Source organism: Pristiophorus japonicus, chromosome 17 (assembly GCF_044704955.1).
Source record: "Pristiophorus japonicus isolate sPriJap1 chromosome 17, sPriJap1.hap1, whole genome shotgun sequence".
In the NCBI taxonomy this organism is placed as follows: Eukaryota; Metazoa; Chordata; class Chondrichthyes; family Pristiophoridae; genus Pristiophorus; species Pristiophorus japonicus.
Genome location: NC_091993.1, coordinates 95,411,934 through 95,543,525, shown reverse-complemented (window position 1 = coordinate 95,543,525; position 131,592 = coordinate 95,411,934). Strand labels below are relative to the sequence as shown.

The following is a 131,592-nucleotide window of genomic DNA, read 5'->3' as shown; positions in this document are numbered from 1 at the left end:
GGTTACAGGGGAATAGAATAACACTGGGCTACAGGAAATATAATAACACTGGGTTACAGGGGAATATAATAACACTGGGTTACAGGGGAATATAATAACACTGGGCTACAGGGGAATATAATAACACTGGGTTACAGGGGAATATAACAGCACTGGGCCAGGGGAATATAATTACATTGGGTTTCAGGAACCTATAATAACATTGGGCTACAGGAAAGTAACAGACCATTAAATAATATGAACACTGGGGGCTACAGGGAAAGGACATAACTGTATAACAACACTGGGATTACAGGGAATGGACACACCATTAAAAATATCTATAATACCAACACTGGGACTACAAGCAAATCACACACTACTATATCCAACACCCTCAGCACCAAAGCTGTAGGAAAGCAGAAACCTTTAAAGAATACCAATCTTTATTTAAAAGGCTGCATTCCTCTGCAGACGCTAAGTAGGAGTTGGCACTGAGTTAATTTTCTTCGTGCGTTTACAAAACGTTTGGGTTTGTTGCAGTTTAAAATATATATGGTTTGTATCCTGTGGCAAATACAAGTTGATTTGACCAGATCATTATTGTGTGTCCAGTGCGCACTTTTTAAAACAATCCATCTCCATGTGTTACATTATTGTTGTTTCTAAGGGCATAACAATATTAATCAAATATGTAGCTGGCACCGAGTCATGCGACTGCAATATTGGCAGTGTGTAGAAGTTACAATGTAGTCCTTACGGTTGCAAGAATTGAAGCATTGCACCAGCCTGCAAAACCAGTCCAGAATATCACTTCAGTAAAACAGAACTGAACCACTTATAATGTGAAGGTATATAAAACTATTCTTTGCTTAACAAATGTCCCCGAATTTAAACTAAAAATTGTATTGCGACAAGGACTACATTGCAATCCAGAACTCCTCATATTGTCGAATCTACAGCGACGAAATATTCTGGAATCTACTTTATTTGGGCCGAAGTGCGCATGCTCGGGCAGGCAGGCATTGTGGGTGATGAGTGCCAGGGTCTTCTTGTTGTGGTTTGACAATGTCTTGTTGTTAATGTGAAAGTTAACGGCGACACCCACTGCTGCGCCCTCGACTGCTGCAATAATAGTCTCAGGCAGAGCGGATTGTCTTTTCATCATTTCCCTAAAGTTGCGGGACTGAGAGAGCTTTGGATCATGAACATAGCAGAGCTCGCTGGAGAGTTGTTCCTCAGATAAAAAAAACTCCAAGCAGCCCACAACTGGGCCTGCCATGCTCTATTTCAAGATGATATAGCGAGACCAAGCTGATAAATGTCCCTAACCAGAAAGAAACGTACTATAGGGAAGGTCACATTGGGAATGAGCATAACGGTAAAGTGAGATTGTGTGAAGCAGATGATGCAACTACATGAGCAACTGGAAATGCTTCAGCATATCTGGGATCACAAAATGTGAACTGACCAAATATAAAAATAACATTTAAAGTCCTTTATGTGAAAAGAGAGATTCCAGAAGAAGATAGTGAAAGACCCATTTCACCAAATAACAAAGGAAATGATGGAAACATGGAACTCTAAAACTTTAATTTCTTATGTAAAGAGCAGAAAAGAATGTATACTGAACACCATATTCCAGATTATATCATCATACTCTGCAAGTACATGAGAGTTCATTCAAAGTGTCACAGGTAGGAGTGATTATGGTTTTATGATTCTTGAATGAGAGAGTCTGAGTGAAGCTGAATCACTCGTGTGATCCATTTATCCCATATAGGTATCTTTCAATATATGCTCTGTAACGTGTTACATGGTGTAGGTATGCAGTTCTAATCTTATATGATTTTTTGATGAAAGGTCATCAACCTGAAACATTAACTCTGTTTCTCACTTCACAGATGCTGCCTGACCGGCTGAGTGTTTCCTACATTTTCTGTTTTTATTTTAGATAATATTTTGTTTGCTTGCTTGCTTGGCTTTTACTGGCACAATTCATCTATTTGTTGAAAGCCAACTGTATTCATTGGCAACTGTATTCATGTTTTATTTAAAAAAGAAAAAAAAGACTTGCATTTATATAGCGCCTTTCATGACCTCAGGACATCCCAAAGCGCTTTACAGCCAGTGTAGTACTTTTGAAGTTTATTCATTGTTGCAATGTAGGAAACGGGGCAACCAGTTGCACACAGCAAGCTCCCATAAAACAGCAATGTGCTCATGACCAGATAATCTGTTTTTGTTATGTTGAATAAGGGATAAATATTGGCCAAAACACCAGGGATAACTTACCTGCTCTTCTTTAAAATAGTGCCATGGGATCTTTTACATCCACACTGAGAGAGCAGAAGGGGCCTCGGTTTAACATCGCATCCGAAAGAAGCACCTCCAACCCTGCAGCGTTCCCTCAGCACTACACTAGAGTGCAATATCCTTTGAAAACAATATAATTTGTCATGTCTAAGGAAACTTGTGGTGGTATTTAATGGCTAGAATTTTCCGGGATGGTAGCGGGTCGGGGGTGAAAGTTGTTATTTTTGACAGTGGATCGGAAACTCAATGTCATCTCGCTCCCACACGCCTTTCCCCCAGGCGAGTGTCATCGCGGAGCTGACCCAACCAGCAGCGGTGAGCAACCCAATTGAAATAATTATCAAGTAGTTTACAGGCACTTACAAGCCGTTTTTCACTTACTTTTTAAATGTCTTTGCATGGCCACGGGATTCACACAGCTCGGGAACCACGTCTGTCAATCTGAGGCAGGAGTTCCGTGGCCATTGCTCGACTAATTACTTGACAGCATCAAATGTACAATAAAAGCTGACAGATCATCACTTTCCTCAGGCAGAACCTGTTGCTCAGTCCATTTCCAGCACAGATTTTGCAGGCTGCAAGTGTTTCCAGCAAATTATCCATCCAGTCTCAGCTCATTGGAAGAATTCTCTCACCATTGACAGAATGCTTTTGTCATCTGTACTTCACCTGCCATCTATTCCATCAACATGGGTGTCGTTTATATTGTCTCACCTTGGTCCACAGAATCTGACCATGACTAGCCCCAACATCAGCAGCATCAACAACAACACCAACCTTCTCCGCAACACCTGATGCTGCACAGGACACAGGGTGTCAACACCCGAGCACATTGCTGCACAGAATGCCAGGGATAGCCTCATCAGGGCCAGATTTAGTTAACTCTATGCTGTACACCGATAATGCACCAGGTTGGCACCACCCCACACCAACACCAACACCATAAAGCATCCCTACAATGATCAAGCCATTTCTTTCACGCTCATCACCATTGTGGGGGTTACCGTTATGTCTCACCATTCACTGTAACTCACTAAGCCACTTCCAAAGGTGTCCCAAGTCCGGAAAGTGTTGAAAATAAAGAATTTTATATTTAACACCACATTAACAGAAACTTTACATAAACATGGGATAAAACACCCAAGTGGCTACCTTGTGTGTTAGTTGGTATGATTTCCCTGGGATGAGCATGAATGCGAGGGGTGGCTAGTGTGATGGGGATGTGATAATGTAGATAGAGAGGGATGGGTGGAGGTGCAAGGTATGTTGGTGTGAGTAAAGACGTGCAGAATAGGGTAGGGAAGGCAGAGTGAGATGTGATGAGGCACAGCAGGATGAAATTGAGTGTGACTTTGTACTAACGTTTCCTGATCTAATGTGATCATTGAAGCATTTGTGGCACTGCACCCAGGTGCTCCTGACCACATTCCTGCTTGTGACCTCCTCTGCAATCTGCAACCAGTCTTGGTGTCCTGGGGAGGTCTGAAGACCTCTCTGCATGCTCTGACTCCCTCTGTGCAGTCATTGTAAGTGTTTGCAGCACTTCAATGCTGTAGTGCACTGACAGCACTATGTTAGATGAAACTTCAAATGTAATGTGGCCATGGTCCCTTTAAAGATCCCGGCTGAAAATGTATCATCAATGACATCACCAGACCCGCTCCATCTCGTTGGGTCGGGTAACGCGCTGAGCGGGCTTAATAGGCCCCATTAAGGTAAATTCATTTTCAACAATGGGATGGAGCCAGTAGCGGGGTTGCAACCCTACACAGACATCGGACCCACTCAGGAAGGCAAAATTTCGGCCAATGTGTTGCTGTAAAACATAATTTAGTAAGACTTAAATCAGAGAAACAATTTTTGAAGCTTTGCACCCACACGGTCTCTCACTTCCAAGTGTTGAAAACTGGCCCTTGATATCTAATGTTGTACTCTGCACTGTATTTGATAACCCATCCTCTTGACTTCCCACTCATTAAGGGGTTCTGTTCTCCAGGGTGTTTTTCTTTTTCCCATTCTGTTCATTTTTCATGGCAATTACTTCCTCTGCTCACCAGCCAATCTTGCTTATTTCATAAAAGAGTCTGTGTTTTAATGGGCCATAATTTGCAGCTCCTGCGGGTGCGAATGAGGTGCGCACGCGGCCATAGGGACCGCGCAAAATCTGGGTTTAGGCATTCGCTACACATGCGCAAAAACTCGGCCAATTACAGGTCCGGGCAGCGGGCGGTCGAAAGGGTTGTTCAGCCCAACTGCCTACCTTTCTTCCATGGTTACATCCGAGCCATGGTGCCCCTGGAGATGGACCACACAGTGTCCACCGGTACGCTCTCGGCCTTCCACGACATGTGGGCACTGGAGGGACTGGAATGCATCATTACCTCTGGAAACCAAATTTTGATTTGATTTAGTTAGGTTTTCTTAAACATTTTTGGTTAGTTTGCAGTTTGTAGTTGTGCCCTTTAACAAGGGGGCACTTGGTTTAATTGTATAATTTAAAAGAGTTGTAGAGCTGAATAAAAATAAATAAAAATGCAGGCATAAAGCCGGCTTTTACCAGCGAAGGGGTTTAAAAAAAAAAAAATAAATAAAATTTTATCAGTAATTTATACATTTGTGAAATAAAATAAGTTTATTTTTAGCCCCTTTAAAAGATGTAAATTTATTTTTCAAAAATTCAATTTTTGTTTTAAATATTTAACTAAATGCCATTTTAATTAAGTTTAAATATGTGATTTTTTTATTTATTTGAAGTGTAGAGGTATTTTTGGGGGTATTCCCATTCATACTTATTGGGTTTCCGTACATACGGAATCTTCACAAGTATGAATGGGGATTCCCTTCTGTCATTCGTTGGGCTGGCCCACGTGATCCTAGGGCGCTTGCGAACCGCATGCACCCCTGAGATATGTGGGCCTCTTCCCGCGCATTCCTGGAGACCCCCATGACCGCAAATCTCCACACCTCCCTGACCACCAGGTACATGGGCATTTTATTTGCGGATCAGAGACATTTTCCCGTGGGAAGCTTCCGACCGCAAATTCAGGGCCAAGCTTGCTCTAGCAAGAATGTAAAGTATATCCGCTTTATGGCCATTTAACAAGGCTTCTTGAACTTTATTTTTGGGGAATTTCTCTTCTGACTTGATTTCTCTGTATTGGAGAAGATCCATATTTTCACTTCAAATGATGATTCTTTTCTGTTTAGGTAAACTCTTCAACAAATAAAAAGACTGCACCTACCCAAATGATAGAAATAATGAATAAGGCTCTCTGGGCTGGGATCTGCTCAGATTTACAATTTATTTCATGTATTGTGCTACCAAGCCTTTGAAGAGCCATTAACAATGATTGTCTATCGCAACAGGAGAGTCCTGAATATCAGCAGTTAACCCTGCTTTGTCCTGAACTGGGTGTATGGCTTAACATGGATTTCTGGGAGGTCACTATGATATATTTAAAGCCAACTTTGGCCAAATGTTTCGTCTAATTTTGAAAGATGCCTTTTTCTTTGTTAGTACTTGGACTTAAAATGGTAGAGAAATATATCATATAGATTAGAACCCTGGATGATTTAGTTCCCTTTCCTCACTACTGCCATGCTTACAACTTTGAGTCCTATTGCAATGTTACATCTAGTCTTTTGCGGTAATGAAAATAGTCTATTAATTATTCAAACAGAGAATTTGTATCAAGATACTCACAGGTCTAACCAACAGCTACCATTTAAGACTGAGATGAAGAGGAATTTCTCCACTCAGAGGGTTATGAATCATTGGAATTCTCTACCCCAAAGAGCTGTGGATGCTGAATCATTGAGTATATTCAAGACTGAAATAGATAGATGTTTGGACTCTAGGAGAATCAAGGGATATGGAGATTGGGCAGGAAAGTGTTGAGGTCAAAGATCAGCCATGATCTTACTGAATGGAGGAGCAGGCTCAAGGGGCCGTATGGCCTTCTAATCCTAATTCTTTTGTTCCTATGTTCTTATCTCCTAGCTTTGACAGTCCCACCATTAATCCTTAATCTATTGATATTCTTGGTTTCACTAACCCTCTGACCTCAAATAGATCCCTCACATCTTCTGGTTTTCCAACATTCCTGATCAGATTACAAGGAGAAAATCATCTGATAGGCAATTCATCTCACCATTGTTCTCCATTTCTCTCTATTGTGACCTTCCTGTGTTTTATCTGTGAATTAGAATAAGGAACTGTAATGAGCCTTGGTTTAGGCAAGGTAATGGAAAGCACCTGGCTACAAAATGCTGTTTATTGTTAATGATGTCTCGGCGCCAAACCCCGGAACCTCCCTCGGGAGCCGGCGCCTCACAACTTGAGCCGCCTCGGGGAAATCCCCTCCGTGCCTTCCAGTTCTGCGCGGAGGGGTTTCCTGTACGGACTGATCCTGCACACTCTCAACTTTGCCATCCTCGTCTGCCGTCCGGACACGCCATGGCGTACCATCTTGCTGTCCGGAGGAGGCGGGGGTCCCCGATGGAGTGCACTCTACGCGGGAGTCCTCCCACTATTTATTGGGGACTTGGCCTGGAGGGTGGTGCACGGAGCAGTCCCATGCAACAGATTTTTAAGCCGGTTCACGGGCCCCCAGGCCGCCTGCAATTTCTGTGGTCTGGAAGAGTCCGTGTTCCACGTTTTTACTGAATGTGTGAGGTTGCAGCCCCTGTTCCACTATTTAAAGGGGCTGCTCCTGAAATTCCGGTTGCACTTCAGTCCCACACTCCTGATCTTCGGGCACCCTGTGTGGAGGGGAGCGGGTAGGTCCGAGGGCCTCCTCGTAGGACTGCTCCTAGGCACGGCCAAGGGTGCCATCAGCCGGTCCAGGCAGCGGGCGGTCGAGGGGGTCGTTCAGCCTGACTGCCTGCCTCTCTTCTGCGCCTACATCCGGGCCAGGGTGTCCTTAGAGATGGAGCACGCGGTGTCCACCAGTACGCTCGCGGCCTTCCGCGAGAGGTGGGCGCCGGAGGGACTGGAGTGCATCATCACCCCGGCAACCAAATTTTAATTTGATTTTATATGTTTTAAAGTTTAATTTGTTTAATTGCCGGATTTTTAGTGCCCCCCTCCCCTTTTATAGGGGGCACTTGTAAACTTTATGATTTTATTGCCCAAAATAAAAATCACAAAAAAACCAAGAAAAAGTAAAAAAACAAAACAAAAAAAAAAAGGGCATTTGAAAAGTGGCTGGAGTGTTCCCCAGATTAGGGGGCACTTGATTTAATGTTTATTTTGTCTCTTCCCCCCCCCCCCCCCCCCAAAAAAAAAGAGTTGTAGAGCTGTTGGGGGAAGTTAAGTGTCTGGAGTGTCCCCCAGATTAGGGGGCACTCGATCTAAAGTTTATTTTTGTTCCCCAAAAAGAGTTGTTAATGATGTCACAAAAGTGTATTTTTTAAATCTGCTTGGCTGTTAACAGGCTATTAATGGACAAGAACTTCCATTTAGAGGGGGAGTGAAGCTCTGATGGGAAACAAATAACACAATGAAGCAACTTATCATACTTGATTATTTTATGATTTCTTTTTTCTTTTTACCATTCAATAATTTCAGGTGGGATTAGCTTCTCCAGTGGTTTACTATTAATTTCTACATACCAGCACTCGTGTGTGTTAGTCAGAGTGACAGGTGAAGGTAAAATCTGACATTCCGATCAGTCGATGAGGAATCTTTACCACAAAGTGACTGGACAAGGGCAGCCAATATAGGTCACCTTGCCTTCTTGGATATAGCAGTGCCCAGACTTGATGAGACTTTTGTGTACAATCCTACAATATTGAGGTTGAATAGGACTGCTGTGTTCTATACAAACCAAATGGTGATAGAAACATAGAAAATAGGTGCAGGAGTAGGCCATTCGGCCCTTCCAGCCTGCACCGCCATTCAATGAGTTCATGGCTGAAAATGCAACTTCAGTACCCCATTCTTGCTTTCTCGCTATACTCCATGATTCCCCTAGTAGTAAGGACGACATCTAACTCCGTTTTGAATATATTTATTGAATTGGCTTCAACAACTTTCTGTGGTAGAGAATTCCACAGGTTCGCCATTCTCTGGGTGAAGAAGTTTCTCCTCATCTCGGTCCTAAATGGCTTACCCCTTATCCTTAGACTGTGACCCCTGGTTCTGGACTTCCCCAACATTGGGAACATTCTTCCTGCATCTAACCTGTCTAAACCCATCAGAATTTTAAACGTTTCTATGAGATGTTGGCATCTTCTCTTGGGAGTACTGGAAGGACTAAATGAAGGAGAAAATAAGGAAATCAAGGGATTTGGGGATAGTGCAGGAAGGTTGAGTTGAGGTAGGTGATCAGCCATGATCTTATTGAATGGCAGAGCAGGCTCAAGGGGCTGTGTGACCTACTCCTGCTCCTATTTCTTATGGTCTCCTGAGTTCAATGAGGAATCTAATAAACCTAAAACATACATCTTCCTGCTTCAGTGGCACTCCATCACTTATGGAAATGGCCACATATTGTTACCTCGTCACACAAAAGGGAGAATCAGTGCAGGGTTGACTCTGGAACCACCTTCTCCCCACAGTGATGCATGGAGATCATCTGGGGCTTCATGGTTGGTATTTTGGATTGGTTCAATGTGTTTTATTAAATTTGATTCTGCCAAATGAATTAAAGGGTGAATTAAAGTTTAAAATATAGTTTTAATCTAATTCTTTAGTTACTCTTCTAATGATGCTTACCTCACAATGCAAGTTTGAGATCAAGTTCCAGCTTGATATGTTTTGTCAGCTGTTGACCTAGTTGGATGTTTAACACATCTTGTAGCCCTCTTCCCTTCCTTCCTTCTCACATTAAGAAGCATTAGTACAATAAAATTCTGTTGGTGTGCTAATCTCCAACCCCTCAAAGTTTGCAGTCATACAAAAGAGATATATGTAGTGTTAAAAGGAATTAAAATACTATTTTTGTCTTTTATGAGATTGATGAGAGGGATCAAAGCTTCAAAATTATGCATTCATATAGAAATGATGGAACAGCACAGTAAACTTGTGATGCATGCATTTATTTCTAATACTAGTTGACTTTACAAACTTTTTTCACGTTATATATGATGTTTTATATAAAAAAATGTAGTGATGGCACGGTGCACATGCAAGGCATGTTTTACACCGTTAATATTTTTGCAAACAGGAAACTATACCTTTCTAAGTGAATTGTAAATACTCTACTGCCATGTGTAATAGAGGAGCTATGTACAATAAAAATACTATCCACACTATAGACACTTTCACTTCTAGAAGGCTTGTTCAATTGTTTCAGGTTCTTGTCCCACAAATGTATTGTGTATATACACACGTGTTCCAAAATACATTGTATTCTTGATATTGGAAAATGTGGGATATTGTTCCTTTTTATTATAGAAATATTAAAGGCTAAAATAAACCACATTGGACAGAATTTATTTTATATTATATGGAAAATGATTTACTATTATTGAATTTGTGTGAGTTATCAAGATCTCAGAAGCTGCTATTGATGGAGGATAAGTTTTCAATGCAAAATGTTGGGTGAATAATAAGCACCAAATTCCACCCAAAGTCAAAAATGTTTTATTTGTTCTTGGGACATGGGTGACACTGTCATGTCTGCAATAATTGGTAGTAGGCCTTCTTGATAGCAATTTAAAAAAAACAATTGAGTACCTTGCTAGATACCGTCAGAGGACATTAAGAGTCAACCAAATTGCTTAGGACCAATGTTCCCTCTAAGCTATGCAGTCGCTCTCTGGCGGTCCTGCACAGCCGGGACGGGCTTTTCCAATGTTAAATTTTGTGCAAAAATTGTGAAGGGGCTTAGGACTCGAGTCAGGTAGGTCAGATTGGTAAGTGTGGTAGGTTTCCTTTCCTGGAAGATGTTAGTAAACCAGTTAAGTTTTAACCAACAATCATCAGCTTTCATGGTCATTTTTCTAGAGCGGCACACAGGTTACCAGATTTATTGAATTCAATTTCATATCCTAACAAGGTTGGATTTAAACTTGGCCTTTCGGTTCCTAGTCGAATAGCATAAGCATTATGCTACTGTTCACCCCCCCCCCCCCCCCCCTCCTCCATTTACTCTAATTATGGACTTGGTTAACATAATGAAGTTCAGATCCTGCTTAAATTCATTTGAATGGTTACAGGAAATCCTAGGAAGATACTAAAATGTTTTTGGTATAAATACAGCAGTTGTCCGCATATTAAAGGTTGTCATTTTATCACCACCCATTCCGTCTCTATGCCAGGGATACCTGATTCGATGACACTGAAAAAACCTCTGTCTTGCTTTGTGATGATACGGAAGACTCATCATCTCCAAGTGGATTCTTTCCACAGCACAAGGTGGTGATCGTACCACTCCGGAACTAGAAACAAAGTTTCAAAAAGAAATGAGCTTATTTAGCTCAATACTTAAATGTGTATAACGAATTAACTTTAAATGTAAATAATCTACATTTTTAAAGTATATTCTTTCAAGCTGTAAATTAAAACATGAAACTCCTGAGACCTTCAACACAGTTTCGTAATTACCTCCACTTGCCACATAGTTCTTAATAACAATTGGCTAGACTTTCGGCACATCATCACCCATTTAGCGCCCATATAAGAGCTGAGATACGGGCTATCGCTCTTATTTGCAGAAAAGTAGAAACTAGCGCCCGATTATAGTCCATTTATCGCTGGCCCAACTTTCGGCACTGCTGAATGAGCTGCATTGCCTGGCCTACTTTAAAAAAAAATGACATTATCCTCGTGCAAGGCCGAGAATAGTGCTTATAATGGAAACTTGCACCCGATTATGGCCCAGATTATCAGCGAGCGCTACTTTCGGCATTTCACCCACAATTCGCCCAAATGATCGCTGGCCCAAAAATACGCTGAAGAAAAGCTGCAATTACTCGGCACTATGGGGAGGAGCTGTAGTAAAAGGCTGTCAGGAGAATCAATTTGTGAGTGATTTTAAGGGCCTTTTTGACTCTTGACAATCATCTAATCACATTTGTATTTGTTGAGGACAAATTAAGGACATTTATAGTGATGGGACCTGTAATTTCTCAACCAGTATTGATCACTAATCACATGCTGCAGAATAGAGATGGGAGAATAAAATGAGAAAAGTTACATACGAGTACATTGCTATAATTTCAGGGTTAATAAATCATGGATTTTTTTCCCCTCTGGTCCACAATACAAGTAGAAGCAGAGTTAGGGTATGTCATCCCATGAGGAAGGAAATGGAGATCGCCTCAGTTGGCTCATAGATTTTATTTTATAAAGCAACAGGGGCTAGAATAAAAGGAAGGTTCCATAATATTATTGTTGGGGACCAGTTCCCCTGTTCTCTCTGTCAACCCCTGTGGGAAAAGTTATTTTCCTAAAAAAAACGTGCATGCGCAGAATGGCCGTTGCTATGGACGCCAGTTTGCACGGCTGAATACATCGCTAAGGCCGATTTCACATCGCTAAGGCTATCACCCAAATTAAAAAGGCAAAACTAGCGGTTTTTAAAATGGGCGATATTCCAGTGATCCTGAAAAGTAAAAAAAGAACTAAGGCCGGAAATATCGCCCAAAACAACCATAGTGGAAAGTTTAGCCTAATGTTTCTTGTGTTTGGCATGGAAAGACAGAGTCAAATAATAGACAAATTGCACAATTTGTCCGAAATTGGCTAAACTAGTGCAAGAGATCGAGGAATCTCAAGGACAAGTGATGTCCAGTGCAAATCGAGATTCCGCGATCCTTTGCGTGGTTTATGTGAATGAGTTTGAGCAGAAAATTGTGCAAAAATTTCATTTTGGAAAACTAGCACAATTTTGAACGCAAATTGCGGCCGGGATTGCTGATTGCTCCCAAAGCCTAACTCCACCCCGCTTTGTATTATAATTTGTAGATCAATTTCTTCAAGTCTTTTTGCATGTGGTACCCATTTTATTGCGTTAGGCTGCAATTATACTGCAGCTACTTATCTCAGACTGGTATCTAGGCAGTGCAACAGGCAGATAACAGATGAGAGTTATACCAAACGCTCTTTAAGAGATGTAAAAAACTTCTGCTGTAACTGGTCACTATTAACATTTTTTGCTTTTTATAAAAGTTCCTAATGTCAAGATAAATATGTTTAAATCCATGTGTTTCTGAATTTTATCTCCTGTTAAGATGTAAAATGGTTTATGACAGCTGAATACTATGACAGTACCATTAATGAAGAAGACTGTTGTACTTGTGAGTTAGTTTTCCTCTCTCATTAAATAATTTTGCTACTAACTCCACTCTTATATGTAAACAGATTAAGGATCATATCTGCTTGTTGATTAACACATAGATGATTGGATTATATACTGTTGAACTTTTGGAGAAGAACGAAGGAATTGTCATTAGTGTAGCGGAAAATTCTGCTCCTTGATTCATGAAGATCCAGAATGCCACTGAGACATATGGTAACCAAGCAGTCAGAAAACCAATGACCATTAAAATTACCATGCGGGTAACTTCCTTCTCAGCCTTCTGTATAGTGGCAGACTCTTGTTTCTGTGCTGCAGGCTGTAAGAAAATAATAGATTTAGAAGGGATCTTAGGGGAAATTAGGCTGCAAGGGTTAAATATCTAAGCTTTGGCTGGCATTGTTTTTTAATTAACTGCTTAAACTGTTTTTAGGCTAACTGACTTGTCTCTGGTACTTAATTTATTTACACTTAATTAATTTAACATAGAAATAAACATTACTCCTATGATATTAAACATATGACAAATCATCATAATTATATAGATTAAGGGCCCTCTTTACCTGGCTTCACTTTACATATGTTTGGATATACCCTGTACAGAACTGTTACTGAATTCATGTATTATATATACATATTTGCTGTTTAATAGAGATACCTGAGATTTTGACAATTTACATGCATTATTAGGTCCAAGATGTTCATCTTCAAAGCATTATTGCTTTTTTTCGAAACTGCTTGTGTTAAACTCAAGTACATTTTACAGTATATAGAAATTTGATGCTTACCTCTTTTACTTTACATATCAGGCTTCCATAAAAAAAGAATATGAAAACAACTGGAATCAAAAAATAAAAGACAAACAAATATATGACATAAAATTCATTGTTGAAACGTGGATTGATGGTGTAGTAATCTGGACCACATGAGCACTGAAATCCTTCTGGGATGTACCCGAAATAGAAACAATTAATAAGCTTTGTTTAAAAATCGCCATGAAACCATGGGCTAGAACTTGCACTTTGTGGATATCGCCCAAAATGGGTGGTAAAAAAGAGTTTTCAGATCGCCGGCTTCTCACCCATTCTCAAAGCACCTAGTTTCCACTTTTGAAAATGGGCGTTATCGCGAGAAATATAAAATGGGCGGTAGCGTTGAATTATTTTGACCTCCTGCCGTAAAATGTGGCCATCCTTGGCACCGGCATGACAACGCTTGATTCCCGCGATTCTGGAGGTCAATGGTCATCATGACATGTGCAGAAGAGAAGACAGAGAGAGGGGAGCTCAGAGGGACTGAAGGCGTGTCTGGGTGTGCTATGGCTGCTTTTGGAGGTGGGAGGGAGATTTTAGAGCTTCACAGCAAGTTGGCAAAAAGAAAGTAGCTGTTACCAGCCACATATTTGACCGAATTTGCCCTATAATGGAGAGAGAGGAGGAGACATCACAGCATGCTGTGGAGACTGACGCTGGAGAGGAACACATTGGAGGGTGGAAAAGAGTCAGGAGGTTCTCGGACGAGGCAAATGCCTCCCTCCTGCAGGAGGTCGAGTTACGCTGGGGTGATTTGACACAGGGAGGGCTCTAGAAGCCATTCCACCCCAAGGCCATCTAGTGGTCCTCCGGTCATACCAAAAGATATGGCCAAGATCTCGTCGGCGACCAATGAGGTGCGTGAGGGCAACCAATGCCGCAAACGATAGAACGACCTTGTGGGATCTGCAAGAGTAAGTATTACATTGATTTACATGTACTTATGTATTTATATAATTTGATTTGTAACAGTCATGAGTGACTATCATCAGATGTGAGGTCTTTCACTTTTACCAGGAATGTTTTACTCAAAGCCAGTAGTCACGGTGTAAGTCTTTAGGTAAAGAATGATAATTTATCATATTAATCATGATTACATCTGTCAGCTATGTGTTGTATCAGTGTCTGACAGTACCTAGCAGTGATATCATGCAATGATCTCATGCCATGTCGTCCTGTCACCTTTTACAGAAGAAGCTAACGACGATGAGGTCCATGCAGAGGCGAATGGGTGTGGGGCCACCAGTCCCCAGCGACATCACTGACATGGAGGAGTGTGTGCTCACACTCATGGGGAAGCACACCCGGACAGCCACGGATGCACCTGCAGACCCTGAAGTGATGCCACGTGAGTAAAGCTTACACCATTGCGTGATGTCAAGTCAATAGATGCCACACCCACTCATATCCGAACAATCATGTATGATAGATGATTTGTAAAATTGTCACAAATAATGATGGCCTAGTGAAAATCATTGGAATGCAAATGTGTTGATGGTCATGAAATGTGATGTCTGTGACAATTTTGATAGCGATGGTGCTTTTGTCGTGCATATGCTGTGTGTAGCGCTGGACTCACCTTGTTACCCTAGCACCCCCTTCTCCTCTAATAACCTCATTTGTGTTTTGCAGCTCAGCCAGCAGCGCAACCCCAGGCAAGACCACAGAGGCCAGAAGTTGGGGGCGCTGGGCAGGAGTCGGCGGACAATCCTACTACATCTGGTGCTGAGGAGGTCCGATTCTCGCCCGTTAATCCACTGGGTCTGTTCTCCATGGATGAGAGCGTGGACTTCGAGGAATCTGCATCGCCACGCTCCAGAAGCCATTCCACCCCAAGGCCATCTAGTGGTCCTCCAGTCATTCCTGCCTCCACCCTGGAGGTACCGGCCCCAAGCACCTCGCCACAGGACACCACATTTGTCCCCAGGACGGCGCCGACCCCGCGGAGGTCCTGTGGACGCAGCAGGTCTGTTCCACGAGCGCCACATGACAGCGGAGAGTTGGTACAGTTATCCAGAAGGAATGTAGACATAGGTGACCAGCTCATCGAAGCATTAGGGGGCATATCCCGACAGCTGGCCACCATCTCCAGCACCATGACCGAGTACATTATGCGGATGGCAGAGTCCCTGGATGCGATAGCCAGGAACACTGATGCCACAGGCCTCCAGTGGTCCCCGAGCGTGGCACTCCACCCCCAAGTTCCGCACCACCACTGCGAACGACAGATGAGAGCAAGGATCAAGATCCTGCTTCTGCATCAGAGAATGTTGCCCCCTCGGCACCCCTGAACTCCCGTACCCATGCAATGACTACATCTGCCTTCATCCCCCCCATTGAGGCACCCCCTGCGGAGCTCCTTGGCCAGGCACCATGGAGCGAGGAGGGGAAGGGGTAGAGGTGGGGAGAAGAAAGGGAGGGGGGAAGGAAAGTGAGGTGCATATCCACAGGTGATGGCTCTGTTATATCTCCATCTGGGTGTATGCAATTTGTTGCAATGCTGGGGATCATGCTCTTGCTTTGCCTTTGTATTCTGTGTTGCTGGATATGTTGAACATCTGATTTATGTCAACGATGGAAAAAGTGGGGTGAGGATAGAGGTTGGGTGTTATTGCCTGTGATACTTATGATTTCAGACCATAGTTGGTAGAAAATCTTTGTTACTGAACATAACCTTGTTGCACATTGTCTCAGATAGCTGCACCATTACACACTGGTGATTCCTTAACATGAAAGGGTTAAATACAACTTAACATCAATCAATGTAAACTTTTACTGGCACCAAGGTGATGGGCACCATTGATGTCTGAGCTGCACATACACAGCAGTGTGTCAGCGTTGTCACTCACATCAACGTTCTTTCAGGCAAATCATTCAGATATCAGCTCACGTAAGAGTGGGATTTTAAAAATGCCAGCTGCACCGCTGCGTTTATTCAGAACAGTTCCACTTTTTGTGGCCGTTTTTTTGGGCGAGCGATATTGTGGGCAATATGTGTGCGAGGTGATGAAATTGATGCTGGGTGATCTGCTGGGCGTTAGTTTCGGTAAATATGCTCTTCACAACAAAAAAAAGTGGGCGGACGTTCATATTGAATCTCGGCATTAAATCAGCACGGAAATTAATGCTGGGCGATATTATGGGCATTGATTTCCTCCATTCTGATGATTCCGCCCAAAAAAAGTGGTCGGGTGGTAATATTTTTTCCCAGTGTTAAACACATGGGGAAAGTAACGCTCACCGATAAGTTTCCTAAAAATGGGCGTCAGTTTCCATTTTGTGGCTAAATGGGCAATATCTAGGCGTTATACATCATTTCAGCGGTAAAATGGGCGTTAAGTGGACGTTAAGCATGCAAAAAAAGTAGAGGTTCTCAACCCAAATCTATTTGAAGAAAAAACAGTAATCCTTCCCTGTAATCTAACTCCATCCATATCTGTTGTAAATTAGTGCATCTTTAAGACTCCTTTTTTCCTCTGCTTGAAAAAAAATGGGAAAAATACTTGGCCAATATTTTCAATTGAAGTTACATTGGCTCCCCGGCCGCACAAACTTTTAACTTCAAACAAATTGCACTGATTTTCAGCTGGCCTTGGTCTGTTGCGACAGGTGCATGCGACCGGTCACAGTCATTTTCCTCCCTCCCTGATGGAGATGAGAATCCAACTAGAAGCCTACCAATATTATCTAAATTACCCTGACCCCATAAAATGGTCTAGTATCAGAGGCAGATCATTGGGGTGGCTGGAACTCCCACCCACCAAAGATAAACCGGGATTTCACCAAAATAGGAAATTCTGGTCAAGATCCATATTCACAACCTAGCAACAAAATTACAAGTTTAGAGACATCAGATTCCTTAATGAGTGTTAGTGAGAATAGAACCAAAAGGAGGCAATTACAACACACCTGCAATAACACTTTTAAAAAAAAGCTTCTAACCATGGAACCAATATCAATGTCAAAACATGTTAATTTAGCTGTGGAATACACAATTTTCATTCAAAATATGGGCTCCGAAAGTACTGGTGTGCTCTGTATTGGAGCAACATGGTAATGAACAAAACCCAACAAGCTGTATTGCTTGACATTGAATTTCCTCCGTATTTGCACCCAGAAACACATGTAACTAGGTGTAAATCAATTACCTGGCCTAAAGATCACAGTATTTTGGTCATAGGTAATAACACACGTAAGTACAATACCCCAAATCTCTTCAATCTTTTACAGACATCTATCAATCCCTTTGCCCCAATGCATTTCCGTGCATAACTGGCCCCAAAACAAATGTAGCATCAAGGAGCCATGCAAAACTGAAGTCAATGGGAATCAGAGGGGAAACTCTCCACTGACTGGAGTCATACCTAGCACAAAGGAAGATGGTTGTGGCTGTTGATGTTCAATCATCCCAGCCCCAGAACATCGCTGCAGGAGTTCCTCAGGACAGTGTCCAAGGTCCAAATATCTTCAGCTGCTTCATCAATGATCATCCCACCATCATAAGGTCAGAAGTAGGATGTTCGCTGATGATTGCACAGTGTTCAGTTCCATTCATAACTCCTCAGAAAATGAAGTAGTCCCTGCCCGCATTCAGCAAGACCTGAATGACATTTAGGCTTGGACTGATAAGTGGCAAGTATCATTCGCGCCGCACACAAGTGCCAGGCAATGACCACCTCCAACAAGCAAGAGTCTAACCAACTCCCTATGATATTTAATGGTATTACCATCGCCAAATCTCCGTCATTAACATTTTGGGGTCACCATTGACCAGAACCTTAACTGAACCAGCCACATAAATACTGTGCCAATAAGAGCGGTTAAGAGGCTGAGTATTTTGTGGCGAGTGTCTCACCTCCTGACTTCCCAAAGCCTTTCCACCATCTACAAGGTACAAGTCAGGAATGTGATGGAATACTCTCCACTGGCCTGGATGAGTGCAGCTCCAACAGCACTCAAGAAGCTCAACACCATCCAGGACAAAGCAGCCCACTTGATTGGCACCCCATCTACCACCTTCAACATTCACTCCCTACACCACCGGCACACCGTGGCTGCAGTGTGTACCATCTACAAGATACACTGCAGCAACTCACCAAGGCTTCTTTGGCAGCATTTCCCAAAACCATGACCTCTACCACCTAGAAGGACAAGGACAGCAGAAGCATTGGTACACTATCACCTGCAAGTTCCCCTCCAAGTAACACAAGGAGTTAGATGGAGTCCTTACTACTAGGGAAATCAAGGGGTATGGTGAGAAAGCAGGAATGGGGTACTGAAGTTGCATGTTCAGCCATGAACTCATTGCTAGAAGGGCTGAATGGCCTACTCCTGCACCTATTTTCTATGTTTCTATGTTTTACCATCCTGACTTGGAAATATATCGCCATTCCTTCATCGTCGCTGGGTTAGAATCCTGGAACTCCCTCACTAACAGCATTGTGGGAGTACCTTCACCACAAGGACTTCAGTGGTTCAAGAAGGCTTGAACCACATTCTCAGGGGCAATTAGTGATGGGCAATAAATGCTAGCCTTGCCAGCGATGTCCATATCCCATGAATGAATTTGAAAAAAAAAACACGTTATAGATCCTCATACACTAGTTTCCTGCAATTGTGCTTGCTCGAAGGTTCTCTTCAAATTACAACCAGATTTTCAGCTGCAGGAGGAAATAAAGTCTTTTTTGTAGCGTTTTGTTGCAATGTTTTGATGTTTCTTTTAATTTATCCGCATCAAGACCTGCACTGTACTTTTTATTTCTTTGAATGCAATTTTATGACGCAAGTACAAGTCACATTAAAGTTAAAAAGCTTCCCCAGTTGCAGGTTCTGTGAATAATGTGCATGAATGATTTTTGAATGAATTGAAACTTTAATTTTCATATTTAAGGAAGAGAAATTTATAACGTGAATTCAGTGCTTTCCTGGGCCTCAATTGTTTATTATGCTGATTTACGTGCCTTCTAATGTAATTCAGAGGAAATTTGAGCATAACTTGGCAGCTGGGAGTGAGAATAGGTGCATGTTTAGATCTAACTTCCTGTTTATGCACAGAAGGAAATTCCACACTGTCGAATCAACATTAGGCCAAATTTTCCTGTAGCAGCGCATTTAACAGCACCTGTCGTTAGTTGGACTTGCCCTTGCATGTCTAGGTTTTTAAACTTTTTGCAAAACTAGTTGCTGAAAGTATGAGCTGACAGCGTCCCAGGGAAACCGAGCATCTGGGACCTGCAGGAACTGTGTGTCTCCTTAACCAATCAGATTCAAGGATTGTGAAATTATCAGCGCAAGGACTGAGAAGGAAGTGTAAATCAGAGCAGGTGAATGTCAAACAGGTACAGAAAAGGAAATAAAAAGTGAAAGCAAACCTCCAACAACAATTAAAACCTGAAGGAATGAGACTTCACACTTGTAATAGTTCATTTTCAGCACCAGAGAGGCTGTTGGGCAGTGATTAACACTTAATCACATCATTAAGAGGGTACTTAAACTAGAATGGACAAGACTTAACTTTCTGTGGCAAGTTTAGTTTGTATCGACCATGAAAATACATCAACTTCACTCCATTCAATGCATTTCTATGCTGAAATGGCAGCGAGATGCCATTTTCACAAAGGTAACGGTGGAGCAGTGCAACTCAGAAGCAACTTTTAGATATTTGAGTTTAACCGCGCATCTGGCCTCGTCTGAAATTGCTGTACTATTTGTGCATAAATAACGGCAACCACCATTAGCCTCACCATTATATTGACAGGAAAATCTGGGCTATAAGTGTATAACTTCCGAAATAACTTTGGTTACACTTACACTGCATGTGTAGGCTTGGAGTTGACCGATTTCTGCTTGCCACATTATATATCCAGAAACAGGCCCCCCACCATGCGTGAAGCAGAATGAGGCTCCTTGGAGAGGTTAGTTTCATAAAAAACATAGAAAATAGGTGCAGGAGTAGGCCATTCAGCCCTTCTAGCCTGCACCGCCATTCAATAAGTTCATGGCTGAACATTCAACTTCAGTACCCCCTTCCTGCTTTCTCGCCATATCCCTTGATCCCCCTAGTAGTAAGGACTTCTTCTAACTCCCTTTTGAATATATTTAGTGAATTGGCCTCAACTACTTTCTGTGGTAGAGAATTCCACAGGTTCACCACTCTCTGAGTGAAGAAGTTTCTCCTCATCTCGGTCTTAAATGGCTTATCCCTTATCCTTAGACTGACCCCTGGTTCTGGACTTCCCCAACATTGGGAACATTCTTCCTGTATCTAACCTGTCTAAACCCGTCAGAATTTTAAACGTTTCTATGAGGTCCCCTCTCATTCTTCTGAACTCCAGTGAATACAAGCCCAGTTGATCCAGTCTTTCTTGATAGGTCAGTCCCACCATCCCGGGAATCAGTCTGGTGAATCTTCGCTGCACTCCCTCAATGTCCTTCCTCAAGTTAGGAGACCAAAACTGTACACAATACTCCAGGTGTGGCCTCACCAAGGCCCTGTACAACTGTAGCAACACCTCCCTGCCCCTGTACTCAAATCCCCTCGCTATGAAGGCCAACATGCCATTTGCTTTCTTAACCGCCTGCTGTACCTGCATGCCAACCTTCAATGACTGATGTACCATGACACCCAGGTCTCGTTGCACCTCCTCTTTTCCTAATCTGTCACCATTCAGATAATAGTCTGTCTCTCTGTTTTTACCACCAAAGTGGATAACCTCACATTTATCCACATTATACTTCATCTGCCATGCATTTGCCCACTCACCTAACCTATCCAAGTCACTCTGCAGCCTCATAGCATCCTCCTCGCAGCTCACACTGCCACCCAACTTAGTGTCATCTGCAAATTTGGAGATACTACATTTAATCCCCTCGTCTAAATCATTAATGTACAATGTAAACAGCTGGGGCCCCAGCACAGAACCTTGCGGTACCCCACTAGTCACTGCCTGCCATTCTGAAAAGTCCCCATTTACTCCTACTCTTTGCTTCCTGTCTGACAACCAGTTCTCAATCCATGTCAGCACACTACCCCCAATCCCATGTGCTTTAACTTTGCACATTAATCTCTTGTGTGGGACCTTGTCAAAAGCCTTCTGAAAGTCCAAATATACCACATCAACTGGTTCTCCCTTGTCCACTTTACTGGAAACATCCAAAAAATTCCAGAAGATTTGTCGAGCATGATTTCCCTTTCACAAATCCATGCTGACTTGAACCTATCATGTCACCTTTTTCCAAATGCGCTGCTATGACATCCTTAATAATTGATTCCATCATTTTACCCACTACTGAGGTCAGGCTGACCGGTCTATAATTCCCCGTTTTCTCTCTCCCTCCTTTTTTAAAAAGTGGGGTTACATTGGCTACCCTCCACTCGATAGGAACTGATCCAGAGTCAATGGAATGTTGGAAAATGACTGTCAATGCATCCGCTATTTCCAAGGCCACCTCCTTAAGTACTCTGGGATGCAGTCCATCAGGCCCTGGGGATTTATCGGCCTTCAATCCCATCAATTTCCCCAACACAATTTCCCGACTAATAAGGATTTCCCTCCGTTCCTCCTCCTTACTAGACCCTCTGACCCCTTTTATATCCGGAAGGTTGTTTGTGTCCTCCTTAGTGAATACCGAACCAAAGTGCTTGTTCAATTGGTCTGCCATTTCTTTGTTCCCCGTTATGACTTCCCCTGATTCTGACTGCAGGGGACCAACGTTTGTCTTTACTAACCTTTTTCTCTTTACATATCTATAGAAACTTTTGCAATCCGTCTTAATGTTCCCTGCAAGCTTCTTCTCGTACTCCATTTTCCCTGCCCTAATCAAACACTTTGTCCTCCTCTGCTGAGTTCTAAGTTTCTCCCAGTCCCCAGGTTCGCTGCTATTTCTGGCCAATTTGTATGCCACTTCCTTGGCTTTAATACTATCCCTGATTTCCCTTGATAGCCATGGTTGAGCCACCTTCCCTTTTTTATTTTTACGCCAGACAGGAATGTACAATTGTTGTAGTTCATCCATGCGGTCTCTAAATGTCTGCCATTGCCCATCCACAGTCAACCCCTTAAGTATCATTCGCCAATCTATCCTAGCCAATTCATGCCTCATACCTTCAAAGTTACCCTTCTTTAAGTTCTGGACCATGGTCTCTGAATTAACTGTTTCATTCTCCATCCTAATGCAGAATTCCACCATATTATGGTCACTCTTCCCCAAGGGGCCTCGCACAACGAGATTGCTAATTAATCCTCTCTCATTACACAACACCCAGTCTAAGATGGCCTCCCCACTAGTTGGTTCCTCGACATACTGGTCGAGAAAACCATCCCTTATGCACTCCAGGAAATCCTCCTCCCCCATATTGCTTCCAGTTTGGCTAGCCCAATCTATGTGCATATTAAAGTCACCCATTATAACTGCTGCACCTTTATTGCATGCACCCCTAATTTCCTGTTTGATGCCCTCCCCAACATCACTACTACTGTTTGGAGGTCTGTACACAACTCCCACTAACGTTTTTTGCCCTTTGGTGTTCTGCAGCTCTACCCATATAGATTCCACATCATCCAAGCTAATGTCTTTCACATCACTTGGGTTTGATATCCCTTGGAATGTAGTGTCAAACCGAGTTTACAAAGTGAACTCAGCTCTTTCCTAAATAGGACAATAAAAGTTCCTTTTCTCATCTGCACCAACCAACCAACCAGAGGAAAAGCAGTGTCAAGCAATGTAAACATGGTTTTCAGGCCAATAGCTGGAGTGTGAATACATCCTTCGCTAGCATTTGAGATGTCAGGATTTCTGAACCCTGAAGATTTGTGAAAGTGGAACGTTTTTTTTAATGGTTCTGTTTCCCTTTCTTACCTGGACCAACCAACCAGAGGAGGAGCTGCAGAGGTAAGCGCCAGGATCCCCATAAAGGCGGGAGTTGCCCCGAACCTGAAATTCCCCGTAGGTTTGCACACCACTATGTATCGCTCTATAGCAAAAACCACCAGAGATCAAAGGGCGACTTGGTCTGTAGAAAGAAAGGAGTAAAATGGATGGGAGAGCGGCTGGAGGGAAGAAACTATCAATAGCATAGGGAGTTAAGCCATGATCATATTGAATGGTGGTGCAGGCTCGAAGGGCCGAATGGCCTACTCTTGCACCTATTTTCTATGTTTCTATGTTAACTTGTGTATCAGAATGAAATATGTCAGCCGTGGCTTGGTTGGTGGCACCCTCACCTCTGAGTCAGAAGGCTGTGGGATCAAATCCGGTCAGCTCTCTCAGGTGGATGTAAAAGATCCCGTGGCACTATTTCGAAGAAGAGCAGGTGAGTTATCCCGGTGTCCTGGCCAATATTAATCCCTCAAATCAACATCATTAAAATAATAGGTTACCTGGCGATTTTCGGATTGCTGTTTGTGGGAGCTTGCTGTGCGCAATTGGATGCCGAGTCTCCTGCATTACAACAGTGGCTACACTTCAAAAAAGTACTTCATTGGCTGTAAAGTGCGTTGGGACGACCGATGGTCGTGAACGGCGCTATATAAATTCAAATTCAAGTCTTTCAAGAAATTAATACTACGAAGTACAGTACCAGATAGCTGCAACAAAATGCAGATACATGCACTTGTTAACTTTCCATATTCTAAGGATGCTAATTGGAGTTAGCGTTTAATTTGTGCTTGGCACACTCGATTATATTTCATATTGGCACGACATCTCATTCCGATTGTGGGCACAGTTGAAGTTTACTCACCCCCGAGAGTAATGAAGAAGCCCTCAAAATCACAGCCGATGGGTCCAAAGACGAAGTAGCCATGCAAGGCTGTGTAAAAGGTGAATACAAAGCCAAAGAGAATCATGGACAGGTTGGCCAACGACAGGTTCACCAAAATGTAATGAAGAGGCTGTCTTAGTTCCTTGTGTTTGAAAGTGACTGCCAGAGTCAACCCATTGATTGGCAGCCCAGCAGCCATCAGCAGGAACATGTAGGCAGCGATGATGGAGAACTTCCAGAGTTCAGCCAGGTAATACTGAGGGAATTCATAAGGACTGCGAACTACTCCTGTCTTGTTGGAAAATGGGACGTAAAAGTTCTCCCCTTCCGTGCCGTTCATCTTAAACGAAAAATACTAACAGAAAGATTATGCAACTGTAAAATACTCCCAGCCACTGTGAAAGTTAGCAGGGGGGAGCAGCAGTCTTGGCTGCTTGCACGAATTCACCACGTTATACCCTTTTTAAGCAGTGCCAAGGATCGGGGCAAGGGCAAACAAGATTTAACGGAATTGACAATCTAAGTACGATTAAAGAAGATACTGTAGTTTGCCAAAACCTGACGTAAAGCTCTTTAAGACTTTTCGTCATCTGCGGATTTCGATTGACGTGCAAATGAACTGTTTTTAATGAACACATTAGGACAGATTTAGTGATTAAAGCTTACATTTATTCAACAACAAATGTTGATAATGTTTAGCACTGTCGACCATAACAGCAATGCTTCGAACACAACCAGGGTCACGTTTATTTACCTGGTCTAACAAACAACACCAGACCAATATTCTGCAATGTGAACATATATGATAGTGTTAGCTAATGCTTCAAACCTGCCAACATTTGAGATGACAACTACTTGTCTGATTCAACTGAAAGGTAGATCTACTGCTGAAATTATTTGTCTGCAGACAAATATAGCATCGGTAACGTAAACGAATGAAATCGTTACATTGATGAATAAGTAAACAATAAGAATTTCTAATTTAAAATAAAAACAAAGTGCTGGAAATGCTCAGCAGGCCAGGCAGCATCTGTGGAGAGTGAAAATGTTTGATCGTGTTTAGCACTCTATGACCACAAGAGCAAAGCTTGGAACACAACCAGTGCCATGTCTATTTATCTCGTCTGACAAGCAACATCAGACCAATATTCTGCAATATATGATACAGTGTCAGTATCTGTGGACGTTTTCATTTAATTGCCACTAATTGCGGCGTGACATGATTTAAAAACGTTTAGCTTTTAGTCATTTGCAGTAAAGCTGTTCGTTGTAAATTTGAAATTCAATTACAAGGGAAAAAACGAATTAATTTTTGTCTAATGCACAAGTTCATCCATCTGTGCTTCATTCGAATTATGGAGAGAAAACATAACAAGTTATGTTATTTATTAAACATTTGGAAATGAGATTGTAAAATGTAATATTGATGATTTGTTTAAGAGTTATATTAAAATAATAAATAATCAATGACTGGTTCCTATCCAGGAATCCATTATTGCCTCGGTTCGTCGAAATGTGTTGTACAGTGCTTTTAATCTAATGTTTTTATGATATACACCACTGACTTAATGGTTGGAGTTGCATTTAAAGTGCCTCAAGTTTTGGGAAAGTCTGGAACTTCTTTTACCACATCGATGTACACAGTATTACAGCTGGCATTTTAAACAATTGACGGCTCTATATATGAACCTGCAGCTTCAGCTTCACACACACAGCCCGGGAGAAGAGCAATGCCCTAAAGCCGAGCACATGCCCTATTAATAAAACCAGATTTGAATAAAGAGCTTCTTGAAACACTCGTAGCAACTTCTGTTCAAATTGAAATAGTGGAAAATAAAGTTCGGAGGCCTTTATTATACATCAGTTTCCTGGACATTTCACAGACTAAACAAGACGGTAACTATTCACACAATTATTCGTTTTATTTCATACATTAAGCTATTTTACAATTATCTGTGCACTTCAGAATATTCCCGTTGTTAATATTAATTTTTCTTTAGGTTCGAATATTACGCTTTGTATGTTAAGTTTTCACTCACCACTGTTTGAATGTGGCATTGGATGTCATCTAGTCTCCATAATAGTTATTTAATGACTGACATATATTAGTGGCTGGTATTTTATGCGCAGATTTCACTGGCTGCACAAATGTTACTGGTAACATTGTTGATGTACAGTTCTGGTACCATAAACACACATAATGTATTGATGAACTCAAACAAGCCTGGATTAAAACTGTAACAGCAACTGCTTTAACTTAGTAAATGTCCCAAAGTGTTTCACAGAGGGGAAACGTACATTAAACAATCAGGAAGAGAATTAAGAGAGATAACCAAACGCATTGTCAAAAAGCTGAGTTTTGAAGGCACCTTTTAATGTTGAGGAAAGGTAACCAGGTGGAAGGGCTTAGGCAGGGAATTTCAGAAATTGGGATACCAATAGTGGAGTTAAGGGAGGGAACATGGCTATGAATCTGGAGTTGATGGATCAAAGGGAATGTGCTAAAATTTAGAACTGGAGAAGGCTGCCGAGGTGGAGTGATTACTTCCACTGGTCAAAACCGAATTGGAGGCTATTACAATGGTAACTGGAATTACAAAACCATGGCACCAACAGAGGGTACGAATGTCAGCAAGCCAATGTTCAAAGTACAAGATAGAGCAATACTGGGATAATCAGAATGCTGCTGATCAGGTTCATTGTATGATAGATCATTAGTTAGGAAGAATGGGTAGCTTCATAAACACATACTTACTTCTCTGAAATGCATGCTATGCTGCATTCCAGTCCACAATGGAGACATGACGGCAAACATCATTGACTCAAAGTTGGTAGCACTTAAGAGCATCAATTTAAAGTCCTCCAATTATAGTTTATGCCTAACATGGATTCAGTTCTTCAATCAGGGCTGGCAGATTTTGTAGAAATATCCTGAAGGAATGGTGGGAAGAGTTCATGGATACCAATCGCTCTATCCTCTATCAAACTGATGTCTTTCTAAGTTACTATGTAACAGCAAGTTTGGGACATTAAAGCCAGGACGTTGGTTCTCAAGTTAATGAAAAAAGGAAAGACTTGCATTTATATAGTGCCTTTCACAGCCACCGGATCTCCCAAAGTGCTTTACAGCCAAGGAAGTACTTTTGAAGTGTAAACACTGTTGCAATGTAGGAAACACGGCAGCCAATTTGCACACAGCAAGCTCCCACAAACAGCAATGTGAAAATGACCGGATAACCTGTTTTTTGTAGTGATGTTGATTGAGGGGTAATTATTGGCCAGGACACCAGGGATAACTCCCCTGCTCTTCTTTGAATAGTGCCATGGGATCATTTACGTCCACCTGTGAGAACAGACGGGGCCTCGGTTTAACCTTTCATCCAAAAGTCCACATCTCTGACTCTGCAGCACTTCCTCAGTACAGCACTGGAGTGTCAAGCCTAGATTTTTATGCTTAAGTCTCTGGCGTGGGACTTGAACCCACAACCTTCTGACTCAGAGTCAAGGGTGCTGCCAACTGAACCACAGCTGACACATGCCCTAACCATGATGTTAGAGAGTCCAGGTCTCAGGTCTACTCAAGGTTTGCTCAAAGGCATTAAGCCTTCCACTGCACTATGAGGCAGTACATGCTCTGATACACTGACATCAGGTAAGGCAACTGGTATCTCCACTATCTTAGCATCCAAAACGTGCCTTCCTAGTTGGATTTGACAATTTCTGCCAGTAATTATACTAATACGCAGGGCTCACAAGATTCATTAACACCACATAAGTGCCGGGCAATGACTATCTCCAACAAACGAGAGTCTAACCACCACCCCTTGACATTCAACAACATTACCAATGCCGAATCCCCCACCATCAGCATCTTGGGGGTCACCAATGACCAGAAACTTAACTGGACCAGCCACATAAATACTGTGGCTACAAGAGCAGGTCAGAGGCTCGGCATTCTGTGGTGATTGTCTCATCTGACTTCCCAAAGCCTTTCCACCATCTACAAGGTACAAGTCAGGAGTGTGATGGAATATTCTCCACTGGCCTAGATGAGTGCAGTTCCAACAACACTCAAGGCGCTCAACACCATCCAGGACAAAGCAGCCCGCTTGATTGGCAGTCCATCCGGCACCTTAAACATTCACTCCCTCCACCACTGGCATATCATGGCTGCAGTGTGTACCATCTACAAGATGCACTGCAGCAATTTTCCAAGGCTTTTTTGGCAGCACCTCTCAAAACCACAACCTCTACCACCTAGAAGGACAAGGGCAGCAGGCACATGGGAACACCATCATCTGCAAGTTCCCCTCCAAGTCACATACCATCCTAACTTGGAATCATATCGCCATTCCTTCATCGTCATTGGGTCAAAATCCTGGAATTACCTCCCTAACAGCACTGTGGAAGTATCTTCACCACACGGACTGCAGCGGTTCCAAAAAGGCGGCTCACCACCACCTTCTCAAGAGCAATTAGGGATGAGCAATAAATGCTGACCTTGTGAGTGACGCCCACATCCCCATAACAAATAAAAAGAAATGCAGACACTTGGTGGAAAAAGGTTTGTTGAAGCAAAGGAGAAAGTACACACAATAAGTATGATGTTTGAATAATAAATATAGAACAATCTATGTACTTGTGCCCTTTACAATAATAGATTTTGCAGACTTGATATCATAATCAATACTAGGAACAGGTGATCAGGATAGTGACTTTGATCTAAAACATAGCTGATAGATACAAAGAGAATCATTCAGATAGACACAAAGATAATCTTTCTTACTCATTTTTTTTGTGACTATGTTGGACAGGTCATGTGGCTAATTCCCTTAACTGAAAGTTATATGAATCTTGAATGATTTATTTTTTGCAACTATTATTGCTTGCAAAATACTTAATGGGTCTGAAATTCCTCTAGAGATCTTCCTATGGGCAAACTAAAGAAAAAAGGTAAAAAAACTGCACACTTACCTGTTGTTGTTACGCCCGCTCGAACTTCTGAGCCTGAGGCCTTCACTCCTATGCATCGGAGCGCGTGCACGTTGGGTGAGGTGGGGAACAAAAGACATAGTGAAATAGATTTTAAGAGGCTTTTGAATAAAGGGAGATAGGTATCGAGGGGAAGAGTTCCAAATAGTAGGGGTGTATGACTGAAAGGTTGGTCTTCGACAGTACAGCAATGGACAAAGAGGACATGTAGTAAGTCATCGTCATAGGTGCAGATTGTGTGGATTGGGACATACATCTGGAGAAGATTTTTCAGATAAAGTGGGCTGAGACTGTGGAGGGATTTGAAAGCAAGAATGAGGAGAAGCTGATATACTAGAAGACAGGAAGACAGTCAAGTTTAACAATGACAAGGGTAATGGGATTGCAGGAGCTTGTGCAAGAGAAGACATTGATCCATTAACTTAAGTGGTCTGGGATTATGAAAATGACAGAAATAATCAAGGGCTGCATTAAAATTTTATTCAGGATTTCAACAGTACAAAAACATTTTGAAACACTTTTTGAACTGTTTTTCAGTAAATGTTCATAGCCAACAAATAGTCAAAAATACCACTGGCATAGAAACATAGAAAATAGGTGCAGGAGTAGGCCATTCGTCCATTCGAGCCTGCACCGCCATTCAATAAGATCATGGCTAATCATTCCCTCAGTACCCCTTTCCTGCTTTCTCTCCATACCCCTTGATCCGCTTAGCCGTAAGGGCCATATCTAACTCCCTCTTGAATATATCCAATGAATTGGCATCAACAACTCTCTGCGGCAGGGAATTCTACAGATTAAGAACTCTCTGAGTGAAGAAGTTTCTCCTCATCTCAGTCCTAAATGACCTACCCCTTATCCTAAGACTATGCCCCCTGGTTTTGGACTTCCCCAACATCAGGAACATTCTTCCCGCATCTAACCTGTCCAGTCCCGTCAGAATCTTATATGTTTCTATGAGATCCCCTCTCATCCTTCTAAACTCCAGTGAATAAAGGCCCAGTTGTCCAGTCTCTCCTCATATGACAGTCCAGCTATCCCTGGAATTCATCTGGTGAACCTTCGCTGCACTCCCTCAATAGCAAGAATGTCCTTCCTCAGATTAGGAGACCAAAACTGAACACAATATTCCAGGTGAGGCCTCACTAAGGCTCTGTACAACTGCAGTAAGACCTCCCTGCTCCTATACTCAAATCCCCTAGCTATGAAGGCCAACATACCATTTGCTTTCTTCACTGCCTGCCGTACCTGCATGCCAACCTTCAATGACTGATGAACCATGACACCCAGGTCTCGTTGCACCTCCCCTTTTCCTAATCTGCTGCCATTCAGATAATATTTTGCCTTCGTGTTTTTGCCCCCAAAATGGATAACCTCACATTTATCCACATTATACTGCATCTGCCATGCATTTGCCCACTCACCTAACCTGTCCAAGTCACCCTGCCGCCTCTGAGCGTCCCCCTCACAGCTCACACCACCACCCAGTTTAGTGTCATCTGCAAACTTGGATATATTACACTCAATTCCTTCATCCAAATCGTTAATGTATATTGTAAAGAGCTGGGCCCAGCACTGAGCCCTACGGCACTCCACTAGTCACTGCCTGCCATTCTGAAAAGGACCCGCTTATCCCGACTCTCTGCTTCCTGTCTGCCAACCAGTTGATGCTTATATCTATGTTGTCTCTTTAAACTACTCAAGGAAGGAAGGAACTTCCATTTATATAACTCCTTTCATCACCTCAAAGTGTTTCACAACCAATTAAGTACTTATGAAGTGTAGTCACTGTTGTAATGTAGGGAAATGGCAGCCAATGTTCATATAGCAAGAGCCAACAAACAGTCAGCAATGAGATAGATGACTATATAATCTGTTATAGTGATGTTGGTCTTCTTTGAATAATGCCATGTCCAGCTGAGAGAGCAAATGTAGCCTTGGTTTAACATTTCATCTGAAAGATGACACCCACAACAGTTCAGCACCCCCTCAGTACTGCACTGAAATGCCAGCCTTTTTACTCAAGTCTCTGGTGAAACTTGAACCCACAACCTTCTGATTCACAGGTAAGAGTGGTACCACTGGGCCAAGATTGACACGAGAAAAATCACAAAATATAGAGATAATTCAGAAAATTATTTTCAACCACAGATGTACCCAGTTCTGTCTCCATCACAAATTAGGATGAAACTAAGGTTATTAGTTATGATGTGCTTTCTCACAAAGATTAAAATAAAAAGAGATGTGAACCCATGTACCTATTATTACTGAGACTATAGCTATAGAGGTCATGAAATGAGCAGGGAAAACTTCAGCCCAGTTTCTAATAGGAAAGGGTCAAGAGTACAAATGTGCCCAATTTTTGGCACAGGTTAGCACTGCATTGGCAGTTTTGTCTATTTACACTGATGCATCAGGGAGTGATCTTCTTAAATTATTATTCTCTAAATTCTGTGTATTAGATTGCTTCTAGCACATGACCAAATGCCTGAAAGTTTCATTTACATTACAAAAATAACCTAAAGAGTAAAACAGCTAATCAAAAATAAAACAGGGCAGTTGCTGTATTAACATCAAGTTCATGGGAGCCAACATTTCCTACAGTTTGATGTTGATAAGACTGAAGCTATCTCGTTCAGCTCTCACCAGCACCAATATCTCTGGCATTGATGTCATCAATGGCAGCTCACTCAGGCTGAACTTAGTTTGCACAACCATGTCATTCTGTTCGATGCTGAGCTAAGCTTTAAATCCCACTTCCAGCCCATCAGCCAACTCACAAAAGTGGCCAGGCTAGTTCATACAACAGTGGGGTGAATTCATTCGCCCCCATCATCACTACTTTGCTGACAGACAGGAATTTAGTAATAGTAGCCAATGTTCCCTCTAATTTATTTGTTGGATGTGTGGCCCCTTTAAGGGCTGTGCGGCCCATTTAAATTTCCACGCATGCGCGGTTTAACCATTTAAAAGCCATTGAGCAACCTGCGCAGAATCTCCAGACAGCTGCGCAGCCACACAGCTTAACGGGGCATTGATGGGAGTATATCAACTACATTTCTCCTATCCATCATGTTAATTAAACTTTATTCCCCTTTCCTGTATTCCTCCTGACCGTCCAATAAATAATGCTTTATCAAATGTTTGTCCACTAGTTTTCTCAATATCATTGAGAGTGTATTTGGAATTCAGAGTAAACAATATAATATATAATGCTTCATTTATATAATGATGCTTTATCATATTGAAACACCTCAAAATGGTTCACACAATGAATTACTATTTCAGTGCATCAATGAGATAAATGGTCAGTTAACCTGTGTTTTTTAAAAGCTTTGCCCACTCCTGCCCCCAAGTCATTATAGTGCAATTCCTTGCCGTTAAGGAAGAGAAAAGATATAATTAGGCAGGGTTCCCATACATAATCACTATTACGCCGCTATGCTCCAGCCCACATCCCTTTGCTTTATTCATGCCAACATCACTTCGAGGAATGATTTCTCAAATGGTCTCTTCATCAGCCTCCCTACATCCACCCATCACACACTTCAGCTAATCCACAACTCGTCAGCCCAAAGTCTTGCACACTCATCAGTCACATCATTGTTAAGCTGCACTGGCTCTTTGAGAGCTTTGTCCTCATGTTCAGATTCTTCTACAGTCTTGCTCCACTCTATCCCAGAAATCCTCTTGAGCCCCACATCCCAGTGCCCAGCCTCCATTTCTCTGACTATGGATTACTACTTTAGCCCTGCTTGATTTACTCCAACATCAGAATTCAATCTTTCAGCTACTCGGTACCCATATATCTTACATCCATCCCTTAGTCATTACCCAGATAACTCAGCTTTGTGGTATTCTCTTCCAAAAGTGACTTTATTTATTACGAGCATGTGAAAATAACAGATAGGAAAAGACCAGCTGGTCCATCAAGTCTGCCTTACGCTCATGATGGTTGCAGCAGCATGACTAAACACTTTCGCCGCGACCCAAAATCAGTCCAGGAGATCACATTGAGCATGCATATGTAATGTGTTAATTCACTTACCTTCTATATGATGCAATATCTGCCCCAGCCCAAAACCAGTTCAGCTCCCTCTTGAAGACACGTAGTCAGCAAACGCCGCACCAGTTTCTTTCCTTGCCTCCTAAGAGCCGATTTCTTCAACTATGTTTTATTTTGTTCACCTCTAAATTCCTTCATTTCTTGTTCAGAGTCCTCTTCTCTCTCTTGTGGAGTGCTCTGAGACACTTGCTTATATGAGAAGTGCTAGGTAAATGTAAATTATTGTTTTAAAAGATAATGGGGCAGACATTGTCCAGGATTACGCCTCCCATTAGCATCACGTTAATGGGGCGCTAAAGGGTTACCGACAAGGTGCTGCGAATTCACTGACTCTCGTGGACTTCTCTGGCAGTTTTGTGCTGGTGATAACTCTTACTGCCTCACTGGGTAGCGTCCCATAGATCGTGACGTCATCTGGTGCATTGTGCCCCGTTACCTCCCCAGATGCAATATTCGCTCCTGCCCCCTGCAGCATCGCCGGGCGTCAACAACGGCAGCTGCAGGAGGCATTGTCACCTCGGCTGGCCACTTGGGGAGCGCTATTTAAAGGCAAAGGTCAAGTAGAGCAAAATTTATTCATCTCCCCAGTTTGGTGTCCTTTGGTTTTTTTGGATCCCGTGATTCATCAGACCTGCACTCTCTCTTAAAGTGCTTGGGGCTGTTAAGCACCTAGCCCAGGTCTCGTGACCCCACAGAGATATGATGAAGATTGAATGAAATCAACATTGGCCCTCCCCTTTAAGCGAGGGAAGGAGCCTCCAAAGACGGCAGCGCCGCAAGGAACATTGTGCAGTGCTCTGCCACTACTGGCCCTCTCACTCCCTTTAGCACTCTAAGGGAAGTGGTAGCATTTGATTTAGCAGTCCACTTCCCTTTTGGAGAGTTAAAGCGGAAGTAGCTCTCCTGCAAAAGTTATCACTCCAAACAGGGTGCTGCTCAATTTCTAGCCCAATGGGTGTAAAATTCTTCTTTTATTAAAAAAATAAGAGCATGCCTGCATTATTACATAATTGACAATTACGAACAAAATCACATTGTTAGAAATGATATGAAGCAAAGCTCCATATTTTCACAATTTTATTACTGAATCATTAATTACAAAGAAAACCATACATTCTCCTGTTTTCGATTAAGTGAAATGTTGGACACCAGGTGTCAGTCAATTGATATACTGTTCATGGATTCTCTGACCCTGATATTAACTCGGAAGTGCATTGGGAATGGGGGAACGAGGGATGGGGGGGGAGAGCGGGAGGGGTAGGGGGTGGTAATTGGTGGGCGGTGTCCAATATTAAGTAAAGCAAGCAATTAAGAAAGCATATGGTATGTTGGCCTTTATTACAAGAGGATTTGAGTATAAGAGTAAAGATGTGTTACTGCAATTATATAGGGCCCTGGTGAGACCATACCTGGGGTATTGTGTACAGTTTTGGTCTCCTTACCTAAGGAAGGATATACTTGCCATAGAGGGAGTGCAACAAAGATTCACCAGACTGATTCCTGGGGTGGGGGGATTGTATGATGAGAAGAGATTGAGTACACTTCGCCTATATTCTCTAGAGTTTAGAAGAATGAGAGGTGATCTCATTGAAACATACAAAATTCTTACAGGGCTTGACAGGGTAGATGCAGGGAGGATGTTACCCTGGCTGGGGCGTCTAAAACCAGGGATCACAGTCTCAGAATAAGAGATCGGCCATTTAGGACTGAGATGAGGAGACATTTCTTCACTCAGAGGATGGTGAAACTGTGGATGCTCATTGTTGAATATATTTAAGACAGAGATTGATACATTTTTGGATATTAAGGGAATCAAGGGATTTGGGGATAGTGCAGGAAAGTGGAGTTGAGGTAGAAAAACAGCTATGATAGAAACATAGAAACATAGAAAATAGGTGCAGGAGTAGGCCATTCGGCCCTTCTAGCCTGCACCGCCATTCAATGAGTTCATGGCTGAACATTCAACTTCAGTACCCCATTCCTGCTTTCTCGCCATACCCCTTGATCCCCCTAGTAGTAAGGACCTCATCTAACTCCTTTTTGAATATATTTAGTGAATTGGCCTCAACAACTTTCTGTGGTAGAGAATTCCACAGGTTCACCACTCTCTGGGTGAAGAAGTTCCTCCGCATCTCGGTCCTAAATGGCTTACCCCTTATCCTTAGACTGTGACCTCTGGTTCTGGACTTCCCCAACATTGGGAACATTCTTCCTGCATCTAACCTGTCTAACCCCGTCAGAATTTTAAATGTTTCTATGAGGTCCCCTCTCATTCTTCTGAACTCCAGTGAATACAAGCCCAGTTGATCCAGTCTTTCTTGATAGGTCAGTCCCGCCATCCCGGGAATCAGTCTGGTGAACCTTCGCTCCACTCCCTCAATAGCAAGAATGTCCTTCCTCAGGTTAGGAGACCAAAACTGTACACAATACTCCAGGTGTGGCCTCACCAATGCCCTGTACAACTGTAGCAACACCTCCCTGCCCCTGTACTCAAATCCCCTTGCCATGAAGGCCAACATGCCATTTGCTTTCTTAACCGCCTGCTGCACCTGCATGCCAACCTTCAATGACTGATGTACCATGACACCCAGGTCTCTTTGCACCTCCCCTTTTCCTAATCTGTCACCATTCAGATAATAGTCTGTCTCTCTATTTTTACCACCAAAGTGGATAACCTCACATTTATCCACATTATACTTCATCTGCCATGCATTTGCCCACTCACCTAACCTATCCAAGTCGCTCTGCAGCCTCACAGCATCCTCCTCGCAGCTCACACTGCCACCCAATTGAATCTTATTGAATGACGGGGTTCAAAGGGCCCAATGGCCTACTCCTGCTCCTAATTTTTATGTTCTTATGTTCTTATGTTCCTATGTTCTTAAACCTGGAAGTAAGTTCTGTACATTTATCTGTGGTATTTTAACACAGCCAGCTCATTATTATTTTACTTCTGGTTTTGGTGTCGATTGTGCGGCAGCAGGCGTGATGAGGGCTCCCATGATGTGATCTCAACTCCAGTATTTAAAGGGCCAATCCAAAGATGGCATTTGGAGGAGTTGATATATTTGGCACAGAAACGGCAATTTCACAATGGACTCAGGACACACAAAGGCTGTGGCCTGCTTTAATGATGCCTTGCTTGATGTCCTGCTGGAGCAGTGAGGAACCGGAGAGAGATTTTCTTCCCTAGCAATGGGAGGAAGAAACTTACTGCTGCCACAAAGAAGGCATGGCTGGAGGTGGCCCTGGAGGTCTGCAGCAGGAGCATTGTGCCACTCGCCTGGTTTCAGTGTAGGAAGCACTTCAATAACCTAAGGTAGGGAAAGGTGAATGCACTTGCATATTCACCTTTCTGTGCGCATCACCTCACCCCCTCACTTTGCCATGTCAAGCCTACAACATCACATCATTCCTCACACCCTTGTAAATGAACCCATCCTTCTCTTTCTGCGCACTTCCTCACATCCCCATCTATCCATCCACCACTGCCACTCACCCTCATCTTTATGCAATTTCATGCATCTGCCTGATAGTCACCCTCATCAAATGCATTCCATCCATCAGGTAAACACTTACCATTATAATCATTCATAGATCTGTCATTTCTCCTGTTGTAGGAGAAGAGGGCACAGAACATGAGGGAGAGGGAGAGGTGGACCTCCACAGATCTCACAACTGGCAACTGCAGAGGAGGAAGTTCAGGAAATCAGTGGCATTTCGGCGTCCCTGGAGATTGGGAGACGGGGATCTCCCAGCTATCCGGTGACACAATTAAATATCAGTGAAACACATGTCAAGCACATGACACTCATGCTGACTTGATCATAACAGCAAGTGAAATCTGATCATCTTCATAATGAGAAATTGCAGCATTCTTATCTTGCCAGTACTAATTCATGTCTTTTATCTCCGCCAGAACCTTCATGCAGGAGTCGCTGGACCTCACGGACAACAAATCCTCAGAGGAAATGATCCCTTCTGAAGGTGCACTGTCACAGGGCTCATGTTTACCTTGCACCAGCTCAGATACTTGCATTTCGGTGGGTCCAGTTAGACAGTTGGGTTTTTACTTGGTGACTCCTACTTCACAAGTGAGCAGCAGCAGGTAGTTGTGGCAGGGACAGCTGTGGCGAGTCTGCTTCAGAGGGTACAGCTCCTCTTCAGGCCCTGCTCAGCTGGATACAGATACTGTACCCCTGGAGCCATCGATGAAAAGGATAATCAATGTGGAACAGCAGAGAATGTTTGAGGTACTGACGGGCCTGCCAAGTACACTGTCCACAATTACAGAGAGAATGGAGGGGTCTGGCTCAAGCATGAATGGAATGATGTCGTAGGGCCTTGCGATGATGTCTTCTTGCATCAATGGAGTGGCCAGATCCGTGGAACAGCAAACGCTGCAATCAAATGAGTCCATGCATGCCTTGAGCCAGCCGTGCACACTCTAGATGACAACATGTCCGCTGCCTTCAATAGGATGACAATACCTTAGCCTTGGCCTTACATCTTTGCAATGATCTGCACCAAAGTGTTCTCTAGCAGAATGGAAGCAGTGAAGTGCGGCTGGCCCATAGGAAGGATGATGGCGAAAGGGGACATGGAAGTGGGAACTCCACTCAAAGCACTTCCAACTCTCACCTGTTTCCCCACACACTCCCGTCAGTACCCGCGTGCTGCCTTGAAGTGCTCAACTAACGTGTTGAATTAAGTGCTCAAATGGCTAGAGAAGCACAGAGTACGAGTGACTGCTCGCAAGTGTGAGTTATTTCAAAACTCAGTGGAATACTTAGGGCACAGAGTAGACAAAGATGGTTTACATTCAACCAAGGGAAAGCTGGATGCAATTAGAAATGCACCCACTCCCAAGAATGTCACTGAACTTCAATCACTTTGAGGTCTTTTGAACTATTATGGGAAGTTCCTACCAAATTTGGCTACAGTGTTACATCCACTGAATGAGCTGTTGAAAAAACAGGTCCTGTGGAAGTGTTAAGAAAAATGCGACACAGCATTCAAGGAGTGTAAAAGCCAATTGGTAGAGAGCACCATGTTAGTTCACTATGATGTATCTAAGGAGAACAAGCTAGCATGTGACACCTCTCCGTGTGGAGTTGCGGCAGTGTTCTCTCATGTACTACATAGTGGGGAGGAGAGACCGCTCATTCTGACTGACGTCGTCGCAGACAAAATTGACATAATTGCTGATTCTGCCAAATAACCCGTCAGCCACCTATCTTATGCATTTGTGGGCCGCCAACTGGGAGATCCTGGATATGTCTCCGGCAGAGCCCTGGAAGGATCCAGAGGCAAAAAAGTTGAGGGTGGTGGGCACTTTGATAGCCACTGGTAAAGGATGGCCACCAGACCCAGCAGGGAGCCTGAGCCTCCTGAATAATGTCTAGGAAACTCAGCCTCTGCCTCGGTCATGTATGCAACCTTCATACAACTGTAACCTTCATGGAACTGTCACCTTCATGCAACCACACTGTACACTGTATATATGTCCTGGAAATGCACACCTTGACCACAGGGGGTGAACTTGTGGGAGACACTCCTCACCTGGGCACTCAGGTATTTAAAGGAAGGTCCCACGCAGGGTCATGACTTCTTGGTCCTGGAAATAAACAAGGTCATGCAGTGACCGTGTCTGCAGTACATGCCTCATGTGATTCAGTAGCAAAGTGCAGGGACACCACATTTGGGGACGAGAAACGGGAATCACCGAACCACGGGGATGGCCACTGGTATCACAGAGGAACGTTACTGTGTGGGTGAGGACTGGGACAACTTCGTTGAGAGACTCCAGCAGAGTTTCAGAGAAGGCTGGGAGCGGCAGCGGCTGACAAGCGGAGGGCGCATCTACTGACCAGCTGCGGACCAAAGACGTATGCGCTGATGAAAGACCTGCTCGCACCCGAGAAGCCGGTGGACAAGTCCTTCGAAGAGCTCAGCCAGATGATCAGTTAGCATCTCAAACCGGCGAGTAGCGTACACGTGGCCCGGCACCAGTTCTACACACACCGGCGTCGGGAGGGACAAAACATCTCGGACTTCATTGCGGACCTGCGGCGCTTTGCCAGTCTCTGTAAGTTCACAGACGCCTGCAGGGGGGAGATGTTAAGGGATTTCTTCATTGAGGGCATTAGTCATGCCGGGATTTTCAGGAAGCTCATAGAGACCAAGGACTTGACTTTAGAAAGGGTGGCGACGATAGCTCAGACCTTCATGGCAGGGGAAGAGGAGACCAAGCTAATTTACGCACGCGGCACTGGTTCCAACGTGGCGATGGACCAGGGAGTCAACATTGTGAACGCGGCTCAGGACCCCGCAGGCAGGCAAGGGCATTTTGAAACCGGCCAGGCAGCAACAGACGCGAGGGTGGGCCCGCAACAGGGACAATGGAAAGGGGATCGGCAATTCACGACATCTCGAGGAACAATGCGTCCCGTGATGGGACCATTGACACCCACCATCAGAGCGCTTAGAAGCAACTAAACGGACAATCAGAGAGGAATGTCTGGTAACAGTCCTTTTGTTAACAACAACGTCAGCTCATGCTGGAGGTGTGGGGGTAGAAATACTGCGAAAAGCTGTAGGTTCCAGCAATTTATCTGTAGGAATTGCAACATCAGTGGACACTTGGCCAGAATGTGCAGGAAGGCTATAGTGAGGCTAATCTACAAGACAGAGGAACCAGACGAGGGGTTTGCAATGCAGGATGATGCTTGGGGCAAAGCCATCAATGCTGAAGTTCAGCGGTTTCATGTGGCTGACGTCCACATCTCACATACCAAAACGCCACCCATGATGATGAAAGTTTTATTGAATGGCATCCCGGTGCGCATGGAGCTGGACACAGGAGCCAGCCAGTCCCTTATGAGCGCCCAACAATTTGAGAGACTATGGCCACACAGAGGTAGCAGGCCAAAACTGGAACGCATTGACACGCAGCTACGGATGTACACCAAAGAGATCATCCCAGTGCTAGGCAGTGCAAACTTGGTGGTAACACATAATGGGTCAGAGAACCGGCTGCCACTCTGGATTGTCCCGGGAAACGGCCCCGCACTTTTGGGGAGGAGCTGGCTAGCCGAGATGAACTGGAAATGGGGGGATGTGCACGCCATTTCATCTGTGGAGCGAAGCTCATGCTCACAGGTCCTACAGAAATTCGGGGCACTGTAGTGCATCACCCCAGATGCCAGACCAGTGCACCACAAAGCCAGAGCGGTGCCGTATGTGATGCGTGAGAAAATTGAAAGTGAATTGGACAGGCTGCTCAGAGAGGGCATAATCTCGGCAGTTGAATTCAGTGACTGGGCAAGCCCCATCATTCCTGTTCTCAAAGCGGATTGGCTCGGTCAGGATTTGTGGCGACTACAAGGCCACCATCAACCGAGTGTCGCTGCAAGATCAATACCCGCTCCCGAGAGCGGAGGACCTTTTTGCCATGCTGGCAGGTGGCAAGCTGTTCACCAAGTTGGACCTCACTTCGGCCTACATGACTCAGGAACTGGCTGAAGAATCCAAGCTTCTGACCACCATCACGACGCACAAGGGGCTATTTATCTACAACAGGTGTCCGTTTGGCATTCGTTCGGCGGCCGCTATCTTTCAGAGGAACATGGAAAGCTTGCTTAAATCCATTCCTGGAATGATCGTATTCCAAGACGACATCCTAATAACGGGTCGAGACACAGAGGAACACCTCCAAAACCTGGGGGAGGTGCTACGCTGACTGGACCGTGTAGGCTTGCGGTTGAAAAAGACCAAGTTTTTGGACCCAGAGGTCGAGTTTTTGGGCAGGAGAGTTGCCGCAGACGGGATCCGGCCCACCGAAGCTAAAACGGAGGCAATCCGCCGGGCGCCGAGGCCCGGCAACACATCGGAGTTGCGATCATTCCTGGGACTTTTGAACTATTTCGGGAACTTTCTGCCGAACTTAGCACATTGTTGGAGCCGTTACACGTGCTCTTGCGTAAAGGTTGTGAATGGTTTTGGGGGGACTGCCAAGAACGGCTTTCAATAGAGCGCAGAACCGTCTTTGTTCTAACAAGCTGTTGACCTTGTACGACCCCTGTAAAAAACTGGTTTTAACGTGTGATGCATCATCCTATGGGGTTGGGTGTGTGTTGCAGCAGATTATTGATGATGGCCGACTCCAACCAGTGGCTTATGCCTCCAGGTCGCTCTCCCAGGCAGAGCGTGGATACAGCATGGTCGAAAAGGAAGCACTCGCTTGTGTTTACAGTGTGAAAAAGATGCACCAGTACCTTTTCGGTAGGCAGTTCGAGCTAGTAATGGACCACAAGCCGTTAACATCCCTGTTCTCCGACAGCAAGGCTGTCAATGCCAATGCGTCAGCTCGTATACAGCGATGGTCTCTCACACTGGCTGCGTATGACTACACCATACGGCACCGGCCAGGCACCGAGAATTGCGCTAACGCGCTCAGCAGGCTCCCACTGAAGGGGCGTCGGAGCAAAGTGCTGAGATGGTCATGGCCGTTGAGGCTTTTGACACCGCAGGTTTCCCTATCACTGCCCGCCAGATCAGAATCTGGACCAACAGAGACCTTCTCCTGTCCATGATAAAGAAATGTGTTCTGACTGGGGATTGGGCGCCCCCACACAGGGCATGCCCCGAGGAGGTCAGACCGTTTCACAGACGGATGGATGAGCTCTCCATCCAAGCCGACTGCCTGCTATGGGGTAGCTGGGTAGTCATGCCCCAGAAAGGAAGGGAAACATTCATCAGGGAACTCCACAGCGAGCAGCCTGGCATCGTGCTAATGAAGGCCATTGCCCGGTCACATGTATGGTGGCCGGGAATTGACTCAGACCTGGAACACTGGATTCGCAGGTGCACGACTTGTGCCCAGCTGGGCAATGCCCCCAGGGAGGCCCCCCTCAGACCGTGGCCCTGGCCCATCAGGCCATGGTCACGCGTTCACGTAGTCTACGCGGGCCCGTTCATGGGAAAAATGTTCCTGATTGTTGTCGATGCATACTCGAAATGGATCGAGTGCATCATATTAAACTCGTGCACGACATCCATCACAGTGGAGAGTCTGCGCACGGTTTTCGCGACCCACGGCTTGCCGGACATTCTGGTCAGCGACAATGGCCCGTGCTTCACCAGCCATGAATTCTAGGAGTTTATGTCGGGTAATGGCATCAAACACGTCCGGACAACGCCGTTCAAGCCGGCTTCCAATGGCTAGGCGGATCGTGCAGTCCAAGTCATAAAACAGGGCCTACTCCATATCCAGGGACCCTCCCTTCAGCACCGCCTATCGCGCCTCCTGCTGGCCTACAGGTCCCGCCTGCATTCGCTCACGAGAGTCCCGCCAGCGGAACTACTCATGAAACGCACGCTTAAAATGCGGCTGTCCCTCATTCATCCAGCCCTGGCAGACATTGTTGAGGTCAAGCGCCAGTCCCAAACCGAGTGCCATGATCGTAACGCAAGGAGGAGGTGTATAGAAATTGATGACCCGGCATTTGTTCTTAACCATGCTTTGGGACCCAAGTGGCTTGAGGGCACCGTAATTGGCAAAGAGGGGAATAGCGTCATAGTGGTCAAACTCAACAATGGGCAGATATGCCACAAACACTTGGACCAAGTAAAGAAAAGGTTCAGCATAGACACTGAGGAACCTGAGGAAGAGCATGAGATATTACTGCCAGTGGACGAGCAACAAGGACATTCACCAACATGCACAGTCCCTGCGGCCAGCCCGGACAGGCCGGAATCACCTCAGGTGACAGAGATGCATGCCAAGGCTCAGCCACCAGAGCCCTAACTGTGGCGCTCCACAAGAGAGCGTTGACCACCTGAAAGACTTAACCTTTGACACAAAAAGACGTGACGGGGGAGGTGATGTCATGTATGCAACCTTCATACAACTGTAACCTTCATGTAACTGTAACCTTCATGCAACCACACTGTACACTGTATATATGTCCTGGAAATGCACACCTTGACCACAGGGGGTGAACTTGTGGGAGACACTCCTCACCTGGGTACTCAGATATTTAAAGGGAGGTCCCACGCAGGGTCATGACTTCTTGGTCCTGGGAATAAACAAGGTCATGCAGTGACCGTGTCTGCAGTACATGCCTCATGTGATTCAGTAGCAAGGTGCAGGGACACCACAGCCTGTACACCCAATGTCGCGAGTAGTGCCCCCTGCGAGCTGCACCCCTCTACTGCTCCCCATCTCTGCTGCTCCTCTCTCTGCAGTCCAGCTGCAGGTATCTGAATGGTAGGCTGCTGCTGCTGCTGGTGTACCTATTGCTCCTCATCTAAGATCCAATCTAAGGCAGCTCGTGATGTGATTCAGAAAACCTCCAAAGTGTAGAAAGTAAACTCTCAGCAAATGTGCTATGAGCAAACCCTTTACCACTAGTAGGTAAGAAAGCTGCAGTGGGTTCTCAGTATTTATTGCAATATTTCCATGAGCCCGAAATTGATCAAAGGCAAGTTCCACCCATTTACCGTCGAAAAGACCGCTAAGATCCTGACGATACTTTGGGCGGAAGTTTGGTGAAAAAAGAAGGAAAAAAGCACCCGGCGGAAAAAAAATGGGCGTTACACGGCGATTCTGGGTGGTAGAGGGCGGTAGATGAGATTCTGGGCAGCAAATGCAATCCTGGAGAAAGTGACGCCGAGGCTGGAGTTGGGCCCAGGGAGGGGGGAACGCACACAAAAGAAAATGTTCAACAAATAAAAAACAACACATCACAAAACCTCCAGAGGACCCTTTACCACAAAATCGCTGCAAAAGAAGTAAAGAAAAACATCTCACTAACCTTTTCTTGCAGGTCTTCATACCTACCGCCCAGGTAATACCTGCTTCCATGCAGCGGTCTTTTCTCCTGCTGGAGCGAGGACTGCTCAGATGAATCTCGGGCGGGAGCGGGCAGGAGGACTTCTTTCGGCATTGCACATGGGCGCACGCCAGTGGACGTTCCCCAGCGGTCCTTTCAAACCGCCGGCGTGAGGGCCTCACTAATCTGGCACGGAGGACAGAGCGCCGAAAAAACGGGGAGATCTCCGAGAAAACTCGGTGGCAGCCGGCGGTAGGGTCATCAATTTCGGGCCAATGCATGAGTTTTAATCAGCCCCCTCAATTGCTGCAGTTTTCTCACATTGCTTTCACTGCCGAGTTTCAGGAAGCCCAGGAAATCCATGGATGTGCCATTAAATTCAAAATTGTGTTGAAATATTGCAAAAATTGATTGTTTAGCATATGTAAATATGCACACCCCTCCCTCGAGGGGGTTGCACACAACCAGACTAACGCGCTCGAGTTAAACGCGGAAGTCAGCGGGTTGGAGCCAGCTTCCCAAAGCGCTCGCTTTTTTGCGACTTTAAACCCCACCATCATACGCTCCTCCAGGTTAAAACTCCCCCCTCTGTGTTAGAAGTGGCAGCTCAAGGATTTATACTGACAGATCCTTACCTCATAAATTCCTAACCTTGGTCATACATTGGGAGTGTAATACAGTACACGTGGAACAAAAGCACAAAAACAGAGCATTTGGCATGTCGACCCCATTCCTTCCACAGATCCTCTACAATCTGTTATAGCGGAGCTCCTCTCAATCTATTTAATCTTATGAAGAAAAGATCTGCAAAGTTTGTGTCTTTTAAGGCAATCTTTTAAAAATCAAGGGTATGGATTGTAGCCCTACCCGCCCGATGGAAACTGGAAACTTACTCGGAAGTTGCCCGATTAGCTGCCTGCAGTCCTAACCTGCAAGATTCTGCAGGCAGCTGAGGCACCCACCTATAGCAGACCAAGGCCTCATGAATCATCACAAATTGGAGTCTATTATGTCAATAAGATCCCAATTGCATTTTAACATGGGCCTGCGAGGGGAAGCAGCCGTGGCTTTCCCACCCAGTGACATGAGGTCAGAAGCTGCCAGGAAGAAAGATGAGGTACAGATTGTGTAATGTATTTGCTTCAAGGGTTCTTTGCTTAAGAATTCATGTTAAGAACCAGATAGTTTATTAGCAAAAGGTTTACCAATCACATTACCAGTTCATCTACCAGGCTCACAACCACCCTGCCTCATCATGGATTCCCATCCACTCTCCTGATCTTTGGGCACCCTGTGCGGAGGGGAGCGGGTAGGTCCGAAGGCCTCCTCGTAGGACTGCTCCTGGGCACGGCCAAGGGTGCCATCAGCCGGTCCAGGCAGTGGGCGGTCGAGGGGGTCGTTCAACCTGACTGCCTGCCTCTCTTCCGCTCTTACATCCGGTCCAGGGTGTCCTTGGAGATGGAGCACGCGGTGTCCACCGGTACGCTCGCAGCCTTCCGCGAGAGGTGGGCACCGGAGGGACTGGAGTGCATCATCACGCCCGGCAACCAAATTTTAATTTGATTTTACGTTTTAAAGTTAATTTGTTTTAATTGCCGGTGCTTTTAGTGTCCCCTTCCCTTTTATAGGGGGCACTGGGGAAAAATTGTGATTTTAGTGCCCAAAAAAAAAAAAAAAAAAGAAAAAACACGAAGAAAAAAAAAAAAAAAAAGGGGGGAAAAAAAAGGGCCTTGTAAATGTCTGGAGTGTCACCCAGGTCGGGTGGCACCGTTTAATGTTTTATGTTTTGCAGGTGAACTCCAAAAAGAGTTTCATGGATTCCCATAACCCAACTGGTTGGGGTTTAATTGAGTCTTGTGAACATCATGTGGCTGGCTAAGCCAGTCCCAGCTCAACAGCTCTGCAACTATTTTAAGTTGTGATCAGTAATTAAAGGGGGAGGGACACTCCAAAAACTTTTCAAGTGCCCCCTTGTTTTTTTTTTTGAGGGCACTAAAACACAAATTATACAAGTGCCCCCTGGCTAAAAGGGGTGTGGGGCACTAAAACCAGCACAATAAACAAATTAAACTTTCGACAAAAAATATCAAATTAAAATTTGGCTGCCGGGGGTGATGATGCACTCCAGTCCCTCCGGCGCACACCTCTCACAGAAGGCCACAAGCGTACCGGTGGACACTGCATGTTCCATCTCCATGGACACCTTGGCTCAGATGTAACCGCGTAAGAGAGGCAGGCAGTTGGGCTGAATGACACCCTCGACCGCCCGCTGCCTGGACCAGCTGAGGGCCCTCTTGGCCACGCCCAGGAGCAGTCCTACGAGGAAGCCTTCCGACCTGCCCGCTCCCCTCTGCACAGGGTGCCCAAAGATCAGGAGTGTGGGACTGAAGTGCAACCAGAATTTGAGGAGCAGCCCTTTCAAATATTGGAACAGGGGCTGCAACCTCGCACACTCAGTAAAAACATGGAACATGGACTCTTCCAGACCGCAGAAATTGCAGGCGGCCTGGGAGCCCGTGAACCGACTTAAAAACTTATTGCATGGGACTGTTCCGTGCACCACCCTCCAGGCCAAGTCCCAATAAATAAAGGGAGGACTCCCGCGTAGAGTGCACTCCATTGGGGACCCCAGCCTCCTCTGGACGGCAAGATGGTGTGACATGGCGTGTCCGGATGGCAGACGAGGATGGCAACATGGAGAGTGTGCAAGAGCAGTCCGTACAGGAATCCCATCCGCGCAGAACTAAAAGGCACGGAGGGGATTTCCCGGAGGAGGCTCAAGTTGTGAGGCACCTGCTCCCGAGGGAGGTTTTGGGGCTTGGCGCCGATGAGGAATTCTGTCCAGGTGGGATCTCCTCACGTGCTTGAGCTTCCTCGACACACCTAACGGAGTCAGGGCCCAGCGCTGTTTATAGCGACTCGATGGCATTGGCCGCGCGCCGGACGTCAACCCAGGATAGGCGCCGTGCCAGCTCGTCTGGCGCCATCCAGCCCGCTCCTCCGCCATCAAGCAGGTCCCTGACCCCAACAACTCTACAAACCTGTGAACATACTCACAGGTACATACATTGCAGATGGTAAGTGGAAACATTTCCTTTGTGGAACCAGGAGAAGGAGCACAGCTTGCACAAGGAATGTGGCTGCCATCCCTACCCCGGAATTCTGCCCCATCCCTGAGACGCTCCCAAAACCCTCTCTCCTAACTTGCCTGCAAGCCATCTTGGCCACCTCATCTTTGGCAGTCTGCATTCCTCTGTTCCCACTTCCTGCCTAGAGTGATGGGAAGTGGATCATTGGCATTAAGGTGAAGCCGAAGGACTCCTACTGCCACTGGTGACCATCAAATTAACACATCTGAGCGGTTTCCTGCCAGAAACCCACTTCACGTTAAAATCCATCCTTAGGCCTTCAAGTAAAAGATCTGGGGCTAGAACCTCCACTTTTTTTGCATACTTAATGCCCACTTAACGCCCATTTTACCACTGAAATGACGTATAACGACCATATATCGCCCATTTTGGCACAAAAAAGAAACTGACAGGCATTTTTCAGAAACTTATCACCGAGCGTTACTTTCCTCATGTATTTAATGCTGGGTAAAAATATTACCGCCCGCCCAATTTTTTGGGGCAGAATCATCAGAATGGGCGAATTCAACGGCCATAATATCGCCCAGCGTTACTTTCCGCACTAATTTAACGCCGAGATTCAATATTAACGCTCGCCCACTGTTTTTTGTCGTAAAGAGCATATTTACCGAAATTAGCGACCATGAGATCGCCCAGCGTCAATTTCACACAATCGCACACATATCGCCCACAATATCGCTCGCCGAAAAAAATGCCTAGAAAAAGTGGAATTGACTGGAACTAATCACAGCGTTATGGACACCATGTTCTGGATCACATGTTGCATCCTTTAAAAGGCTGCTGTGCTTCAACCTCGGCGGAGTTCAGATGTACTCTGCAGGTCGTTGGAGTTGATGTGAACATCTCTACAAACATCTTGACCATACAGTGACCAATTGGAATTGTCTTCATCGGGACATTCCTTGTTTGTGACCAATCGGTGGAAAACAGAGAGCTACTGCAATGGGCCTGTCCTTCCTCACCCTCTCTTGATGATCGATTACATGCAGCAGACTTGACATCGCCGAAGGAATGATCCACTGCATTATGTGCCCAATGTAAGACGTGACAGACAGATGAGGAGGACCAAATTTTACACCCCCCCGCAAGTACAAGGAGAAGCATTCTTACCTCGACTTGCCCGACACCACCTGCCTTCAGAGACTGCTCTTCCACAAAGAGGTTATCACTGAGGTATGCCAGCTGATAATGGCAGATCTGCAGCCTGCCAGCACCATCAGTACTGCACGTCCGTCGAGGTCAAAGTCACCACGGCACTGTCGTTCTACGCCTCGGGTTCTTTTCAGGCCACTGTTGATGACATTTGCGGACTTTCTCAGCATGTCACACATCGCTGCATTTGACAGGTTACTGAAGCCCTGTACGCACACAGGAGGGACTTGATCAGCTTCCCTATGACCAGCGAGGCACAGAGTGAGAGGACTCTTGGATTCTCCAGAATTGCAAACTTCCCCAAGGTACAGGGAGCAATAGACTGTGCGCACATTGCGATGTGGGCACCTTTTCAGGATGCAGAGGTTTTCAGGAACCACAAGGGATTCCACTCCCTGAATGTCTAACACATTGTCAACCACCAGCAAATTATACTGGCAGTGAATGCTCAATTTCTGGGCAGCATCCATGATGCTCACATCCTGCGTGAGAGCACTGTATCTGACTTGTTTAACAATCAGCCAGAATGTCAATGCTGGATGCTTGGTGACAAAGGATATGGCCTCGCCACCTGGCTGATGAGCCCCCTGCGTGACACCCACACTGAAGCCGAGACGCGATACAATGAGAGCCACAGAGCAACTCGCAATATCTTGAAGAAAAGCATTGGAGTATTGAAGCAGCGCTTTAGATGCCTGGACCACTCAAGAGGCGAGCTTCAATACCATCCTGAGCAGGTGGTGTGCTCCATGCTGCACAACTTGGCTATCAGGAGGGGACAAGAATTTCCTGATGAGTCTGACAGTCCACCTCACCAGAGAGAGGATGAGGAGGACAAGGAGGCAGATGCTGACATCGGCCCACACAATCAGGCTGACGCTGAAGCCATGCCCCCACCCCTCTGTAGACCACATGAAAGAGCCCATAGTGGCATGATAGCTGTAAGACCCTTACGTCAGGAGCTCATCAATGATCGCTTTGACTGAAAGAACGTTGGTGTTATTTACAAGGCTGACACACTGCTGGGTGTGCAGGTCATACATCAATGGTGGGCATCACCTTGGTGGCAGTTAAAGTTTACGTTGATTGAAGATAAGTGTCATTATACCCTTTGATTTAAGGAATCACCAGTGTGTAATGGTGCAGCTATCTGAGCCAATGCTCTACAAGGTTTTGTTAACAAAAAACATTTAAACCAAACTTTTGTCTGAAATCATTAGTATTTCTGTACAAACCAACCCTTCCACCCCCCCCCCCCCCGACCCCGGCTTCTCCTCCCCACCTCTACCCCTTTCCCTTCCCCTCCTGACTCCAAGCTTCCTGGCTGAGGAGTTCCTCAGGCGATGCTCCATTGGGGGGCGGGGGGGGGAGGGGGGGTGATGGCTGAAATGCTGCTTGGACGGATACGGGAGGGGACGGTCCCAAGGTGGGAACGTGCTCCGAGCCAGAAGCAAGATGTTGCTGCTTGCTCTCATGTGTGGTTGGCAATGAGGGGGGCGGCACTTTGGGGTGCAATGCCACACTCCGGGAGCACTGGGAGCCCTCTGCCGCCAGTGTTCTTGGTTACCAGCTCCAGGGCCTCCTCCATCCCTTCCATGTTATATTTTATTTGTTGGACAAAAACTCGGTGCCAACTATGTTCTTGGTGCTTAGTAGGCTTTTTGTTACTGGTGAATCTCAGTCGTGCCTCCGACAACAGCCAGACGAGCACACACCACAGCCATACATGCTTTCAGTGCCTCTTAGCATCCTCTCTCTCTGTCTCCTCTTCTGCGCATGTCATGATGACCCTTGACCTCCTGAATTGCGGGAATTGAGCGTTGCCATGTCGTTGTTAAGGACGGCCACACTTTACGGCAGAAGGTCAAAAAAAATTTTACGCTTCCGCCCATTTCATACCACTCGCGGTAATGCCCATTTTCAAAAATGGAGACAAGGTACTTTGAGAATGGGTGAGAAGCTGACGATCTGAAAACCCTTTTTTACCACCCACGCTGAAAATAATGCCCATTTTTGGGCGATAACACAAAAGTGGAGGTTCTAGTCCCTGGTTCCCGCCATATGGAATGAAAGGAAATGGTGATCAAGTTATTCAACTTTACTCTTCATGCAGATATTCCTTCTGGAAGATAAAAATATTTTACTTGTTGCAAAAGTAATTCTAAGTGAATGTTTAAACGTCGTCTATTGTGTTCCACCTGGCGAGTGATTAGTTAGCTGTAGAAGAACATTAGTCTGCCAAATAAAGTGGTCAGATTTGGGTCAATATTCAGATTCATTTTTGGGGGTTAGGATTTGTACTGGGTAGGGAAGGAGCAGATGTGGGGGCCTGAGGATTATTTATATATACTGTAAATAAATATATATATTTTTAAAAATATTTTAAAATATATATATAAAAAAAAAAATCCTTGACCCCACTTTGCTTGATAATTATCACCCCATCTCCAACCTCCCTTTCCTGTCCAAAGTACTTGAACATGTTGTCACTTCCAAAATCTGTGACCATCTTTCCACGAATTCAATGTTTGAATCCCTTCAATCTGGTTTTCGCGCCTGCCACAGTACCGAAATGGCTCTCATCAAAATCACAAATGATATCCTTTGTGAGTGTGACAATGTTAAACTATTCCTCCTCGTTCTTCTGGACCTGTCTGCAGCCTTTGACACAGTTGACCATTCCATCCTCCTCCAATGCCATTCAACCACCATCCAGCTAGGTGGGACTGCACTCGCCTGGTTCCATTCTTATTTATCTAATCGTAGCCAGAAAATCTCCTGCAATGGCTTCTCTTCCCATGGATCTGTCCTTGGCCTCCTCTTAATTCTCATCTATATGCTGCCCCTTGGCGATATCATCCGAAAACACAGAGTCAATTTCCACATGCACGCTGACGACACCCAGTTCTACCTCCCCACCAGTACTCTCGACCTCTGCTTGGTATCTAAATTGTCAGATTGCTTGTCCGACATCCAGTACTGGATGAGCAGAAATTTTCTCCAATTAAATGTTGGGACGACCGAAGCTATTATCTTTGGTCCCCACCACAAACTGCATTCTCTAACCATTGATTCCATCCCTCTCCCTTGCATTAATTTGAGGGTGAACAAGACTGTTCGCAACCTAGGTGTCATATTTGATCCTGAAATGAGTTTCCAGCCATATATCTGCGGCATAACTAAAACCGCCTTTTTCCACCTCCGTAACATTGCCCGCCTCTGCTCATGCCTCAGCTCTTCTGCTGCTGAAACCCTCTGTCATGTATTTCACCATCTTGCAATGACTATAAATATGTAACTGTAACTCATGCATATTGTACCTGTACCATTTTAATGCACACCCTGACCACCGGGGAGTGAGCTCCTCACCTGGGCTTCCAGGTATAAAAGGGGAGGTCCCACCCAGGATCAAGACTCTTCAGTCCTGGAAATAAAGTGAATGTCACAGAGTGACCGTGTCTGATATATCCATGCCTCGTGTGAGTTTGTAACAAGGTGCAGAGACACTACATCTGGCGACGAGAATCGGGAATCACCGAACCACGAGGATGGCCACTGGTGGCACAGAGGAACGCTACTGTGTGGGTGAGGACTGGGACGACTTTGTGGAAAGACTCCAGCAGAGCTTTGTCACAAAGGACTGGCTGGAAGAGGCAACGGCTGACAAGCGGAGGGCGCATCTACTGACCAGCTGTGGTCCACAGACATATGCGCTGATGAAAGACCTGCTCGCACCCCAAAATCCAGCGGATGAGTCCTTCGAAGAGCTCAGCCAGCTGATCAGTGAGCATCTCAAGCCGGCAAGTAGCGTACACATGGCCCGACACCAGTTCTACTCTCACCGGCGTCGGGAGGGTCAAACATCTCGGACTTCGTGGCGGAACTGCGCCGTTTCGCCAGTCTCTGTAAGTTCTCCGATGCCTGCAGGGAGGAGATGTTATGGCACTTTTTCATCGAGGGCATTAATCATGCCAGCATTTTCAGGAAGCTCATAAAGACTAAGGATTTGACTTTAGAAGGGGCAGCGTTGATAGCTCAGACCTTCATGGCAGGGGAAGAGGAGACCAAGCTAATTTACGCACACAGCCCTGGTTTCAATGTTGCGATGAACCACGGAGTTAATGTTGTAAAAAGGACACAGAACCCCACAGGCAGGTAAGGGCAATTCGACACTATCTAGGCAGGCAGGCAAGGGCAATTCGACACTGTCCAGGCAGCAAATACTAGTTCCAGGGTGGGCCTGCAACAGGGACAATGGAAAGGGAATCGGCAATTCACGCCATCATGAGAAACAATGCATCCTGTGATGGGACCATTAACACCCTCTAACAGAGTGCTTAGAAACAGCCAAACGAGCCATCAGAAAGGAATGCCTGGGAATAGCCCTTTTGTTAACAGCAATCTCAGCTCATGTTGGAGATGTGGGGGCAGACACACGGCAAAAATCTGCAGGTTCCAACATTACACCTGTAGGATTTGTAATGTCAAGGGACACCTGGCCAGGATGTGCAAAAAGGCAGTAGCGAGGCTAGTCTGCAAGACAGACGAACCAGACGAGGGGTCTGAAATGCAGGATGAGGCCTGGGGAACACCCATGGATGCTGAAGTTCAGAGAGTTCATGTGGCCGACGCCCACAGCTCATAAACCAAAAGCTGTTTGGTGTTTAAGTAAATTTTAGTAAGTAAATTAATTTAAGGGTTAAGACATGGCAGGAGAGCTCGGACCCGTGTCATGCTCTTCCTGTGCGATGTGGGAAACACTTCCAGTGTCCCTGACTACTATGTGTGCGGGAAGTGTGTCCAGCTGCAGCTCCTGACAGACCGCACGACGGCACAGGAGCTGCGGATGGACTCACTCTGGAGCATGCGCAATGCTGAGAATGTTGTGGATAGCACATTTAGTACGTTGGTCACACCGCAGGTAAGAGTTAGGACAGATAGTGAATAGGTGACCAAGAGACAAGGCAAGAGCAGGAAGGTAGTGCAAGAGTCCCCTGCGGTCATCTCCCTCCAAAACAGATATACTGTTTTGGATACTGTTGGGGGAGATGACTTACCAGGGGAAGGCACCAGCAGCCAGGTTCATGGCACCATGGATGGCTCTGCTGCACAGAAGGGCGGGAAAAAGAGTGGGAGAGCTATAGTGATAGGGGACTCTATTGTAAGGGGAATAGATAGGAGTTTCTGCGGCCGCAACCGAGACTCCAGGATGGTATGTTGCCTCCCTGGTGCAAGGATCAAGGATGTCTCGAAGCGGCTGCAGAGCATTCTGGAGAGGGAGGGTGAACAGCCAGTTGTCGTGGTACATGCAGGCACCAACGATATAGGTAAGAAGCGGGAAGAGGTCCTACAAGCTGAATTTAGGGAGCTAGGAGTTAAATTAAAAAGTAGGACCTCAAAGGTAGTAATCTCTGGATTGCTACCAGTGCCACGTGCTAATCAGAGTAGAGGGAGCAGGATAGTTAGAATAAATATGTGGCATGAGCAGTGGTGAAAGAGGGACGGATTCAAATTCCTGGGACATTGGAACCAGTTCTGGGGGAAGTGGGACCTGTACAAAAGGGACGGTTTGCACTTGGGCCGGACTGGAAAAAAACGTTAGTGGGAGTTGTGTACAGACCTCCATGTTGAGGAGGGCATCAAACAAGAAATTAGGGGTGCATGCAATAAAGGTGCATCAGTTATCATGGGTGACTTTAATATGCATACAGATTGGGCTAACCAAGCTAGAAGCAATACGGTGGAGGAGGATTTCCTGGAGTGCATAAGGGATGGTTTTCTAGACCAATATGTCGAGGAACCAACGAGGGGGGAGGCCATCTTAGACTGGGTGTTGTGTAATGAGAGAGGATTAATTAGCAATCTCGTTGTGCGAGGCCCCTTGGAGAAGAGTGACCATAATATGGTGGAATTCGACATTAGGATGGAGAATGAAACAATTAATTCAGAGACCATGGTCCAGAACTTAAAGAAGGGTAACTTTGAAGGTATGAGGCGTGAATTGGCTAGGATAGATTGGCGAATGATACTTAAGGGGTTGACAGTGGATGGGCAATGGCAGATATTTAGAGACTGCATGGATGAACTACAACAATTGTACATCCTTGTCTGGCGTAAAAATAAAAAAGGGAAGGTGGCTCAACTGTGGCTATCAAGGGAAATCAGGGATAGTATTAAAGCCAAGGAAGTGGCATACAAGTTGGCCAGAAATAGCAGGGAACCGGGGGATTGGGAGAAATTTAGAACTCAGCAAAGGAGGACAAAGGGTTTGATTAGGGCAGGGAAAATAGAGTACGAGAGGAAGCTTGCAGGGAACATTAAGACGGATTGCAAAAGCTTCTATAGATATGTAAAGAGAAAAAGGTTAGTAAAGACAAACGTAGGTCCCCTGCAGTTAGAATCAGCGGAAGTCATAACAGGGAACAAAGAAATGGCAGACCAATTGAACAAGTACTTTGGTTCGGTATTCACTAAGGAGGACACAAACAACCTTCCGGATATAAAAGTGGTCAGAGGGTCTAGTAAGAAGGAGGAACTGAGGGAAATCCTTATTAGTCAGGAAATTGTGTTGGGGAAATTGATGGGATTGAAGGCCGATAAATCCCCAGGGCCTGATGGACTGCATCCCAGAGTACTTAAGGAGGTGGCCTTGGAAATAGCGGATGCATTGACAGTCATTTTCCAACATTCCATAGACTCTGGATCAGTTCCTATGGAGTGGAGGGTAGCCAATGTAACCCCACTTTTTGAAAAAGGAAGGAGAGAGAAAACAGGGAATTATAGACCGGTCAGCCTGACATCGGTAGTGGGTAAAATGATGGAATCAATTATTAAGGATGTCATAGCAGCGCATTTGGAAAAAGGTGACATGATAGGTCCAAGTCAGCATGGATATGTAAAAGGGAAATCATGCCTGACAAATCTTCTAGAATTTTTTGAGGATGTTTCCGGTAGAGTGGACAAGGGATAACCAGTTGATGTGGTATATTTGGACTTTCAGAAGGCTTTCAACAAGATCCCACACAAGAGATTAATGTGCAAAGTTAATGCACATAGGATTGGGGGTAGTGTGCTGACATGGATTGAGAACTGGTTGGCAGACAGGAAGCAAAGAGTAGGAGTAAATGGGTACTTTTCAGAATGGCAGGCAGTGACTAGTTGGGTACCGCAAGGTTCTGTGCTGGGGCCCCAGCTGTTTGCATTGTACATTAATGATTTAGACGAGGGGATTAAATGTAGTATCTCCAAATTTGCGGATGACACTAAGTTGGGTGGCAGTGTGAGCTATGAGGCAGCAGAGCGACTTGGATAGGTTAGGTGAGTGGGCAAATGCATGGCAGATGAAGTATAATGTGGATAAATGTGAGGTTATTCACTTTGGTGGTAAAAACAGAGAGACAGATTATTATCTGAATGGTGACAGATTAGGAAAAGGGGAGGTGCAATGAGACCTGGGTGTCATGGTACATCAGTCATTGAAGGTTGGCATGCAGGTACAGCAGACGGTTAAGAAAGCAAATGGCATGTTGGCCTTCATAGCGAGGGGACTTGAGTACAGGGGCAGGGAGGTGTTACTACAGTTGTACAGGATCTTGGTGAGGCCACACCTGGAGTATTGTGTCCAATTTTGGTCTCCTAACTTGAGGAAGGACATTCTTGCTATTGAGGGAGTTCAGCGTAGGTTCACCAGACTGATTCCCGGGATGGCGGGACTGACATATCAAGAAAGACTGGATCAACTGGGCTTGTATTCACTGGAGTTCAGAAGAATGAGAGGGGATCTCATCGAAACGTTTAAAATTCTGACGGGTTTAGGCAGGTTCGATGCGGGAAGAATGTTCCCAATGTTGGGGAAGTCCAGAACCAGGGGTCAAAGTCGAAGGATAAGGGGTAAGCCATTTAGGACCGAGATGAGGAGGAACTTCTTCACCCAGAGAGTGGTGAACCTGTGGAATTCTCTACCACAGAAAGTTGTTGAGGCCAATTCACTAAATATATTCAAAAAGGAGTTAGATGAGGTCCTTACTACTAGGGGGATCAAGGGGTATGGCGAGAAAGCAGGAATGGGGTACTGAAGTTGAATGTTCAGCCATGAACTCATTGAATGGCGGTGCAGGCTAGAAGGGCCGAATGGCCTACTCCTGCACCTATTTTCTATGTTTCTATGTTTCTATCATAGCTGTTTTTCTACCTCAACTCCACTTTCCTGCACTATCCCCAAATCCCTTGATTCCCTTAATATCCAAAAATGTATCAATCTCTGTCTTAAATATATTCAACAATGAGCATCCACAGTTTCACCATCCTCTGAGTGAAGAAATGTCTCCTCATCTCAGTCCTAAATGGCCGATCTCTTATTCTGAGACTGTGATCCCTGGTTTTAGACGCCCCAGCCAGGGTAACATCCTCCCTGCATCTACCCTGTCAAGCCCTGTAAGAATTTTGTATGTTGGCATCCTGGTGCACATAGAGCTGGATACCAGAGCTAACCAGTCCCTCATGAGCGCCCAACAATTTGAGAGACTATGGCCACACAGAGCTAGCAGGCCCAAATTGGAACGCATTGAGACACAGCTACGTACGTACATCAAAGAGATCACCCCAGTGCTGGTCAGTGCAAACTTGGTGGTAATGCATAATAGATCACAGAACCGGCTGACAGTCTGGATTGTTCTGGGAAATGGCCCCGCGCTCTTGGGGAGGAGTTGGCTAGCTGAGATGAATTGTAAATGGGGGGATGTGCACGCCATTTCATCCATGGTGCAAAGTTCATGCTCCCAGGTATTGCAAAAATTCGAGTCACTCTTTCAACCTGGTGTCGGAACGTTCAAGGGCACGAAAGTAGTGATACACATCTCTCCGGACACCAGACCAGTGCACCACAAAGCCAGAGAGGTGCCGTACGTGATACGTGAAAAAATTGAAAGCGAACTGGACAGGCTGCTCAGAGAGGGCATAATTTCGCCCGTTGAATTCAGCGACTGGGCAAGTCCCATTGTTCCCGTCCTCAAAGCAGATGGCTCGGTTAGGATTTGTGCCGACTACAAAGCCACCATCAACCGAGTGTCGCCGCAAGACCAATAGCCGTTCCTGAGAGCGGAGGACCTTTTTGCCACGCTGGCTGGTGGTAAGCAGTTCACGAAGCTGGACCTCACTTTAGCCTACATGACTCAGGAACTGGCTGAAGAATCCAAGTTTCTGACCACCATCACGACACACAAAGGATTATTTGTTTACAATAGGTGCCCGTTTGGCATTCGTTTGGCAGCGGCTATCTTTCAGCAAAACATGGAAAGCTTGCTCAAGTCCATCCCTGGAACAATCGTGTTCCAAGACGACATCCTTATAATGGGTCGAGACACTGAGGAACACCTCCGCAACCTGGAGGAGGCGCTACGCCGATTGGAACGGGTAGGCCTGCGGCTGAAAAAGGCTAAGTCCTGTTTTTGGCCCCAGAGGTCGAGTTCCTGGGCAGGAGGGTTGCCGCAGACGGGATCCGGCCCACTGAATCAAAAACTGAGGCGATTCGCCAGGCGCTCAGGCCCGTCAACACGTCGGAGTTGCGATCATTCCTGGGACTCTTGAACTATTTTGGGAACTTCCTGCTGAACTTAAGCACATTGTTGGAGCCGTTACACATGCTCCTCCGTAAAGGTTGTGAATGGTCTTAGGGGGATTGTCAAGAACGGGCTTTCAATAAGGCGAGGAACCTGCTGTGTTCCAACAAACTGTTGACTTCGTATGACCCCTGTAAAAAACTGGTTTTAACATGCGATGCGTCATCCTACAGGGTTGGGTGTGTTTTGCAGCAGGGTAACGATGATGGCCGACTCCAACCAGTGGCTTACGCCTCCAGGTCGCTCTCCAGAGCGTGGATACGGCATGGTCAAGAAGGAGGCACTCGCGTGTGTGTACGGTGTGAAAGAAATGCACCAGTACCTTTTTGGTAGACGGTTCGAGCTAGAGACGGACCACAAGCCGTTAACATCCCTGTTGTCCGACAGCAAGGCTGTCAACACTAATGCGTCAGCTCGCATACAGCGATGGGCCCTCACGCTGGCTGCGTATGACTACACCATACAGTACCAGCCAGGCACCGAAAATTGCGCTGACACGCTCAGCAGGCTCCCACTGGCTACCACTGAGGAGGCGTCGGGGCAGAACGCCGAGATAGTCATGGCCGTTGAGGCTTTTGACACTGCGGGCTCCCCCATCACAGCCCGCCAGATCAAACTCTGGACCAATAGGGACACCCTCCAATCCATGATAAAGAAATGTGTCCTGACTGGGGACTGGGCGCCCGCACACAGGGCGTGCCCCGAGGAAGTCAGATCATTTCAGAGACGGATGGATGAACTCTCCGTCCAAGCCGACTGCCTGTTATGGGGCAGCCAAGTAGTCATGCCCCAGAAAGGAAGGGAAGCGTTCATCCGGGAACTTCACAGCGAGCACCCTGGCATCGTGTTAATGAAGGCCATTGCCCGGTCACACGTGTGGTGGCCGGGGATTGACTCAGACCTGGAACACTGGGTTCGCAGGTGCATGACGTGTGCTCAGCTGGGCAATGCCCCCAGGGAGGCCCCACTCAGCCCGTGGCCCTGGCCCACCAGGCCATGGTCACGTATTCACTTGGACTATGCGGGCCCGTTCATGGGAAAAATGTTCCTGGTCGTTGTCGATGCATACTCGAAGTGGATCGAGTGCATCATATTGAACTCGTGCACGACATCCATCACTGTGGAGAGTCTGCATACGGTTTTCGTGACCCACGGCTTGCCGGACATCCTGGTCAGCGATAATGGCCCATGTTTTACCAGCCATGAATTCCAGGAGTTTATTTCAGGCAATGGGATCAAGCACGTCCTGACAGCGCCGTTCAAGGAGGCCTCCAATGGCCAGGTGGAACGGGTGGTCCAAGTCATAAAGCAGGGCATGCTACGCATCCAAGGACCCTCCCTTCAGTACCGCCTATCGCGCCTCCTGCTAGCCTACAGGTCCTGGCCGCACTCGCTCACGGGAGTTCCGCCAGCGGAACTCCTCATGAAACGCACGCTCAAGATGCGGCTGTCCCTCATTCACCCAGCCCTGGCAGACATTGTTGAGGGCAAGCGCCAGTCCCAAACCGAGCTCCATGATCGAGGCTCAAGGGGGAGGTGTATAGAAATAGATGACCCGGTATTTGTTCTTAACCATGCTTTGGGACCCAAATGGCTTGTGGGCACCGTAATTGGCAAAGAAGGAAACAGGATCATGGTGGTCAGACTGAACAATGGGCAGATATGCCGCAAACACTTGGAGCAAGTAAAGACAAGGTTCAGTGCAGACATGGAGGAACCGGAAGAAGAGCATGATGAGATAGCACCCACACCACTGCCAGCGCACGAGCAACAAAGACAGCCCTTAGCATGCACAGTCCCTGCGACCAGCCCGGACAGGCCGGCATCACCTCAAGTGACAGAGACGCGTGCTGAGGCTCAGCCACCAGAGCCAAACTAAAAGACCTAAGGGGGGGAGGTGATATCATGTATTTCACCATCTTGCAATACTATAAGTATGTAACTGTAACTCATGCATACTGTACCTGTACCCTTGTAATGCACACCCTGACCATAGGGAGTGAGCTCCTCACCTGGGCTTCCAGGTATAAAAGGGGAGATCCCACCCAGGATCAGGACTCTTCAGTCCTGGAAATAAAGTGAAGGTCACAGAGTGACCGTGTCTGATCTATCCATGCCTAGTGTGAGTTTGTAACAAGGTGCAGAGACACTACACCCTCATTCATGCCTTTGTTACCTCTAGACTTGAATACTCCAACTCACTCCTGGCTGGCCTCCCACATTATAAATGCTCAAACAGCGGTGGCCGTGCCTTCAGCTGCCTGGGCCCTAAGCTCTGGAACTCCCTCCCTAAACCTCTACGCCTCTCTACCTCTCTTTCCTCCTTTAAAGATGCTCATTAAAACCTACCTCTTTAACCAAGCTTTTGGTCATCTGCCTTAGTTTCTTTTTTTGTGGCTTGGTGTCAAATTTATCTGTTTTGTCTTGTAACACTGCTGTGAAGCGTCTTGGAACATTTTACTACATTAAAGGTGCTATATAAATACAACACCATATTAGTTCAAGATGCTTTGAGGTCTGCATGAAAAATAAAAATATAAAAATAATTTAGAGACTGTGTAGTGGTTTCAGCTACAGCGCACAGACCAAGTCACTGTCAATCTAAAGAAGGATGTTATTCTTGCATTGGCCTGTTGGTTATGCATATGCTTTGAAATTGTTACCAAATATTTGGCATTCATAATTTATCCCATTGGCAGTTCTCATGAAGGAACATGCAAACATTTAAATGTAATTAAACTTTTAATAACTCCTGAAATAAGCAGCTCCATTAGCCATTATATATGAATGCACAGTATGAAATGCAAATATAAATGTAAATGAGGTATTGCCCCTTTAAAATGTTTATTACTGATATAGCTTTGGTCTGCTAAGGTAAAGCAGTAACCAATGAGACACTGTAATATGATTTACAGCATTGTTAACTGAGTTCTTCTCTAGCTGGTTTAAGAAATTGGTTCCTGAAATAAATTCATTTTAACAAGCTGTTCTTAAGCACCTTGAAAAGACTTGCTTGAATCTTTTCTAATCCCTCTGATGCCCTGTATTTGTCTGGATTTGCACACATCATGAATGAAGGATAATGAAATGCTATTATAACCTTCCATTGCAAACTTAAGTTAAAATAAAAATTACAGATTGTTTTTGCTTATCTTTTCTTCATTAGATTTTATCAAGTATTGTTTTCTTTCTTTAAGTTAGGTTTTGATCTATTTAACTTTCAGTTAGACCTTTGTCTATTTTTTTAAGTATCTACTAAGGCACATTTTATTTCAATTTTTTGCCTACTTTGTCCATTCATATGTGGAAGTAGGTTCATCCAACATTTATTTTAATATACTGTGAATAACCATTAAACAGCCTAATGCTATGGTTCTGTGAGCTTTGTGACACTGAAATCTTCAGTGAAGAAGTTACATAGGATTGTAATCTGTGAGCTACATGATCCTATTAATGCCAATCAATGCATAATACCATCTGGTACTGCATTGCTCCAGCTGATCAGTTAACTGTACAGTTGGGGTCGTCTTGGTCTATAGATTGTAGTAGTACATGAGGAAATGCTTGTATTCATTGGGTTATTAGAGGAGCTCAAAACTGCTATATTTGAAGCCTTGAACTAAATTATATGAACTAATTATGACATGTATGGGGTTGATGCTTAAAGATACCTTCACTGAAAGATGAATGCTATTCATGTAATAACTGCAAATTTAAAGTGACATTAAGGAAAATTGCCGAAGGTAAAGAAAAGAAAGACATGCATGACCTTAGGATCCTCCAAAGCATTTTACAGCCCATTAAGTACTTTTGAAGTGTAGTTACGTGGCAGCCAATTTGCACACAGCAAGGTCCTTCAAACAGCAATGAACAGGTAACCTGTTTTTGTGATGTTGGTTGAGGGATAAATATTGGTCATGCGATGGGGTAGAACTCCCCAGCTCTTCTTCGAAACAGTGCCATGGGATCTTTTATGTCCACCTGTGAGGGCAAACGGGGCCTCGGTCTCAGCCGAAAGGAAGAAGTCTTAAGGTTGCTTTAAATTTTAACAATAAATTAGAAATGTCTACTATTTCTAACTGAAAGGTATATAGCCAGATTTACTTCTTGGCAAAGGTAGATGAACCTGTTGGTTTGATTTGACAAGTACATTTTGTTGTTGATTGCTTGAGCCATCACATCTTGGGTGGAGTCAGGACAGTTGGATGACTATAACTGTTATGTCTTTAGATGCTCTGATAATGACTCCATGAGGCAATGTATTGTACTTGAACTGTAGTGACCTTAGTCTATTTAATGTAACTCCAGAGTGAGGATCACACATGGTGGCCTGCCTTTTATGCTAGGCCTGGTACACTATACAGGTAACCTACAAGACTCCCACTGCAGTGCCCTCTGGTGGCACATCATATGTAATAGTACAAGGAGTAAACATGTTTGGATACATGACATCAACCAACTACCCTGAGCAGCTTTTAAGAGGCACATTGATCTGGTCTGTTGTGGCAGTGATTTCAGGACACCGTTCTGACATGACCCTCAATAATTTCTGATATTCTTTCTTATGTCGGAGGAGAATAAGGACTGAAATTGATAGTCTTAATCAATGTGTTGTTGCTACTGGAGTTTATTCCACATCTGCAAAACATAGAGAAGATTTACTTTTACTTCTAATAATTACTAATGCATTTTTAATACGCTTTCAAATAATTTGTCTGAAAGAAAACATTTGTTTTTAAATAAAGTGTTTGTTATTTTCTTACACTTAATATATATATAGACCACATATTTGTTTGTGATATCACTTTGATTTTTAATTCAATGCAACATTATTTCAATTAAAAATTCTAATAAAAGTGTTAATCTGTTTGTATTGTGGTGTGTAATCATTTTACATGGTTTAAAAGGGCAGGCTTCATGAAAAAATGTTCGGCAAATTCTTTTTTTAGTTTCTGACGGAAAAGCACCAAAGAAGCCATGTGTCATTTTCATTACAATTACTACATGCAATTGTTAATTTCAGTGCAATTTATATCATCAGATTGTATTTACTGTACAAACAATTGTTTGTCACAGTTTATATTTTGCAAAGACATTTTTATTTTAAAGACGCAAGCTTAAAACCGAAAATGAATGTCAATAAAATATCAACCTCATATTTTTTCAACATAGGCTAATTAAATTTGTATACTTGATAACAACAGACAAGGGAGAAGGAGAACAGGGCAAGTTTACACAACGTATGGTTTCGGAAGTCCTAGTCATCTGCTAATGAGATTTGCACATTGCTTCTTGAATAGGATTAAACCTTCAGACACTCATTGGCTCTGATCCAAAATAAATGGTGTCAGTCACTTACGGTGCAGTACATCGATCTAAAGCAGGATATCTGCACACGTATGTATATCATATTGTTCCAGCAGATGAAAGGCATAAGGGAGCTAACAGAATAAATTTGGCCAATGAAAGATTTTTGCTTCTGCTTTTCTAAAATTTTCAAGAACGATTGTGAAAAGTGAATTTGTGGGGACATAAATAAGTATCTAATTGCTTTTTATATCATTACATTATTCTTGCAACATTGTCACAAACCTTCGTGGGTGTCCAGTAAAAAGTAATTATTTCGTAGGTAGGCTATCCAACATACACTGTCAACAGCTGAGAAAAATGAGCTAAACATTTAAGCTTCTTTTTAGCTCCACCACTTTGGAAAGTTAACGAAACCAAGTCACGGTAAGATGTAATTTTGGCACTGAAATTCCGATGTTCCGGGTCCGTACGAAGTTTCTACGGACCCGGGAAGGCATCGAAAAAGCAGGTTTTCAGCGCGGAATGCGCATGCACTGAAAACTGGCTTTTCCGATCTGTCAAGTTTTTAGCTTGACAGATCTCGCGCATATCAGGAGCGAGGACACTTGCAGGACAAGATTTCAGATATTTACGAATATCTTGCCCAACAAATGTCCTTTAAAATCTTGTGCCTGAAAAAGCAGGTGTATAGCCTACTTTTACAGGTGCAAGTGTTTAAAAACATGCATAAACATTTTAAAATAAAGTTATAAAAACACAATGTATTGTTTAAAAATCCTCCCCAATATGGTAAGTTTATTTTAAGGCTTAATTAAAAAAACTTTTTTAAAAAGTCGGGAAAATATATATTTTGATAACAACTTTAATTTAAATGATTGTTAAATATGTAGTTTATTTTCTATTTTTTATTGTGTTTTGGGTGTTTGGGAGGGGTTTCTCATTCATAGTAATAGGAATTCTGGACTTACGGAACTCCTATTACTATGAATGAGAATCTATACTACACCTGATTGGCTGCTGTCACCAGATCCCGGCCTGCGCATGTCCCCACGGGCACGTGCTGCGATGCGCAGTCACGAGAGGCCTCAGGCTCGAAAGTTCCAATGGGCGCAGCAGCAACAGGTAATCTTTTTTCTCTTTTTCTTCCGTTTTCCCGCGGGAAGAGCTCTACCGGAATTTCAGAGATTTCAGTACTGTTGGCAATCTGCTACCAACCATAAATAAGGATATTTAGGCCAATTTTCATAAAGCTATGTGATGTCAGCATATTTATTTTGATTTGTATCTCCAGTTTTTCCTTAAAGCTTTTTTTCTGAAAAATTATTTTCATAAAAAGAAAGCAGTTTCCCTTAGATTTGTAGATTTATTAAAATGACTGTTCCCAAAAAGTCTTCCAACATTGATTGACACATTAAAAGGAAAACCCTAGGGCTGGATTTTTGGGTCTTCTCCACTCCGTTTCTCGCCCTGGAGCGGCAGCAATGGCAGCGGTGAGGTGTTTTGGCCGGATAGTCGGCCTCCAGCGCCCCGCAGCAATCCGCGGGTCTTTTTTAGCAGTGGCGCTGAGCAGCACCACATGGAAGAGCTGTGCCCAGTGTGCAACGCCCCTGGTACAAGTTTGGACTATTATCCGACCCGTATGCCGCAAAGCGCGCCTCACACTTACCGCCTGGGAAATCAGGGCGGTCCAACCATCCCGACAGGGGAGAGGTAGGTAAGGGACTCCTTAGGTAAGTGTGATTGTTTTTTCTTTAATTTTTTTTTCCGATTTGGATTGTGGTGGCATGGGAATGTTCTTGTGGTTTTTTTTTTAGTTTTTATTTTACCACCTCCTTCAGGCGTCTCTCGGAGCGCTCCCAGCCCAGATCTTTAGCTCGGGAGTTTCCCATTCTAGTGCCCAGAGTGGTGTACAGCGCCTCCCTTAACGCTGCGCCCCCAGGACCCTGCTGCCCAAACTTACCTACTGGAGTGCAAACTATTCCCGGGCTACCTTTCCTGCCCCACCACCATTACCGCCCCAGAAACATCAAAGCTGAAAATCCAGCCCTATCTTCCTAATGTTCTTAATTCTTTGAGTTGGATTTTAGGTCTTTATTGGCTGAACGTTGAGCATTACTTACCCTGACACTTTTATTCTACACAATCCTTCGAAGATAGCAAGTTCTGAAAATTGTATTAACTTCCCCCACACTTGTCTCCTGTGCCTGCTTGATCTTCTGGTTAGTAGCAGGTTACCAGTCCAATTCTCCATAATCCAGAGGGTCTCATTGGTAAATCAACCTTTCTCCCTTCATTAGAGCTCCAATTTGTACACAACTCGAGATGCCTATTAAATTAATTAATGTGTGATTCAGCATCATTATTTCAGTCATTCTGATTCGTCCATTGTGCATTAGTTATAATGCGTCCTAACATGTCCATGCTTTTGCAATGTTCTATGAGTAAACCTGCATGTTCCTATGATTGAATTAAAAATAATGGAAGAACAATAAAAAAAAATTAAGAATCAATGCCATAAGAACAAACGAATCCCCACATTACAACAATAACTCCAAAAGTACTTCATTGGCTGTAAAGCACATTTAGATGTCGGATGGTCGTGAAAGACGCTATATAAATGCAAGTCTTTCTTTAAATCTTTTTTTTTATAAAAGCATGTAGACTCTACTCAATCAATTAAGGACAAAGAATGATCAGGAGCTTGGAAAGAGCTTACAAACTCTCCATGAGGGTGCAGCTATACTGCCACTTTTATATTGGTGTGGATGAAAAAGAGACAGTATTACTCTGGAGTAACATCCCAATCTGAGTCGAGAGGCGTAGTATGACACCACGTGAGGAGGCAATCTTACACTTCTTGGGTTTGATGCTGCAGTGTGAAAATTGGTTTAAAAACCTCTTCAGACTCTTATAAACTCACCTGGAGCATTTTGTAATGTGTCAAAAAAGTGAAAATGCGTGCTGATAGTCTCACAATTTCAACTGGAAATGAAATTCTATGCATTGGTATGAGTAAATATGTACAGGGCTCTTTGAGTGCAATTTGCAGCTCGACAGTACAATACAGGTACTGCAAGGCTGAAATAGATTCTATAGTTACTGATCTAAGACTAGTATAAACACAGTCTGAGATAGGACTAGGGAAAAGGTTGCAACAGAGGAGACTTGTAATATTACAGTTTATCAGAAGGAGTTATATTTTATTAGGAGTTAAAACAACAGTAATTGTCAGATATGTATGCTTGGGTTTACAAGCCACCAGGTGGCGCCACTGTCAGGGGTCATTGGGCTGTGCGCATGTGTGTCACGCGACATTTCTATCAATGATCCTATGTATGTACTGAATTATGATCAAGGTCCCAAATGGATCGCCGGTACTGTTACGGCCAAGGAGGGTAACAGAGTGTTCATCGTTAAGCTCAAGAATGGGCAGTCATGCAGGAAACACGTCAATCAGATAAAGCTACGGCACACAGATGAACCGGAACAGTCTGAGGAAGACACAATCAGTCACCAACCAACCTACCCTCAGTCATCAGAGGACTCCGCTGTCATCAATGAATCTGGACTTTCAATCACTGACATGGTCAATGAATCTGGACTTTCAATCCCTGACGTGGTCATTGCCACTCCCATCAGATCGGCTACCCAGCCCCCAGTCATAACAGATTCAGAACGCTCACCCAAGGCTGGAGTTGAATTGAGACGTTCAACTTGGGAGCGGAAAGCCCCGGACCGTCTCAATTTGAAAAAGAACGTTACTAAAATCTTAAAGGGGGATATTGTCATGTATGAATGCTTCGACTTACTAGCCACCAGGTGGCGCCACTGTCGGAGGTCATTGGGCTGTGCGCACGTGTGTGCGGCCCAGGTATTGAAGGCCAGCCATCTTGTAATGTAATCACTTTGGGTCCGAATAAAGAAGAGCCAGGTTTGTACCTGTTCGGAGTTTACAGTATTCAGTCTATTGAGCTATTGCATACACAGCAGTAATGTTGCAGAGTAATGTTTAAGTAAGACAGCAGAATTTCTGACAGGCCATATTATGAACAGTATTGTGATTTATTTGATATATTTGTTAGAACTATCGTAGATTACAAATTGTAGACATAAGTTATTATTTAAATAGAGAAAGATTGCAAAGTGCTGCAGTACAGCGAGACCTGGGGGTACTTGTGCATGAAACACAAAAGGTTAGTATACAGGTACAGCAAGTGATCAGGAAGGCCAATGGAATCTTGACCTTTATTGCAAAGGGGATGGAGTATAAAAGCAGGGAAGCCTTGCTACAGCTATACAGGGTATTGGTGAGGCCACACCTGGAATACTGCGTGTAGTTTTGGTTTCCATATTTACGAAAGGATATACTTGCTTTGGAGGCAGTTCAGAGAAGGTTCACAAGGTTGATTCCGGAGATGAGTGGGTTGACTTATGGGGAAAGGTTAAGTAGGTTGGGCCTCTACTCATTGGAATTCAGAAGAATGAGAGGTGATCTTATCGAAATGTATAAGATTATGAGGGGGTTTGACAAGGTGGATGCAGAGAGGATGTTTCCACTGATAGGGGAGACTAGAACTAGAGGGCATAATCTTAGAATAAGGGGCCGCCCATTTAAAACTGAGATGAGGAGAAATTTCTTCTCTGAGGGTTGTGGATCTGTGGAATTCGCTGCCTCAGAGAGCTGTGGAAGCTGGGACATTGAATAAATTTAAGACAGAAATAGACATTTTCTTAAACGATAAGGGAATAAGGGGTTATGGAGAGCGGGCAGAGAAGTGGAGCTGAGTCCATTATCGGATCAGCCATATTATATTAAATGGTGGAGCAGGCTCGAGGGGCCATATGGCCTACTCCTACGTCTATTTCTTATTTTCTTATGTTAATTTTCAATAGCACATAGCTCCCTTTTTTCTGTTGAGTTACATTGTGAACAATGAAATATTAGGAAATAACTCACTGTACAAATCTCACTTTGAGTAATCCTCTGTTACTGCATTCTAATCTTTGTTCAAAGTGCCTAATCCAATCAACTTCAGTATAATTGTTTTTCTTTAAATGAATACCCTGCGCATTTTCTGATTCTTTAATAAAGCTTTTTCATCTTCAATTACTTTCCTTTAAAATCAATCCAATGTATTATAAAGCAATTTGATATAATGTTACATAGTAATCTAAAGTATTAACTAATTCAAAAAATATACATACAACAATAAACCTACATTATTTTAATCATGCCCAGACTGTTTTGGAAAAAAAAACAAGAAAAACGTCACATTCTTGTGTTTTTATTGAAAGAAAAAAGTAAAAAAGATGTGAGTATGGGATGGTTAAAGCAGCATAGATATACAAAACATACTGGTGTGTAACTGCAACTGACACAACTCTGAAATAAACTCAGTGTGAAAGTGGTCTTACCAAGAGATGAGATGCAAAGCAATATAAAATTTAAAATAATAAAAGTATTATCTTCAAAACAGAAGTCACTAAAATTACTTCAATTACTTAAACTCTAAGATTACTTAAAATGGCAAAATCTGAACAACTGTTTTAAATTTTATGCAAAACTGCAAATCTCTTTACGTCATATCACGGTTATCTTGCTTGATTCCGTTAATTGCAAAGGTCAAACTGTTACTATACAATGCCACGGACATAATATTGTTTGTGTATCTATTTGTATTTGTTGAAATGACACCAATAAAAGCCATGGCAGCTAGGTCCTGTCCAAGTGCTTCCTGTTTTTATTGCAGTTATTAGTGAGATGGATTATTTTGTATATTTTTACAAAGGCATTAAAGTATTTGGTGAGGCTCCCAGTTTCCTTCAGTGCAACACTTGTTAATGCTGTAATAAAATCGAATGCCATATTCCCCAGTGAGACCACTATTTTTACATCAGTTCTTGACACAAGCGGTTGTACACTGCTGTTTGACAGCAGACCTATGGAACTCAATATAAGCTACAGGAATGTATCGCAATATGGAGCAGCTAGAACAGACTTTGCAGAGATCGTATAGTATTTTTGTGTATACCTATGTAAGCTATATTTCATTAACTATTAAAAGGTTACACAAAAATACATTTAACTTCTGCAAATAACATGGCCTCAAGCATTTAACACTGAAATGTAGTTTGATTAGTGAAAATTTGTAACAAATCAAATATATATCAAATAATCTTGAATTCATAAGATATTTATTTCCATACAGGGTATAATCACTAGTCTATTCTGTATCTAATTTCAGGTTTATAGAAGCAGCTGAAGTTAGTTTTAATGATTCCTGAAGTGTTGCCTATCCTGTGAACTAATATTTTTCTGATTGATTCTTATCAATTGTTAACTTGTCACACTTGCACATTTCATATAGCGTGCTGTCTAATATGATGCACCCAAATTTCTTCTCAACCAATTTCACCTCTACTCCTCTAATGAAGGTATTGACTCTTCAATGAGGTACATTTCCACAGGTATCAGTCATTCTGAATATCTTGACCAATAGACCATTCTTAATGCGTGAGCCTCGACATTCACCAGGCTATTTGACTGAGGGGGCTATTATTGACAAGATTGATCCTGTCCTCAGCAGACACAAATGAACTTCCAGCATGCGTCAATGGATAACTATTACAAGCATGATTCCTGGCCGATTTCCCCCTCTCTAACCCAGGAAGCTGAGACGACATATAATGTCACTACTTTCATTTGATTAATATCAGCTAACAGCAGAGCGGGGATTAAACTCGTGATCTTCCTGATTATGTTAAAGTTACACACTTCTATAGCAACATGTCTTAATGGGGGAAACCCTTTCTTTTATAAATTGCAATCTGTCTCCATTAGTCCAGAAATCCAGAGTTGCAATTAAGGAGGGAGCCTGATCACTGAGGCTGCCGTTATACGCAACTTTCGGTCTCAGGCTGGTATCTATGGATCGCAATACACAGCTGGAAGACCAGAGGTAGACCGCTAGATGCATATCTCTCCAGGCTGCAGTACAGTCAGCCAGAAAAGATCTATGCTCTTTGAGACATGCGCAGAGCTCTACTTTTTTGTGTAGCTCATTTTTAATCATGGACGAGAGAAGCTGGCATTATTCATTCTATCATAATATTAAAAATTATTTCACAGAAAGTTTTAAAAGTTCCCAGATGGTTTATCTGGGCACTTTTTAAATATGATTTTACAGGGGGAGATATGGTCAAATCATTAACTTGGCCCTACTTTAACCTCAAGTATAACTGTTCTTTCTTAGAGTGCATTTATGCTACCAGTTTGAAGTATCTGTTCTAGCCAAGAAGTTGTCATTTGTATTTCTTGGCTCAGGCTGGAATTCTCCTGCCCAGGAAAGAACTGGATTTATGTGGTTACGGGCATGTGCTAAGCTCCCTTTCCAATCATCAATTTTAAATGTTTTGAAAGTGTGAGTGAAAATGTCTGCACTCTCTAACAATTTAATTCAATTCTGTATAAGTGTATAACATGCTACATTTTTAAAACAGCGTTGGCATCAATGAGCCAAGCAGGGTAAGGCAGCCTATTCCAGTCCTTCGCTCCATTGAATCAATGAACCCTTACTTGTGCCATCATTACAATTGCTGGTTGCAATTTGCGAACAAATTGAGAAGCTGGGAGAATTCATTCTCTCATAATATTAGATTATTAAAAAGATTCTATTCAAAGTTTTGAAAGTTTCCAGATGGATTGCCTAGGTAGTTTTAAACTAGAATATCACATGATGCTGAAGTAATACTGCAATGAGTGAAAACTCAAACTAGTTTGAGAAGGCCTCTCAGAGTTGGTTCAGTGCACGTATTTGAATCTGATAGCCAAGCTCTGCTGCCGCTTTCACATTGTTGCACACCCAAAACCCATTTAAATCAAAACAAAAGTGATAGATCCGAAATTGATGGACTTACCGTCCGCAGCCGCCAAGTTTTCTTGGTGGTCTCCCTGGTTTCTGGGCGGTCTCCCCTCCAAGCGAGTTTGGTGCAGTCCTCCCGCCGGCGGGGAGGGAAGACCGCTGGGTACCGTCCACTGACGTCCGCTGGCGTGCGTTGCCCAGAAGAGTCGCCAGTTTGGTCCAGGCGATCCTCCGCTCCAGCAGGGGAAAAGACCAGCGCCTGGAGGCAAGTCTTACCTCAACGGTAAGTATGAAGACCTGCAAAAAAAGGTTAGTCCACTTTTCTTTCTTTTTTTTGCTGTGATTTAGGTGGATGGGGTCCCCTGAAGGATTTCTAGTGTTTTTTTTATGTTTTGAGCATTTTTCACTTCAACAGTGTCCCCTTCCCTGGGCCTGACTCAATCCTCGGCGGTACTTTGCCGAGGATTGCATTTGCCGCCGAGAATGGAAGCTGCCGCCAAGAATCGGCGCGTAAGTGCCATTTTTGCCGCCGGGCGATCTTTCCCAGATTTTTCCATGAACCTTCCGCCCAAAATACCGTCAGGATCTCAGTGGTCCTTTGGACGGTACTTAGGCAGAACTTAGCGGTAATCAATTTCGGGCCCACGGAATTGTTCAGGCTTAGGAGGCATATGAAAAGATGTCTGTATCTTTTTCACGGATTTGTGAAATTGTGGCATTGAACTATGCATCTGGAGAATATCAGAAGCACACAATGGGCAGACTGTGCCTACATAAGATCAAACCGTTTTTTTCATGTAAATAAAACATTGTTGGGTATCTATCAGAACTTGAAATCTGCTTTATAACATAACATTTTTCGCTAATGTTTTTACTGAGAATGTTGCTCCTAATTAGGTTTATTTGGTTTATGTTTCATTTAGAAAATTAATCTGAACCTGTGATTTTGCCTTTAAAAAATTCTAAATCTGTAATAAATAAAAAATATAGTAAAACAGAAATCAAACCTGACATTTGGATAATGACTTTACTGCTAATATTATCAAAAAATACAACCCCATAAAAATAATACTGCACAAATCTGGACAACTGAATAATCTATCAATCAATATACATTAACTGTCATCGCATTGTAATGTGATTTTTGAATACAAACCTACAAGTAATATTTTTCATATTTATTGCATTTCAAGGATGAGTGCTGTAGAGAGTAATTCTAGAGAATAAGAAACACCTTTGTTTCTATGAAAACTAAATATTTTAATCGGGGTTTTTTTTTGTTTCAGAAGGCAATGCTTTATATTGCTATGGTACAAGGAAGAGCCATACAATAAAATAATTACCTCTCAACTATATAAAAGCCCAGCAAGCAAGCGAGCTATCTTAAAAGGAGAATTGCACAGCAGAGCAACTCAACTAGGAAAAAATCACAACGGTAAATACTGCACTTATATATCAGTACTGTATTTTTATAAGGATTTAGAAATGTGAATGTGGTTTGTTGAATGCATTTATGGGGAGTTATAGTCAAGTCATAAACCTGTGTCTGCTTTAACCTTAAATGTGGCATTTATTCCTTAGGGTGCATCTATACAGCAGCCTGAAGTATCGGTTCTTATACTAAGTTGTAGTCATTTACACTGCCAAGAAGAGAGCTCTGCATATACATGTTTACAGGCTTGGGTTATGCTCCACTTCTGATTATTTATTTTCAAGTGTCTTGAGTGGGAGTGGGAGTGCATAACTTTTCTCTGGAGATCCAAGATTCTCTGAGCAATTTTTATACAAAAATGGGAAGGTACATTGGTCATATTTGCACTGGAAGGGAGAGGGTAATTGTAAATGCAGTTTACAATTACTTTCAAAATTATAGCTTTAAAACAAATTAATTGTGTTTCTGAACAGTTATTTTTTCAACAATTCCTGGTTCTGTTTGTTTTCTGTCTTTCTAACATTTGCAATTATCAAAGATATTTGATATTTAGATAAATGTAATGTTGATTGTTCATGGTTTGAAATTAGTACCTGACATCTCCAACCAAGTATAGCTGCTCTACTGTATGTAAGTCTGGATGAATGAATGACTATATGCATACATTATTTACTGCTGTGGTGTATTTTTCACACACATTGACTGATCTGGGTTAAAGCATTTATTAATTATTTAATATATATATATTTTTACTTTCAGGTCAAAGATGGTTTCCAAGCAAATAATGATAAGCCTTGTAGTGGTTTATGTTGTGGCAATGCTGGCTGAAGAAACTGAGGGCTTCCTGAGTTTCCTGAGCCCAAATGATTTTCAAAAGAATCTTGTACGTAAAACAATTATTTTACAGTTTAAATAATTGTCTCTTCGTGCTGTAAGCAGTGGCTGATTGTGCCATTTGCTCTTTGAATACACATCTACTGAAGAAACAAGGGTCACATAATAATGCATAGTGTTACAATACAGATATAGTCCAATCATGCTCCAAGAAACTCACATCTGATTTTGTTAGGAATTATTTACTGTAATCGAAATGCCACTTGACAATATCTTCTTGTTTCAAAGGAAAATGACAGAATCAGATTGGGGAAAAAAGTGCCAGTGAACCGCCAACAGCGATCTGAAGAAAGTAGCTTATCAGAAGTGTTGGGTCCAGAGGTCATGAAAGACGTAATAAAGGTATGTAAATGCAAAAATAGTAGTATGGGTACAACGTCCAAAATTCGGAATCCTAGGGACTGAGTCCGTTCTGGTTTTTGGGTTTTTACGGATTTCAGACAAGAAAATCAATCGTCTGAAATCTGGAATCCTTGAGCGAATCCATGCGGGTTTTGAGCGGCAAAGTCCGAAATCCGACAAAACGAGGATTTCAGACTTGATTTTCTTGTCTGAAATCCAGAGTCCTCGACCGAATCGGTGCCGGATTTTGGGGTTTGCCTCAAAAATCAGATCCATCAGCTATGCACAAAATGTCTGGTTTTTGGACAATTCCAGTTTTCGGAGTTCCGGATTTGGGATGTTGCACCTGTATTGTTCTTTGCACAAACTGCTTCTTCAAATATATATTTACACTGGTAAGAATTCTTGGATTTTTAGCTGTGCTGCAAAACAAAGAATCTCTCAAAGTCTCTCTGTTGTTTAGCAGGAATCATCCACCAACAAAAATTTCAGCTAGCGAATCCGATTATCCTACTTTCATTGCCAATGTGATATATTCTTTACGACATCACAAACACACACATACAAGATGGCTTTACAGGAACTTGTCATATGACCCTGTCACATGATGCTTTTATTATATATACCAGCAGTTGCATTACCACAGTAGCCCACTGGGTGGAGTAGTAGTCCACTAGGGGGAGCTATATTACACCTGTGACAATAATGAAGCATTTCCATTTTGTTTTGGCTTGAAGAGGTTCCTTTAACCCACTCACGAGAGATAAGGGAGTTTAGAAAACAGCTGCAGTCAGAATCCATCTCCCAGCTTAAATCAATACAAACACCGTGAGGACAGCCAGGACTGGCTTTCCAACTGAAAGACTGCAAAGAAGAATCAAGCCACTTTTAAATAAGCACATGCTTTGCGATTTACTGAGTTGTGTGGGTGACTGCCAGTTATTTTTGAATATATCTGACAGTTATTCAAATCCAGCAACTGTTTTCGGGGCTATTTAATGAACTGAATTCAGTTGAATGAAGTAGAGCTAACTGGAATAGAGATACATTGAGATGTTTGGAAGCTTCAGAGAGGTAGGTTAGACTAGCTAGCTCCTGCAGTTAGAAAAGACCACTAGAAGAAAAAGCTGAATACATAAAAGTTATCTACAAAAGAATAGCTTACCTCATAGATTTTTTGTTCAAGAAGTTGGTTAGTAAAATGTCAACTGAACATCAAAAATTTGAAATGAGCTCTGATCGTGTGATGTTCTGGCATTTTTCAAAGCTGAAAGAATTTTGCTCTGCAGACCCAGAGTAGATCTAGTAGTTTTCTATTTGTTCTCCTGGGTATGGTATCAGAAACTTACCTAGATAACCATGATATCAGGGCCCATGAAGATGCTCTCAAGACTGAAGGAGCTGAGACTCACCTGTGAGAGTAATCTAAAACAAAAGCAAAATACTGTGGATGCTGGAATCTAAAATAAAAACAGAAAATGCTGGAAATCTCAGCGGGTCAGGCAGCATCTGTGGAGAGAGAAACAGAGTTAACGTTTCAGGTTGATGACCCTTCGTCAGAGTAATCTAAAATATAGAAGTTGAAGCATCCAGAATAGGAGAAACCGAAAAGACCCAAAGACTTAACAGTGTCCAACATTTGAAATTAAAACATACATGAAAGAACATTTAAAATAGAACAGTCCTGCTGTAATATTAATAAGAATAACTTGTTTAACAGCGTTGTTCTATTGATGAATACTATGCAATTATACTATGGTAAAATATTATATTCGAGAAGCATACAAAATGATAGTGTAGGTTGTGGCAGATACTAAAGAATAATTCATTAATATTAAAACCGCTAATATAAAAGTTTGCATGTCTATGTGGTAGGTTTGAATCACCTTTTTTAATTTAACTTGTATTACTTTTGAATAGAATGCACGATACATGTAAAATAGCCCCTCAATAGGTCAGCAGATCATTGGTAAATGTGCTGAGCCAAACAAGACAGAAAGGTCCCAGGTTCAATCCCAGTTGTGTGCTGATTGCAGCTGGGTGAGAGGTAGAGACACTACAAATGGTCAAGTTAAATTTCCCACATAATGTCACAAACCCACCCACCTGAACTCTACTTCCTCTGACTCTGGCCTTTTGTGTAACGCCCCTCTCTTTGCCCCACCATTGACAACTGTGTGCTCAGCTGCCTAGTCTCTATACTCTAGAATTACTTCCCTAAATCCCTGTGCCTTTCCACCTCTAAACCCACCTCTTTGACCAAGCTTTTGGACACTGCTCCTAATATTTCCTGTGGCTTCGTGTCCAATTTTGTCTGATTACACCTCTGTGAAGCAGCATGAAATTTTTTTCCACATTAAAGGCACTAGATAAATTAAAATGGCTGTGGTGGCTGCTTATTTGTTCACAGGAAACATTTGTATCTGATTTTGTCATTTTCTTTTTTATACATTTTTACAGCTCTGTGTTCCTTTTGAAATTGGAATCAAGATGAATACCAAACAATTTCAGAAGTATGGAGAACTTGTTGGTGAGCAGCTGAATTACATTTTGTCAAAAGGCACAAATGGTAAGATAGCTTTTATTCCATTTTTCCATCCACCTCCTTCCCACATATGACTGAGGGTTCCTGAGAGTTTCTTGACATTAATTTCATAATGTCATTACCTGCACAGATAGAAACTTTTAATGTTTGTTTTTGTTCTTTGGACCAATTGGTGTTCATCTCACCATTTTCACAGTAGGTCTTACAACGTATTGATAAAATGATAAATAAACTATCCTACTGTCTTTAAACTCAACATTTATTTAGTAAAATATAAATGTATATTTCAAAATATTTGGTCTCAAAACTACTGAGTATCAAATTTTAATCATGCTCTTATGAAATTTCCACTCCTATAATAGTTACTGTGCTCTCCAGCTACAAGAAAAACAATATTTGTAATGTTCATGTAAAAGCTAATAAACATGGGAAATAAAACCTGTCAGAGTGCCAGTCTTTCAGTGATTATCAACATCGTTTAGAATTTTCCCATTATATTAATGACACTAGCTCAAGCAAATCAGTATGAATAAAATGAAAACAAAAATGCATAAAAAGTTATGGGCCAAAAATTATATCATGGGATACAAGCTCAATGCATTCATATGAAATTGATTTAGTGAAAGAATTAATCAATTTATTCTAAACAGATTAACACGTCAATAAAATAGTTTTAGTTGATGGCATGAAGTAAAAACCAAATTGCAGCAGGTGATGGAAATCTAAGTTTAGATTCTAGTATCCCATGGTGTCATTTCAGGCTCAATATATCTTATCAGAAAAGTTATCTATACTATTAGAAATCTATTAAGGTAATTATTAAGATTATAATTGTCACATGTCCTCTTTTATCCACAGAAAAATTATCTTAAAATCAAACTTTATTTCTAATGCTTTGATATTGTGTGAGGATAATATTATGTGGAAAGATGTAGAAACACTAAAAGCAATTTCAATTTTTTTTTAACAGACCAATGACGCCTACAAATCAGACTGGTTAAATGTCAATGTATAATTCATAAGTGCTGTATCTGTACATAAAAAGTTGTGAGAAACTGTTGTGTATAGTGAGGTTTAGTAATGAATAAAGTTATAATGTAACTATGACTTATGTGTACTGTCGCATTACTCTGCTTATATGTTTGATGCAGCATTAATTATAACAAATCTGGAACAGCCCTGGATTGATTTTTCCTTCACTCTTTGGATTCTTATAAAACTTCCCCCTCACTTTTCTCCCCTTCTCTCCTTAACACAGTGACTCATGCTGAGATATGGTTCCAGGGGCACGAGCAGCCCTCCAATATCTCGCACACATATCTCTCCTCTAACTGTCAGCCCAGATAGTGAGTGTTGCCAGGATATTCAAATGTGGGAGCATCACAGCTGAGCCCAATCCTTCCTGTCCCCTCCCCCAATATCTAAACACCCTAATTTTCCAGCAAGGATCATTGGACAGCAATCAGGAGTCAGAATCGGTTTGTTTTGTTACTATTACTTGCCAAGAGACACAGAAGCAAACTTTTGCATCCCTATCGGTGCCTTAGCTGGGACCTGCTAACTCAGCAAAGACAAGTATTCCATCCAGAGTCTTATTGATTTTTATGCCTCATTATCAAATGAGGCAATGAAGCCCTCACTGAAAAGAAAAAGAAATAAATATTTGCATTTATATAGCGCTTTTCACGATATCAGAACGTTCCAATGCACTATACAGCCAATGACGTCCTTTTGAAATGTAATCACTGTTGTAAAAAGCTACCGCTCTTTTTACTAAATTCTTTTTGTAATGATCGTAATTTACAGGGCTCCTCTAATATCTGTAGCAATATGTGAAGCAGATGCATTTAACTAAAGCAAGCCAATGGCTACTCCTCAGTGCGTCTGCCCCACGCTATTGGGATTAATGATCATCCGCTTCATTAGATCCTTTTTATTTTTTGTGCCTCCCAAGTCTCTACCAAATAATATCAGTAGCATAAATTTGCCATGGCAGTGAAAGCAGTGGTGTTTGAATTAAATATAAAACACAAATTGTTTCAGGAACACAAAAAACTCAGACATTCATTTTATGCTACAAACAGAGGAATAATGACCTTTTCTCCTTACCCCTAACCATTCCCCGCCCCACAGACACACAATTAAGTGACAGGTATACTCTGGTCATGAAGGTAAATAAAGAAATTTAAAAAATATATATCATAAAGTAACAAAAAATGTGAGCAAGAAATAATTAATTTATGTAGCACCTTATCACATTTCTCAGAAATGGCTCAAAAATGTTTCACATTCAATTAATTATTTTTTGAAATGCACTTGTATAAGCAAATGTGGCAACCATTTGGAAGATCCCACAAACAGCAATTAGATGAATGACCATTTAATCTGTTTCCAGTGATGTTGAGTGAGCGAGAAATGTTTGGCAGGCCACTGGGGGACCTCCATGCTCTTCTTTGAATAGTTCCATAGGATCCTTAACATATAATTGGAACATATAGTCGGGATAAATGGTTCATTCTCTGGTTGGCAATCAGTAACTAGTGGGGTGCCGCAGGGATCAGTGCTGGGACCCCAACTATTTACAATCTATATTAACGACTTGGAAGAAGGGACTGAGTGTAACGTAGCCAAGTTTGCTGACGATATAAAGATGGGAGGAAAAACAATGTGTGAGGACGACACAAAAAATCTGCAAAAGGACATAGACAGGCTAAGTGAGTGGGCAAAAATTTGGAAGATGCAGTAGAATGTTGTAAAGTTTGAGGTCATGCACTTTGGTAGAAAAAAATCAAAGAGCAAGTTATTATTTAAATGGAGAAAGATTGCAAAGTGTTGCAATACAGTGGGACCTGGAGGTACTTGTGCATGAAACACAAAAGGATAGTATGCAGGTACAGCAAGTGATCAGAAGGCCAATGGAATCTTGGCCTTTATTGCAAAGGGGATGGAGTATAAAAGCAGGGAAGTCCTGCTACAGCTATACACGATATTGGTGAAGCCACACCTGGAATACTGCGTGCAGTTTTGGTTTCCATATTTGCGAAAGGATATACTTGCTTTGGAGGCAGTTCAGGGAAGATTCACTAGATTGTTTCCGGAGATGATGGGGTTGACTTATGAGGAAAGGTTGAGTAGGTTGGGCCTCTAATCATTGGAATTCAGAAGAATGAGAGGTGATCTTATCGAAACGTATAAGATTATGAGGGGGCTTGACAAGGTGGATGTTGAGAGGATGTTTCCACTGATAGGGGAGACTAGAACTAGAGGGCATGATCTTAGAATAAGGGGCCGTCCATTTAAAACTGAGATGAGAAGAAATTTCTTCTCTCAGAGAGTTGTAAATCTGTGGAATTCGCTGCCTCAGAGAGCTGTGGAAGCTGGGACATTGAATAAATTTAAGACAGAAATAGACAGTTTCTTAAACGATAAGAAAAGGGGTTATGGGGAGTGGGCAGCGAAGTGGAGCTGAGTCCATGATCAGATCAGCCATGATCTTATTGAATGGCAGAGCAGGCTCGAGGGGCCATATGGCCTACTCCTGCTCCTATTTCTTATGTTTTTATACCTAAACATGTAGATGGAACCCTGGCTTAACATCTCATCCAAGAATGGCATCTTTGATAATACAGCACTTTCTCAGTAGTGCACTGCACTGCCAGCCTAGCCTTATGTGCTCAAGTGCTGTAATTTACAACAGCAAAATATTGCGGGTGCTGGAAATCTGAATTTAAAACAGAAAATGATGAAAATAATCATCAGCATCTTTGGTGAGAGAAGCAAAGTTAATGTTTTAGGTTGATGGCCTTCGAAAGCTCATCGACCTGAAATGTTAACTCTGCTTCTCTCTCCAGTGATACTGCCTGACCTGTAACTTACTGTCTATCTGAGGTGTGTGTTCTACCAACTGTACTAGGTTGACACCATTTTGCCAAGTTAGTCAATCAGACATAGATGCCTTGATGTAACCCTTTATCAGGACTGGAAATTTTAATCTATTGTACTTCGCAATTTATTTTAAAATGGTACTACCTGACATTTTTAAATTGCAAACTTTGAAGTATAAGAACATAAGAAATAGGCGCAGACCATTTGGCCCCTCGAGCTTGCTCCACCATTCAATAAGATCATGCTGATCTTCTACCTCAACTCCACTTTTCTCCACTATCCCCATATCCCTTGATTCCCTTAATAGCCAAAAATTCTCTCGATCTCTATCCTGAATATACTCAACGACTGTGCTTTCACAGCTCTCTGGGGTAGAGAATGCCAAAGATTCACCACCCTCTGAGTGAATAAGTTTCTCCTCATCTCAGTCCTAAATGGCCAACCCCTTATTCTGAGACTGTGACCCCTGGCTCTAGATTCCCGAGCCAGAGGAAGCATCCTCCCTGTATCTACCCTGTCAAGATCTGTAAGAGTTTTGTTCGTTTCAATGAGATCACCGCTCATTCTTCTGAACTCTCGAGAATATAGGCCTAGTCACTGTCAGAGGTCTCGGCATTTGGCTCTTTCCACTCCTCTCTCAAGTGGATGTAAAAGATCCCACGGCACTCTTTCAAAGAAGAGCAGGGGAATTATCCCCAGTGTCCCTGCCAGTATTTATCCCCCAATCAACATAACAAAAGCAGATTATCTGGTCATTATCACAGTGCTGTTTGTGGGAGCTTGCTGTTCACATTTGATAATGCCATCACAGTAACTCAGCAGATACTCCACTGCCTGCCTACAGCTATTGTGCTATGTAAATAGGGCGGCACATGCGCACGCCCTTTATTGCAGCGCGCAGTCACGCTGCCCGCCCCGGCCTGCCGGCCTGTGGTCGAGTGCGCGCGCTTCTCGAGCCCTCAGCCGTGGCGAGTGCGCATGCTCGACGGGCTGGAATATTCGCAATGACGCGTCCAGGGGCTCCGCCGAACGCACAAGATGGCGGAACTGATGAACGATAAACAGCTCCGACGCGAGCTGAAGTCTCTGGGCTACTCGGCGGGGCCCGTCACCGACAGCACCCGGTCGCTTTACGTCAAGAAATTAAAACAGCTGCGCTTAGAAAAGCGTCAGAAAGATCGAAGCGGCCAAGCGCCGCGGAGCCGGCAGCAGGAGGTTGACGCCCTGGAACCGGCCTACTCGGAGCCGGTGCGAAAGAGGCCGAGTGCGGCCTCCAGCAACAAGGCCTACTTCAGTCGCACCTGGCAGTCGCAGGAGGAGGAGGAGGCCGACGGCGTGTCTGCGGATGACCCTCACACAGATTATACCGGGGCGTCGGCTGATGAGTTTACATTTCATACTGGGAAATCCGTGCCGATGGATGATGGGCAAACGGGGACATCCGAGAGCCTATATTCAGATCGACACACGGGGACATCCGAGAGCCTATATTCAGATCGACACACGGGGACATCTCGCAACTTGTATTCAGATCGATACAAGGGGAAATCTGACAGCCTATATTCTGATCCATGCACGAGGGCATCTGACAGCCTATATTCTGATCCATACGCGGGAACATCCGGCAACTTGTATTCAGATCCATATACGAGGAATACTGACAGCCTGAGTTCAGATCCATATAAGGGGCGATCTGCTACCTTGTATTCAAATCGATATACTGGGAAATCTGACAGCCTGAGTTCAGATCCATATAAGGAGAGATCTGCTAACTTGTATTCAGATCGATATACTGGGAAATCTGACAACCTGAGTTCAGATCCATATAAGGGGAGATCAGCTAACTTGTATTCAGATCGATATACTGGGAAATCTGAAAACCTGAGTTCAGATCCATATAAGGGGACATCTGCTAACTTGTATTCAGATCGATATACTGGGAAATCTGAAAACCTGAGTTCCGATCCATATAAGGGGACATCTGCTAACTTGTATTCAGATCGATATACTGGGAAATCTGACAGCCTGAGTTCAGATCGATATACGGGGAAATATCAGAGTCTGTATTCAGAGCCATACACAAGGAAATCTGACAGCCTGAGTTCAGCTTTATATACGGGGAAATATCAGAGCCTGAATTCAGATCGATATGCGAGGAAATCTGAGAGCTTGTATTCAGATCGATATGCAGTGAAATCTGACAGCCTACATTCAGATCAATATACGGTGAATTCAGGCAGCCTGTATTCTGACAGCCATTATAGGGGAAAGTCTGACAGTTTGTCTGCGAATGAACGCTACACACGCCGAACTCCTGCTGGACTTCCTAAGAAGGAAGTGCAAAAACATCAGATACATTTCAGTTTAGATAAATTCCGGTTTTACCTGTCATGGTTTCTCTACGCCTCCACAATTGTCCTGTGTCTTGTTCTAATGGGGTTAATCTGTGTCAAAACCTTGGGGTTAATTGAAGGATCTCAAGAAGACATAGGGGAAAATAGTAAGTATGCGTTTTACTTTATGAAGTAACTTGAGTATTTTGATTTCTTTACAGCTGTCAATGACAGTACAAAATAGAAATACTGTGGGATCAGATAGATACACAATAAGGAGTTATTTGATTCAGATAGTTGAGATATGAACATAAATAGAAATTTGAGAGCTTACTGCTTTGAACACATTGATGGAACATACAAAATTGATGGGCAGGAAAAGACCAGCTGCTCCATCAATCCTAGCCCACACCATGATGGCCGGAGCTTTATGACTAAACATTTCATCTCCCACCCTCTCAGCCATGCAATCTCCTTGAAGAGGTGAAAAACCCCAGGGCCAATAAGGGAAAACATACTGTGGAAAATTTCTCTCCAACCCCCACAGGCGATTGGAGATCACATGGAGAAAAATTGCAAAGTGCTGCAGTACAGAGAGACTTGGGGGTCCTTGTGCATGAAACACAAAAAGTTAGTATGCAGATACAGTAATCAGGAAGGCAAATGGAATGTTGGCCTTTATTGCAAGGGGGATAGAGTATAAAAGCAGAGAAGTCCTGCTACAACTGTACAGGGTATTGGTGAGGCCACACCTGGAGTACTGTGTACAGTTTTGGGTCGCCGTATTTAAGGAAGGATATACTTGCATTGGAGGCTGTTTAGAGAAGGTTCACTAGGTTGATTCTGGAGATGAGGGGTTTGACTTATGAAGATGGATTGAGTAACTTAGGCCTATACTCATTGGAGTTCAGAAGAATGAGAGGTGATCTTGTTAAAACTTATAAGATAATGAGGGGGCTCGACAAGGTGGTTGCAGAGAGGCAATTTCCACTCATAGGAGAAACTAAAACTAGGGGACATAGTCTTAGAGTAAGGGGCCGTCCATTTAAAACTGACATGAGGAGAAATTTCTTCTCTGAGGGTTGTAAATCTGTGGAATTCTCTGCCCCAGAGAGCTGTGGAGGCTGGGTCATTGTATGTCTCTGCCTTAAATATATTCAGAGTTTGTGTAATGAGGGAGTAAAGGGTTATGGGGAACGGGCAGGGAAGTCGCGCCGAGTCCATGATCAGCCATGATCTTACTGAATGGTGGAGCGGGCTCGAGGGGCCAATGGCCTGCTCCTGTTCCTATTTCTTATGTACTTGTGTGTTGTATATAACAGAGTGACTGCTGCCAATGAACCAGAAGCTGCGCAGAAGCATTCTGCGCATAAATGTCAGGTCCCAAATAAGAAAAAAGTAACACTCACCACAACAGACAGAGATCCTGATAGCGATTAACACACTCTGCAAGAGTACAATAAAACTCTCAATCTGACAACAGCTTCATATCACCTTCAAGTCACATTTCCTCATTAACTACTAAAACTTTCATTCCATTAATTCTGATGAATTCATCACACTGCTACCACTCTCTTCTCGTGTTCTTTCTCTGCCCTCCCTCTCATTTTCCTCCCCAGTCTCTGGTGTTCCTCTCTCTATCTTTCCACACTCTCTATTCTCTTTCTCATTGATCCTTTTACCAGCTGATTAAATCCTCCGCTTGCATTCTGTTCACCAGCTGCGTGTTTAATCCACAACAGAGGACCTGATAGCGATAAACACACTGCAAGAGTACAATAAAATTCTTGCAATCTGACAACATCCGAAAATCACCTTCAAATCACATTACAGACCTCACAGTACCTGAAATTTTCACCCTTCGCTCCTTAGCAATCTGTGGGCAGTCCGGCGAGGGCACCAAAAGAACACTGGAACTGTGCATGCGCAACTACTTTATTTGGTTGGTAGCAGTCGTGTTCTATCTATAAAGACACTTGCCTTCTTCATGATGCAATATCTACCCCAGTCAGCTCGCTCGTGAAGGCATACAGGGACTCAGCATCCGATACCAGTCGGCAATGTATTCCAGAGGCTCACTGCTGTCTGGGATTATCAACCACCCAGCATCCAGTCTATCCCTACTCTTACATAGTTTGAACTTGTGTCCCCTGGTCCTCCCCAATCTGTTAAACTAGAATAATCTATCAGTAGAGACATCATCCAGCCCGTTCATTATTTTATATACCTCAAAGTCTACACTGCTCGAAAGGAAATAGACTAAGGTCCTTGAGCCTAGCTGAGTAGATGAGGTTTTTAAGCTAGGAATCAATCATTCTAGTAGCTCTCCTCTGGACATTTTCCGAGGCCACTATATCACCATGTCGGGAGACCAAAACTGGGCACAATACTCCAGATGCAGTCTGACCAATGACTAATGCAGTGACAAAATGATGTCCTTTGATTTATACTGAATGGTTCTATTAATACAACCCAATGCCCTGTTAGCTTTAGCTACAGTTTTCTAGGTCATGGGCTTTCTGTGACCTGTGCACAATAACACATGGGATATATGACACAGAAACAGGCAATTCGGCCCAACCAGTCTATGCCGGCGTTCATGCTCCACTCGAGCCTCCTCCCGTCTTTCCTCATCTAAATCTGTCAGCATAACATAAGAACATAAGAATTAGGAACAGGAGTAGGCCATCTAGCCCCTCGAGCCTGCTCCACCATTCAAAAAGATCATGGCTGATCTGGCCATGGACTCAGCTCCACTTACCCACCTGCTCCCCATAACCCTTAATTCCCTTATTGGTTAAAAATCTATTTATCTGTGATTTGAATACATTCAATGAGCTATCCTCAACTGCTTCCTTGGGAAGAGAATTCCACAGATTCACAACCCTCTGGGAGAAGAAATTCCGTCTCAACTCGGTTTTAAATTGGCTCCCCCGTATTTTGAGGCTGTGTCCCCTCGTTCTAGTCTCCCCGACCAGTGGAAACAACCTCTCCGCCTCTATCTTGTCTATCCCTTTCATTATTTTAAATGTTTCTATAAGATCACCCCTCATCCTTCTGAACTCCAACGAGTAAAGACCCAGTCTACTCAATCTATCATCATAAGGTAACCCCCTCATCTCCAGAATCAGCCTAGTGAATCGTCTCTGTACCCTCTCCAAAGCTAGTATATCCTTCCTTAAGTAAGGTGACCAAAACTGCACGCAGTACTCCAGGTGCGGCCTCACCAATACCCTATACAGTTGCAGCAGGACCTCCCTGCTTTTGTACTCCCTCTCGCAATGAAGGCCAACATTCCATTCGCCTTCCTGATTACCTGCTGCACCTACAAACTAACTTTTTGGGATTCATGCACAAGGACCCCCAGGTCCCTCTGCACCGCAGCATGTTGTAATTTCTCCCCATTCAAATAATATTCCCTTTTACATTTTTTTTTCCAAGGTGGATGACCTCACATTTTCCGACATTATATTCCATCTGCCAAACCTTAGCCCATTCGCTTAACCTATCTAAATCTCTTTGCAGCCTCTCTGTGTCCTCTACACAACCCGCTTTCCCACTAATCTTTGTGTCATCTGCAAATTTTGTTACACTACACTCTGTCCCCTCTTCCAGGTCATCTATGTATATTGTAAACAGTTGTGGTCCCAGCACTGATCCCTGTGACACACCGCTAACCACCGATTTCCAACCCGAAAAGGACCCATTTATCCCGACTCTCCGCTTTCTGTTAGCCAGCCAATTCTCAATCCATGCTAATACATTTCCTCTGACTCCGCGTACTTTTATCTTCTGCAGTAACCTTTTGTGTGGCACCTTATCGAATGCCTTTTGGAAATCTAAATACACCACATCCATCGGTACACCTCTATCCACCATGCTCGTTATATCCTCAAAGAATTCCAGTAAATTAGTTAAACATGATTTCCCCTTCATGAATCCATGTTGCGTCTGCTTGATTGCACTATTCCTAACTAGATGTCCCGCTATTTCTTCCTCAATGATAGCTTCAAGCATTTTCCCCACTACTCATGTTAAACTAACCGGCCTATAGTTACCTGCCTTTTGTCTGCCCCCCTTTTTTAAACAGAGGCGTTACATTAGCTGCTTTCCAATTCGCTGGTACCTCCCCAGAGTCCAGAGAATTTTGGTAGATTATAACGAATGTATCTGCTATAACTTCCACCATCTCTTTTAATACCCTGGGAAGCATTTCATCAGGACCAGGGGACTTGTCTACCTTGAGTCCCATTAGCCTGTCCAGCAATACCCCCCTAGTGATAGTGATTGTCTTAAGGTCCTCCCTTCCCACATTCCCGTGACCAGCAATTTTTGGCATGATTTTTGTGTCTTCCACTGTGAAGACCGAAGCAAAATAATTGTTTAAGGTCTCAGCCATTTCCACATTTCCCATTATTAAATCCCCCTTCTCATCTTCTAAGGGACCAACATTTACTTTAGTCACTCTGTTCCATTTTATATATCTGTAAAAGCTTTTACTATCTTTTTATGTTTTGCGCAAGTTTACTTTCGTAATCTATCTTTCCTTTCTTTATTGCTTTCTTAGTCATTCTTTGCTGTCGTTTAAAATTTTTCCCAATCTTCTAGTTTCCCACTAACCTTATACGCATTGGTTTTTAATTTGATACTCTCCTTTATTTCCTTGGTTATCCACGGCTGGTTATCCCTTCTCTTACCGCCCTTCTTTTTCACTGGAATATATTTTTGTTTAGCACTATGAAAGAGCTCCTTAAAAGTCCTCCACTGTTCCTCAATTGTGCCACCGTTTAGTCTGTGTTCCCAGTCTACTTTAGCCAACTCTGCCCTCATCCCACTGTAGTCCCCTTTGTTTAAGCATAGTACGCTCGTTTGAGACACTACTTCCTCACCCTCAATCTGTATTACAAATTCAACCATACTGTGATCACTCATTCCGAGAGGATCTTTTACTAGGAGATCGTTTATTATTTCTGACTCATTACACAGGACCAGATCTAAGATAGCTTGCTCCCTTGTAACATAATGTTCTAAGAAACAATCCCGTATGCATTCTATGAATTACTCCTCCAGGCTACCCCGTGCGATTTGATTTGACCAATCGATATGTAGGTTAAAATCCCCCATGATTACTGCCGTTCCTTTTTCACGTGCCTCCATTATTCCCTTGATTATTGTCCGCCTCACCGTGAAGTTATTATTTGGGGGCCTATAAACTACGCCCACCAGTGACTTTTTCCCCTTACTATCTCTAATCTCCACCCACAATGATTCAACATTTTGTTCAATAGAGCTAATATCATCTCTCACAACTGCCCTGATATCATCCTTTATTAACAGAGCTACCCCACCTCCTTTCCCTTCTTGTCTATCCTTCCGAATTGTCAGCTACCCCTGTATGCTTGGATGATGTGGAATCAATATGGGTAGAGCTGCAGAACACCAAAGGGCAAAAAACGTTAGTGGGAGTTGTGTACAGACCTCCAAACAGTAGTAGTGATGTTGGGGAGGGCATCAAACAGGAAATTAGGGGTGCATGCAATAAAGGTGCAGCAGTTATAATGGGTGACTTTAATATGCACATAGATTGGGCTAGCCAAACTGGAAGCAATACGGTGGAGGAGGATTTCCTGGAGTGCATAAGGGATGGTTTTCTAGACCAATATGTCGAGGAACCAACTAGGGGGGAGGCCATCTTAGACTGGGTGTTGTGTAATGAGAGAGGATTAATTAGCAGTCTCGTTGTGCGAGGCCCCTTGGGGAAGAGTGACCATAATATGGTGGAATTCTGCATTAGGATGGAGAATGAAACAGTTAATTCAGAGACCATGGTCCAGAACTTAAAGAAGGGTAACTTTGAAGGTATGAGGCGTGAATTGGCTAGGATAGATTGGCGAATGATACTTAAGGGGTTGACTGTGGATGGGCAGTGGCAGACATTTAGAGACCGCATGGATGAACTACAACAATTGTACATTCCTGTCTGGCGTAAAAATAAAAAAGGGAAGGTGGCTCAACCGTGGCTATCTAGGGAAATCAGGGATAGTATTAAAGCCAAGGAAGTGGCATACAAATTGGGCAGAAATAGCAGCGAACCCGGGGACTGGGAGAAATTTAGAACTCAGCAGAGGAGGACAAAGGGTTTGATTAGGGCAGGGAAAATGGAGTACGAGAAGAAGCTTGCAGGGAACATTAAGGCGGATTGCAAAGGTTTTTATAGGTATGTAAAGAGAAAAAGGTTAGTAAAGACAAACGTAGGTCCCCTGCAGTCAGACTCAGGGGAAGTCATAACGGGGAACAAAGAAATGGCAGAAAAATTGAACAAGTACTTTGGTTCGGTATTCACTAAGGAGGACACAAACAACCTTCCGGATATAAAAGGGGTCAGAGGGTCTAGTAAGGAGGAGGAACTGAGGGAAATCTTTATTAGTCGGGAATTTGTGTTGGGGAAATTGATGGGATTGAAGGCCGATAAATCCCCAGGGCCTGATGGACTGCATCCCAGAGTACTTAAGGAGGTGGTCTTGGAAATAGCGGATGCATTGACAGTCATTTTCCAACATTCCATTGACTCTGGATCCGTTCCTATGGAGTGGAGGGTAGCCAATGTAACCCCACTTTTTAAAAAAGGAGGGAGAGAGAAAACACGGAATTATAGACCAGTCAGCCTGACCTCAGTCGTGGGTAAAATGATGGAATCAATTATTAAGGATGTCATAGCAGCGCATTTGGAAAATGGTGACATGATAGGTCCAAGTCAGCATGGATTTGTGAAAGAGAAATCATGCTTGAAAAATCTTCTGGAATTTTTTGAGGATGTTTCCAGTAAAGTTGACAAAGGAGAACCAGTTGATGTGGTATATTTGGACTTTCAGAAGGCTTTCGACAAGGTCCCACACAAGAGATTAATGTGCAAAGTTAAAGCACATGGGATTGGGGGTAGTGTGCTGATGTGGATTGAGAACTGGTTGTCAGACAGGAAGCAAAGAGTAGGAGTAAATGGGTACTTTTCAGAATGGCAGGCAGTGACTAGTGGGGTACCGCAAGGTTCTGTGCTGGGGCCCCAGCTGTTTACATTGAACATTAATGATTTAGACGAGGGGATTAAATGTAGTATCTCCAAATTTGCGGATGACACTAAGTTGGGTGGCAGTGTGAGCTTCGAGGAGGATGCTATGAGGCTGCAGAGTGACTTGGATAGGTTAGGTGAGTGGGCAAATGCATGGCAGATGAAGTATAATGTGGATAAATGTGAGGTTATCCACTTTGGTGGTAAAAACAGAGAGACAGACTATTATCTGAATGGTGACAGATTAGGAAAAGGGGAGGTGCAACGAGACCTGGGTGTCACGGTACATCAGTCATTGAAGGTTGGCATGCAGGTACAGCAGGTGGTTAAGAAAGCAAATGGCATGTTGGCCTTCATAGCGAGGGGATTTGAGTACAGGGGCAGGGAGGTGTTGCTACAGTTGTACAGGGCCTTGGTGAGGCCACACCTGGAGTATTGTGTACAGTTTTGGTCTCCTAACTTGAGGAAGGACATTCTTGCTATTGAGGGAGTGCAGCGAAGATTCACCAGACTGATTCCCGGGTTGGCGGGACTGACCTATCAAGAAAGACTGGATCAACTGGGCTTGTATTCACTGGAGTTCAGAAGAATGAGAGGGGACCTCATAGAAACGTTTAAAATTCTGACGGGTTTAGACAGGTTAGATGCAGGAAGAATGTTCCCAATGTTGGGGAAGTCCAGAACCAGGGGTCACAGTAAGGATAAGGGGTAAACCAATTAGGACCGAGATGAGGAGAAACTTCTTCACCCAGAGAGTGATGAACCTGTGGAATTCTCTACCACAGAAAGTAGTTGAGGCCTATTCACTAAATATATTCAAAAGGGAGTTAGATGAAGTCCTTACTACTCGGGGGATCAAGGGGTATGGCAAGAAAGCAGGAAGGGGGTACTGAAGTTTCATGTTCAGCCATGAACTCATTGAATGGCGGTGCAGGCTAGAAGGGCTGAATGGCCTACTCCTGCACCTATTTTCTATGTTTGTTTAATTCCCCGTCTTGGCCACCCTGCAACCACGTTTCTGTAATGGCCACCAAATCATACCCATTTGTAATGATTTGTGCCGTCAACTCATTTACTTTATTTCGAATGCTGCGTGCGTTTCGGTAGAGTGTTTTAATACTAGTTTTTAAAACTATGATTTTTAGTTTTGACCCCTCCTGCAGCCCCCTTATATTCATACATATTGTCCCTTCCTATCACCTTTTGGTTTACCCTTACCCCAGTGCTACTCTGCTCTGTTGCCTCCAGCCTTTTGCATTCTTTCTTGGGGTCCTGTTCATCTGAGCTCTCACCCACTCTAACTAGCATAGAGCCCTCTCCTGGGTTCCGAATACTCCTCGCATTGAGGCACAGATCTTTCAGGCTTGCCTTTTTATTACACTTTGACCCTTTAGAATTTTGCTGTACAGTGGCCCTTTTTGTTTTTTGCCTTGGGTTTCTCTGCCCTCCACTTTTCCTCATCTCCTTTCTGTCTTTTGCTCCTGTCTCCATTTTGTTTCCCTCTGTCTCCCTGCATTGGTTCCCATCCCCCTGCCATATTAGTTTAACTCCTCCCCAACAGCACTAGCAAACACTCCCCTTCTCCCTTCTCCCTCATATGGTTATTTAGTCTCCCCTTAAATGCATCTATACTATTCGCTTCAACCACACCCTGTGGTAGTGAGTTCCACATTCTCATCACTCCCTGGGTAAAGAATTTTCTTCTGAATTCCCTATTGGATTTCTTGGTGATTATCTCATATTGATGGCCTCTAGTTATGCTCTTCCCCACAAGTGGAAACATTCTCTCTCTATCCACTCTATGAAAACTTTTCATAATTTAAGGTCACCCCTCAGCCTTTTTTCAAGAGAAAAGAGACCCAGCCTGTTTATTCTTTCCTGATACTTATACCCTCGCATTTCTGGTATCATCCTTGTAAATCTTCTCCGCACCCTCTCAAGTGCCTCTATATCCTTTTTATAATATAGCGACCAGAACTGTATGCAGTACTCTTAACTGTAGTCTAACCAAGGTTCGATACAGGTTTGGCATAATTTCCCTATTTTTCAATTCTATATTTCTAGAAATAAACCCTAGTGCTTGGTTTGCTATTTTTAATCTGTGTCATAACTTTTACTGATTTGTGTATTTATACTCTGAGATCCCTTTGTTCCTCTACCCCACCTAGACTCACACCCTCCAAGTAATAAGTGACCTCCCTATTCTTCCTATCAAAATGTAATATCTCACAATTATCTGTGTTGAGCTTCATTTGCCAATTATATGCCCATTCTGCAAGTTTATTACTGTCCTGTAATTTGTCGCAGTCCTCCTCAGTATTGACTATTCCGCACCCCTCCCCCCCCCTCAATTTGGTGTCATCCGCAAATTTAGAAATTGTGTTTTTGATTCCAAAGTCTAAATCATTAATATAAATTGTGACCAGCACAGACCCTTGTGGAACACCACCTACCTTCTGCCACTGAATAGCTACCGTTTACCCCTACTCTCGGCTTTCTGTCTTGAAGCCAGCTAGCAATCCATTCTAACTTGCTGTCCCCTGACTGTGCATTCTCTGACCTTGTTCATCAGTCTATTATGGGATACCTTATCGAAGGCCTTTTGAAAATCCAGATAAATTACATCTACTGTATTACCATTGTCTACTCTCTCTGATACCTCTTCAAAAAATTCAATGAGGTTGGTCAAGCAAGACTTTCCCTTTTGAAATCCATGCTGACTATTCATTATTACATTTTCGGTTTCTAGATGTTCTTCTATTTTCTCCTTTTAGTAAGGATTCCATTATTTTTCCTACCACCGATGTTAAGCTGACTGGTCTTTAATTCCCTGGACATGTTCTATCCCCCTTCTTAAATATAGGTATTACGTTAGCTATCCGCCAGTCCTCTGGCACTATTTTTTTTAACAAATTATTAAATATGTATTGTAATACCTCTGCTATCTCTTCCCTAGATTCTTTTAAAACGAGTGGATGCAATCCATCTGAACCAGGGTTTTATCCTCTGAGTTTGATTAGTTTATTTAATATATCCCCTCTTTTTATTTTAAATGTACTTATCTCATTGCTAATCTCATCATCCAGTGTCATGTCCGCCTGTTCTATCTCCCTCGTAAATACTGAAGCAAAATAATTATTTAATATTTCTGCCATCTCTCTCATTATCCTGCTTATCCCTTAATGCCCCTATTCCCATCCCAACCTTCCTTTTTTATTGATGTGCCTGTAAAATATTTTACTATTTTGTTTTATGTTCCTTAATTTCATTTCACAATTCCTCTTTGCCTTCTTAATTTTTTTTGACTTTTCTCCTCATCTTTTCGTATTCTCCCTTATCATGCACTCCCCTGCTGTCGATGTACTTCATGTATGCCTCTTTCTTTACCCTCAATTGTTCCCTCATGGCTTTATTCATTCATGGAGTCTCATTAGTGTTTAGTTTGTTCTTTCCTTATAGCGGAATATATTGTTTCTGCACTCTGTTCTATATTGTTTTCTGCCAATATTGTTGATCATTTTATTTTCCCAAGTTCTATTCTCAGCACCTCAAAATCAGCTTTTCTCCAATCTATTAACCTGGTTTTTGTCAAACTTTTGTCCTTCTCAATTATCATTTTTAAGCATATTATATTATAGTCATTATTGCCGAGATGTTCCCCTACTTTTACTTCTCTTATCTGCTCTGGTCCATGCCACATTACTAGATCCAATAACGAATCCTCCCTTGGGCTTTTTACATATTGGGTTAGAAAGGAGTCCTGTACACATCGTAGGAACTCTATTCCCTTATCCCCTTTACCTATCTCTTCTATCCAATTAATATTAGGGTAGTTGAAAAACACCTAGGACTTTTTCTCCCTCAACCTCTTTCAGTATTGTTCCATGAAGAGAAGCCATGTCCTCTTATTAACTGATTTTAAAACCTCATATTCTATATATTGCCCAACATTGTTCATCTTGGTCTCTTCCCACTGCTTCCCATCTATAACCCTTGTCCATGCTATAGGTAGAACATCCCGAATCCAGAAACCTCAGGACTGAGGCCGTTCCGGTTTTCGGATTTTTGCGGATTTCGGAGAAGAAGTCCAACATCCCGAATCCGGCACCTTTGGGGACAATTTTTGGCTATTTCCAAATTTCCGAGAAGAAATACGACGTCCCGAATCCGGCAACCTCGGGGACGATTTTCGGGTATTTCCGGATTTCGGAGCAGAAAATCCGACGTCCTGAATCCGGCGATTTAGGAGACAATCCGATGTCCCGCATCTGGCAACCACTGGGACGATTTTCGGTATTTCCGGATTCCAAACAACTCCTTCCGCGATGCGCAAAATGTCCGGTTTTCGGAATTCCGGATTCGGGATGTTGTTACCTCAGCTCTTGAACACTCTCCTGGCTGGCCTTCCAAATAACTCCCTACATAATCTTTAACTAGTCCAAAATTGCATCGCCTGCATCCTGACCTGTCCTCGCTAACCGCCATTGACTCTCCCAACATAACAAATTCAACATCCATGTCCTCATTTATAAAGCTCTTCATGGCCTCACCCCACTCCACATCTATAACCACCCACATAGCCCTATGATCCTTTGACTTTGAGCACCTCCCATGTATCGCCCCTTTTCCAGCTGTTCCCCACTTGAGCGCAGAACTTTCAGTCATCTTCGGCCTGATCTCTGAAACTGACTCCATTAATTGCTGCTTTGCAAATTTCCTTTCCACCATCGAGCACCATCTCTCATGACACTGAAACAGAATAATCCACTATTTTACATTGAGATTTGTGACCTATCTGTGTTACTGGCTTGTTACCTACAACAGACTACTATTCTGCATCAAGAGTGTGGAAACTGCAGCCCTGCCCATGAGCAACTCCTGAGCCCTGGCAATCAAGTTCTCAAGATCCAGGCAACTCCATTCTATTTGTCCTTATGTTTCTTATTCATTTATCCTGTTTGAATTTTGGGTGCCTGGAGGTTTGGAAAGGCCTGTTCTTAATGCTGCTACCTTATTGGTTAATAGATCATAAATCATAATATTAAAATCTACAGTATCAGCAATTTGACACATATGCAAATTAATGAGAATATGAATTTAAACTTTTTTATGTGGCTTCATGGTAAGCATCACATGGTCCAAAAAACAAAATACTTGAGCTCCCATTTTTCCGTACAATCGTGTATCTCTTTCAGTATGGACAAAAGCAGCAGGTTTTTTGTGATTAATAGATTTCCTGACGATTAAGATTAACCATGAAATGTGGGAGTGTTCAATTTATATTAGGGAGATGGACTGTGTACTGACTACTTTATTTTTTGCAAGAATATCCCCCACTTTGGTGTGATGGTATATGTATCAATGTCTTGTAGTGAAGATTTTTGGCAGGTTTGAGACCGGGTTTTCACCGCAATTTGACACTCCACGGCAAAAAGCCGGTCAGCGGGATCCTTGGGTACCTGTTTGCGGCGGCGCTTCCACGTACCGCCGGGGAGAGGTGCACCGACGTACAACGGCACAGATTGCATTTGCATTGTACTTTCGGCTCTCTCCCGACCCTTACGCTGTGCCCAGAATAGCGACAGGTCAAACCTGTTGGTGCAGCCCTGCTAGCTGTGGTAAGTATGAAGACCTGCAAAAAAAGTTAAGTTAAAGTTTTTATTTTTTAATTCTTTTTCAGCGATTTAGTAGGTAATGGTTTTTTTAATGTTTTTTTGCAATTTTTCTTTGTTTTTCCCCACCTCCCAAGGCCTCTCCTGCAATACTATCGGCCCCGGACTAAAATTGCCGAAACTCACGGTTTGCACCATGAATCGTTGTGCAACGCCAACTTTACCGATGAGGTTGAAAGTTCAGCCGAAAAACGGTAGTTTTGGCGTAAAACTATCGTTTTCGCTGAAAACCGAAAATCTAGCCCTTTAAGTGATAAGTAATGGGTGACCTTTTGACAGACTTTAATCAGTCAGGGTGATCTGATTGAGGTGTTTAAAATGTTAAAAGGTTTTGATAGGGTAGACATGGAGAAACGATTTCCTCTGGCAGGGAAATTGAGAACAAGGTTCAGGAGAAAAATCAGGAATCATTTGTTCACACGAAGGGCAGTAGAAATCTGAAACTCTTCCCTCCCCAACAGCTGTGGATGCTATGATAATTGGACTTTTCAGGACTGGGATAGATAGATTTTTTTTAGGTAAGGATATCAACAGAAATAGAGCAAAGGCATATAAATGGAGTTGAGGTACAGATCTGCCATGATCTAGTTGAATAGAAGAGCAGGCTCGAAGGACTGAATGGCGTACTTCTGTTCCTAATATTCCTATGTTAATAATTATCACACTCCTCGGTAGTAACACTAATATCCACAACTGCTGCGTCCATTGTGAATACTCGTGCAGCAGCTAGTTATAGCAACACATATAACACTTGTGTTTTTATTCTTATTAAGCAAAGGAATTATAATGTAGATAAAGAATTTTACAAAAAATGTAAAAACATGTTGTGCAGTTTTTTGAAATTACAAGGCAGCTACATCACACTTGTATAATCCAGGTGGATTTAAACAAGCACTTGTTAGACATATATATTCCAGGTAAATATTTACCTGCTATTTAAAAAAAAATTAATCCTCGCGATAAAGAAATTCTTTTCAATTTTGTTTCTGTATATATTTTTCATCTACCATGAAGGTACTTTTTGGCCCATTGAGTCCCCTCCCAGGTTCTTCCCCAGTAGTTGGTTTCCCAGCAGGTGCTGCTGGATAGCACAGGAATGGAAACCCTGGTTGTTTTATCTGAGTCAGGTAACGATGAACTGTGCCATGTGCTGTCTGAGAAAGATGTAGTGTGCACAACTTTTCCCATTTCAGGATAGAATTACCAGGCACACTGCCAGTAATGCTAAATACAGCTTCTTGTGTAACAAACCGGTTTGATTTGTATCAGTGCACATTTATAGTTGTTCAAAAACAAGAGTATATTTAGTTCAGGAGAAATAGTTAACAAGGCAGACATTTTTTAAAGTTGAAATTTCATGCCAGCAGAACAATATAAGCAGATGTAATGTAACTGTAGATTGTTTTAAGAAACCTTTGCTTATGTGTAAGGCTCAAGTAATACATTTTTAGTTTTTGATGCATTGTTTTTTTAATTCATACCCGTTAGATTTCTCAGTTACCGGTGCTGCTTTTCAGCATATCTGTAACCTTAATTCTGAGTCCTGTTCTAACATTTGTACTGCCTAATTGCTGATTCTGAATATTTATTTCAGGAAGACTATATAACTGTTTACAATGATATTGGCTTGAATTTCTATACAGGTATTAGCTTTTCCTGCCTTTTGACCCATTTTCTAGACATCAAACGGAAAACTAGTATAGGAATCCTCTGTTTAGCAAATCAGATACTTGTGTTTGACTATCACAAATGCGTTTGTATAGAATTATATAATCTGTGGTTTTCTTTATTTTAGTTAAGATGTTGCCAGTGGATTGCAGTGGTAAAACGGATGCAGTGAGTAACTATTTTCTTTTTTTTAATGTTACAGTTGACTCTTTCTTGGATAATGGTAAATTTTAATCTGGAGTTTGTTACATGAAACTGAATACCCAAATCCAAATTTGATATTCACTCCACCCCTCCTCAATATCAGGAGGCTCTGTCAATATTGAGGAGGCCCAGTGGAAATGCATGGATTTAGATATTTCTGTGTATTCAAGCAAGGCTAAGTTTCCAGTGAGTCCACTACAGTCTGTTTCACAGCTTTAAAATAAGAATGTTAAAATCGTACTTCAAACTTATGTTTGAATTTCTGAATAACTATTTCTCCAGTCCTAACTGCTGCCAAAGTAATTACAAAAATACTTGTTGGTAACCCATAACAAATCAGTTGTAGAACTGCATTGTCTGCCAACAATACCCCTGCGGAGCTCTGCCTTCTCCCTTAGCACAGGAACAGTCTGATTTCTGAAAGGATCATTTAGCCCTTTGCAAAGGATGATCAGTGAAACACATCAAGTATTTTCAGAATAGTTATAGTTTAATGTATGTACAAGTTCTACATTGCCAGCACTCCACTGCAAATGATCAGTTCAAATCACAACTCTGTCAGCAACAGAGCTCCTGATTTGGTCATCATTACCACGCCCCTACAGTCTGGAATTACCCTGCCTGCCTTACTATTTCTCTCCCATGGGTTAATTTCTCTCCCAAATTCCTGCAATCTTTTCTACACCCCCACCTTGTAAAGTGTCTTGCGGTGTCTGCTTTATGTTAAAGATTCTGTATAAGTGAAAATTGCATTACGATCACTGAAATATTTGTAACTTTCCTGCTGCAGTTAAGGGAAAGCTAGATAGGGAGAAAAGAATAGGAGGTTATGCTAATACAAAAGCAAAATACTGCAGATGCTGGAATCTGAAATAAAAACTGAAAATGCTGGAAATCTCAACGGATCAGGCAGCATCTGTGGAGAGGGAAACAAAGTTAACATTTCAGGTCGATGACCCTTCGTCAGAACTGGTGAATGTTCGAAATAAACAGATTCTTGAGCACTGAAAGTGGGAGGGGAGGGGAGGGGAAGGGAAGGGAAGAGAGGAGAGGAAAGAACAAAAGGGAAGGTCTGTGATAGGGTGGAAGACAAGAGAGATTACAGAGACAAAAGGGATGATGGGCCGGCTTGAGATGGTAATCGCAGGTTAGTCTTGGTAGGGTGTGAATGGCGGAATAATAACCAACTGCCATGGGAAACAGAAAAAATTACGTAAGATCGGGAGGGGAGTGGGGGTGATGGGGTTAAAAAAAGAAGGAAAGGGAGCCAAATATAGGCAAAGGTTATGGTCTGAAATTGTTGAACTCTATGTTGAGTCCAGAAGGCTGTAAAGTGCCTAAACGAAAGATGAGATGCTGTTCCTTGAGCTTGCGTTGAACTTCACTGGAACAGTGTAGGAGGCCGAGGACGAGGACGAGGACGGAGATGTCAGAGTGGGAGTGGAGCAGGGAATTAAAAGTGACAAATGATCAGAAACTCGGGGGTCACGCTTACAGACTGAATGGAGGTGTTCTGCAAAGCAGTCACCCGATCGGCATTTGGTCTCCCCATTGTAGAGAAGACCACAGCGTGAGCAGCGAATACAGTATACTAAATTGGAAGAAGTACAAGTAAATTGCTGTTTCACTGGAAGGCGTATTTGGGGCCCTGTACAGTGGGAAGGGAGGAGGTAAAAGGGTAGGTGTTGCATCTCCTGCGCTTGCACGGTAGGGTGCCAAGGGGAGGGGGTGCTGGGGGTGACTGTAGAATGGACCAGGGTGTCGCGGAGGGGAGGTTATGCTAATGAGGTTAGTTGAAGAGGGGTAGCAGGAGGTCCGCGTGGAACATAAACACTGGCATTGACCAGTTGGGCTGCATGACCTGTTTCTGTGCTGCAAGTTCTATGTAACTATGTAATATGATGATTCATGATCAGGGAATATGGCACTCGTGGTTCAGTCTTGTTCAAATTCTATTGCCTTGATCTAAAAGATGGAGACTACAAGTAAGCACAGTGGTCACTATATAAATTTTAACTTTAAAATTAGATGTTAAAATTAAAACTTTTAAAATTATGCGAGGGTTTTAGAAAGTAAATGGTGAAGAACTATTTCCATTGGTTGATGAATCGCAACGATCATGGCATAAAATTAGGCTTAGTACTAGAGATATACAGGGGAAGATTAGAGGGTTTTTCACTCAAAAGGGTTATTAAAATAGGGATTGCTTTACCAGAAGTGACCATTGAAGCTGAGTCAATCATGACGTTAATGCAGACGCATTAAGAGGAAATGCTTATTCAAATATGACAATCAAAAATCATATATATTGTAGGAAAGAGTTGCTGTAGCAAAATGTTTCTACTAGTCATTTCTCTCAATCGCATTTAACTATAGTAGAGTGGGTTAAATCCAAATGCTACTAATTCATATTTTTTGGTAAACCAAACCTGGTGTCTCTCTTTTGCCCACTCTGTTAACTGCACACCAAGCAGGTTATCACATGGAGCATTACTTAACTTCAAGTCTGGCAACAAGTAAAGTTGTAAGATACTGACTCTGATGTAATTCTGTCTTTTTGGACAATGAAACTTAAAACAGGAACATTTGAATATCCACCGTTAGCTGAAGCAGAAAGATCCTGTAGAATCTTGCTGTCCTTTGTTATTGTCTGCCAAAATTTTTCATGAAACAATGCATTTGACCGAATTAGGTTAGAGTTCTGACTTCCCTACTAACATTGGATAGTTGTAATGCTTCATGGCAAATTCAGATCATCTTCAATCTAAGGCATATTCTACCCTTTCCGCAGCTGATTCGGACCTATGATGCTGTACTGTTGAACTGGTATCTGTGATATGCCTATGTATATATTAACACTTTTGAACTACATATGTATAAACACATATGTAGTTCAAAAGTGTCGAATCGCTATATACTGATGTTTTGCTGTGGCATTAATAGCTCACTAGAGGTCACTGTTCTATACGATACTGTTCTGCACTGTAATATTTGCAGTAGGATGGTCCAGAACTTCAGACACAGTAACCAATAAAAAGATGTTTGCAGGCTAAAGTAAAACTGAGCTAGTGAACATTTCTTTATTTGTTTCTGAATAAAGATAGGCTAGATTAAGTAATGTGTGACTTTTATCGGACCTATATATACTTATTAAAATACAAACTTTTCGCAGTACTTTGGCCGTTTTCATTTTTGGATCCGTTAAATTTCACACACACTATTTTTATTAATATTTAATTCTAATTTAGCGTGTTATTTTTTCCAGTTTTGCCAAGCTGAAGAACACAAAACTATAATGATCATATTGTCTAAACTGTATGAGTATTTGGCAGAAATGGCAGGTAAGTTTGAGGATAATCTCAAAATGGGGAAGTACTTGTCCTGTAAATTACAATATATAACTACAAAAAAAGTTGTAAGATGCTAAGGAAAATATGAAATATCTACGACAGAGTTTAACACCAAGCAGAATGTTTATGGGAAGATTAAGTTACTTAATTTAATCAGAATTGTGGATACAGTAACATGCAGCTAACTAGTGTTAAAATTAATTGCATACAATTAATTCTATCCTATTTAACAAGACTGGAAGGTTTTAACATGGTATATATTCATAATATTAATCAAACTCTAAATTCAGGTTTGAGAGAACAATCTATTACAAAGACAGTTCCTTAACAAATCCAGCACTACTCTCCTCACAAACATTTTCTAATTTATTTTAGAGTACCATGTTATACATCACTGCAACATGTATGCAGAACTTGCATTAGTACTGTAGAGAGTTCTGAATTGCTATATCCCTCTTTAAGAATTACACAGATCAGCAGCTGTATCTGATGTACAATATTTTTCTCTTTCTGTCCCTTCCTCATCTGGAGATGTTAATTTCTTTTGGGTATAGTTGCAAATATCTTGCCCAATTGGCCACTAGTCATCAACAGTGATTCTCAACAGACTATTTGATCTGGGTGGCTTCACAGGCAAGCCTAATTCCGTGCCACCTGACATTCACACAGTGATCAGGAGAGAGGACATTGACCAATTGTTTTCCATTAAGAAACAATGAAGCCAATTGTAGCATCCATTACTGTCACCTGAGTTAAAATTGAGCTAACTTGGCATAGATCAGGGAGCAAACCTGAGATTTACCTTGTCTGTATGGCTGAGCTATTCACCAAATTAATTTACTAAGTCATCAGTGGAGCCACATTTCAGATGTTCAAGCTGTTAACCCATTCTTTCTACACAAGATTTTGCCCAGTTCAGTACCCAAGGAAGCTGTTCTGGAAGCATATAATATTCCTGGAGGGCTTGACAGTAGATGCTGAGAGGCTGTTTCTCCTGGCTGGAGAGTCTAGAACTAGTGGTCATAGTCTCAGGATAAGGGGTCAGCCATTTAGGACTGAGTTGAGGAGAAATTTCTTCATCGGAGGGTTGTGAATCTTTGTAATTCTCTATCCCAAAGGATGTGGATGCCCAGCCATCGATAGGTTTTTGGACACTAAGAGAATCTGGGGATTGGGCCGGAAAATGAAGTTGAGGTAGAAGATCAGCGATGATCTTATTCAATGCTGGAACAGACTTGATGGATTATATAGAGTACTACTACTACTACTATTTCTTATGTTCTTATGTTCTAAACAAATTTCATTCACTAGGATATTTAGGGTATTTTTAATGAAGGTAAAAGGTTAAAACAAATTCTGGCACACCACAATGTTTTTGTGTAAAATTTTTGATTTGCATCATTTAAGCCAACTTCTTTGTACTTAAAACTAGTCTGTCTTTAGTTTTTCCCTGGTTTCACATCCCTTGCACCAACCATAACTATAGTCAAGAGGTGTATGGAGGCTCTGTGCTGCTGCTTGTCAGTCACAGGTAGCGATGACTCATCTTTCTGTGTGGGAACATAGCCTCTTCCTTAGAAATGCACTTAGATGTTCATTTTTAGTTCTGAAATGGATGATTGTATTTAAAAGGAATTGTTTAATTTCTGAACTTGTAGGTGAATTTGAATGTGGATCTGAATCACTACTGAAGAGTAAATGTGTGCCAGTCAATGATGTAAAGAGACACTTAGCAGTAAGTAATGCATTTTAATGTGAAAATATTTTTCAAGCTAAATAGAGTCAGTTAAAGCTTATTTGCAGCTTGCAGGGTCAGGAGATTTGGGCTATAGAACATGATAATAGAAATCAATATAAAAAGACATGGGTGAAATTCAGCTTTGCAACATTACCATATAAATGTTAATACGTTCATAGAAAATTCCTTTGTCCACCATCTTAATGGAGATATTAACTCATTTAAAATAAAATCTGTCAATGAGTCTTAAAATAGTGGACAAAGGAGGTTCATACAAACATGTTACTGTTGTCATGTTACTAGCATTGGGCATAGCAATTTCACTAGTATTTAATGAATGTCAGTTTAACGGAAAGAAATGTGACATTAGAATAAGGTTGTAATAAGAAACCATTTTGGGGGTATGTTATGAAAATGATCACAATTACTCTTTAAGCTAATTACTATAAAGATTCATATAGAATTATTTTTACACCAGCGTATAAGTCACATCACCAGGCTTGCAAGTCATAAAACCTATAAGCATATCTCAGAATTAGTCTCTGGCTTCAGGAGAGAAGAAGAAAAGGTAAAAGATTAGAAGGAATGCTGGTAGATAAGCAAACACATGCCTGTACTAAGGTGATTTTTTATCATCGGATTGATACCATTGGAACTATATGTTAGCAAGAGCCCAAAAATCCATAGTATACATTCTTAAAACAAACTGATGATTCTGCTAATGTGTTGTTATCCAGGTAAATGTTACAAGTATATTTACAAGATTACCTTTAGTTTGGAGCTGGATAAATCTGACTGAGTGTGATATTTCAGATTTTACATTTTCTCCATTCCGTATGTCTGATTTTCTATTCCTGGCATTAAGGGGTAAAAATTTGGATTTGGTATTCCTTGCTGCATGCTAGGAGTGCACATTGTGAAATGGTGCTCTCAAAGGCAGTGGTTTTCTGTCCATTAACTTTAATGGATGGAAAATTATGGGCTGTGCATGCACAACTTTGCAATATGTGCTGTTGGCTCACACAAAGGAGCTAAACATTAAAATTTCTAGCCCTAGATTATTAGTCTGAACATTCTGGGCATTAACTCCTCTTATAAACTGCTTTTCTGCTGCCCTTAGAGATGTGCTAGCCATGCATGGTTGTGTGTAACCAGCGACAATCCCAATGTAAATTTGTCAGTCTTGCTAAATTCTGCTGTTGGAAAGATCTAATAATGGTCTTCCCAGCAGCCTTATTTAATAAATCAGGCAAGTTTACATTGGGGTTGCTGGCAATTGCAAATGACCCACATGTTGAGAACCAGTAGCACTAATAGCCCTCTAAAACATGTATAAAAGCAGATGTGACATTTAATTTGTGGTGCTTTGGAAACTAGTTTATTATCAAGCAATATTTGCAGTTACAGTCCTGGTATCTCTTAGCAATATGCTTTTAATGTGTTGATAGTGCCACCAGCACACAGCATTTCATAAGTGACCACTTTCTGCTGATTTTCTGTACAATTTTGTATCTACTGTTTTTCTTAATTTTTATCAAATGTTGATTTTGTCACTAATGTTGCAGGGCTTAGTAACTAGGGCAGCAGGACAATCTTACCCTCAAACTATCTGTGATCCAATGCTAAATTTAGGTTTGAGTTCATGATTTTTTTTAAATGCAGTCTGAAATTTCCTCTTGAAAGTGATTAGCACCATCTTGACTGGCAAAGTATGATCTTTACAGGGCCATCTACCAGAATAGCTAGAAAGTTATTTTTAAAAGCCCGTATTTGTTGTAGTTTACTCACTTATATTTTATTGCTTTCCCAGATTTTAAATGTTCCTAATGTAGAAAAATTTTATGAGGCACTTCAGTGGATCATTCAGAGTACACGGGACCTTGGGATTAGGTGAGTTGTGTTTTTTCCCCCCGATTTCCAGCAGAAACTAATCAGCATTTGAATCCTATCATTTTCAACAATTCTGGAAACACTTAGGCCAGAATTTTCCAGGGATTGTTGGCGGGTCGGGTGAGAAAGTGTTTTTTGTTTGACAGTGGATTGGGACCCTGCTGTCAACCCACTGCAACACGCCTTTCCCAATGTCGGGTCTCAGCGCTGAGCAGACTCGAAGGGCAGCAGCAGGCGACCCAATTAAATGCATTATAATGTACTTATCAGACCCTTAACAGGCTTTTTTACCATACGTTTTGCATTTAACTTCATGGCCACAGGAACCACATTGTTCGGTGACCACGTTAGTCAACATGAGGCGAGAGTCCGGTGGCCATTGCTCTAGCTGATTCCTTGACAGCTTCAAATCTAAACAGTAAAAGCTCCCACCTGACAGAGATCACTTTCCTCAGCCACAAGCTGTTACTCATTACATTTCCACAACAGAATTAGCATGCTGTGAGCCTTTCCACAAGTCTCCATCCAGTCTCACCTCATTACCCCGATCACCATTAACAGATCGCTTCTGTTGTCTATACTTCACCTGCCATCTATTTCATTAACAGGGATGCCGTTTATACTGTCTCATCTTGGTCTTCAGTTGGACCACAATGAACCCTTACACCAGCATCACCAGGCACACCAGCAGCACCAACCGTTTCCGCAATCACCTGATGTTGAACAGGATAGATGGCGTCTGCAGCCGATCACATTGCTGCCCGGGAAGCCAGGGATGGCATCATCATGGCCAGATTTACTTAACTTTATGCTGTACACCCTGGCTTACCACATGATGTGCCAGGTTGGCACCACTCCACACCAACACCATAAAGCATCCTGACAATGACCAAGCCATCACTTTCACACGAATCACCTTTGTTGGGGGTACCGTTATGTCTCACAATTCACTGCAACTCACTAAGCCACTTCCAAACATGCACACGAATCTGTCCAAGACCAGAAAGTGTTGAAAATAAAGATTTTAATGTTTGACAGTGCATTAATAGAAACTTTACATAAACATTGGATAAAACACCGAAGTGGCTACCCTTGTGCGTTGTTATTTAATGTGATTGCACTAGGATGAGGGTGAGCGTGAGGGGTGGCTATTGAGATGGGAATGTGATAATGTAGATAGAGAGGGATTGGTGGAGGTGCAAAGTAAGTTGGTGTGAGTAAGGATGTGCAAGAGTAGGGTAGGGAAGGCAGAGTGATGGGGATGTGATGAGAGGCACAGCAGGATGAGATTGAGTGTGGCTTTGTACTAGCGTTTCCTGATCTATTCAGATCATTGAAAGGTTAGCGCCACTGCAGCCAGATCCTCCTGACCACATCCCTGCTTGTGCCGTCCTGTGCAGTGCAACCAGGCTGTTTTTGTCTCCTGGGGAGGTCTCTTCTGCCTATCGGAAGGGAAGAGGACCTCCTTGCGAGCTCTGACTCTCTTCATAAGCATATGGAGGGAGGCATGGGAGAACCTGGGTGCAGCCCTCTGCCTCTGTGCAGTGATTGTCAGTGCTTACAGCACTCCAATGCTGTAGAAGACTGAAAGCACAAATGTCAAAAGAAAGCTGGCAATGGTCCCTTTAAGTAAACCTGCTGATGACACCTCATGAATGACATAACCAGACCCGCTTCCTCTAATTGGACTGGGAAATGCGCTGGGTGGGCAGTATCAACGTAAATTCATTTTAGACAGCAGATGGAGCCAGTAGCACGGCCGTGACCCGCCACCGACATTGCCCGCCTAGGTCAGGTAAATCCCAGCCTTAGTACAGGTATATGTACAGCATAACATAATGGATGGTTGGGGATACAATTCAAGTTTGAATCACTTTTTGTCCAGATTTGAAATTTTGCTTTTATCTCATTCTTTATTTCTTTTGAAAGAAGCTTATTGAAAACTGCAATTATTTCACATACACATTTCATAAGAGAAGTGTCACCTTACCATTTCACCAAGATGGATAAGCAATTTTTGCTATGGCCATGTGACTATGTTTTAGAAGGACTTATTTTTCACCATTAGAATGTTGGTTCAAATTAAGAAAAACACCTGTACAGGGTATTGGTGAGACCACACCTAGAGTACTGCATACAGTTTTGGTCACCTTGTTTAAAGAGGGATACACTTGCATTGGAGACAGTTCTGAGCAGGTTTACTAGGTTGATTCCTGAGACGAAGGGGTTGACTTATGAAGATAGGTTGAGCAGGTTGGTCCTACACTCATTGGAGTTTAGAAGAATGAGAGTTGATCTTATTGAAACCTACAAGTTACTGAGGGGGCTAGACAAGGTGGATGCAGAGAGGATGTTTCCACTCGTGGTCAATCTAGAATTAGAGGGCATAGTTTAAGAATGGTCGCCCATTTAGAACTGAGGAGGAATTTCTTGTCTCAGAGGGTCGTAAATCTGTGGAATTCTCTGCTCCAGACAGCTACGAAGGCTGGGTCATTAAATATATTTAAGGTGGAGATAGACAGATTTTTGAACAATAAGGGTTATGGGGAGTGGGCAGGGAAGTGGAGCTGAACCCAAGATCAGCCATGATCTTATTAAATGGTGGAGCAGGCTCGAGGGGCCAAATGGCCTACTACTCCTCCGATTTCTTATGTTCTTAAAATGGGATTAAATTGTCTTGCTTGGATGTCAAGAGTCCGAATTTAAATCTATTTTGGTAACCTTGCTGTAGTGCACAATGTTTAACTGTCTCAGCACCTTAAGTATCATATTAGTAGAGCTCAGACATTTTTTAAATTATCTTTACAATAATATTTAAACAGCTAACATTAATGCATTACTCCTCTCGATAAGTTGCAATCTACCTCCTTGTAACTTTAGATGGGTTGCTAATGGGAAACTGGCTCATTTCACTTTTTTTTAAGCCATTCAAACTTTTTAAATGAAGGTGCATTGGTGCTCAGCAATACTGGTCGGTGAAATGGTAGAATGTGGATTTGAACCTGAGATTTGTCATACAGCAAGTTGTCAATTTGAGGTCCTGCCTTCATGGAAGGCCTTGTGTTAAAATGCTATTAAAATGCTTTCCCATAGAAAGGAAGAGAAATCACTAAGTCATCCCCACCGAGAAATCAGTGAGTCATCCCCCATTGCTTATGTGTACCTTCTGCTTGTGGACTCAGTATCAACATTGGTTGTTGAGGTAACAAGTAGGCAAAAAATTCAGTGATGGGAATTTTCTGCTTTGTACTGCTTCATACTATCATGAAACCACTTTTATTTCTTGAATACTGATGTTCCTTAATTAGAAGCAGTGTACTGAAAGATTACAGCATTATGAAAGAAGTCAAACCATGTGGCAAAGTATGGATATTATTTTAAAGATGTTTGAGTACAGTATTAACTTTGTTCCCCAAAAAAGATGATCAAACTGCTAGGACTACATAGTTGGTTATTTTGACCAAGAATGCTCACAATTGAAGTTGGAATGGAAGAAAGTATTAGCAACGTTAAGAAATTGTTACTGTGGTTTTGAGTATATATTCTCTAAGTGGTATGTTGCAGAAGCTTCTGATCAAAGTTATGCCAAAGTTACTTGATATTTAGTATAAGCAGTGAGTTGACTGAGATCACCTCATAATTCATGGTCTTGCAATTAGGTAAAGTACAGTAACACATTTGGTAGTGATCCTTAATAAAGATTGTCACTGTCAGATTTGAATAACTACCTTGAATCTCACTTTTTTTGATGTGTAAGTGATTTTAAAAATACAGTGACACTTGCAGCCATGCTCTTGAAGAAAGTTCCTTATTTATCAGTATATGTATTTTTGCATGTCTTGTTCCAGGTTAGTTGATGAAGACTCTGAAGCAGCAGTAACTTCAGTGTATCAGGTGACCTGTCTTGAATCTACTCGTCCACAAATGAATTTTTATTGTCGCCTCCGTAATGCAATTTTTACTATTCTTGGCAGAATGTTAATGTTTATCTTGGGTAAGTCATTGGTTAATCAGTGTACATGTAATATACTGTTTTAGATTTTTAAATGATCAGCCCCATAGTAATTGAAGGTGTCTCTAGCCAAGAACAGTGACCGATTTGGTAATAATCCTTATAAGATAATCGCTGAAAAAAGGTCTCAATATTCGATAAGAGGAGCACTTATGGTTACTGTATCTGCAGTAACAGTTTCTACCCTAACCAGGAACTAGCAGGAATCACTCTGAATCTAAATCTTATGTTTGTTGCATTACAGATATGATATGTGGGAAAATGTGCAGTTACTTCATATTATGCAGTTCAGTTATTTTCAGAAGGTTACCATATCTTCATTACTTGCTTAAATTGTTTTATGTTAGAAACTCCTTTCCAACTAACTCTTTATGCATGGAATAAAAAACATCATATTCTAATGTTTATTGCAGCAAACCTATAATTTAACATGTAACCGAACCTCTATAATTTGATTATTGTGGCAAAACAGTCATATACCGCAGCTCTATAAAATCACTGCTTTTTTAGTAATCACTCTACTGAGTTTGTTATAAAAAGTAACAGGTAATCTCAATAATTAATAAGGATTTGGACTTATGACATTATCCACAACTGATGGTTTATGGAGTGTAGATACCATCACTAAAAGTACTTCGGCACTCTTGCACGTAAGCTGTTGGCCAAAGTTCTCCTGGCTGGCCTCCCACATTCTACCTTACATAAATTTGAGGTGATCCAAAACTCGGCTGCCGTGTCTTAACTCGCACCAAGTCCAGCTCACCCATCACCCCTGTGCTCACTGACCTACATTGGCTCCCGATTAAGCAACACATCGATTTCAACATTTTCATCCTTCTTTTCAAATTCCTCCATGGCCTTGCCCCTCCTTATCTCTACAATCTCCTTCAGCCCTCAAGATATTTTTTTGCCCTCTTGAGCATCCTGATTATAAATGCCCATCCTTTGGTGGCTGTGCCTTCTGTTGGCTAGGCCCATAGCTTTGGAATTCCTTGCCTAAACCTCTCCGCCTCTCTACTTATCTTTCCTCCTTTAAAACGTTCCTTAAAACCCACCTTTTTGACCAAGCTTTTGGTCACCTGCCCTAATTTCACGTTATGTGACTCAGTGTCAAATTTTTTGTTTCATAATACTCCTGTGAAGCACCTTGGGACGTTGACGTTTTACTATGTTAGAGGCAAGTTGTTGTTTTCTCTGGTTCTTCTACTTTTTGCCTCTGCTCTTTCCCCTGGTCTGCCTCTACAAACTTTCACCTCGAAAGTGTCAGCTTGACTTAATAGTAGCATTCTTGGCTCTGAGTCAGAAGATTTGGGTTTGTCCAACTCCAGGATTTGATCACATAATTTAGGCTGACACTTCAATACAGTACTGAGAGACCGCTCGCTGCATTGTTGCAGGTGCCGTGTATTGGATGAAGCGTTAATCCGAGGCATGGTCAGGTGGATTTATATGATCACATGGCACTATTCAAAGAAGAGCAGGGGAGTGTTTTGCTATCTTGGACACATGACCAAAAACAAATTAACTAATCATTTATCTTGTTGCTGTTTGTGGTATTTTGCTTGTGCATATTGGCTGCTATGTTTACCTACAAATCAACAATTTCATTATAATTTAAAATGTATTAGCTGTGAAGCACTTTGGGACATCCTGAAGTTTTGAAATCCACTATACAAATGCACGTTTGTTCTTTTAATCCTATTGAGGCTGCTTGGTGTTTTAAATGAATTAAATAGGCTTCATTTGTAGTATAAACAAATCATCATATCATAGGCAGTCCCTCGGAATCGAGGAAGATTTGCTTCCACTCTTAAAATGAGTCCTTAGGTGGCTGAACAGTCCAATTCGAGAACCACAGTCCCTGTCAGAGGTGGGACAGATAGTCATTGAGGGAAAGGGTGGGTGGGACAGGTTTGCCGCACGCTCTTTCCGCTGCCTGCGCTTGATTTCTGCATGCTCTCGGCGATGAGACTCGAAGTACTCAGCGCTCTCCCGGATGCACTTCCTCCACTTAGGACGGTCTTTGGCCAGGGACTCCCAGGTGTCGGTGGGGATGTTGCACTTTTTCAGGGAGGCTTTGAGGGTGTCCCTGTAACGTTTCCTCTGCCCATCTTTGGCTCGTTTGCTGTGAAGGAGTTCCGAGTAGAGCGCTTGCTTTGGGAGTCTCATGTCTGGCATGCGAACGATGTGGCCTGCCCAGCGGAGCTGATCAAGTGTGGTCAGTGCTTCAATGCTGGTAAACAAAGCACACTTATAGTCCACTCACTGGCTAAGCACAGACTTAAACACCAGTGCCAGAGAACTACAGCATTAATATGTAAAATCAACCCCAACCATTCGGCAGGTTTCCTTACCTAAAGGACATTAGTGAACCAGTTAGGTTTTTACAATAATCCAGCTTTTTATTTTCAGATTTTGTTCAACTGAATTTAAATTTTCAAACTGGCAGAAATTGAACTTGTCCAAGTCTCTCGATTACTAGGTCAATAACATAACCATTACACTACCGTATTCTGCTGTCACTGTCCGTATATCGCAGCCTTCAGTTTTCCTGGCTCTACTCTCCAAAACTACTTCCTCAAATCCCTCCACCTTTAAAAGCCTCCTCAAAACCTACCTCCAGAGGAATGCCCTCTAAGTATGCAAGTCCTTGATGATTTTGACCACTGTTGCTTATATTTATATAAAACTCTGAAACATTGCATTATGTTACAAGGACTGATGCTGCAATATACATTTAAATAATACTTGTAATTCTAAGCAGTAGAAGAATTAGGAGCGATAATCAAAAGAGTGGTTAAATAAATAGTTTTTGAGGAGGTTTTTAAAGGAAAGAGAAGGAATAAAGTAGAGAAATTAAGAGTAGGAGTTTAGGAGAGTAGCAATTACAACAACAACTTGTATTTATATAGTGCCTTTACCATAGTAAAATGTCCCAAGGCACTTCACTGGAGTATTTTAAGACAAAAATTTGACACCGAACCACATAAGAAGAAATTACGTCAGATGACCAAAAGCTTGGTCAAAAAGGTAGGTTTTCAGGAGTGTCTTAAAGGAGGAAAGAGAGGCGGAGAGGTTTAGGGAGGATGTTCCAGAGCTTGGAACTTAGGCAGCTGAGTAGAGACAGAACATCAGAGCAAAGGGAGGAAGTAGATGTAGGAAGCAGATGTAGGAAGCCAGAGTTGTATCTTTTCAATTCATTCCTGTTGTTGAACACACATTGCTTAAATAATTTAATACAAAAAAGCCAGAAAAATAATTTGTGAGCTTATGAACTTTTCTGTGTTTTTATAAAGTTTTAAGCCTCTTGTGGATTATGTTGCTACTTCTAAAGTACCAATCGATGAAAATGGAAGGACAACAACAAGCTGTGTATGAAATGGTGAACAAAATCATAGGTACGATATGATTTTTATAAATTCTATTGACTTATTTATAAAATCTGTATTGCATGTTGCTAAAATTGCCAGTTGGGTTTGTGGGATATTGCTTGTGTGTGCAAGTGTTCAGATAAGTGCTATGTAACATGGAATTTATTCGGCGGTATGTTAGTTTCAAGACTTGCACACATGCACCACTGTTCTTTCTCTCATGCTTTCTGTCTCCAACTTAAAATCTGTAGAATCTTACAGCAGTAATATCACACTTTTGGGTAATTGTCGAGTTTATTTCTGTTCAGTAGCTGACAGCAAATTAGGTTACTCCCAATATAGTTGTGAAACTGAACATTCAAATCAAATTATATTTCTAACTTAATTTAAAAGCATTTTGGAAAGCTGCTCTGCTACCTCTGAGCTGATCCAATCCGCCATACGGACCAGGAAAGTCCTAGGTTCAATACCACGTCAGTGAGAGAAACCTGACCCCATCCAGGCAGCAATAGGGTCACTATATTTGGAATCCGTGCTTATAAGTTGGGATGGGGGAGAATTGGCTAGGGTTCCCGTTTTTTATTACCATCCAAAGGATCCCTCCTCGAAGCGGGTTTATGAGAACATCCAGAACGGATATGATTGGGCTTGGTTTTGATTCCCGCAGAGTTTTGAATACCTTGCTGACACCCACTGTCAAGAGCTTCACCTGCAAAATGACCACTTGGGTCAATATTCAAGGTTGACCAATAAGCATGGGATAGTATTTCATCAAATAGTCAGTGCTAAAGCATCATATTGTGTCTTTCGGCTAATAAAGCAGGATAGATTTAATTGGGCTCTCTGTCTTATGAATATGTATACGTACATTGTAATCTATGGTTCTCAGATTGTTAGGTTCACAAATAAAACTCAATCTATTTTCATTTTATTTTTTAATAAAACAGCTGTCATTCGTGCTCATAATCAAGACTGGGAAAAGGATTTGGAACTCGTGCCTTATGTCCCCGTCCCCCATGTCCGTGACACCCTGATTCAACCTAAAGACAGGTGAGTTTGTGACAGTTACAAGAAATTTTCTGTATGACTGGTGATGTGCCTTATTTTCTGAATCCCCAGACTTAAACAAATAGATCTCCATACTATTGCAACTCCAACTTGTACTATTTTCTCAAGGAACTTAAAAAAAAATATATATATATTTTAACCTGCTTTACAATATTTTAATCAACTAAATACCATCTAGGTCTTGTCATTCATTGCTCCTAGCAGGTTAACCTCATCAGCAATGCAGCAGTATTTCTGCACCAAAATCAAAAGATTATCACAAATACTCATGCTATTGCCCAAAAATTAATTATCCTTTTTGGTAGTGAGTGACAATTTAATTTATGCTAATAGTGCAGACAGACTTTCCATGCTACAAATGTTGTATTGTTGTCAACCACACTAGAGGAGATTATTAATTACAGGGCAGTTCACTTTTTAGCAGCAGATAAAAGGCCAACCTTTTCTTTGACCGTCTCACTGTCAGCAGTGATCCTGACCAAGGAAGTAAAAACTTGCTGGTGCTTTGGCAACCAATCTTCCCTGCCCCTTCCTTTCTACTACTGGTGATATTTCCTGCCTACAGTCAACTAGGAAATCACATTCAAGGTTCTTTGTTTTGTGTACAAGATTATCTCTCACTTCGAGATAGTTTAACTTGTCCTAAGTTGATCACTAACTGTGAATATCCATCATTCAGTCAGCCATAAAAATACCAAAGCAGTAACACGACACTACCCAAGTGAGGACGAGGAAAAATCTTACTAGAAGTGGTTCATTGAAATCAGTATTTCAGAGTAGAGAGTATGGCAAGCCCTACAATTCTACACCTATTTTGCCTCAACAAGATCTGTCCGAGACTCGCATGTCATTATTTTTTATAGCGCCTTTTCTTTGAAACAAGAATTGAATTTTTATATTGGACTTTTAAAACTTTTACTTTAAACTTTTTTTGCATCAGGAAAAAGATGAAGAAGATCTGGCAGAAGGCTGTTCAGTTTCTTGAAGCTAATGAGTCCCGGATTCGTACCGAGGATCAGATAATAAATGGAGAGGATTTCTCGGTTTGGAGATGGACGCAGCCTTCATCCGTCTGTGACTCAATGTGATAAATTACTTGATGTAAGATGCAAAGGGAAGTTAGGAGCCAACCTGGCGATGCAGTGTGTTGGCATACTAGCACCCTCACCATGCAGTACATAAATATGTGTTTGTGCCTGGAGTTCCCCACACAGCAATTGATCTTGTCTGCTTCATTTGGAGGCAAGTGGCAAGCACTATCCCATGAGAAGGGTGAGAAAATCAGTGGATGTAATGCCTGCTTACAGATTTTTAAATAATTATTATTCATTGTTGGGATGTGGGCATTGCTACCAAGGCCAGCATTTATTGCCCATCCCTAATACAACTGAGTGGCTTGCTAGACCACTGCAAAGGACAGTAGAGTCAACCACTTTGGTGTGTAACTGGAGTTACAAATATGCCAGACCGAGTAGACAACAGGTTTCCTTCCATAAAGAACATGAGTGACAATCCAACAGGTTTTTATTTCCAATTTAAACTAAATTCAAATTCTCTTGGTGAGATTTGAACTCAATCTCTGGATTATTAGTCCAGGCCTCTGGATTACTAGTCAAGTAACAGAAACACCACGCGCCATATCTGTATTTATTAAATTGATAGAGATACAGAAGCAGATAAGTTGCTTCTTATCACAGCCAGGGGATGATAGTACATGAATATCTGAAAGGCTAGGGAAAGAAATACTTTAAATCTGACAACAATAAAATGATTTGAACAAGTCTTTCTATTTTAGGGGTCTTTAGTTATGGTTGCCATGGTTTTTAAGCGCTTATTCAAATTCATATTCCATGATCTTTCATTTTGCTTTATAACTGACTTTGTAAAAACAAATATCTGGTATGTCAAACTTTCTCTTGTAAATAAGGTACTACATTTGCTTAAAATATTTTACGCGTTTGGGAGTAGATTTCCTTTTGTGATATGAAAAAAAAAATCTATTCTTTATAAACACGTTTACAATTTCAGTACACCTGGAAATCTTCCCCCAGCCCAGTTATCCCTTTAAGCTGTATACAAATTTGATTGAAATTGCAATACAGCTTAAACTTCACTACAGAAATCTATTAAATCTACTTATCTAACCTACCCTTTTTTTACCACACAATCTGCCATGTTTCTGTTTTTGAGCTATCAGCAACAATTATGTAAAGTACATCTCTAAAGTTAAGATTTGTAAATATATTTCTTCCATAAGATCAGTTTTGTTTGATATTAATTCTTAAAATGCAAATTCTTTAAAAGATGAAAGCAGCTTGACATATAGGATATCAAAATGATGGCTGAGCTACAATTTCATGACTTAACAAATACAATACATATATACAACTTAAGACTTTAACATAATACAACAACAACATTAGATAAAGATTATTTGGAAGCTGCTTTTAGGAACACTATTTGGTAATGAAAATGCAGCAGGCAGCAAGTTTCAGAATTTCATAATGACAAATCTACTTTGAAAATTAGTTTTATTTTATAACATTTTATTTTGCATGAAAAAATAAGTAGTTAAATTAGGATCTACATATCTTAAAACATAAGTGCATGAATTAAAAATATTACTGAAGTAAAATATGTCATATTACAGTGTGTCACAATCAGTATGTAAAAGAACCTTTTCATTGTTTATATTTTGTGTATAATTTAGAGGATTATGCTCACAATGTGCCAAAATTCTACCAATAGGGAAATTAGACTTACAATTGAAAACAGTAATTGAAATCTATTAATTATTTTTAGATTTGCATGTTTTTACTGGTTCCACAGGCCAACTGAGCTCCATTTCCTTCACTGATACCAGGATGGAAGCTTTCATTGGAAAAGAGAGAAATGGTCCATAGTATTGCTTTCAAATATTAATACTTAAAATATAAACGGACTATGATCAAATATTCCAGATGGTTTTTAATGAGTGAGCACAGATTTTTAATTCTTTTGGTATTGAAATTCCCATTTTTTCCAGAAAGGAAAAATCTCATTTAATAAAATATTAAAACAATGCTTGTGAATTTCTTCAATGTCTGAATATCCAAATATAATTAAAAATCACAATGTTAAATTAATAATAATGGAAGGCAGGATGATTGATATGCATTCCAAAATGTATTTTTCTGCCAGAATGTGAATGAGTGACCTGCATGTCTACAATTCACTGAGTGGCCATTGATTTGTAACCTACACTAAATAGATTTATTTTTATAATATACTGGATTTAGAATTTCCTGAAAATAGATATCTGTCTATCTTTCTTTCGCCAGACTTTGGCATTATACTCCCTGAATCATGATCTGAATTCAATTTTTGATTGGAATTACAAAAAGTCACAATCATAACTTTAAATAATTTAACTAGTGTCTTTGAGCAAGTTAATTAATAGAAACATAGAAAATAGGTGCAGGAGTAGGCCATTCGGCTCTTTGAGCCTGCACCACCATTCAATATGATCATGGCTGATCATTCCCTCAGTATCCCTTTCCTGCTTTCTCTCCATACCCCTTGATCCCTTTAGCCATAAGGGCCATATCTAACTCCCTCTTGAATATATCCAATGAACTGGCATCAACAACTCTCTGCGGTAGGGAATTCCACAAGTTAACAACTCTCTGAGTGAAGAAGTTTCTCCTCATCTCGGTCTTAAATGGCCTACCCCTTATCCTAAGACTGTGTGCCCTGGTTCTGGACTTCCCCATCATTGGAAACATTCTTCCCGTATCTAACCTGTCCAGTCCCGTCAGAATCTTGTAAGTTTCTATGAGATCCCCGCTCATCCTTCTAAACTCCAGTGTATAAAGGCCCAGTTGATCCATTCTCTCCTCATATGTCAGTCCCGCCATCCCGGGAATCAATGGTGATCTTTCGCTGCACTCTCTCAATAGCAAGAAAGTCCTTCCTCAGATTAGGAGACCAAAACTGAACATAATATTCCAGGTGAGGCCTCACCAAGGCCCTGTACAACTGCAGTAAGACTTCCCTGCTCCTATACTCAAATCCCCTAGCTTTGAAGGCCAACATACCATTTGCGTTCTTCACCGCCTGCTGTACCTGCATGCCAACTTTCAGTGACTGATGAACCATGACATCCAGGTCTCGTTGCACCTCCCCCTTTCCTAATCTGCCACCATTCCGATAATATTCTGCCTTCGTGTTTTTTGCCCCCAAAGTGGATAACCTCACATTTATCCACATTATACTGCATCTGCCATGCATTTGCCCACTCACCTAACCTATCCAAGTCACCCTGCAGCCTTTTAGCATCCTCCTCACAGCTCATACCACCACACAGTTTAGTGTCATCTGCAAACTTGGAGATATTACACTCCATTCCTTCATCTAAATCATTAATGTATATTGTAAATAGCTGGGGTCCCAGTACTGAGCCCTGCGGTACTCCACTAGTCACTGCCTGCCATTCTGAAAAGGACCCGTTTATCCCAACTCTCTGCTTCCTGTCTGCCAACCAGTTCTCTATCCACACCAGTACATTACCCCCAATACCATGTGCTTTGATTTTGCACACCAATCTTTTGTGTAGGACTTTGTCAAAAGCCTTTTGAAAGTCCAAATACACCACATCCACTGATACTCCCTTGTCCACTCTACTAGTTACATCCTCAAAAAATTCCAGAAGATTTGTCCAGCATAATTTCCCTTTCATAAATCCATGCTGACTTGGACCGATCGTGTCACTACTTTCCAAATGCGCTGCTATTTCATCTTTAATAATTGATTCCAACATTTTCCCCACTACTGTTGTTGGCTAACCAGTCTATAATTACCCGTTTTCTCTCTCCCTACTTTCTTAAAAAGTGGTGTTACATTAGCTACCCTCCAGTCCATAGGAACTGATCCAGAGTCGATAAGACTGTTGGAAAATTATCACTAATGCATCCACTATTTCTAGGGCCACTTCCTTAAGTACTCTGGGATGCAGACTATCAGGCCTTCATCGGTCTTCAATCCCATCAATTTCCCTAACACAATTTCCCGCCTAATAAGGATTTCCTTCAGTTCCTCCTTCTCACTGAATCCTCAGTCCCCTATTTCTGGAAGGTTATTTGTGTTTTCCTTCGTGAAGACAGAACCAAAGTATTTGTTCAACTGGTCTGCCATTTCTTTGTTCCCCATTATAAATTCACCTGAATCTGACTGCAAGGGACCTACGTTTGTCTTCATTAATCTTTTTCTCTTCACATATCTATAGAAGCTTTTGAAGTCAGTTTTTATGTTCCCAGCAAGCTTCCTCTCATACTCTTATTTCCACCCTCCTAATTAAACCCTTTGTCCTCCAGTGCTGTATTACAAAATTCTCCCAGTCTTCTGGTTTGCTGATTTTTCTGGCCAATTTATATGTCTCTTCCTTGGATTTAACACTATCCTTAATTTCCCTTGTTGGCCACGGTTGAGCCAAACTTCCCCATTTTATTTTTACTCCAGACAGGGATGTACAATTGTTGAAATTCATCCATGTGATCTTTAAATGTTTGCCATTGCCTTTCCACTGTCAACCCTTTAAGTATCATTTGCCAGTCTATTCTAGCCAATTCACGTCTCATACCATCAAAGTTACCTTTCCCCAAGTTCAGGACCCTAGTCTCTGAATCAACTGTATCACACTCCATCTTAATAAAGAATTCTACCATATTATGGTCACTCTTTCCCAAAGGGCCTCGCACAACAAGATTGTTAATTAGTCCTTTCTCATTACACATCATCCAGTCTAGGATGGCCAGCCCTCTAGTTGGTTCTTCGACATATTGGTCTAGAAAACCATCCCTAATACACTCCAGGAAATCCTCTTCCACCGCATTGCTACCAGGTTGGTTAGCCCAATCAATATGTCGATTAAAGTCGCTCATGATAACTGCTGTACCTTTATTGCACGCATCCCTAATTTCTTGTTTGATGCTGTCCCCATCCTCATTACTACGGTGGTCTGTACACAACTCCCACTAGCGTTTTCTGCCCTTTCGTATTCCGTAGCTCCACCCATACAGATTCCACATCATCCAAGCTAATGTCCTTCCTTACTAATGGCCCAGAAATTCCCCTCGAGGTCTTCCCGCAGGCAATTGCCTCCTCGCTGGAGAATTTTTACGAATCTACCTGGTGGTCTCGGAGGTGACCTGGATTCCGGTGGGGAGGCCTTCTTTTCCTGGGTTGTGCAGAAGATGCAGTCACGTGTGACTGCTCAGCCAATCAGGTAAGTATTTCACAGGTTCCCATTAATAGCACTGAGACTCTCATATCTATGAGTTCTCAGTGATATTAATGGCAACAAAACTAAATAGACACCACACATTTAAAATTAATTGAAATTAAAGTTATGTCTTATAAAAATAAAATATTTTCCCAATTTTTAAAGTTTTTTAAATTATGGTTAAAAATAAACTTACGTAGTGGGGAGGGTTTTTAAACAATAAAATGTGTTTATTAATTTTATTTTATCGTGTTTTTGTATGTTTTAAAACACACTTGCGCCTGTAAAAATAGGCTATGTGCCTGCTTTTATCAAATGCAAGATTTTTGAGGACATTTGCTGGGCAAGATATGCATAAATCCTGCAATCTTGCCCAAGAAATGTCCTCGTTCCTGAGATGTCTACGCTATGATCCGTCAAGCTGGTTTTCAGCGCATGCGCATTGCGCGCTGAAAACCGGCTTTTCCGATGCTTTCCCCGGTCCGTAGAAACTTCGTACAGGCCCGGGACATCAGAATTTCTATATTTTTACTTGAAGCCCCTCGCCTCTCCCAAAAGTCTTGGATTGGACTGATATTCTCCAAAGATATATTACTGCCTGGTGTTGTGAACTGCCAGTCTGAGCAAGTGCAGTGTACATAATTTCCCAATGATTTTATACAAGTAGAATGGTAGACCCTTTCATGGTGTAACAGGATTTCTGTGAGTTTTTCCAAATGATTTGAAAACAAGCTTCAGAATGAATTTTTCAAGTAGTTTCACATTGTTACCAGCCAGTTTTTAGTTAAGTGAGAGTGAAAAAGGTGGTTTTACTTCCAGCTGTGCTTTGTTTTGTTAGAATTCAAAAATCAACTATTCTATAAAAATAAAATTGTATTTATATAGTGCCTTGCATGTCCTCGGGACATGTCAAATTGGTTTGCAGCTAATTAAGTACTATTCATGTGTAGTCACAGTTATGTAGGCAAACACGGCTCTCAATTTGTACATAGCAAAGTCCCACATACAACAATGATATGTGACCAGACAATCTGTTTTAGTGATGTAGATTAACCTTTACCAGGATACTGGGAGATTCCCTACTCTTCTACAAATAGTACCATGAGATTTTTTGCGTCAGTTGATAGTGTGGACAAGGCTGAGATTAATGTCTCATCTAATAAAATGCACCTGCAACAGTGAAACAGTACCGAAGTGTCAGCTTAGATTATGCATTCAAGTTTCTGAATTGGGACTTGAACTCTCAACCTTCTGACTCTATTGCCAACCAACAATAACTTGCATTTATATAATGCCTTTAATGGCATTTCACAGGAGTGTTATCAGACAAAATTTGACACTGAGCCACATAAAGAGAAATAAGGACAGGTGACCAAATGCTTGGTCAAGGAAGTAGTCTTAAAGGTGGAGAGAGTTGGAAAGGTTCAGGAAGGGCATTCCAGAGTTGAGGACAGTTTAAGGCACAGCTGCCAATAGTGGGGGATGGACAAGAAGCCAGAATTGGAGAAAAGAGTTCTTGTAGGGCTGGAGAAGGTTGCAGAGATAGGGAGTTACTGACGTATCTATGGTTAGTAACTAACCTAAGGATCTATATTGAGCTCCACACGACATCTGTGATGTGAGTTTATTAATAGCAGGATTGTATTGGTGTTGGCTGAGGTCTCTGACATCACAGACTGACATCTCTGACATCATTGAACTGCAGGCTGACATTTAATCATTTTCAAATTCTAAATATTTGTTAACAGAATATTTTATTTTTCCAGATACTTTTGTAATGTTGTAAAATGATTTAAGTTTTTTGTCCCCACACTGAAAACAAACTGAAATTCTGAAAGCTTTCAAATAAAAGTTCAAAGAGCAAGGCTAATTGTGGGAAGCTGTATTTTGTTTACACTTTCAGATAGAAAATATTCCATTTTATTGTAGCTGTGGGGGTAATGGAAAATGATGAAAGGAGTTTTGCAATCTTGATTTGAGCAAAAATCTTAAATAAAAATCATAATTGAGCCCAAAGCAGTTTTCCCAAAGCCCAGGATGACCATAAGAACATAAGAATTAGGAACAGGAGTAGGCCATCTAGCCCCTCGAGCCTGCTCCGCCATTCAACAAGATCATGGCTGATCTGGCCATGGACTCAGCTCCACTTACCCACCCGCTCCCCAATGCTGCTAAATCCCATGAGCCCACTCAGTGCTGCTGAAAAACAGGGTCCTGAAATAACACAAGGTTGTTCTTCCAGTCTCCTGTTGCAACTTTGATAGAAGACTGCAAGATGCCCCACAAATTGATGGTAAATGGCTGTTTTCAGCCACTTACACTTTCCTGGGGGTTCTGCCGATCTACCGTGAAAGTTACAGCAAGTGATCGGGAGAACCCCTGTGGTTCAGGACCTCGATACCTATCTCCTATCTGATAAAGGTATCCGACTATCTTGCTGCATATCTGGGGCTTTACATAATGTACAGGCCTGGAGTTTGCACTGGTTTTCTTTATGCAATTCCTCCAATATCGGCGTAACCAATGCAAAAGGTTGCAAAATTTTAAGCTTGGGTTTCCGCTATCTTTTGCACCAGTTTCAAAAACATCGTGCTGGAAGCAGGTTACTGACAGGTGGTGGATTTGACACTGATTTAGAATGCTTATTGTTTGTGATAAACCCATCTTCAGCTGTATTAATAAAACTTTACCAAGTTACCACTCTTAAATATATCAAGGAATTTTTTAAAGCAACATTTCTTTTTTTAAAAGTTATGTTTTAAAACGTCATCCCGATCGTACTGGTTCCCGGCAGATATTGTGTTTGGTGATATGCAAATGAGTTTCAATGGAAACCGAGGGAGTGGGAGGACACTTTTCAAAATGGTTGCAATTTTGTGCACAGATTGAACCCAAAGTGGAAACTACTCCATTGTAATCAAGGCCACTAATTTACAGTTTTCATTGACAAATAGACTGAATTGTAAAATTCAACCTTGGAGATACCATTAAAAATCTTAGAATACCATGTGATAAAAATGCAATTTGATGTATTTAACCGTGGTAAATTAGTGGCTGTGCAAAGCATTACGTAATAGCCCTATTATAAAACAATGTACTGTCTGAATCAACCATGAGTTGGACTGCCATAGGCAATGTACTGTTTAAAAGTAGTATCTCGAGCGCATGTAGGTATTTTGTAGCACATGTAAAACAACCTTCAAATGTTGGGTGCTTCTGAGCATTCCAATCTGCACAGTTCCTTGCCAATCCAGCAATGACTTGAGGACCGTGTCTACTCAACAACAGTTTAACTGTGTGACCTTATAAAGTGGCACAGCTGCATTTTGGAACAATACATTATGCAGTACAACACTGAAGCACTCCTAGCTTCAACAATGTGGCTCAACCCAACTTTAGAAGAGCATTTTTTTGCTGTGACTGATGCTTTTACCATTTACCACACCAGCAAACATAAGGCTCTTCTGATTGTTCATTAGTACCTAAGTAAGTGGAGTTTTGCGCTGTGGACCCATACACTTTGGGAACAATACTGAGATTGCCTAAACACGTTGTAGCCAGCAGACAGGAGACTTTTGTCTCATCAGATCGGACAGGATTCAAACCAGGGATCTGTAATATAAGATCTGACAGGATCTATTTGTCATAAAAGAATTTTTCACAATAGTCCATGTAATCTACAGCATTAAAGGTTCACAGTAATCCCTGATTTTAATCGCTCACCGTTGGTGGCCATGCCTTCAGCTGTCAAGGACCTAATCCTGGAATTCTCTTCATAAACGTCTCTACCTCTCCTTTAAGACATTCCTTAAAACCTATTTCTTTGACCAAGCCTTTGGTCATCTGCCCTGATATCTCCTTATATGGCTCGGTGTCAAATTCTGTTTGATAGCATTCCTGTGAAGCGTCTTGGGACGTTTTACTACGTTAAAGGCACTATATAAATATAAGTTGTTAACTACAGAAAGCATTTTCATGGTATATTTAAAATATTAAAACATTTAAAGGTGAATAAATATCAGGAACTTCTGACTTTCAAATTGGATTTCTATTTGAAAATTCCTGGGGAACAGCTGGTTTGAAATGTCAGATACCTATCACAAATTTGAACTCTGATTTATAGTGATTATAGAGCACTGCCTTCCCACCACATTGCAGACATTCCTTGCATGTAATATTATCGGAAATAGAATTGATCAATTTCAAAATTTCAGCATCAAAAAGTGTACATATGTAGCTGTGAGTGATTTCACTACTTCATACCAGTGTTTAAGTAAAGCAGCAGCCTGAGCTCATACTGCTGTAATGTGAGTACACCTTGGGGGTGAAATTGGGCACCCTTGCGCCTCCCATTAGCGCCTCCGGGAGGTGATAATGGGGCACAAATGGGTTTACGACCGAGCGCGACGAGATCAGCGACTCCCGCTAAATTCGGTGGTAGTTTTGTGGTGGCAGTAAGACATTGTGCCCCCATCTCCAGCGCTCGGAGATCGTGATATTGCCGTGCACAGTGCCCTGAATGCTAAATTCCCCCTTGCCCCCTGCTTGTGTGCCTGCTGTTAACAACGACAGGTAGAGGAGGCAGCTTTCAGTTGGCTGGAGGAGTGCTATTTAAAGGTGTCAACTTCCAGTTTTGTTTTAGTGGGCCAACAATGCTGCCTTGTTAGTTTCACATAGGCAAACAAGCCTTTTGACTGATTTGAGTATTTTGGAGTTTAACGAGTGTTCTGGTTTATAAAGATTCTTGAGTTTCATTGAGGGGAGATTTGAAACTGCAATATTTGGATCCTCCAGCGTCAATGTCGGAGGCAACTGAGGCACAGAGAAAGATTGCAAAATGTGGCCAGTGGTAGGAGGGCCAACAGGGCTCTCAACAGGAGGCCTTACCCACCCAGGATATTCCGACAGCAATTTTCCGACATGCATTTTACTGAGGAATAGTGTGTTCGAAGGCTCTGCTTCAGCATGGACATGGTCACAGAGCTCTGCCACCTCCTGCAGCCTCACCTCGAGCCTCAGACCAGGGTGACCATGGCACTCTCAGTGGCAGTCAAGGTCACCATCACGCTCAATTTCTATGCCAGCGGATCCTTCCAGTATGCAACAGACAGCATATCCAACATCTCCTATAAAATAATATAAAAGCAAAATACTGCGGATGCTGGAATCTGAAATGTGGTGTCTCTCCACTGTACTATAAAGTCACACAAAGCATATACTGCGGACACAGTCACTACATGATCCGCACCTTTATTCCCAGGACCAAGGAGTGCTGAGCCTGCATGGAACCTCCCTTTAAGTACCTGGCTGACCAGGTAAGGAGTGTCTCCCACAAGTTCACCACCTGTGGTCAAGGTGTGTATTTCACAGTTGTATACAGTGTATAGTGTTGTTACATATTGGTTACAGTTATGTGAAGGTTACAAACATGACATCACCTCCCCCCTAATGTCTTTGGGTCAAAGATTGAGTCTTTCAGGCGGTCGACGCTCTCTCGTGGAGCGCCGCAGTTGTGGCTCTGGTGGTTGGGCCTTGGCATGCATTTCTGTCGCCTGAGTTGGTTCCGGCCTGTCCGGGCTGGCCGCAGGGACTGTGCATGCTGTTGAATGTCCTTGTTGCTCGTTCACTGGCAGTGGTGTGGTTGACATTCCATGGTCTTCTTCAGGTTCCTCAGTGTCCATGCTGAACCTTTTCTTTACCTGGTCCAGATGTTTGCGGCATATCTGCCCATTGTTTAGTCTGACCACTATGACCCTATTCCCCTCTTTGCCTATTACAGTGCCCTCAAGCCAATTGGGTCCCAATGCGTGATTGAGAACGAATACAGGGTCATTGATTTCTATGGATCTCCCCACTGAGTTGCGATCATGACACTCAATTTGGGACTGGCGCTTGCCCTCAACAATGTCCGACAGAGCAGGATGAATGAGGGACAGCCGCATTTTAAGCATGCGTTTCATGAGTAGTTCCGCGGGCGGGACTCCCGTGAGCGAATGCGGGCGGGACCTATAGGCCAGCAGGAGGCGTGATAGGCGGTACTGAAGAGAGGGTCCTTGAATCCGAAGCATGCCCTGTTTTATAATTTGCACCGCACGTTCCGCCTGGCCATTGGAAGCCGGCTTGAACGGCGCTGTCCTGACGTGTTTGATACCATTACCCGACATAAACTCCTGGAATTCATAGCTAGTAAAGCACGGGCCATTGTCGATAACTAGGATGTCTGGCAAGCTGTGGGTCGCAAATACCGCACGCAGACTCTCCACAGTGGTAGATGTCGTGCACGAATTCAATATGATGCACTCGATCCATTTCGAGTATGCATCAACAACAATCAGGAACATTTTTCCCATAAATGGGCCCGCGTAGTCTACGTGAATGCGTGACCATGGCTTGGTAGGCCAGGGCCACGGGCTGAGGGGGGTCACCCTAGGGGCATTTCCCAGCTGAGCACACGTCGTGCACCTGTGAACACAGTGTTCCAGGTCTGAGTCAATTCCCAGCCACCATACATGTGACCGGGCAATGGCCTTCATTAGCATGATACCTGGGTGCTCGCTGTGGAGTTCCCTGATGAATGCTTCCCTTCCTTTCTGGCTTGGATGGAGAGCTCGTCCATCCATCTGTGAAACGGTCTGACCTCCTCGGGGCACGCTCCGTGTGCGGGCGCCCAGTCCCCGGTCAGGACACATTTCTTTATCAGTGATAGGAGGGGATCTCCGTTGGTGCAGATTTTGATCTGGCAGGCTGTGATGGGGGAGCCTGCGGTGTAGAAAGCCTCAACGGCCATGTCCATCTCCGCGTTTTGCTCCGACGCCCCCTCAGTGGTCATCAGTGGGAGCCTGCTGAGCGCATCAGCGCAATTTTCGGAGCATGGCCGGTGCTGTATGGTGTAATCATACGCAGCCAGTGTGAGAGCCCATCGTTGTATGCGAGCTGACACATTGGCATTGACAGCCTTGCTGTCGGATAACAGGGATGTTAATGGCTTGTGGTCAGTTTCTAACTCGAACCTTCTGCCAAAAAGGTACTGATGCATATTTTGTACCCCATTGACACATGCGAGTGCTTTCTTTTCAATCATTCCATATCCCCGTTCTGCCTGGGAGAGCGACCTGGAGGCATAAGCCACAAGTTGAAGTTGGCCCTTATCATTATTCTGCTGCAACACACACCCAACCCCATAGGATGATGCACCACATGTTAAAACCAGTTTCTTACAGGGGTTATACAAGGTCAACAGCTTATTAGAACAAAACAGGTTCCGCGCCCGATTGAAAGCCCGTTCTTGACAGTACCCCCAAAACCAATCGCAACCCTTAGTCAAGAGTACGTGCAGCAGCTCCAACAATGTACTTAAGTTCGACAGAAAGTTCCCGAAGTAGCTTAAGAGTCCCAGGAATGACCGCAACTCTGATGTGTTGCACGATGGATCGCCTCCGTTTTGGATTCGGTAGGCCGGATCCTGTCTGCAGCAACCCTCCTGCCAAAAACTCGACCTCTGGAGCCAAAAACACACACTTGGGCTTCTTTAGTCGCAAGCCTACTCGGTCCAGTCGGCGTAGCATCTCCTCCAGATTGTGGAGGTGTTCCTTGGTGTCTCGACCCATGACTAGGACGTCATCTTGGAATACGATTGTGCCAGGAATGGATTTAAGCAAGCTTTCCATGTTCCTCTGGAAGATAGAGGCCACTGAACGAATGCCAAATGGACACCTGTTGTACACAAATAGCCGTTTGTGCGTAGTGATGGTGGTTAGTAGCTTGGATTCTTCCTGGGTCATGTAGGCTGAAGTAAGGTCCAACTTGGTGAACAGCTTGCCACTTGCCAGCGTGGCAAAAAGGTCCTCCGCTCTCGGTAGCGGGTATTAGTCCTGTAGTGACACTCGGTTGATGGTGGCCTTGTAGTCGCCACAGATCCTGACTGAGCCATGCGCTTTAAGGACAGGGACGATGGGGCTTGCCCAGTCACTGAATTCAACAGGCGATATTATGCCCTCTCTTAGCAGCCTGTCTAACTCACTCTCAATTTTCTCACGCATCACATACGGTACGGCTCTGGCTTTGTGGTGCACTGGTCTGGCGTCCGGGGTGTTGCGTATCACTACTTTGGTGCCCTTGAAAGTCCTGAACCCAGGTTGAAATAGTGATTCGAATTTCTGTAGGACCTGTGAGCATGAACTTCACTACACAGATGAAATGGCGTGCAAATCCCCCCCATTTCCAGTTCATCTCGGCTAGCCAGTTCCTCCCCAAAAGCACGGGACCATTCCCCCAGGACAATCTAGAGTGGCAGCCGGTTCTCTGATCCATTATATGTGACCACCAAATTTGCACTGCCGAGCACTGGGATGATCTCTTTGGTGTATGTTCGTAATTACGTCTCAATGCGTTCTAGTTTGGGTCTGCTAGCTTTGAGTGGCCATAGTTTTTCGAATTGTTGGACACTCATAAGTGATTGGTCCAGCTCCAAGTGTACCGGGATGCCATTTAATAGAACTTTCATCATCATAGGTGGCATTTTAGTGTATGAGCTGTGGATGTCTGCCACGTGAACTCGCTGGACTTCAGCGTCCATGGCTGTGCCCCAAGTATCCAACTGCCTTGCAGACTCTTTGTCTGGTTCCTCTGCCTCATAAACTAACCTCGCTATGGGTTTTCTGCACATTCTGGCCAAATGTCGCTTGCAGTTTTTGCAGATAAATTGTTGAACCCTGCAGATTTTCAAATTGTGTCTGTCACCGCACCTCTAGCATGAGCTGAGATTTTTGTGGACAAAGGGACTGTTACCAGGCATTCCTGTCTGATTGTCTCTTTGATTACTCCTGATCACTCTGTTGCTGTGTGTCAATGGTCTCATCCCGGGACACATTGTCCCTTGTGATGGTGTGAATTGCCGATCCTCCTGCCATTGTCCCTGTTGCTGTCCTACCCTGGAATCTGTTGCTGCCTGGGTGGTGTCGAATTGCCCTTGCCTGCCTGCCTGGGCGGTGTCGAATTGCCCCTTCCTGCCTGCCTGGGCGGTGTCAAATTGCCCTTGCCTGCCTGCGGGGTTCTGTATCGCTTTTACAACATTAACTCTCTGGTTCATCGCCACGTTGAAACCAGGGCTGAGTGCGTAAATTATCTTGGTCTCCTCTTCCCTTGCCATGAAGGTCTGAGCTATCAAAACTTTGCCCTTTACAAAGTCAAGTCTTTGGTCTCAATAAGCTTCCTGAAAATCCCGGCATGACCAATGCCCTCAATGAAGAAATCTCTTAACATCTTCCCCCTGCAGGCACCTGTGAACTTACAGAGGCTGGCCAAACGCCGAAGGTCCGCAACAAAGTCCGGTATGCTTTGTCCCTCCCGACATCTGTGTGAATAGAATCGGTGTCGGGCCATGTGTACGCTGCTCGCCGGTTTGAGGAGCTCACCGATCAGTTTACTGAGCTCCTCAAAGGTTTTGTCCGACGGTTTCTCAGGTGCGAGCAGGTCTTTCATCAGCGCGTACGTCTTAGGCCGACAGCTGGTGAGTAGATGCGCCCTTCGCTTGTCGGCTGCTGCCTCTCCCAGCCAGTCCTTTGTGACAAAGCTCTGCTGGAGCCTCTCAATGAAATCGGCCCAGTCCTCACCAACACAGTACCTTTCATCTGTGTTACCGGTGGCCATTCTTGTGAGTCGTTGATTCCCGTTTCCCGTCGCCAAATGTAGTGTCTCGGCACTGTATTATAAAGTCACACAAGGCATATACTGCAGACAAGGTCACTACATGACCTGCACCTTTATTCCCAGGACCAAGGAGTGCTGAGCCTGTGTGGAACCTCCCTTTAAGTACCTGGCTGACCAGGTAAGGAGTGTCTCCCACAAGTTCACCCCCTATGGTCAAGGTGTGTATTTCACAGTTGTATACAGTGTACAGTGTTGTTACATATTGGTTACAGTTATGTGACGGTTACAAACATGACATGAAATAGAAACAGTGTCATGTATTCAACCAGCATTGTAACCCATGTATAAACTGACCTAAGTTGTACACCGTGAGAACACTGACCACTAGGTGGGAGACACTCCTAACCTGGACCTTCAGGTATAAAAGGGGAAGCTCCACCCACTCCCTACTAAGGAATAAAGGACAGGTCACAGACTGACCTTCTCTCAAGCATGAGCCTCGTGTGCATTTATACTGTATAGTAAGGACGTATCAATGGCGTCAAGAAACTGGGATTTAAACCACGCGAGCATGGCCATGAGCAGAACAGACGAGAGGTACTGTGTTAAGAATGGTTGGGACAGAGATTCAACATTGTTAAAGCAGCACACAGTTCTCCAGGCAGACAAGGGCAGTCGGGCATGCCCCAACATGTAGTCGAACCCAGAGGGGGAGTTCGACAGAGACAATGGCAAGCTGAAGTTCAGCGAGTTCATGTGGAGCACGTATACAGTTCATACACCAGGACGCCACCGATAATGATGAACGTGCTCCTCAATGGCATCCCAGTATCAATGGATTTAGACACGGGTGCCAGCCAGTCCCTGATGGGTATCAAACAGTTCGAAAATTTGTGGGCGTCCAAGGCCAGGAGGCTAAAATTGTCGCCGATTGACGCACAGCTACGGACTTACACAAAGCAGATCATTCCGGTGCTAGGCAGCGCCACGGTAGTCGTGACCCACAAAGATTCGGAGAACAGACTGCCACTCTGGATTGTCCCAGGGGACGGTCTCGCACTACTGGGGAGGAGTTGGCTTGCTGTCATGAACTGGAAATGGAGCGATGTCAATGCAATTTCCTCTGTGGAGTGAGTATCATGCTCACAGGTCCTGGACAAATTTGACTCATTATTTCAACCCGGCATTGGCACTTTCATGGGGGCCAAGGTAGTGATTCACATAAACGCCAGACCAGTACACCACAAGGCCAGAGCGGTGCCGTACGTGATGCGGGAAAAGAAAGAAGGCGAATTGGACCGCCTGTTGAGGGAAGGCATCATCTCGCCAGTCGAATTCAGTGACTGGGCGAGCCCGATTGTGCCGGTGCTCAAGGCGGATGGGTCGGTCAGGATATGTGGCGATTACAAGACCACCATCAATCGGGTGTCACTCCAAGACCAGTACCCACTACCGAGAGAGGAGGACCTCTTTGCGACGCTATCCGGTGACAAACTTTTTTCAAAATTGGACCTGACCTCAGCTTACATGACCCAGGAGCTGGCGAGTGAGTCGAAGAAGCTGACCACCATCGCGACACACAAGGGGTTGTTTGAGTACAACAGATGTCCGTTCGGGATTCGCTCGGCCGCCGCGATCTTCCAACGAAATATGGAAAGCCTCCTCAAGTCGATTCCAGGGACGGTGGTTTTTCAGGACGACATCCTCATTACGGGTTACAATACTGAAGAACACCTCCACAACTTGGAGGAGATGCTATGCAGACTGGACCGGGTAGGGCTGCGACTGAAAAAGGCGAAGTGCATCTTCCTAGCTCTAGAGGTAGAATTCCTGGGGATGAGGGTAACAGCAGACGGGATCAGCCCTACTGCATCCAAGACGGAAGTGATCCAGAGAGCACCCAGACCCCGTAACACGACGGAACTACGTTCATTCCTGGGGCTCCTGAACTATTTTGGTAACTTTCTTCCCAAATTGAGCACGCTGCTAGAGCCGCTACACGTGCTCCTACGCAAAGGTCGCGAATGGGTCTGGGGGGACAGCCAGGAAAGGGCTTTTAATAGAACACGCAATTTGTTATGTTCCAACAATCTGTTAACGCTACATGTAAGAAACTTGTGTTAACGTACGATGCGTCGTCCTATGGTGTCGGGTGTGTGTTGCAGCATGTCAATGCCAAGGGTCAGTTACAGCCGGTAGCTTATGCCTCCAGAAGTCTGTCCCAGGCAGAAAGGGGCTACGGGATGGTAGAAAAGGAGGCGCTCGCATGTGTATATGCGGTAAAGAAAATGCACCAGTACCTGTTTGGCAGGAAATTTGAGCTGGAGACAGATCACAAACCCCTAACGTTCCTTTTGGCCGACAACAAGGCCATAAATGCAAATGCATCGACCCGCATAAAGAGGTGGGCACTCATGTTAGCCGCCTATGACTACACAATTCGGCACAGACCGGGTACCGAAAACTGCGCCGATGCACTCAGCAGGCTCCCACTAGCCACCACTGAGAGGGCTACCGAGCATGCTGCTGAGATGGTCATGGCTGTTGAAGCTTTCGGAAGTGAAGGCTCACCCGTGACAGCCCGTCAGATTAAAGTCTGGACAAATAGAGACCCGCTATTGTCTCTAGTCAAGAAATGTGTCCTGAATGGGGACTGGGCAGCCACGTACATGGCATGCCCTGAGAAATTTAAACCATTTCGCAGGCGCAAGGATGAACTCTCGATTCAGGCCGATTGCCTACTGTGGGGAAACCGCGTAGTCATGCCCAGATGGGCAGAGAGGTGTTCATCAGAGAACTCCACAATGGGCACCCGGGCATTGTCACGATGAAGGCAATTGCCAGATCACACATTTGGTGGCCAGGGATAGACGCAGATCTGGAACTTTGTGTTCGCAGGTGCAACACGTGTGCCCAGCTGGGCAATGGGCCCAGGGAAGCCCCCCTTAGCCTCTGGCCATGGCCCGCCAAGCCTTGGTCACGCATCCATGTGGACTACGCAGGTCCTTTCATGGGGAAAATATTTTTGGTTGGAGTAGACGCCTACTCCAAATGGATCGAGTGTGACATTTTAAATTCAAGCACATCCTCTGCCACGGTAGAAAGTCTACGGGCAATGT

General features: G+C 43.0%; 3 protein-coding genes across 3 annotated transcripts; 2 read left to right on the top strand and 1 right to left on the bottom strand.

Moving 5' to 3' along the window:
* Window positions 1-10,551: 10,551 nt before the first annotated feature.
* Window positions 10,552-24,453, bottom strand: LOC139227861 (green-sensitive opsin-like). The gene is given in 5 exon segments (XM_070858949.1): window positions 10,552-10,682; window positions 12,621-12,858; window positions 13,328-13,494; window positions 23,211-23,363; window positions 24,093-24,453. Coding segments are annotated over 5 exon segments (1,050 nt in total).
* A 4,570-nt stretch (window positions 24,454-29,023) lies between these two features.
* Window positions 29,024-76,745, top strand: mlnl (motilin-like). Its single transcript, XM_070859157.1, has 6 exons — window positions 29,024-29,066; window positions 72,383-72,531; window positions 73,288-73,411; window positions 73,651-73,764; window positions 76,225-76,333; window positions 76,672-76,745. The coding sequence occupies exons 3-6, from the start codon at window positions 73,295-73,297 to the stop codon at window positions 76,743-76,745; spliced, it is 414 nt and encodes a 137-aa protein (XP_070715258.1). The 5' UTR covers window positions 29,024-29,066; window positions 72,383-72,531; window positions 73,288-73,294.
* A 4,439-nt stretch (window positions 76,746-81,184) lies between these two features.
* On the top strand, window positions 81,185-115,629 carry LOC139227860 (inner nuclear membrane protein Man1-like). The gene is made up of 9 exons (XM_070858948.1): window positions 81,185-82,694; window positions 97,061-97,101; window positions 100,403-100,478; window positions 102,146-102,222; window positions 104,036-104,115; window positions 107,964-108,109; window positions 111,424-111,525; window positions 112,446-112,548; window positions 113,507-115,629. The coding sequence occupies exons 1-9, from the start codon at window positions 81,233-81,235 to the stop codon at window positions 113,652-113,654; spliced, it is 2,235 nt and encodes a 744-aa protein (XP_070715049.1). The 5' UTR covers window positions 81,185-81,232; the 3' UTR covers window positions 113,655-115,629.
* The last annotated feature ends 15,963 nt before the right edge of the window (window positions 115,630-131,592 follow it).

Bases quoted from the DNA above. Each gene is read 5' to 3' on its own strand.
- mlnl (XM_070859157.1), top strand. From the start codon at position 73,295: ATGGTTTCCAAGCAAATAATGATAAGCCTTGTAGTGGTTTATGTTGTG. The intron at 73,412-73,650 runs GTACGTAAAACA...CTTGTTTCAAAG, and splicing joins ATGATTTTCAAAAGAATCTT to GAAAATGACAGAATCAGATT. The intron at 76,334-76,671 runs GTAAGATAGCTT...CTCCTATAATAG, and splicing joins TTTGTCAAAAGGCACAAATG to TTACTGTGCTCTCCAGCTAC.
- LOC139227860 (XM_070858948.1), top strand. From the start codon at position 81,233: ATGGCGGAACTGATGAACGATAAACAGCTCCGACGCGAGCTGAAGTCT. The intron at 108,110-111,423 runs GTAAGTCATTGG...GTTTTTATAAAG, and splicing joins AATGTTAATGTTTATCTTGG to TTTTAAGCCTCTTGTGGATT. The intron at 111,526-112,445 runs GTACGATATGAT...TTAATAAAACAG, and splicing joins AATGGTGAACAAAATCATAG to CTGTCATTCGTGCTCATAAT.